At 43.2% G+C, this 144,179-nt stretch overlaps 2 protein-coding genes across 2 annotated transcripts in view; one reads left to right on the forward strand and one right to left on the reverse strand.

Annotated features, from left to right (window-relative positions):
• Positions 1 to 12,749: 12,749 nt before the first annotated feature.
• On the forward strand, positions 12,750 to 93,416 carry STRADB (STE20 related adaptor beta). Its single transcript, XM_089670405.1, has 14 exons — positions 12,750 to 12,865; positions 19,070 to 19,167; positions 19,261 to 19,341; positions 24,298 to 24,360; positions 38,641 to 38,721; positions 38,925 to 39,027; positions 40,113 to 40,234; positions 58,651 to 58,759; positions 61,661 to 61,784; positions 65,086 to 65,257; positions 69,557 to 69,661; positions 73,422 to 73,663; positions 78,155 to 78,197; positions 82,416 to 93,416. Exons 4-14 carry the CDS (start codon positions 24,349 to 24,351, stop codon positions 82,563 to 82,565), a joined length of 1,263 nt encoding a protein of 420 aa, XP_089526531.1. The 5' UTR covers positions 12,750 to 12,865; positions 19,070 to 19,167; positions 19,261 to 19,341; positions 24,298 to 24,348; the 3' UTR covers positions 82,566 to 93,416.
• A 3,927-nt stretch (positions 93,417 to 97,343) lies between these two features.
• TMEM237 (transmembrane protein 237) overlaps positions 97,344 to 144,179 on the reverse strand; it is a 48,051-nt gene continuing 1,215 nt past the window's right edge. The window contains exons 2-12 of the mRNA XM_089672435.1: positions 134,666 to 134,697; positions 132,025 to 132,081; positions 130,954 to 131,046; positions 128,432 to 128,552; positions 122,323 to 122,483; positions 116,008 to 116,131; positions 115,147 to 115,338; positions 113,448 to 113,521; positions 108,406 to 108,499; positions 103,425 to 103,546; positions 97,344 to 97,618 (exon numbers count right to left, since the gene is read on the reverse strand). Of these exons, the coding sequence (XP_089528561.1) occupies positions 97,551 to 97,618; positions 103,425 to 103,546; positions 108,406 to 108,499; positions 113,448 to 113,521; positions 115,147 to 115,338; positions 116,008 to 116,131; positions 122,323 to 122,483; positions 128,432 to 128,552; positions 130,954 to 131,046; positions 132,025 to 132,081; positions 134,666 to 134,697 (1,138 nt within the window). The 3' untranslated portion in view covers positions 97,344 to 97,550. The remainder of the gene's footprint in view (positions 97,619 to 103,424; positions 103,547 to 108,405; positions 108,500 to 113,447; positions 113,522 to 115,146; positions 115,339 to 116,007; positions 116,132 to 122,322; positions 122,484 to 128,431; positions 128,553 to 130,953; positions 131,047 to 132,024; positions 132,082 to 134,665; positions 134,698 to 144,179) is intronic.

The raw sequence follows: 144,179 nt of genomic DNA on the forward strand, positions 1-144,179 counted from the left end.
GTGTTCATAGACAGCACTGGTAAGCCGCCATCACAGGGGTTTGACTGATAGCAATGGGAGCTCCTGCTGATCTCAGTGTAATGGTATATATATATATACTGTACATTATTACCACCTTTTCACTATTAAACTATATTTTGAAAAGTGTTAAAACTGTCTCTAAATGTGCTAATGCAAACTCAAAGGATCTCTGTCTCTTTAAGAGTGCTACTGTAATATAACCCTCTGAATACACCTGTCTGTGGTGACAGTGTGTGTACAGACGTTTATTTTTCAGAACTGTTCTTCCTAATATTGTGAACGGGTGATAAGCTGATCCTCTCTGGTGGCAGTTTGGACCTAAAGAGTTAATTGCTTAGTAAACTAAACCCAGTGACAATCTCACTCAGGCAGCTGGCACCTAGATTGTGGTCCCCCAAGCTGGAAAATCTTTGTGCAGTGTGGGGCTGAGAGTGTCATTGTTGCGTAAGTGACAATTCGGTGTGAGGTTGAGCAGTCTTTTGTCACAGGTTGGTGAAAAGGGCAGGGGGCTGGCACCACGTTTGTCACAGTCAGTGTCTCCTGTGAGATCAGGAAATGAGGGAGCAATGCTTCAGTCAAAACAGCGATAGAGTGATGACAGGAGCCAGGTAAGTGTTTAATGACAGGGAGGGTGAGACAAGTAGTGTAGCATTTTTTATCTTAATGCAGAGAATGCATCAAGGTAAAAAAAAAATAGACTTTAGAACCACTTTAAAGGGTTGGTTCACCTTTCCCAAAACACTGCAGATAAGGGACATCTGTAGATAAAAACAAGATGCACATCTTCTAGGGAAGCACATTGAAAAATCATTTAAAAACTGCATTCACAAGCAGTCCATTTACATTGCTGGTGTTCTAAATGCTCAGTTTTAGCATGCAGGTAGCTGTCAGTTTTTCCCTGCAGTGAAGGGGCGATGTGATCCACACAGCAGTACCGTAAGGTATGGGCAGGGGCGGACTGACCATTTGGAAACTCAGGCACTGCCTGAGGGCCCGGGGTCAGTAGGGGCCCCATGAGATGCCCCTGGTACCTTTTTCATAGGCTTTTTTGAGTTTGGGCAAGGACACAGGTGCCCCATGATCCCCTATTGCCTGGGGGCCCAATGAGTTGTCAGTCCGCCCCTGGGTATGGGCCAACCAGTGCACTGCAGAAAAAATGCAGCATGTATGATTTTAACAGTTTAACATTTTGTGTAAAAAAATACACTGAAGTTAAATTTAGTGCATGTCAGCACAATATACGTACTGTAGTACCTTTTTTTATAAAATGTAAAAGATGAGGTTGCACTGCGTAAATAGACACTCAACATGTCAAATCTTAAAATTGTGTGTGCCCCTGAAACAGCAGCAGGCATCCGTACCCAAATTGTTCATTGGTGATGCTTTAACAGCCCTTACAGGTCATCAGTTTTGAGTTAACTGTGGTTAATGATCCTAGAAATATTGCTCTCACTTTAGCTTGCATGGCACGGCGTATGTGTCACAATTTCATACATGTGCATTTCCATACTGTACATATATGCATGTATGTATGGGGCTTTTTTTGTGGGGGGGTGGGGGGGGGTTAAGTTCTTGAGTGTTCCTTTAATTGTTTACACTTTTTATCATATAGCCCACTATGTCATAGCATAATTATATTGACAGGTTCTCTTAATGAGGCGTTTATTAGAACACTGATGTCTCCGCTGTATTCTACTGAAGCTAATGGAGCACAGATCACTCTCCATTAGTTTATTCCCCGGCCACAGCAGTCAGGGAAAATGACAGTTGACTGGAAGTTCCATTATATGGGGGAGCACAGTGGTTAGCACTTCCGCCTGGCAGTACTAGGGTAATTGGTTTGAATCCCAACTACGGCCTGGAGTTTGCATGTTCTCCCTGTGCCTGCGTGTGTTTCCTCCGGGTATTCTGGTTTCCCCGCACACTCCAAAGACATGCTGGTAGGTTAATTGGATCCTGTGTAAATTGGCCCTAGTATATGTATGAAAGTAAGTTAGGGACTTCAGATTTTATGCCCCTTGACGGTTAGAGACTGGTGTGAATGCACAATATATATGTAAAGCACTGCTTAAATTGATGATGCTATATATACAGTAAGTACCTGTAATAATAATACGCTTCGCTTCCAGGTTCTTTCTCGCTAGAGTTAACAGAGTTGGAATTTTTACTGGTCTGCCTCCCCTCCACCTGGCAAAATCCACTATGCTGAGCCTATAATACATAGTGTGGGGGGATGGTAAATGTTCTGGAGTCCATGAAACTACTGGCTGCTGCAGCATGCTGTTACATGCATTACCGACAGCTGTAGCAGCCAGGATGGTGTGTAAAATCCTTCACTGCTGTGGAAGTATGACATTCATCGATGGCAGCAAAAGGGTTATTGGTCTTTTTACTGTACGCAGCTTTTCTCAACCTTTCTTATCCTCAAAGACCCTTTGAAATAAAAAAAAAAAATTAAGATTTTGGGGAAGCCTTGAAATAATTTTCTAAATTTAAAGCTCACAGTATAATAAATATCTAACAGTAGCTTTGCATTGGTGCTGAATGCAAAACTAATTATGTGTTGGTGTTCATTGCAAACCTCTAACTTTGCATCAATATTCAGGAATGTCATAGGCTGCTTGAAAACCATAGCTCTAATTCTACAGAATTTGCATCAGAGATTACCAGTAAAAGTTGCAGTTACCATGTGTTCAAGTGTGCATGGGATAAAAAACAGGAAATAAGAAACATGAACATTAAAGTGATATTAAACTCACAATCAAAAATATAATGTATAGCAGCTTATTAATCATCAGATGTGGTGGCTACATTAGCTTTAATTTTTTTAGGCCTTTTGCTCTGTTTTCAGCTGGAAATAACACACCTCCTGTATTACAGTGCCCCCATTCTGGATGAAAGAGCACAGGTGACACATCTGGACAGCAGCATTGTCAGTCTGAAGGGAGAGAGCGTACTAGCAGATTTAGATACACTAACAAATTGAAGCCAAACTCCAGCTAACACTTTATAAGCAGATACAGCAAATAGTTTTTTTTTCCTTTTGGAATAAAGGTTTTACATAAATAAAAGCTGACCATTGTAAGCACCCCTCTCAGTGTTGAATGGCTTGTCTCATCCCTGTAATTGATACATCTGGGAACTTATTCTTTTGAAAGACAATAGATTTACTAATTGCTACAGTTTCTTTTAATTATTGTAGCCTGTAAGTCTCCCATTTGAGATTAAAACAATACCATTTCTCACTTAGTTCTGCAGCCTGAAACCTCTGAAAATGGAGCACTGTAGCCTCTGCTCTTAAGGTCTCAGTTCCCAGTACAGATACACACCATCCCATGCTGCTGGCTTATAGAGTTCACTTTGTCAGCCAAAATTTTAAGCAATTGGTTATGCCGTTATCAATCCTTCCCATGGTACTCAGTCAATCAGCAGTAGTTGCTGGGGCAACACTGAAGATACTGTAGAGTGCAGGGGTGTATTTACCACAAGGCAAACAAGGCATTTGCCTAGGGCGGCATTTTTTAAGGGGGCAGCAGCATTTTTCAGGGGGGCAGCGCTGTCCCCCAAAAGAAGAAAAGGAAGAAGGGACCATGCAGCATGGGGACCAGGTGGGATCTGAGAGAGGCTGCGGGCTGCTTGATGGTGCATGCAGAGCCTGTCTCTTGTTTCCGGGGATGTCCAGAGCTGTGAAGGTGAGTGTCTTATCTCTTGCCAGGGTGGGGGGGGGGGTTGACAGTGTATGGGGGCAGTGGTAGTGGAAGGCTCTCTTGAGTGAGGGTGGGTGGGGGTATGGGGTGTTGTTGGTCAATGTCAGGCTCTTCTCGTGGGGTGTTGGTTGGTGTCAGGCTCTGTCCGTGGGGGGAACCAATTTTTGTGTTGCCTAGGGCAGCACAAAACCTGAATACACCACTGGTAGAGTGGATATAAATCTGCAGCAACAGTAGCCCTGCGGCAATACCCCTAAGGACCTCTCATGGAACCCTAGGGTTCTGATGAACCTGGTAGAGGAACTTTGGTATAGAGCACAGATATGCAATCTTTTGACCATAGTGCGTTAAAAAATGTTTGTGAGAAATTGAGAGTGACAGATTTGTAAAACAAGGTCTACTTCACATTCTCAATTAAGAAAAGGAATATTTAGTAAGTAAGTAGTGCTTTAAACTTTATTCTGCAAAAATAACTTCCAACATTGGTGTCTGACTGCAAGAATAATACGCAACATGGTGTCATTGAGTGCAATAATAACCCCTGACATTGGTGTCAGTGACTGCAGTAATAACCCCCATGATTTCCAGTTTACCCTGGCCACATTGTATTCATGTTTCTGCCTTAGTTGGTAATTGTTACTATGTAAAAGTTTTAATATTTAGTCACATAAAATCAAGTTAGACTAAACTACTCCAAAGAGGTTAGGATGGAATAAAAATAGCTAAACTCAAGCCTTAGCATTCACGTTATTATAGAAATTGCTTACAAAGATTGTGGAAAGTTTAGTAGTGCAGAATATATGGTTTACTGAATAAAATATTAGTAAGAAATGAAGGAATAATGGTGCACAAGATGGATAACTAATATTGCTGCATCCCAAACTGACAACGTAAAAGTCCAAAGTAGTCCATAAACTAAGCACCGACTGCAGCTGTCCCCAGAGTATGCCAGCTCAGTATTCAAAGATAAAAAAGAAACAACACAAGAAGGGGAAGCACAATGTAAGTGCAGCATTAAAATAATTTATTGGTCATAAGTGGACATAACAATTATCAATTATCTTCTATTCTGTGAGTTGTTATAACCACTTGCCAATAAATGACATTTTAATACTGCTCTTAGGTTGCGATTCCCCTTCTTGTTTTTATATTTATATAAAATATTAAAATAGAGGAAGCCAGGTGTTACTGGTGAGATCAGTCAGGTATCTGTTGGCACCCATCTCTTTCTTCTCACTCAGGAGTGACACTTGGAACTTTGGATGACTTTTGGCATTGCCTGTCATTATAGTATTTATTCAACTGACACCTATGGCAATGGACGGCTACAAATAGTTAAGACCCTTTAATTCTGTAAACTACGTCTAGTAAGTGATTGTTTTCAAAACTCGGATGACACTTATGGACTTGTTATTGTAAATGATCATTGGCTGTGAATAATATATGTACCAGCATGTGAATTTAAAGCATGTTTCTGCAGTAACAGGGCAAGTTATCTGTGGCTGAAATTACAGTTTAGATCAACCATTCACAACTAGGGTCCTGTAGAATCCTATGGCTCCTTCAGAGCTGGCTAGTGGTTCCTGAATTGTGGATGATGGTGCCAGCATAGTTCTTGGGCCAACACCACCTGGCAAAGCCAGCAGCATGACACCAATGATCTTTTTAGCTATCTATAAGGGTGACATTCTGGCCACCACTGTATCGGTTTTATTCTTTCCAATGTATAAGGAACTTCTCCCATTGACCCCGGACGAACTGATTTCAGTAAGGGTTCCCTGAGATCTGAAAATGATTTTATGGGTTCTTCTAAGGTAAAGAGGTTGAGAAAAGCTGGTATAGACTTTTTTTTCCCATCACCTGCACAGGGGGTGAGTGTGTTACAGTGCCTTGAAGAAGTATTCATACCCCTTGAAGTGTTCCACATTTTTTACAACCAAAAGCATAAATGTATTTTATTGGGATTTTATGTGATAGACCAACACAAAGTGCCTCATTATTATGAAGTGGAAGGAAAATGACTCAGCCCCCCTGAGTCAATACTTTGTAGAACCACCTTTCACTGCAATTACAGCTGCAAGTCTTTTTGGGGATGTCTCTATCAGCTTTGCACATCTAGAGAGGGACATTTTTGCCCATTCTTCTTTGCAAAATAGCTCACGCTCTGTCAGATTGGATAGAGAGCATCTGTAAACAGCAATTTTCAAGTCTTGCTACAGATTCTCAAATAGATTTAGGTTTGGACTTTGACTGGGCCATTCTAACACCTGAATATGCTTTGAGCTAAACCATTCCATTGTAGCTCTGGCTGTATGTTTAGGGTTGTTGTCCTTTAGGAAGGTGAACCTCTGCCCCAGTCTCAAGTCTTTTGCAGACTCTAACAGGTTTCTTCTAAGATTGCCCTGTATTTGGCTCCATCCATCTTCCCATCAACTTTCACCAGCTTCCCTGCCCCAGCTGAAGAAAAGCATTCACACAACATGATGCTGCCACCACCACCATGTTTCACGGTGGGGATGGTGTGTTCAGGGTGATGTGCAGTGATAGTTTTCTGACACACATAGCGTTTTGCTTTTAGGCCAAAAATTTAAAATTTTGGTCTCATCTGACCAGAGCACCTTCTTCCACGTTTGCTGTGTCCCCCACATGGCTTCTCACAAACTGTAAACGGGACTTCTCATGACTTTCTTTCAACAATGGCTTTCTTTTTGCCACTCTTCCATAAAGGCCAGATTTGTGGAGTGCACGATTAATAGTTGTCCTGTGGACAGATTCTCCCACCTGAGCTGTGGATCTCTGTAGCTCCCCCAGAGTTACCATGGGCCTCTTCGCTGCTTTTCCAATTAATGCTGTCTTTGCCTGGCCTGTCAGTTTAGGTGGACAGCCCTGTCTTGGTAGGTTTGCAGTTGTGCCATACTCTTTGTATTTTCGGATGATGGATTGACCAGTGCTCCATGAGATGTTCAAAACTTGTCATACTTTTTCATAACTTAACCCTGCTTTAAAATTCTCCACAACTTTATCCCTGACCTGTCTGGTGTTTTCCATGGCCTTCATGATGCTATTTGTTCACTAATGTTCTCTAACAAACCTCTGAAGGCTTCACAAAACAGCTGTATTTATACTGAGATTAAATTACACACAGGTGGACTCTATTTACTAACATCTGAAGGCAATTGTTTCCACTAGATTTTAGTTAGGGGTATCAGAGTAAAGGGGGCTGAATACAAATGCATGCCACACTATTTATTTGTAAAAAAATATTTGAAAATCATTTATCATTTTCCTTCCACTTCACAATTATGTGCCACTTTGTGTTGGTCTATCACATAAAATACATTTACATTTTTAGTTGTAACATGACAAAATGTAGAAAATGTCAAGGGCTATGAATACTTTTTCAATGCACTGTATTCCTCCCCCACAATGTGTGATGTACTCCTGCTATGTGGATATACTGTTTGAGGATCATGGGGTTTGGCAAATTCAAAGCCCACCTTTTGAGAACCCTCTATATAATATACCAGCCAAAATGTGACTTTGAAGATGAAAACTCATGGATATTTCTGGGAGCCACTAAAAATGTTTGAAGTGATGTGTGGCACACAATTACCTGGATGATACCTCAGTATATCTGGGTGTTTCTGGAACCATGTGATATGAAAATATTGATATTCTGAGAACACTAATATTGATTCAACTACACTAATCTTTGATGTTTGGAGGAATCAGTGAAGTACTGTTGCAGATATTGAGTACTGTGTTATTTTGCTACGACCTAAGTGGTCTGGTATTGAAAGGATCAAGCAAGCTCAAAGTCTAGGAGCAGATCCATATGTTTTTTATGTCTCAGGATGGCAATCAACATGATCTTATATTCTTGTGTTTGCAAAGTAATATAAAGTTGAAAGACAGATATACAGTATAGGTGCCTTATGGGAAATAAGAGGAGTTATATTATGCTTCCTTATAACGTATGTGTACTGGACTGAAGCTTTTGTGGTGGGTTGGTTTTTAATGGGGGTAGGTATACCAGTGAATATTTATTGTTTGTATACTAATAGGGTCTTATTTGGAATTTAGCTTCTGACAGTGTAAAATTTACATTTTTGAAGAGTTGTTATAGGTAATATACAGTCATGGCCGAAATTGTTGGCACCCTTGATATTTTTCCTGAAAATCAAGTATTTCACACAAAAAAGGTATTGCATTAACACATGTTTTGCTATACACATGTTTATTCCCTTTGTATGTATTGGAACAAATATAAAACAGAGGCAGAAAAGCAAATATGACATAATGTCACACAAAACCCCAAAAATGGGCTGGACAAAAGTATTGGCACCCTTAACTTAATATTTGGTTGCACACCCTTTGGAAAACATAACTGAAATCAGTCGCTTCCTATAACCATCAATAAGCTTCTGACACCTCTCACCCGGAATTTTGGACCACTCTTCCTTTGCAAACAGCTCCAGGTCTCTCTTATTGGAAGGACACCTTTTCCCAACAGCAATTTTAAGATCTCTCCACAGGTGTTCAATGGGATTTAGATCTGGGCTCATTGCTGGCCACTTCAGAACTCTCCAGCGCTTCTTTGCCATCCATTTCTGAGTGCTTTTTGACGTATGTTTGGGGTCATTGTCCTGCTGGAAGACCCAGGATCTTGGACGCAAACCCAGCTTTCTGACACTGGGCCCTACAGTGCGACCCAAAATCCTTTGGTAATCCTCAGATTTCATGATGCCTTGCACACAGTCAAGGCACCCAGTGCCAGAGGCAGCAAAACAACCCCAAAACATCATTGAACCTCCACCATATTTTACCGTAGGTACTGTGTTTTGTTCTTTGTAGGCCTCATTCCGTTTTCGGTAAACAGTAGAATGATGTGCTTTACCGAAAAGCTCTATCTTGGTCTCATCTGTCCACAAGACGTTTTCCCAGAAGGCTTTTGGCTTACTCAAGTACATTTTGGCAAACTGTAGTCTTGCTTTTTTATGTCTCTGTGTCAGCAGTGGGGTCCTCCTGGGTCTCCTGCCATAGCGTTTCATTTCATTTAAATGTCGACGGATAGTTCGCGCTGACACTGATGCTCCCTGAGCCTGCAGGACAGCTTGAATGTCTTTGGAACATGTTTGGGGCTGCTTATCCACCATCCGGACTATTCTGCGTTGCAATCTTTCATCAATTTTCCTCATCCGTCCACGACCAGGGAGATTAGCTACAGTGCCATGGGTTGCAAACTTCTTGATAATGTTGCGCACTGTGGACAAAGGCAAATCTAGTTCTCTGGAGATGGACTTGTAACCTTGAGATTGTTGATATTTTGCCACAATTTTGGTTCTCAGGTCCTCAGACAGTTCTCGTCTCCTCTTTCTGTTGTCCATGCTTAGTGTGGCACAGACAGACACACAATGCAAAGGTTAAGTGAACGTCTCTCCTTTTTATCTGCTTTCAGGTGTGATTTCTATATTGCCCACACCTGTTACTTGCCCCAGGTGAGTTTACAGGAGCATCACATGCTTGTAACATTCTTATTTATCCGCAGTTGTGAAAGGGTGCCAATACTTTTGTCCAGCCCATTTTTGGAGGTTTGTGTGACATTATGTCGAATTTGCTTTCTTTCCTCCCTTTTTTTGTTTTGTCCCAATACACACAAAGGGAATAAACATGTGTATAGCAAAACATGTGTTAATGCAATACGTTTCGTGAGAAATACATGATTTCCTGGAGAAATATCAAGGGTGCCAACAATTTCGGCCATGACTGTATGTTTTACATTCTACATTGCATACCTGATGTCCATGGTAGTCTATTACCAATAGTTACTGGTAGGTGTTGGATTATTAGTTTGTCTGCTGGGGACATTCTTAAATGATTACTGCTAGCATTCAGGTTAGAAAACTGGTGGTAATTAAAGAATATGTAAATCCAGAATTTCATATTTCTGACATGTGGCTGCTGGACTATAAACATGTATGAAAAAGTATTCTGTTCCCTTTGTATTGTTTTATTTGTGTGAAACCCCAGGTGTTCCTGCCAGACGCTCTGCTTTCCTATTCAAATCTGACCACACTAGGCTTGAGAACACAGCACAGTCAGTTTCAGTTATCTTGCTGTGCTGGGAACTCAGTCTGCTCTCCTCCAATGATCAGACTTGTCCTGATAGCCCCCCCCCCCCACACACACACACACAGCACAGCCATTCACTCAGAGGATCAGTGTGCTGCTGTTTCTTGAGCTCCTAAGCCCTAGCTCCTATGCAGCTGAGAACAGAGGGAGCGTGATCACTTATGAAAAGGGAAAATAGGGTATTCATAATTTTTTTTTGTATCTATACACAAATGTTTTGCCTTTTATTTCTATTTGAAACTGGATGGGTTGTTTTTCAAGGTGAGGGTTTACAATCACTTTAAGACCAGCTCCGAGCTGGATACGGAGGTGCACCGTGACTCAGAGCAGGCCTTGTACTTGCTATCATCATTTGTGCGACCATTTCTTGCACAGGGCTCTATCCTGCTCTCACTCACCTGTTGACCACAGGATTTTCCCAGTCAAAAGCTAATGTGAACAAAGTGGACATGGGCACTGGTGATGTCATTACCCAAATATGACAATACCCATATCTGAGAAATGACTTGTCACCGGGTGGGAAGAGCCTGATGATGAACCAACAGATTAGTTCCCCATCAGGTATGCTTTACTTTTGATTGTTAGTGCACGGGAGTCAGTGGATTCTAAAGCTGCTATCGAATTGAGTAGAAGCTATAAAGTTGCCCACTGTCAATGAAAAGTAAAGCGGACCTGATGGAGAACTAGTCTTTCAGTTCCGATTAGGCTCTGGCCACCCCTCCTACAAAACTCCTCAGCCATATCAGTGAGATGGGTGCAGAGAGGGAAGGAGTGTCCAGTGTGAACACTTGGACTTTAGTGCAGGCACCAACAGATTCATGTAATTGGGAGTGGTATTTATCAGGTGCCAGAACTGACATTTTCGTTGTTGCACTCAGACAAAATTCTACAGAATGTATATGACACCCTTTATGAAATCCCCTGTGTGATTCCCTGGCTAGAATGCTGGGTGCGTATACACCATCTATCCTGCTCGTATACCCTTGGAATCCTATCATTTACATGTTGCCGATACTAAGGTAATGTGGAGACAATATGATTCCTCAGCTTTAGTGCTGGGCGTGCATGAATGGCATTAGCGGGGCATGGGCACCTAATGCTCTTGGAGTTACCTGATGACTTCGGGGACATATCAATGCACATACAGGCGTACTTCAGTTTAGGAACGCCTCAGTTAATGTAATTTTCGGTTTATGAATGAAAATCCATTGAAAATAATGCCTCGGTTTATTAATTTTTTTCGCAATATGAATGGATTAATTGGTTTTCAGTGCATTTATCTGTACAGTATTTATGCCTTTAAAGTGCACTTTATAAAGAGTTTTAAACTTTTTTTTACTTTTTTCTGACCTCTGGAATGGATTCATTGTTTTCAATTCATTTTCAATTTTTTTATCATTTCCCTGTAAAGTATTAATGCCTTTAAAGTGCACTTTATAAAGAGTTTAACAGATTATACTTTTTTTACTTTTTTCTGACCTCCGGATTGGATTAATTGGTTTTCAATACATTTACAATTAAATTTTTAATCATGTCCCTGTACAGTATTTATGCCTTTAAAGTGCACTTTATAAAGAGTTTTGAACAGATTATACTTTTCTGACTTTTTTCAGACCTCTGGAATGCATTAATTGGTTTTCAATACATTTATGATTTAATTTTTAATCATGTCCCTGTACAATATTTACGCCTTTAAAGTGCACTTTATATAGAGTTATGAACAGATACAAGACTTTTTTTTCACTTTTTTCTGACCTCCGGAACGGATTAATTGATTTTCAATGCATTTATAATTTTTTTGATCATGTCCCTGTACAGTATTTATGCTTTTAAAGTGCACTTTATAAAGAGTTTTGCACAGATTATACTTTTTTGACTTTTTTCTGACCTCCGGAACGGATTAATTGGTTTTCAGTGCATTTACAAATTCATTTTTAATCATGTCCCTGTACAGTATTTATGCCTTTAAAGTGCACTTTATAAAGAGTTTTGAACAGATACAAGACTTTTTTTTAACTTTTTTTCTGACCTCCGGAACGTATTAATTGGTTTTCAGTGCATTCCTATGGGAAATTGCGTTTAGTTTTACGAATTTTTCGCAATACAAAAAGTTCCGCAGAACTAATTAAATTCGTAAACCGAGGTACGCCTATATTCGCCAGTACGCCTATATTCGCCAGCACACCAAGGATCTTCAACTGTAGTCCAAAAGCTTTTATTGCAGAAAGATCACATCACAAAAGAACAAGTGCAACGTTTGGGAGCTGCACAGGACCCCTTTGTCAGGCATGTGATATATTACATTTGCAGACATAGAACGATTCTATCCTAGGAGTCTGAGGGCAGCACAGGCTACGTCATTGTCGCCTAGGTAAAAAAGACAAAGTGCAGGAGCGCACACAGCAGAAAATATGCAATTATTGCGAAGGAGGGGGTAAAACGTAAAATTAGTGAAAGTGCAAAATTAGGGGGAATTACTACTTTGATTACAATTGATTGTTTGGAGCAGTGGTTCTCAACCTGTGGGTCGCGACCATCGGAAAACACATATTTCCGATGTGTAAAGAGCAGCTACTGTGTAGAAAGCAGCTGCTGTGTTGAAAGCAGCTACTCTGTTAAAAGCAGCTACTAAGTTGAAATAAGCAGTATTGGAAGTAAAACTTACACTTCATAAATTATAATTACTGGGTAAATAATTTTATGGTTGGGGGTCACCACAACATAAAGAACGGTGTTAAAGGGTTGCGGCATTAGGAAGGTTGAGAACCACTGGTTTGGAGTATCATATGAGTATACAGTCAAGCTGGGAAGAGATTTGGTTCTATCCAGACTGAGGCTTGGCTGCTGCTCTTCAGATGGAGGCTTGGTTTGTGCTCTCCAGAGTGAGGCTTGGCTTCTGCAGAGGACTATACCCTGGAGCCGACTGAGAGTGAAGCTGGAAAGGGTGATGGACCTGCTTGTTTTTTTCCCTGTCGCTCTGCAGTGAGGAAAAGAGGAACCTGCAAGTAGGAGAGCTGCTTTGTTGACTGTATTATTTTAAGTAGTGATTAGTATATTCCCTGCGTCAGGTGAACTTGTTCTGTTTAGTTATACTTGTGGTTCTATAAGGCATTTGCAACACATTTCTGGCGATGAATGTAGTCAGAAGCATTGCATCAAATTCATGACAACTCTGTAGCGTTTCATTGTTAGTAACGATCCATGCAACAAATTAAAGCAGTTCTTATTTGCAATGCTTTTGAAGGCTGGAGTAAATTGTTAATTGTGTTGCACATGTAAATATTGTGATGTGTGGCACATCTTTAAAGTGGAGCTCCACTCAAAAGGGGAAGTTTCGCTGTAAGTCTTTGTCCCCCGCTCCCCATTAAGGAATGGAACCTTTGGGGAGAGGGTATCTGAATTTGACAGGTACCCGCTCCCACTTCCGCTGCGATTGCCTAGGTGATCGAAGCGGAAGTTGTCTTCCGCCCCTCCCTCCCCGTAGTCTTCTGCGACATGTGACAGGTCCCAGAAGACTACGGGGCCATTCACAAAGCGCAGCGCTTCTCGAGCATGCACAGTGGGCATCTGGCTGTGAAGTCACAAGCTGTCACAGCCGGGTGCCCACACTGAAGATGCCGGCACCAGGGAGAGAAGACGGTTGGTGAAACCAGTGGTGGTGAGAACACCGCTGGACCGAGGGACAGGTAAGTGGCTGTATTTTAAAAGTCAGCAACTAGAGTTTTTGTAGCTGCTGATTTTTTTTTTCAGGTGGAACTCCATTTTAAGTAAATTCTGCAAAAAAATTCTCTTTAAAAGAGAGGTGAGGGAGTTAAAAAAAAACAAAACATTCATCCTCACCTAGATGGCTTCAGCATTGATCTCCCTCTGGCTCTACAGCGAGAACTGAGTGATCAAAGACTACTGATCACGCAGTTCTAGGGTCCGCTCTGAGCACAGATCAGTGACTGTTAGTGACTTTCTGCTATGCCCTTCCAGTGCTAACGAGCTCCAGAGGGATTAGGAGCAGCTGACTGAGGCTTAGCCAGCTGCCGGTCAGGCATCTGGGCGGATCCTGACAATATTGTCAGGATCGCTGCAGAGCCTGGACCGGCTCTGTAACATCACCCGACAGCAGACTTTTGCTTGCTGTCAGGTGAATGTGGGGGTGAAGAACTAAGTTCACTCCTGTGACCCACAGGAAAAGTGTGGGTAAAAGAGCTATGGCCATACTCCTTTTAAAGCAGAATTCCACCTTTAGCAAATAAAAACAATAAATACACCCATTTTTCAAAAATGTGCATTTATTGTATTTTTGCATTTGCGCTTGCAAAGCATTGTAACTACGATTAGGGGACTGTGGGTGCCATGCTCTTGCTCCTGCAGACTGTTTTTCCGGCTCGGGTCTGCACTTTGATTTTTAACTGAACTGATACTTGATACATTTCCATTACTCTCCCAACATCTCCAAATCTGCCTGTAAAACTCCGCCACTGCCTCCATTTGTCGCATTACTGCGATGTTCTGAACAGTATCCACAACCCTTTGTGAATTCCAGGGTGGCAGCTGGCTGCGGTGTTGTGAGCATAGTCAGGGTTGATGGGGGAATCCCTCCCACAGTGCTATTGTGTTCTGCCAGTGGGAAGTCTTCCCTCCTGGCAGAACACGGTGATCAGTGTTGCCGGATATAGCCAGCGGCACTAATTGTTCAATAAAAATCTGACAGGTTGGTTGTACCACCAGGGCGGCTGTACATGGATCACAATTCAGTACCTGCTGAATTTTGATCTATGTATGCCCAGCTTCAGGTACCAGGAGTAGCATGATTTTATACCCAGTTACTGTCATAACAAAAGAAAAACAATTGGCAGCTAATGAATTTTGTAATATCAAAGAGACTAACACATTAATGGAAATGTTATAGAACTGCATCATGCCACCCATCTTCCTTTTTATGCCCATATTGACCCCCAGCTCACTGGCTGCTTCCTTCTTCTTAGGGGTGTCAAACTGGTGGCCCTCCAGCTGTGTCCGGGGCCTCTTAAGGGTGAGCTTTCCTCCAACTTACCAAAGAGTCTAATAATGATGTCACCCTCCCTTCCACCAATTGGAGTGTCTTGCCAGAAACTGTCACTCAGCTCACCACAGCAAGCACCACCAGAAGGACTGATATTTAAAAGAGAGATTGCTGGAGGCACCTGCCACCATATTAAGGGCAACTTGTACAAGTACACTCTGCAGCTAAATAACAGCAAGTTGGCACACAAACTGTAAATGGGCAAGGTGATCGCGTCTCCTTAATGAATGTTACAGAATTCAAAACATTGAAAATGACAGTTGTTTTTTTTGTCCTTTTCAATTATGGCTGTTGTGCCCCCTGAACTTTGTGATGAGATCATCAAATTTGACCTGCCTGTTGTAAGGCAATGTTTTGAAAGCACATGGAAAGAGAGGTAGAAAAAAGTGAATCTCTAGTCAAAGGGCGCAGACTTTAGATTATTGCAGCATCTCTTCATTGAGAGCCGTACAATGTTTTAATGTTCCTATTTAGAGAATCCATAAAGTTTAATGGTTCGTAACTTCAGTGTTAACAACTTAGATATTATTGCTCTTAAGTGTTACTAAACCCAATACCCTGCATTCACTTTATCTAGTCTCCCACAGTACATAGAACATGGAAGTGCAATTATTTTAGTAAATAAAAACTGCTAAATACCTTTTTTCATCAGCAGTTAGAGCAGTCTTGTGACTTCTATCAGTGTCCGGCAGAGCACTGGTTAAAGCTTGTAGGCGGAGTTTTCATTCTGCTGTTGGAGGATGCAAGACCCCTGACCTCTGTCTGGACCAGGTGCGGACTGACAACTCATGGGGCCCTTGGGCAATAGGGGATCATGGGGCCCCTGTGTTCTTGCCCAAACTCAAAAAAGCCTATGAAAAAGGTACCAGGGGCATCTCATGGGGCCCCCTACTGACCCTGGCCCCCGGGCAGTGCTCGAGTTTCCAAATGGTCAGTCCGCCCCTGGTCTGGACAGCATTGATTGGTCCCAAGAAAAAAAAAACCTCTCTAGCAATACACACACAACTGAGCATGTGCAGAGTGATTCCACACAATATGTCTTATCAGGAGATAAAAGGGGGGCACTGGAAGAGGTGGAGGATCAGAGAAGTCAGGATCAAACACAATGCAGAGGATTAACCCCCTACGTTCCACAGTGAGTATAACAAGCATGCTTTACTGCATATACAGACTGATTTTACTGTTGTGAGTTTAGTAACACTTCAAGCTGGCCAAACATGGATCGATATTCATCTGGTTCATCAGGGAACAGAAGAATTTCGATCCATGTATGGGCAGGCACAGGTTAATCTATAGATCAACTTTTGTACAACCAGCCTTTCAGGTTTCCCAAACGCTCTATAGCTGGCAACACTGATTGTTGTATTCTGACAGTAGAGATTGATTCGATGTGGATGGGGGAATCTAGGCATTTTCTTTTGTTCAACCCGCTGTTTGAACGAAAAAAATTGCATAATGTATGGGCTGCCTTACTCTTCAATATATGGACTTTCAACATTGTGTGGATTATTGTCTGTTGCAAGGCCTTGTTCATGGGGGATATGGGGATACATGGAGCACTTGTGCATCCCCTGTATGGGTAATCAGCCCTCACATTGATTCCTATGCCCCATGTGGACGAGGCCCAGCTGACACAATTTCTTTATTTGGACTGTACTTGTCATAGGCCAGACTAAATGAGTGACAGCACTGGTTAGTAGAGATTCCATCCTGTGCTCACAGACATAGTGAAGGCTCTGCTGCTTAAACAGACTTAAACTCATTGATCTAACTTTCCCAAAACAGTTACATTCTAGGTATGCTGTGAATGATAATTGACACATTTTCCTAAGAGATTTTCCTAACCAAACCCATCAAATGACTGGTGTCGTAACACTGTGTCACAGTGCAGCACCATGGCAACTGCAGATCAAACGAAGGCTACAATGACTGCTTCCTTGGCTTCAAAGAATAGGAGGGTGTAGTTCCACTTTAATATCATGCAGGCGGCCCCACAACACATCAGTAGCCTGCAGAGGGTGTAAAAATAGGGCTATATTTGGAGGTACCAATGCAGGGGTGTCGAGATTTTTGAAAAATCTACTTGTCCAGGAACTAAATCGGGGCCCCAGTCTACTTGTCCTTCATGACAATCTATTTGTCCAGATAAAAAAAAATAAAAAAATTTTAACCAAAACCTTATTTAAATCGGAGGTGATTTTAGGAATGTCTGGGACTTTTAAAAGCAAAAGGGGCTTTATGGTGAACAGCACAACACTGAGGAATTAGTAGCGAGGGGATAGACCTTGCAGTGTAGTGAGCATCGATTGGCTGCTTGTCAGGAAAGGGGAGTGTCAGGCTTATCCTTTATTCCTTTTGCTGTCAGAGCCGTTTTTGCGTTTTTTGCACACGTTTAAAAAATTATTTTAGGCTTGAAGATTACAAACCCCCTAACATTATATATTTTCTGAAATTAGAGACCCTAGAGAATAAATTAGCGGAATTTTCAATTTTTTATGTAACCTGATATTACACAAAGGTCTAGGAAATGCATAATTTCAGTAAATAGTACACAAAATTAATTTTGGGGTACCAAAAAGCAATAAATTACCCTATTTTTTGGTAAAAAACTAAAAGATGAGGTTCCACCAAGTGAAATAGATATCCAACATGTCAAACCTTAAATTTGTGTGCGCTTGCGAAATGGCGACAAACTTCAGTACCCTATATTTTTTTTATAGGCGACCCTTTTAAAGCCCCTTATAGGTCATCAGTTTAGCATTATGGAGGAGGTCAGGTGCTAGAATTATTGCTCTCGTTCTGGCTTGCGTGGCGATATGTAACGCGTATCGCAATGGTTTTCATGCGTGTGCTTTTACTTTTGTACCTGCATATATGTGGGGGTGGGAAGGGGGGCTCAAATTTTTTTTGAGGGGATGTTATGATTGGATGCAACTTTGATTTTTTTTCTACTACTAAAACAAATTTTTTCTCTACTTAACTTTTTTTCATCACATAGGGGACAAAAAGTCCCCTATGTGATGATTGTTTGGTGACAGGTTGTCTTTAATGTGCTCTCCCCTGTGCTCTCCTGAATGTAATGCAGTGCACATCACACCGCATTACATTCTTTAACGGCCTTAGTGGCCGGGAATCAGTGAATGGGGACCTGGAAGTGACGTCAAACGTCAGCCTGCGGTCATCCCTGCTGCTTGTGCACCTTTTTCTTCCACACTTTTCCCTTCCACATAACTTTCTATTAATGTGCTTTGATACAGCACTTTGGGAACATCCAACTTCTTTTGCAATTACCTTTTGAGGCTTTCCCTCCTTATGGAGGGTGTCAGTGATGGTTTTCTGCACAACTGTCAGGTCAGCAGTCTTTCCCATGATTGTGATTCCCACTGAACCAGACTGAGAGACCATTTAAAGGCTCAGGAACCCTTTACAGGTGTTATGGCTTAATTAGCTGATTAGAGTGGGACACTTTGAGCCTAGAATATTGCACCTTTTCACAATATTCTGATTTTCTGATATTGTGGATTTGGGGTTTTCATGAGCTGTAAGCCATAATCATCACAATTATGACAAATCACGGCTTGAACTATCTTGCCTTGCATGTAATGAGTCTATCTCATATATTAGTTTCACCTTTTAAGTTGCATTACTGAAATAAATGAACTTTTGCACGATATTGTAATTTTTCAAGTTTCACCTGTATCTATATAAAGCGCTGTGTAAATTGATGGCGCTATATAAGTACCTGAAATAAATAAAATAAATGTATGTGTGTGTGTATATATATATATATGTGTGTGTGTGTAAAGCTCTGCGTAAATTGACGGTGCTATATAAGTATGTATAATAAATAAGTAAATACCCACTATCTCTGTGAGGTGGACCTAAATCTAGTTACAGGACCCTTCATTTTGCTTATATTCAAAGGGGGCTGAATCAATTGGCTACGTTTTTCCAGTAATTTTACCTTCAGTAAGGCAAAGCTCCCAGTCCTGGCTGTAAAATGTGAACTGCTAAATCCAAATGCTTTTTGAAGAGACTGTTATATTGCCTGCTATAGCAACCATTCAGGAAACAAATATTGGGCATCTTCTGCTGAAAGTCGTTGAAGTTATATCTCACAATTTAAATGCTGATTTGTCATCACATGTTAAAGACTCTTTCAGGAGTGCTGCCTGTTCCTGCTGCAGAAAGCATTGAGGTGTGGAAAGATTTAGCATAACAGCTGATGGAGGAACCTCTAAGGACACTCGTGTGAGTACCACTGCCCAGGACTATACAGATGTTCTGATGGATGCTTATGGACTGCACCGTGATCCTGATCAGATGCTTTCTGATTTTTAACAGACAAAACACAAAGAGGGAGAAGATGTTTCTGTGTCTGTGAGACGGCCCACAGTGCTTCCATGAAGACTGCTCACTTAAAAGGTAATCTCTTCTGCAGATCATGATAAATTAAGGACTGCTCAAATTATGAAGGGGCTGCTCCCACATCATCCTAATACAGGGGTCCTCAAACTTTTTAAACAGGGGGCCAGTTCACTGTCCCTCAGGCCGTTGGAGGGCCGGACTATAGTTTAAAAAAAAAAAAACTATGAACAAATGCGGACACAGTACAGGAGATGACCAGAGACTGCGGACATACAACGGCGGTGGGAATACTGGGCCAGCCGCTCCATAAGACGCACAGACATTTCCCCCCAAGTGTGTCTTATGGAGCGAAATAGTGCCCCATCATTGGTGTCAGTGGGAGGAATAGTGCCCCATCATTGGTGTCAGTGGGAAGAATCATGCCCCATCATTGGTGTCAATGGGAGGAATAGTGCCCCATCATTGGTGTCAGTGGGAGGAATAGTGCCCCATCATTGGTGTCAGTGGGAAGAATCATGCCCCATCATTAGTGTCAGTGGGAGAAATAGTGCCCCATCTTTGGTGTCAGTGGGAAGAAACGTGGCCCATCATTGGTGTCCTTAGGAAGAAATGTGCCCCATCATTGGTGTCAGTGGGAGGAATAGTGCCCCATCATTGGTGTCAGTGGGAGGAATAATGCCCCATCATTGGTGTCAGTGGGAGGAATAGTGCCCCATCATTGGTGTCAGTGGGAGGAATAGTGCCCCATCATTGGTGTCAGTGGGAGGAATAGTGCCCCATCATTGGTATCAGTGGGAGGAATGGTGCCCCATCATTGGTATCAGTGGGAGGAATGGTGCCCCATCATTGGTGTCAGTGGGAGGAATAGTGCCCCATCATTGGTGTCAGTGGGAGGAATAGTGCCCCATCATTGGTGTCAGTGGGAGGAATAGTGCCCCATCATTGGTGTCAGTGGGAGGAATAGTGCCCCATCATTGGTGTCAGTGGGAGGAATAGTGCCCCATCATTGGTGTCAGTGGGAGGAATAATGCCCCATCATTGGTGTCAGTGGGAGGAATAGTGCCCCATCATTGGTGTCAGTGGGAGGAATAGTGCCCCATCATTGGTATCAGTGGGAGGAATGGTGCCCCATCATTGGTGTCAGTGGGAGGAATAGTGCCCCATCATTGGTGTCAGTGGGAAGTATCATGCCCCATCATTAGTGTCAGTGAGAGAAATAGTGCCCCATCTTTGGTATCAGTGGGAAGAAACGTGCCCCATCATTGGTGTCAGTGGGAAGAAATGTGCCCCATCATTGGTGTCAGTGGGAAGAATCGTGCCCCATCATTGGTGTCAGTGGGAGGAATCGTGCCCCATCATTGGTGTCAGTGGGAGGAATAGTGCCCCATCATTGGTGTCAGTGGGAGGAATAGTGCCCCATCATTGGTGTCAGTGGGAGGAATAGTGCCCCATCATTGGTGTCAGTGGGAGGAATAGTGCCCCATCATTGGTGTCAGTGGGAGGAATGGTGCCCCATCATTGGTGTCAGTGGGAGGAATGGTGCCCCATCATTGGTATCAGTGGGACGAATGGTGCCCCATCATTGGTGTCAGTGGGAGGAATAGTGCCCCATCATTGGTGTCAGTGGGAGGAATAGTGCCCCATCATTGGTATCGGTGGGAGGAATAGTGCCCCATCATTGGTGTCAGTGGGAGGAATAGTGCCCCATCATTGGTGTCAGTGGGAGGAATAGTGCCCCATCATTGGTGTCAGTGGGAGGAATAGTGCCCCATCATTGGTGTCAGTGGGAGGAATAGTGCCCCATCATTGGTGTCAGTGGGAGGAATAGTGCCCCATCATTGGTGTCAATGGGAGGAATAGTGCCCCATCATTGGTATCAGTGGGAAGAATCGTGCCCCATCATTAGTGGGAGGAATAGTGCCCCATCTTTGGTGGCAGTGGGAAGAAACATGCCCCATCATTAGTGTCAGTGGGAGGAATAGTGCCCCATCATTGGTGTCAGTGGGAAGTATCATGCCCCATCATTAGTGTCAGTGAGAGAAATAGTGCCCCATCTTTGGTGTCAGTGGGAAGAAACGTGCCCCATCATTGGTGTCAGTGGGAAGAAACGTGCCCCATCATTGGTGTCAGTGGGAAGAAATGTGCCCCATCATTGGTGTCAGTGGGAGGAATCGTGCTCCATCATTGGTGTCAGTGGGAGGAATAGTGCCCCATCATTGGTGTCAGTGGGAGGAATAGTGCCCCATCATTGGTGTCAGTGGGAGGAATAGTGCCCCATCATTGGTGTCAGTGGGAGGAATGGTGCCCCATCATTGGTGTCAGTGGGAGGAATGGTGCCCCATCATTGGTATCAGTGGGACGAATGGTGCCCCATCATTGGTATCAGTGGGAGGAATAGTGCCCCATCATTGGTGTCAGTGGGAGGAATAGTGCCCCATCATTGGTGTCAGTGGGAGGAATAGTGCCCCATCATTGGTATCAGTGGGAGGAATAGTGCCCCATCATTGGTATCAGTGGGAGGAATAGTGCCCCATCATTGGTGTCAGTGGGAAGAATAGTGCCCCATCATTGGTGTCAGTGGGAGGAATAGTGCCCCATCATTGGTGTCAGTGGGAGGAATAGTGCCCCATCATTGGTATCAGTGGGAAGAATCGTGCCCCATCATTAGTGTCAGTGGGAGGAATAGTGCCCCATCTTTGGTGGCAGTGGGAAGAAACATGCCCCATCATTGGTGTCAGTGGGAAGAATCGTACCCCATCATTGGTGTCAGTGGGAAGAATCGTACCCCATCATTGGTGTCAGTGGGAAGAAACGTACCCCATCATTGGTGTCAGTGGGAAGAAACGTGCCCCATCATTGGTGTCAGTGGGAGGAATAGTGCCCCACCATTGGTGTCAGTGGGAGGAATAGTGCCCCATTATTAGTGTCAGTGGGGGGAGGAATAGTGCCCCATCATTAGTGTCAGTGGGGGGAGGAATAGTGCCCCATCGTTGGTGTCAGTGTGGGGGGGGGGGAATAGTGCCCCATCATTGGTGTCTGTGGGGGAAGGGGATAGTGTCCCAACATTGGTGTCAGTGGGAGGAATAGTGTCCCAACATTGGTGTCAGTGGGAGGAATAGTGTCCCATCATTGGTGTCAGTGGGAGGAATAGTGCCCCATCTTTGGTGTCAGTGGGGGAAGGAATAGTGCCCCATTGTTGGTGTCAGTGGGGGGTGGAACAGTGCCCCATCGTTGGTGTCAATGGGGGGTGGAATAGTGCCCCATCGTTGGTGTCAGTGGGGGGGGGAATAGTGCCCCATCGTTGGTGTTAGTGGGGGGAGGAATAGTGCCCCATCGTTGGTGTCAGTGGGGGAGAGGAATAGTGCCCCATCATTGCTGTCAGTGGGAGGAATAATGCCCCATCATTAGTATCAGTGACACCAATGATGGGGCACTATTCCTCCCACTGACACCAATGACACTTAACTTGCTGACCCCTGTTCCAGCATGGTGCTGCTGCAGCCAGCATACCTGGTTGCAGCAGCACCATCAGCACGACACACTTACCTGTCAGCTGTCCTTCACTCTGGCCTCTCCCTCACTCAATGTTCGCGGGGCCGCTCGGCTCCGCCTCCTCGCAGGTGATTGGCCGCCTGTGTGCCTTTCCTGAGCTACAGTTCTGGCGCCCAATCACTGGTGAGGAGGCGGAGCCGAGCGGCAGGAGTGAGGGAGTGGCCGGAGTGAATGAAAGAGCAGCGCTTCCTGGACTGGATCGTCGTGGGACTGGGACCGGGGCCAGGTAAAGTATAGCAACCCCCTGCACACCCCTGTAATTAGTGTTCCTTCCTCGCGGAAAATACACCCCTGCCGGCAGGCCGGATAACTGGCCTCGGCGGGCCGCAGTTTGAGGACCCCTGTCCTAATATGTCACCTGTCTTAAAGCGGAGTTCCACCCAAAAGGGGAAGTTCCACTTTAATGCTTTATCCACCACTCCCCATTAAGGATTGGCACCTTTGCCAATTGGAATGGGTACCCGCTCCCACTTCCGCTGTGACACGTGACAGGTCCCAGAAGACTAAGGGGCCAGTCACAAAGTGCAGCGCTTCTCGCTCATACGCAGCGGGCACCCAGCTGTGAAGCTGCAAGCTGTCACAGCCGGGTGCCCACACTAAAGATGCCGGAGCCAGGGAGAGAAGATGGCCAATGAAACCGGTGGTGAGGACACTGCTGGACCGAGGGACAGGTAAGTGGCTGTATTTTAACCTCTTGGCGCTGGCTGAACGCATATGTGCGGCCTCCCGGCATCTGGACCTAGACACTCCCAGGTATCTTTGATCCGTGCCATTTGGGTGATTTCTGTTCTTATTCTGATTTAAAAAAGGAGCCAAACAGCTATGTGACAATGAATGACTTCATACGATCACTATCCTCAAATAAAAGTCAGTTTTTTGGCATGCTCAGTCATATTTTCAATATACACACTTTGCTATTTTTTCTAGGGTATGCAAACCTTTAAGTGTGTGTGTGTGTGTGTGTGTGTGTGTGTGTGTGTGTGTGTGTGTGTGTGTGTGTGTGTGTGTGTGTGTGTGTGTGTGTGTGTGTGTTTACATTTCTTTTAATCTTTGCCTGAGTATAGATCTATGTTTGTCCCAAGCATGTTTGAATTCACTTACAGTTCTTATGATTATGGGCTGCAATGTCAATGTGAAAGGGAAATATCAAGACAAGACAGCTTTTATTTGTCCAGTGGGGTTTTTCTAGTTTGCGCAAATACCCGAGGGGATTACTGGTGCACTTGCAATCTTCCAGCATTTAATGGATCAGCCACTGAGAGATTTTTGGCCCCTCTCAGAAAATTGTCTACTTAGATGACAAAATTGTTTCTGGTTCTACCCTGGAGGAGCATGTTTAGAGACCATTTAAAGTGTTTGTTTGAGGAGAGAAGGCCTGACGCTCTCTGGAATAATACAAAGCATGTTTACATATGAAAAGGCTATGTACTAAGTAACTAACCTGTATTTTTTCAAATCTAGAAACCTGGGTGGACTCATGAAAGTTCCACCAATCAATACCTTCATGTCTCGATGTCTTGTCTGGTAAGCTTAATTTAAATGGATATATATTGTATATATTCCTGTCCTTTTTATGCCACATGACATTGGGTAAAAATACCTGGAGAGCTGCTTTAAATATGAAGACTGGAGATTCTTTTTTGTACGTGTGTGCATTTGTGGGCTTTTAAGAGGCTTGCTTGTAATCACTTTATTTGTACTGTATGTAATGTGTTCATTGTTTTACGGCTGTGTATGAGATTGTATAATCTCCTTAAAGATGGCCATAGATGGATTGAATCTTGGCTGGTTCATCAGGTACCAGCTGAAATTTGATTGTACAGTCACTAGCAGTAATCATTGTGTTCTGCCAGCAGAATACAATAACGCTATGGGAGAGATTCCACCATCAACACTGACTGTATTGATGGGGTAATCAAGCAATTGGAGTGGAAGGAAAGAAAATTGTATATTCTATTGCCTGCCTTAAATCCACCATCTACTTGTAGTACAGGGGCCTCCCTTAGTAGATACAAATTGAAAGCATTGTTTAGGTTTGTCTTCATATTATATAGTAGGAGCCATTTATTTCTGTTGCTGTCAGTCAAATCCAGTAAGGAGGAAGCTGGGGGCAGGGCCAAACCTCACTGTCTGTGTCAGTAGACTTACTGCCCAGGTCATGGCAGACAATTGTCCACCACACATAACATCATATTTTGGTGGATAGTGTGGTGGGCATTCTGGCACTAACTGACACTGATGTTGCTAGTGACTCTAATACCTTTGGCTGCAACCTGCTGACAAACTCATGCTGTGTCCAATCACAGCACAGGTTAGCAGGGGGCACTCCTACGCACGTGTGAAAACCAGGATGTTCACAGCAACATACAGGTACATCGCGTTACCTGGCTGTGCCGCCCGCTAGCAGAAAATGTACTGTTAGCTGGTGGCAAATGGCCAATACACCAAAACTCAATATAGTGCCCTTTTTTTTTTGTAAAATATAAAAGATGATATTACGTCAAGTAAATAGATGCCTACAAAATGTGTACAACCATGGAATGGCAACAAACTACTATACCTAAAAATCTTCACAGGCGATGGTTTTAAATCCTTTACACGTTATCAGTTTAGAGTTACACAGGAGGTATAATGCTAGAATTATTGCTCTCATAACGTTCGTGGCAATACCTCACAAATGTGATGTGAACATCATTTGCATATGCCTGCAGAACCTACATATGCGTTCACCTTTGCGCGTGAGCATACATTTTTATTTATACTGTATTTATGTATACTTTTTTGTTAAGTAGAGGCAAATATTACAGGTTTACAATAGATTCAAAACGTATTCAAACAAGTGTATCAACACTCATACAACCCAAATAGCATGGGCAAAATGCAATATAATGCCAAAAAAAAAAAAACACAAGGGGAGAAAGTATGATGATCAACAATTGTCACAAGGCATAGAGAGCAACTACAATGTAAAAACTTTACGTTCTACAAAAGCCCCCAGACTACAGTGAGATATCAACAGATGTATATAAAATTATTATGCATCATGTGGGATATCAAACATCTTAGGCCAGTTCAGCTGAGGATAATATATTTGGGTGAACGTGTAAGACGGTTAAACCATCCATCAATAAAGCATATAAAAAATAGCAGAGGAGGTAAAAGGAAGAAAAAAATAACAAATAAGTAAATAAATGAATAAAAGGGGAAGTGGGGGGGTTGTTGGGGAGAAAGAGAGGTAGAGGGAGCGCATAAAGGGGGACCATGGGAGGAGCCGAAGAATGTTGTGGGCCGTCAGATCTTATCGGAGATAAAGGACTCAAAGTCAGACAAGTGTCTAAAATGAGACCATACTGTCCACATAAGTTTGAACCAGTCAGAGTTATCTTCTTCCCATGTGATTATCTGTTCCATGTACTCAATCTTGTCAACTTCACAAGTCCTTCCGCCAGAGATGGAGCTTCAATCTGGCACCACCGTCTGGCTATCACAGAACGATCCGCTGTGATCAAATGCTTAAATAAGTTCTTTTTAATTATTCTTTTTTTACTATATTATTTATTTTATTTTAATTTTTTTTACATGGTCTCTTTTTTTGATCACTTATATTGCTCTCACAAAGGATGAACAACATCTGTCATGATATCTGGGGCTGTGACATGTACTCTTTACTGAGACATCTGGGGTCTATTAGACCCCAGATCTTTTCTTTGCCCATAAAAGCTTTCACAAGGGGGCTTGTTTAACTAACACTGAAACCAGAAGTAATAAAATCCTCGTAGCTTCCAGTTTTATAGACCATAGAGATGATTGGGGAACGGAAGAGCCTAGAAATGTGGCAGGAGGGGGGGGGAAACCCCTTCTGCCACATGCAAAAGCAATCCAGTCGCTCTAAAGCCACTCACTCACTTTTACATGATTCAGCATTGCGGGCTGAAGAAAAGACACCAGGGTGATGACTGCAGCTGCAGCCATGTCCCAGGTATAACCACCTCAACCCGAGAACATGCGGCTTTGTCCTTTTGCGGGTGGAAGTGATTATGTTTCAGTTAGGTGTTTGTTGGTGATAGACATTTGAGGTTATCGTAACATAATGCTTTGTGGCTTTATGAGAATGTTAAATGCCCACTTTATGTGAAAAAATACCAGTTTCACATCTGAGAAATTGTAGCCGAACCACCCCTATAGGAGCCATGGATAGGATGAGTCCCCTGTTCTCTGCCTTGGCTTTTTCACGAATCCCAGCCCCTCTCGCACACCAGGCTGAGTGCACAAATACCCAAACACAGTAAATTATTGAAAGGGATACTTGATACCCAATAGCAGTGCTGTATCAAGAGACAGGTACCAAACCAATTACCAGAGATAAACTTAACATATCATCACCTAATGAGGTTGTTAATGAGATGAGCACAAAATAAAAACAACAATGGAGGTGAAGCAGTTCAGCATGCAAAGTGACAAACAGTAAGGTTTAGGCATCCAGACCAACATGAACACCAGAAACACCAGCTGAAGTGCAGCAGTAAACAGTAGTGCAACTTGATCTATCAAAGTAAGGAAGTATACTGCTAGAGTACATTAATGGTGGTTATGCCTGGCCTAAACCAACTAGGTGTACAGTGTTTCCTTCACCACATTGCTGTAGCATAGTACCTGGCTACACAATATTCAGAGTTTCTGAAGATTACATTTGTACCACACAAATTCTTTAGGCATGACAAAACTTTATTTGGGACCATGATGGTATTATTTATCTCCACACCAGAATAAAGCAAATTAAGCAGCTAAAGTAAGGTAACTAATGGTTCAGATATTGCACATACAGCAAATTGTAGAAGACCTTTACAGTGCTCGGCATAAATGAGTACACCCGTTTTGAAAAGTAAAATTTTATTCTATATCTCAGTGAACACAAAAGAAGTTTCCAAAATTTTGACAAAACTTGAGTTTTATAGAACATTTGTTTAGCTCATTACATGAAAGTAAGGTAATAATATAACTTGCATTACAAAATCTTCAATTGTACTCAAATTAGTTGATGCAAAAATGAATACTCCCCACAACAAAAACTACATCTAGTATTTTGTATGACCTCCATGAGTTGTAAGGACAGCACCTTCTAGACATGGAATGAACAAGTTGGCGACATATTGCTCTATCTATCTTTTTCCATTCTTCAAGAACAACCTCTTTTAGAGCCTAGATGCTTGATTGAGAGTGACTGTCAACGTGTCTCTTCAGAATTCCCCATAGGTGTTCGATTGGGTTCAGATCATGAGACATACTTGGCCACTTAATCACTTTCACCCTGTTCTTCAGAAATGCAACAGTGGCCTTAGAAGTGAGTTTTGGATCATTGTCATGTTGGAAAAGTGCACGACGACCAAGGGCACAGAGTGATGGTAGCATGTTCTCTTTCAATATAGAGCAGTAAATCTGTGAATTCATGATACCATCAATGAAATGCAGCTCCCCGACTCCATCAGCACTCATGCAGCCCCACAGAAGGACACCACCATGTTTCACTGTAGGCACCATGAATTGTTCTTTGTACTCCTCACCTTTGTGACGCCATACAGTTTTGAAGCCATCAGTTCCAAAAATATTTATCTTGGTCTCATCACTCCTGAGTACAGAGCCCCAGTAGTCTTCTTCTTTTTCAGCATGGGCCCTGGCAAATTCTAGGCGTGCTTTTTTGTGCATGGACTTCAGGAGAGGCTTCCTTCATGGATGACACCCATGCACGCTATTCCTCTACAGTGGACGCCATATTGTGTCATGGGCAACAATCACCCCAGTTTGGTTTTCTACTTCTTTAGCTAACTGCTGTGAACTTGCATGGCGATTTTTTTTTTTTTTTTTTTTTTCATCTCATCAGAAGATGCTCCTCTCGAGGTGTTAACTTCCGTATACGGAGTGGACATCTCTGTGAGGATGGTTGCAATTCCATCTTTGTTACGTTTTTGTGTCACTTTTGCTACAGTATTCTGACTGATAAGTAAATCTTTGCTCATCTTCTTGTAGCCTTCACCTTTTTTTGTGTAAAGAAATTATTTTCTTTCTCAAGCCTTGTGATATTTCTCTTTTATGTGGTGCCAATGCTGACAGTATGAAATGGGAAGGGGTTTTCTTTGTTAAGTAACGCCCTTTTATAACCAACTGTCTGCTAGACACCTGCTTAATGAATAATTAGATTCACCTGTAGTTAAATTCTTGTTAATTAGGATTTTGTTGTCTAAAATTTAGCTTTGCTCCTAATGCAGGCCATAGATGGGTCGAAAATCGGCCGATTTTTCGGCCGAAAATAAAATCGGCCGATTTTCGGATCGTTAGTGGGCGATTTGGTCGGCCGTTTTTCGGTATTTTGGCCGTTTTTTTTTTTCGGTAAAGTTGGAAAAAAATCGTCCGATTTTGCCGATCGGCCGATTTTCGCGGCAATTAGTGGGCAAATCGGCCGATTTTTTACCGATAAAAAATCTGCGCATGAGCAGTGACCTGCAAGAGGAAGACAAAAAGAAGAAGAGGAAGACGATGAAGAAGAGGATGAAGAAGAAGAAGAGGAAGAAGAAGAGGATGAGGATGAAGAAGAAGAAGAGGATGAGGATGAAGAAGAAGAAGAGGATGAGGATGAAGAAGAAGAAGAGGATGAGGATGAAGAAGAAGAAGAGGATGAGGATGAAGAAGAAGAGGATGAGGATGATGAAGAAGAGGATGAGGATGATGAAGAAGAAGAGGATGAGGATGAAGAAGAAGAGGAGGATGAGGATGAAGAAGAAGAAGAGGATGATGATGAAGAAGAGGATGAGGATGATGATGAAGAAGAAGAATAGGATGAGGATGCAGAAGAAGAAGAGGATGAGGATGAAGAAGAAGAAGAGGATGAAGAAGAAGAAGAGGATGAAGAAGAAGAAGAGGATGAGGATGAAGAAGAGGATGAGGATGAAGAAGAGGATGAGTATGAAGAGGAAGAAGAGGATGAGGAAGAAGAAGAGGATGAGGATGAAGAAGAAGAAGAAGAGGATGAGGATGAAGAAGAAGAAGATGAGGATGAAGAAGAAGAAGAAGAAGAAGAAGTAGTAGGATGAAAATAAGAAGAATTCCAGTCCAGCAAAAAGTGTCTCTGCAGAGAGCTCCGCTATTTCTGACAGTTCTCTGACAGTTCCTTGACATTTACAGCGGTTGAAACATTGTATCTATTTGTTTCCGAATAAAAACATCTGTATCCTAAATGGAAACAAATAGATACATTGTTGCAACTTCTATAAATGTCAAGGAACTGTCAGAGAACTGTCAAAGAAATAGCAGAGCTCTCTGCAGGGACACTTTTTGCCGGCTCTAGACGGGTAGAAAATCGGCCGATTTTTTTTTTACCATTGATGGTAACGTCGGCCACTTGAACAACCGATTTTTCGTTTTTTAAAAGAAAAATCTGCAGTTTTTCTCCCCATCTATGGCCTGCATTAGACTTTCTTTGGGGTGTATTCATTTTTGCAACATGGTCTTGAATGAATTTGTTAATAAGAATACTTTTTTGTGTGTGCAAATTAACAAATCTTGTTTGCAATCAATGGTCCACATTTGTGGGACTATTTTGTAGTATAGTGTCCCATAGAAAATGTTGATTCTGAAAGGAAAGTAAAGGTTTTCTGACAAATCTGTTGGGGTGTACTCATTTATACTGAGCACTGTATGTCCAGGTTGCATGTAGGAGGTACATTTGTGGCATATACAGTATATGTAGCCAGATGCGGGGCTTCGGCAACATGGAGAAGGAGACAAGGCCCTCTGTTGCTCTACTTTCTACCACTTGCTGATATTATGCTGCGTTATCCCCTCCAACAAGCAGGGGGAGAGCAAAGCCAAGGAAGACCATAGACTTCTATTAAGGGAGCTGCGAATCATGGGAGTTGTAGTTCAGGACAACAGCCATGCAGTGGGGCCAGTGAACTCTTTACACAACAGTTTCCAAAAAGCACTGAGGAGCAGGGGGAGGAGCAAGATAGCTTTTACTGATCTGCACAGTAAAACTTAACCTTCATGCACAAGAGACTTGGAGAGTGCACATATGTAGCCAGGGACAGTGTCTGCCAGGCTAGAAGAGATCTGTCAGGAGGCCCAGGAGGAGAGAGAAAGAGATGCTTTTGTTGCACAATACAGACCACTATGATTGAGCTGTGCCATTGCCACAGAGGGTCTGGAGAGATCTCTCACCCTCAACTTCCCACAGGAAGTGTTCAGAGGCTCCTCTGAGAGAATGAGGGTGACAGCAGGGTGCCCCATTTCCACTGCAATCATTAACCTGAATCACAGGCACTGGTGAGAGGGCTCATCGCCCAATATATGCCCTGTTAGCAGGACCTGAGTTATTTGCGGAAGGATGTTAGGCATACCACATTGCATCTGTGCCTGACCTACTCTGCAGTTATATCCACCCCCCCTCTTTTGGACACTGCTTCTATGCCTTATCTGCTGCATCTTTACCATCCTACACTGCATGCTGGTTCATTGAGACTGCCGACAAGTGCACCAATGCTTCTTAAAGGGCCCCAATGATAGCCAACAGAAGAACCACTTAAAGGACTGCATCTCCCACTGAATCACCCTACACATCCCTCTTTTCCTTTTCCAATAATTATATTTTCCCATGGACAGTGCATACCAGTCAATCTAGGCCTAGCGTAACCACCATTACTGCACTCTGGCAATATAGCCATCCATTTGGTAGTTTAAGTTTTGTTACTGTCTACTGCTGCACCTATGGTGGCATTGCTACTGTTTATGCTGATGTGCAAGCCAAGAGTTACTACTTACCACTCAACATTCATACGCTAAAGGTGTTACCACCATTGTTAATCCAATCCTATGTTTGCTCTGTTAACACCTTTGCTTAGTAACAATATACTAAGTTGCTTTACTGATGTGCTTTATACCTAGTCCTTTGACAAAATGTAATTGTTAATTGCCAAGTACTGCTTCTAGTGAGCTTCTGTGTCATAGCATGTCCATACACTCAACCCAGTGTTTCTGAGGAGCTGAGGTTCTTGAAGAGGTCGAGACAAAGATTAAGTTCTTCCAGCAGCTCCAATGGGGGCAGCACTGCATATAGTTTGTTTTGTTACTGCCTAGCCGCATGCTGGGATGCATGTCCTCACTGTGTGCAGCCATGTGATGGGGGAGCATGTTCACTCTATAACCCATTCTTGCCCAGCATATATGAAATAATCCCTTGAGCGCCCTTGCCTTTCCTGGCCTAGCCTAACCAGTACCAATGGTAACTCATTTATACCTTCCTCATGCCTTACAGCAGTAGACCCCAATAGCAGGTCACACAACACCTGTTTCCTTTCCAGAAAACAATTCCAAAGAAGAGCCAAAACACTGGCAGCTTTTAACTCTTTTACTGAAAAGCAGTTGACTTATATTCTTCTAGTCATTTCAGTCATGATGGAACATTCCTTAGTTACAAACAGAAAACAGCAGAGATGAGAGCTGAGTCGACGAACAGCCCTATACCTTTGGAGGGTTTAGCCAGAGTCCTACATCAAATACCAAAGAGATGTTCCATTAATCCTGCATCTCTCCTTCCTTGTTTCCCCCCCTAAGGAGAAGCTCACAGAACCTAGAGCCTCAAAGATTACATTTTGGCTTGTCTTGGTCCTGCTTCTCATGACCAACTACCTATATAGACTCCTGCCAGACTATACATACAGAGCCCTGTTACCCAAGATGCCCATATTGGCAGGGACAGGGCTGGCACTATCTTTGGTGCATCCCTCTCACCAATCTGGGGACCTCTAGCAGCTACCCAGGAGCCTACATTGCTTCCTCTCACTATAAGGGTTCTTGACCTTAAGACCCCTTTAAGACGTGGAAGACCTGTGAGAGGATTCACTTGCTCAGCGGGGGAACTCTCCGCTGATCCCTGCTTAGCAAGTGGATAACAGGCCTGTGTGCGCTCCGCTGCTGTAGAGCGGACACAGACACAGCACCTCTGTTTTCTATGGGGCGGTCGGATGGAAACGGACCGCCTGTCCATTTCCACTCTACTGTCATCCAATCTGATCCACCAGACGGATGGGAAACGGATCCCCATCCATCTATTTTTAGCGTACAAGATCAGATCGGATGCTGGCCGGTGTTCTCTGACATCCGCAACTCCATAGAGAGCTATGTATGGTCTGATCGGGTCTGTCTGAAAAACTGACAGGCGGACCTGATCAGACCGTGTCAGGGCTCCCAGGTATGACCAGAGGTGTGTGACTGAAGCAGGGAAACGCAGACCTCAGATATGTTATAAACAATATAATTTATTAACACTAACAGTACAAACATAAACGCAGTGAAATACTAAAACATAATACGGTGCAAACAAACCAAACCACCCACAGATAACAGTACATACAAGCAAGCGTCGTCAGGCAGGCCGGGTCAATATCAATAAGGCAGGTAGGTACAGGGGGAGCAAGCGGAGATTGGTCGGGGTCACAAGCCAGGGATCAGAACAGGTAGCAAGCAGCGTGGTACAGAGGGTAAGACAGAGGGTTGGTCAGGAGCGAGCCGGGATCAGAGCAGGAGAAGTCAGCAGCGGTTCAGAAACAGGATGCAGGACAGAAACAGGATGCAGGACAGAAACAGGATGCAGGGCCCAGGACAAACACAACACCAAGGCAGAGTCTGCAAGTCTGGCCATCCCTTAAATACCCCAGTATCATCAGTTCCAGGTGTTAGCTGGCTGAAAGGTTGAGTCTCTGATTGCTGGGAGCACCCGCTGGCCAGCCCTGGTACTGCAGATCAAAAGGCAGGTGAGTCCCACCATTGCTGGCCAGTCCATTCCTAACAGACCGTCAGTGAGAAAGGGCCTAACTATGACGACACCTAAAAATGAAAGCAAAGCAATGGATACACTATACTAAACTAAATACACTATACAGAGGGGCAAAAAAGTATTTAGTCAGCCACCAATTGTGCAAGTTCTCCCACTTAAAAAGATGAGAGAGGCCTGTAATTGGCATCATAGGTAGACCTCACCTATGAGAGACAAAATGAGAAAAAAAATCCAGACAATCACATTGGCTGATTTGGAAAGAATTTATTTGCAAATTATGGTGGAAAATAAGTATTTGGTCAATATCAAAAGTTCATCTCAATACTTTGTTATATATCCTTTGTTGGCAATGACAGAGGTCAAACGTTTCCTGTAAGTCTTCACAAGGTTGGCACACACTGGTGCTGGTATGTTGGCCCATTCCTCCATGCAGATCTCCTCTAGAGCAGTGATGTTTTGGGGCTGTCGCTGGGCAACACGGACTTTCAACTCCCTCCAAAGGTTTTCTATGGGGTTGAGATCTGGAGACTGGCTAGGCCACTCCAGGACCTTGAAATGCTTCTTACGAAGCCACTCCTTCGTTGCTTGGGCAGTATGATTGGGATCATTGTCATGTTGGAAGACCCAGCCACGTTTCATCTTCAATGCCCTTGCATGGAAGGAAGTTTGCACTCAAAATCTCAGGATACATGACCCCATTCATTCTGTCCTGTACATGGATCAGTCGTCCTGGTCCCTTTGCGGAGAAACAGCCCCAAAGCATGATGTTGCCACCCCCATGCTTCACAGTAGGTATGGTGTTCTTTGGATGCAACTCAGCATTCTCTCTCCTCCAAACACGACGAGTTGTGTTTCTACCAAACAGTTCTCTTTTGGTTTTATCTGACCATATGACCTTCTCCCAATCCTCTTCTGGATCATCCAAATGCTCTCTAGAAACCTTCTGACGGGCCCGGACATGTACTGGCTTAAGCAGAGGGACACGTCTGGCACTGCAGGATCTGAGTCCCTGGCGACGTAGTGTGTTACTGATGGTAGCCTTTGTTACGTTGGTCCCAGCTCTCTGCAGGTCATTCTCTAGGTCCCCCCGTGTGGTCCTGGGATTTTTGCTCACCGTTCTTGTGATCATTTTGACCCCACGGGGTGAGATCTTGCATGGAGCCCCAGATCGAGGGAGATTATCAGTGGTCTTGTATGTCTTCCATTTTCTAATTATTGCTCCCACAGTTGATTTGTTCACACCAAGCTGCTTGCCTATTGCAGATTCAGTCTTCCCAGCCTGGTGCAGGTCTACAATTTTGTTTCTGGTGTCCTTCGACAGCTCTTTGGTCTTCACCATAGTGGAGTTTGCAGTGTGACTGTTTGAGGTTGTAGACAGGTGTCTTTTATACTGATAACAAGTTCAAACAGGTGCCATTGATACAGGTAATGAGTGCAGGACAGAGGAGCCTCTTAAAGAAGAAGGTACAGGTCTGTGAGAGCCAGAAATCTTGCTTGTTTGTAGGTGACCAAATATTTATTTTCCACCATAATTTGCAAATAAATTCTTTCCAAATCAGCCAATGTGATTGTCTGGATTTTTTTTCTCATTTTGTCTCTCATAGTTGAGGTCTACCTATGATGCCAATTACAGACCCCTCTCATCTTTTTTAAGTGGGAGAACTTGCACAATTGGTGGCTGACTAAATACTTTTTTGCCCCACTGTATTGCCAGAAGTATTGGGACACTCCTCCAAATCATTGGATTCAGGTGTTCCAATCACCTCCATGGCCACAGGTGTATAAAATGAAGCAGCACCTAGGCATGCAGACTGCTTCTACAAACATTTGTTAAAGAATGGGTCGCTCTCAGGAGCTCAGCGAATTCAAGCGTGGTACTGTGAAGTCCATTCATGAAATTTCCTTGCTACTAAATTTTCCACGGTCAACTGTTTGTGGTATTATAACAAAGTGGAAGCAACTGGGAATAACAGCAACTCAGCCACGAAGTGGTAGGCCTTGTAAAATGACAGAGCAGGGTCAGCGCATGCAGTGTGCAGAAGTCGCCAACTGTCTGCAGAGTCAATAGCTAAATTAGCACAACAGTGCATAGAGAGCTTCATGGAATGGGTTTCCATGGCCGAGCAGCTGCATCCAAGCCTTACATCGCCAAGTGCAATGCAAAGCGTTGGATGCAGTGGTGTAAAGCACGCCGCCACTGGACTCTAAAGCAGTGGAGACGTATTCTCTAGAGTGATTAATCACGCTTCTCTGGCTGGCAATCTGATGGATGTGTCTGGGTTTGGTGGTTTCCAGGAGAACTGTACTTGCCTGACTGCATTGTGCCAAGTGTAAATTTTGGTGGAGGGGGGATTATGGTGTGGGGTTGTTTTTCAGGGGTTGGGCTTGGCCCCTTAGTTCCAGTGAAGGGAACTCTTAACTCCCAACTTTGTGAGAACAGTTTGGGGATGTCCCCTTCCTGTTCCAACATGGCTGTGCACCAGTGCACAAAGCAAGGTCCATATAGACATGGATGAGCAAGTTTGGGGTGGAGGAACTTGCCTGGCCTGCATAGAGTCCTGACCTCAACCCGATAGAACACCTTTGGAATCAATTAGAGCGGAGATTGCGAGCCAGGCCTTCTCATCCAACATCAGTGCCTGACCTCACAAATGAGCTTGTAGAAGAATGGTCAAACATTCCCATGGACACACTACTAAACCTTGTGGACAGCCTTCCCAGAAGAGTTGAAGCTGTTAAATCTGCAAAGGGTGGGCCAACTCAGTGTTGAACCCTACGGACTAAGATTGTGATGCAATTAAAGTTCATGGGAGTGTAAAATCAGGCTTCCCAATACTTTTGGCAATATAGTGTATATTGTTATACACTTCTGATCTGACATCAGCGCCTGACCTCACAATTGCACTTCTAGAAGAATGGTCAAACATTCCCATGGACACTCTCCTAAACCTTGTGGACAGCCTTCCCAGAAGAGTTGAAGCTGTTAAATTTGCAAAGGGTGGACCAACTCGGTATTGAACCCTACGGACTAAGAATGCAATGCCATTAAAATTCATGGACGTGTAAAATCAGGCGTCCCAATACTTTTGGCAATATAGTGTATATTGTTATATATACTGTTGCAGCCAAAAAATAATCATCTGTAGATGTCAAAGTAATTTTGGCGAATGAGCCATGAGCATTCAGAAATAGATAAATCCTCCGCTATATGCAAGAAAGTAGATTCAGTGTCTACCACAGCCCTCATCTACATGTCAGCCTATAGTTTAGTAGGTTGATGCTGGAGAGGGAAAGATTCCCTACAGGCAATGATATAAAATGTCAGTTTCCTGAGGAGGCATGTTTCAGTGAATGCCAAGATTTGCCATAATAGTTAATTGTTTCTAAGGCCCTGATTCCTAATTTCCAGTCTGCCAATTTAGAGGGGTTGAGGACCTGCACCCTGTGTATTACTCTTCAAGCCACTGTAGACGTCAGTATAGTTTTCTATTGGGCTGACACCTAATATTAGGCATAAGTTCTGGAATGCCTTTTTAAGGGGTATATTATATGATCCAGGCTCCAGCCAGCTCAATATCCATTAAGGTGAAGTGAAGAAAATGTGTTACTATTTTGCTCCTGCAAGAACATTTAGGGGCCCATCTATAAAGCAATGGTATGGTCTTACATTAGCCAAACCCCTGCCAAAAGAAAAAAAACTTGTATATTTTAAAAGCATAACAATTTGTTTTACATATAGACAGATTAAACAATGTAACAATAATATAATGTAACAATACTATGCTCAAATGCCAAACTTTAAGGCTCCATGCACACTAGCTTTTTTTAAGCTCAAAAAACGCTGGCTAAAAATTGCTGGTAATAGCTGTTTTTAGTAGAGTTCAAAAGCATTTAGAAAAGTTAGCATTTTATTAGCATTTTTACAGTCAATGTCGGAATAAAAAACCTAGAACAAAGATGTTAGGAGTGCTTTAGTAGTGTTTAAGAGCATTTAATGTTTTTTCTGCTGGAAAAACGCTCCAATTAACTCTACCAAAACATTTGTTTTCTGCTCCTAGATGCTGAAGCTGAAAAACATGCTACTAGCCTAAAGCAGGCTTCAAAAGGTGGGGGCGAGTAGCGCCGGGACTAGCGGTATGTGTGAGGGGTGGGGGTTTTGACAAGCAGCGATCTCCTGTATGGCTTTCATTGAAACAGCTGAAAGCCACAGGAGGGAGAGGAGGAGAAGAGGCTTCCAGCTGCTTCACTGAAAGCCATACAGGAGATCGCTGCTTGTCACCGCTGCACACCAGATCATACCTGACCGTTCTGTTTTTCTCTCTCCCCCCCCCCCCCCCCCCCGTGTGCTCCTCAGTGTCCAGTCTCCTATTGATGTGGTGGATAGGGGGAGGGGCTGAGCACTGAGGAGCACACAGAAGAAAGGGGGCCAGGAAAGAAACGGAACGATCAGGTATGATCTTTTCCTTCCACCCACCCCTTCCTTCCTTCTTTCCTTCCTTCCACCCTCCCTCCCTTCCACCCTTTTCTCCCTCTCTGCCTCCCTTCCTTCCACCCCTCTATCACTTCTTTCCACCCCTTTCTCCCTTTCTTCCACCCCTCCCTCCCTTTCTTCCTTCCACCCCTGCCTTGCTTCCATTTCCTTTCTTCCTTCCTTCCCTCTGCATAAAACATTTAACAGTGCCATTTCATGAGATAATTTATGGGGGCGTGTTTAGGGGTGGGGCAGGGTAGGGGTTGGATGGGGCAACTGGTGGCGAGTAACTCTCAAGTCCTGGCTAGTAGCTTAGGACTTGAAATTTTGAGCCCTGGCCTAAAGTAGTGTGCATGCTCACATAGGATAACACTATTTAGCTTCTAGGAGCAGACAAAAATGCTAATAACAGCTTCTGGGAGCCTAACAAAATGCTAATGTGCGTGGAGCCTGAAAGTGCTATGTAAATGATCTTCTTTAACAGTTCACAGACATGTTTTTACTACAGGACTGCTCCTGCCTGAGACGGACACCTGTAAAATCTTTAAGCCAGAGTAAAGAATCGACTTCCAGCATCTATCCACACTGGGTAATGAAATGTCTTTTGTTTTTCATTATATATTGCAGGGTTTATGGTCTAAAAGTAAAGTCAATCTAACTGGTTACCTTTGGCTGTTAATGGAAACAATTAGTATAGTTAAGTAATAGCTGATGCTAAAGCTAAATGTGCATGCTACATATGTAGAAGCTAATAGCTGTATGGTTTCTGAAATACTCTGTTCTTTCTTTCAGGCAGGCGAGCTGCCTCAGTGCTGGATTGCTCCTGTTGTGGGAGGGCATGACGTTCCAGTATGCTCCCTTGAAGCCTCCAGCTATGAGCTCCAGGAGGAACTCGGTACTCTTGTTCTCATATTTACTCTTCCAGATAATGTAGCATAACTTAGTTTTAAACAGATCCTGTTATGTTGCCCATTCAGGCCAAAGTAACAATTTCTCTTGACATCTCACAGCCGTAATAAGTTAAACTCAATGATTCCAACTTCTTCGCCACCTCTTTATCTATGAGTGCCACTGTTCTGTTGCAGTAATGGAGTGGGGCTTCTAGGTACAAGAATACATGTTTAGTTTCTCATGTGACGTTGCTCGGGCACGAGTGTCTAGTTGCCAGACCTGAACATGGTGACGTAGGTGGGGCAGTAATGTCATCCACTTGGGTGAGCTGAAACACCATTGAACAACAGAGTTTACCAAGGGTAAATTCCTGCAGCTCGGAGGTGGCATCAGTCGTTGTACCTTGCTGGGGGAGGTGAGCCATCAGGAGGCACTGTCACTTTCTCCTGAAAAGGCAAAGTGACAGGGTCTCTTGAAGCCTCCATTTTAGCAAAAGATCTGTAGTGCTTTTTTTTACACTTCTTCACATTTTATTGTTTCCATCTTTAGGCTTCCTTCAAACTGGTGCTGTCAAACCTACATTCATGTGCATTTAGATGGCATTCCTAAAACACATATAAATGCATGTGATGATTTTTCAGTTGTGCCCTTCACATGAGTATTTTCCCTTAATTTAGGTGTGAGTCAGTTTAGCTGCGTTTGTAGTATATATAGAATTATGTGCCTCCAGGATGTAAGTAGAAACTCTAAATGCAGCTAAACCTACTTTAAAGTAGTGATCTGGGAGGCATAACATTTGTTTACCTTTACCAGACCACTTTTCCTGCCTTTTGAAAAGTTAAATGCAGGAGTGCCATTGGGAATGCTTTTGCAAAACAACTGAAAGTTGTTCATTAACGGTTAATGTGCTACTGTTAAAAGAACTGCATTTTCTAGTTGTCCTCTGATAGGATTTGAAAAGATACTGCTTGCTAAAATTTACATGCTGAGAACATGATCTACTCACACACTTTCAGCTTTGTATTTAGCATGTTATACATATTTTTGTTGTTAAAATTAGTTTTGAACATATTCATTTGGATCTTACAGGGAAAGGTTTCAACAATTTAACTACAATCTACCTCGCTCAACATACTCCTACGGGAACATCTGTCACAGTACGACTCACAGATTTGGATGACTGTTCTGATGAACACATCAAATTCTTACAGGTAACAGAAGGATATTTTACATTCCCCATCATTAAAGAGAACACGTCACAGCTGGCTATCTGCTAAAAATCTAAAACTGAACTTTAAGCACAAAAACTTTCACCTAAATATATTTCACGTTATCCTTAAAGAATATAAATCTACTGTGTGTGTGCACCAAGTGCCTTTGAAAACACAATTATTACCTTGCAAACGTAACAGTGATATCATCACTTTGCCTGTGCAGAGAACAAAACTGTGAGCAGGACCTAGCAGGTTCTCAAAATAAATACAAGAGGGGGCAAAGTCAGGACCGGTCACTCTGCACAAGGAGAGAGAAGAACAGTGACTGATCTTTATTACAGGAAGCTCCTATGCAGGTTTTACACTGAATTACTGCACAAATCTGGAAGTAATGCATTCTTTTGCTTATCCTGGAGTTAGTGATTGTAAACCCTCACCTTACAAAACAACTTATTTCGTTTAACCAGTTGTCGCCCGGCCTATAGCCAGATGGCAGCCGTGCGAACAACTCGTCCCTCCGGCGTCCTTTCAGGCACACGCAGTGCTCCTGCCTGCAGGGCCGCTCTGTGGCACGATCTGTCAATGGCTGTGTACCTCGGACACGGCCGATGACAGATCTGTGTACTGGCCCCGTTGCCAGTACCATGTGACCTGCTGTGACCAATCACAGCAGGTCACATGACAGTTGTATACAATGGATGGTCTCCTTTCAAGTGTGTCTAGCTGTGAATGGTCACAGCAATCACATGCACAAGGTGGGCCAATCACAGCCCATCTGTGTCATGTGATCAGCCATAGCCAAATCACAGCTAAGCACAAAAAAAAAAAAGAATCAATGTCATTCAGGTAAATGCTTGCTTATAGCAAAGTAATTCTTTGCTATAAGCAAATTGTGTAAAAAAAAAATAAAAAATAAATAAATAATCACTTCCCCAAAGTAGTATAATATTACTATGGTAACATTATATTACTTTGGACATAGTGAAATATGAAAGAAAAAATCTTAAAAAAAATTAAAAAAATTATCAATTTTTTTTTTCGTACTGTGACCATTCAGTGTCCCTGATCACCACCATACCAGTTATATGATGACACTGTACTGCACTGGTGACAGTATGTAAAAAACAATTCAGAAAATATTTTTTTTAATTTTTTCATTTTCCGAAAAATTATGACAAAAAAATTACAACTTCAAAAAACTCGCCATGCCTATTATGAAGTACGTCGGACTGTCTACTTTGCAAAAAGGGGTCATATGGGGGATATCTGTACTATTCTGACATTCTTGGACCTCAAGAAATTAGATTGGCTGTCAGTACTTCAGGATTGATCAGTTTTCAGATATATACCATAGTTTGTGAACTGTATAACTTTCCTACAAACTAAATAATACATCCTAATTTGGGTTATTTTCACCAAAGACATGTAGCAGAATACATCTTGGCCTAAATTTATGATGAACAATTATTTATTTGTAAACTTTTCTAAGAGAAACAAAGAAAAACGTGTTTTTGTTTTTTTCAAAATTTTCGGTCTTTTTTTGTTAATTTAGCAAAAAATAAAAACCCCAGTGTTCATTAAATACCACCAAAAGAAAGCTCTAGTTGGTTGAAGAAAATGATAAAATTTTAGTTTGGGTACAGTGTTGTATGACAGCGCAATTGTCATTCAAACATGAGAGCGCTGAAACCTGAAAAATGGCCTGGGCAGGAAAGGGATAAAAGTGCCCTGTATGGAAGTGGTTATAATAGAAATGAAAAGCAAAACATTTGTATATTGATATAAAAATAAATAAAAATGCCTTTTTTTTTTCTCTTTTTTTTATAATTGATCAAATTCTGTCTGTTCCTAGCTGCATATATGCTGGGGGAGGAGAAACAACAGTACAATGAACTTCCCAGTTAAAGGTTGTGCAGGGGGGGTGTAGCAGGACAAGTCTGATCATTTGAGGAGAGCAGGCTGGGTTCTAAGCATAGCTAAATAACTGACCATGGTGTGTTCTCTAGCTTAGTGTGGTCAGTTTTTAATAAGAAAGCAGAGGGACTGGTGGGAACACCATGGATTTCACACAAAATAAGCAATACAAAGAGAACAGGATACTTTTTCATACCAGTACATGGCATAGCAGGGAAATATCAGGAATATGAAATGTTGGTTTACATATTCTTTAAGCTTTTATATTCCATCTCAAAAACAACCCGCCCATGAAACTTTTTTTTGTTTGCACTAACATCCACATTTTCAACTTCCACTAATCTGCTCTTTGTCCTTTTAAATTCATTTGGCTTGTATCGGGAGAGTAGCAGTCCTGATGTTGAAACAGGCCCTTAGACTTAACCGGTTGCCACCCGGCCACGGTACATTTACTGCGGAAGGATAGCATGAGCAGGCTGGATGACGTACATGTACAGTACACCATCCAGCCTGTTTCAGGTTAGGGGTGCACAGCGTGCTATTCCTGTGATGGACACAGCAGATCACAATTCCCGATAAACCAGGTACTGGATATCATGTGATCGCTATAATTGGTCATAACAATCACATGATAACAATGTAAACAAACTGTCATGAATGGCTTTCCATTCATAAACAGCTTGCTTGCGGTTGTGATCTGTGATTGGCCCACAACAAACACATGGTACCTAGCTACTTGTACAATGTGATTGGCTGCAGCCAGTCACAGATCATAACCATAAGCAAGCTGTACATGAATGTTCACCCATTCATGACAGCTAAAACTATTTTTTATACAGTGATCATCACTGTATACACAATACAGTGTATATATGCAGTGTAAACGAATTAAAACAAAATCCCTGATCACCCCCCCAAGAGTAGTACAGTGTCACTATGGTGACACTAAACTACTCTGATGAAATTATGTTAACAAAAATAGTAATAAAAGTTTAAAAAATTGATGCTGTACTACACAGTATGTAAAAAAAATTGTGACAAAAAAAAATAAAACTTCAAAAAAGTCACCATGCATCTTATCAATACCTCGGCCTGTCTACTTTCCAAAGGAAGGGTCATTTGGGATGTGCTTGTACTGTCATGGCATTTTCGGGCCTCAAGAAATGAGACCGGCTCTCAGTACATCACAACTGATCAATTTTAAAATACAGTATATATACTCTAGTTTAGGGGTCAGCAACCCGTAGATCGCGATCAGGTGACTGGTAGATCGTAGTCCGAGCTTGCTGACCAGCCATCCCAGAGCATCAGAGTGCAATGCAGAGGGACTACTTGTAAAGTTGGAGCTGTAGTAGGGAGCAAGAGCCACATAAGCCCAATGCCTCCTCTGTAGTGCTGGCTCCTGTCCCATGTGGAGTGATACCAGCTGCACTCCATCTCTTATGCAGGTAAACTGCAGCACATCAGTATGAAAGCAGCCTTATATGGGGCTCAGAACAGTAAGGGTTCTTTTAAATTTGCAATTTGGAGGGTGATAAAATCCCATGGTTAAGGCGTGGTTTTACCACCCCCACCACAACCACACCCCCATTAGCTGCAGTGACCAGGGGTGTACACATGTCGCAGCCGCAGTAGTTGTTATATGCATTGTCATGGTTCTTGGGTGTAGCACCTGCCAAGCATGACCCATTCACATGACCCAGTGAATGAGGCCGCTCTGCAAGTGTCCTGCAATTTTGTGCAGTGCAAAAAACAAGGGGTTAAAGCAGGCAAAGTTGTGTTGCTTTTTCACCACCTGCTAACCCATTGAACCCTGCAGAAGCATGCAGTTGTGAGTGCGCTTGCAGAAGGCCCCATTTACTTGAAAGGGTCATGATTGCCAGGCAATAGCACCCACCAAAAGCAACAGAGGGTTTAATTCCTGCGGCAGCATGTGTACACCTTTGGCTGCTGCCTCAGCAGCTAAGGGGGGTAGAGATTGGGGGTTGTAAAATTGTGACTCAACTGCAAGGTTTTACCACCCCCAGCTTTATGTGTGAACAATTCCTAAGGGTGGTGCTGCCGAATGCAACTAAGGGCTCATTCACAAGTGCAGCAGGTACTGGTGCTTCTCTGAAAAGCGATCCGAGTGTGTTTGACAGGTGGCAAGGAGACGATAGGCTGCTTCCTCACCACTTGATTTGAACTCACGATTGCCATGCAATGCATACGATTGCAACATGGTAGTATGGCAATTAGAGGCTTAAATCCAGTCAGAGGAGGTGACACCGGGCAACACTGTGCCTGGTGATCTTTAACTTCTCCCATGTTGTTTAGGTAGAACTCCACCTTATTTAAGGTTGCCTACCCCTGCTCTAGTTTGTAGACTGTATAACTTTCACACAAACTAAATAATATGCTCTGATTTGGGTTATTTTTACCAAAGAAATATAGTAGACTACATTTTGGCCTAAATTTTATGAAGAAAGATTATTTATTTGCAAATTTTATAACAGTAACTAATAAAAATGTTTTTTTTTCCAAAATGTTTTGTATTTTTTTTCCTTTATATATCAAAAAAAGAAAAAAACCCAGTGGTGATTAAATACCACCAAGAGAAAGCTCTATTTGTGTTAAAAGAAATGATCTAAATGTAATTTGGGTACAGCGTTGCATTACCGAGCAATTGCCAGTTAAAGTAGCGTAGTGCTCAATAGCAAAAAATGCCCCAGTCATGAAGGGGGTAAAACCTTCTGGAGGTCAAGCGGTTAATTTGGCCTCTAGCTTCTGACTCCCAGGACCTACTGTAATCCTCAGAAAAAGTTAGGGTAACCAAGGAAACAAATAGAATTTTTTTATAGGTAGCCTACACCTATATAATGTATTTAATAATGTATCAGACTCCATGGGGGAGATTTACTAAAACTGGTGCACTCAGAATCTGTTGCAGATGTGCATGGTAGCCAATCAGCTTCTAACTTCAGATTGTTCAATTAAGCTTTGGCAATAAAACCTGAAGCTGATTGGTGTCTATAAAGAGTTGCATCAGATTTTGCACTCTAACTTTAGTAAATCAACCCCATGTGTTAGGCAACTGTTAGACAGCCTAAGTAAAGCTAAACAATATGGATAAATATACATATTTTATATGCAAAATTATATTCTTGGATTAACACAATTCAAGCAAAATTATAGACAAAACTTTTTTTTTTTCATTTTCAATGGAGCAAGAGAAGGTTACAGCACGTCAGTTTTTTTGCCATCTGCGTTCCACTGGGGAGATTTACCTTGACTTCCTATCCCATAGTCAAAACAGGAAGTGAGAGGAAATCCCTGCAAATTAGGGAATCTATTGGAGCCCCCCAGGTCACCAGAACTAGTGTCCCCATTGGAAGATTTCCCCTTGATTACTTCTCTAGGGACAACCCAAAATTTTGTATTTTCTTTTACTTTCACTTTTGGTGATCAAAGTAAACAGGAAAAATAAAGAGTGTGAATCTTCCTAAGGGGGCTACAGACAGCATTGAAAACCTGACAAGTGTTCTAATCCATCTCCAATCTATCCAAAACAAAAAAAAAAGTTTTGCCTTTAGTTATACTTTAAGACTATAACGAAGAATGGATATCATGCTCCGACCTCCAATGAACACTGCAGTGGTTACTCCACACTGTGCCTGAATTTTAGGGGTCATACATAAAACTCAATCCATGGAGAGGAATCTACAGTGTCCTATGAAGTGCTGTTAGCATGCTGCAGTGAATATTGTGATAATAGGTGAGCCTAGTCTTGTGACTTTGGCAGGTTGTTTCAATTAAATTTGAATTCCATTGAAAACTATGTTTTTATGGATATAGGGTGATTAGGGCACTTTTTGTGTGATGATGTTACCAATATAAGATCCAACCTCTATGCCTTCCCATTTCTGTTCTTGCTGCTGTGTTTGTAGGGTTTTTTTCACATGTGTGTTGGTCATGAACAGTGACAAAGTGCTCATTAACACTTGTATAACATTTATCACTGGTGTAGCTCCAGGGGTCACAATTGCAACCCTTCCATGTTCCAGGGGGCCCAGGTGGCCTCCCTGTCACAATAAGCTTTACTCAGGGATCACTATAATGGGCATTAGTCCTGCCATTTAAGAGCCATTGTCATTCTCTCAGAGCCATCAGCGGGAGGCAGGACGACTCTGGATGAAGGGCAGGGGCTGCCCGAGTTAACAAGCAGGTGATTGGTTGTTAGGATGCATGGCAGTCCTAGCAATCAATCACCACCATGTAGCTCATGCCCTCTGTCCAGACCTGCTGTGCCTCCCACCCTCCGCACTGTCTGTGTAAGATAAGACCGGAGCAGGGTGTGAAGAGGGGGCGATGGGAGAGCTGAGGACAGGACAATAATGAAGAGGGGGGCTTTGGACAATAATGGGGTCACTGAGGACATTAATGAAGGGGGCTGACAGTAACAAGGTCACTGAGGCATAAATGGAGGTGGGGCTGGGGACATTAATGGGGTTCCCGAGGACATTAATGGGGTCACTGAGGACAGTAATGGAGGGGTGGGGTTGAGGACATTAATGGGGTTACTGAGGACAGTAACAGGAGAAGCTGAGGACATTAATGGGGGGCTGAGGACATTAATGGGGGACTGAGGACATTAATGGGGGGCTGAGGACATTAATGAGAGGGGCTATGGGGTATCCTGGTGCGACAGGACTGCCCACAGAAGGGGGGATGTCCCCTTCCGATGCTTGTAAAAGCAATCCTGTGGCTAGTTAGCCGCTCGGATTTCTTTTACAAGAGAGTCGACCGTCTGCTCTAAACCCTGCTGCTTGCCCACAGCATGGCCAAATGTAAAGAAAAACCTTTTGCCCAACACCCAAAATTGCATGTCCCAGGCATCAGGCTATAGGAATTGTACATCCCTTGGAGCAGGATGTGTATTTCGGCGATCACATTGGTTGAATAGGAGAAGAAGGCCGGCAGGGATTGTAGCATTACACATCCCACCCACACAAGAAGTGGCAGTTGTAATAATCTCCATCTTGAGTTTTCTTCCTTAAACCCTTCAAAGCACTGGAAATTACAGAGGGGGAGGTAGAGGGGCAAGATGTAATTTTCATTTCTAGATTTACCAATGTGCCAGCCTGCCACAACAGGTAGGATCTGTTACAGTAGCTTGCCTGCGCTGCTTTGCTTGTGGAGATCATATCTGTATTATACATTACAGCCCCCATATCTGTATTATACATTACAGCCCCCATATCTGTATTATACTTTACTGCCCCCTATACTGTACCCTCCTGACCCCCCCTGTACTGTGCCCTCCTACATCCCCTGTATTGTGTCCTGCCCCCCTGTACTATGCCCTCCTTGTACTGTGCTCTCCTGCCCCCCTGTACAAAGTCTACCTAACCCCCCCCCCCCCGTACTGTGTCCTCCTGCCTGTCCTGTACTGTGTCTTCCTGCCCCTCTGTGCTGTGTCCTACTGCACTTCTGTCCTCCCATTGTGTGTCCATTTGCCACCCCCCATACTTTGCCCTTCAACCCCCCCTTCCCTACTTTGCCCTGCTGTGTACCCCTGTCCTGTTGGTCCCTGTCCTCTGACCTCTGTTGACTACCTTTCATCTTACTGACCTCTGTACACTGTCCTACATACTGCTGAACCCTGTAAACTGCCCTACATTCTACCGACCTCTGTTCACTGCCCTACATTCTACTGACATCTGTACACTGCCCTACATCCTACTGACCTCTGTACACTGCCCTACATCCTACTGACCTCTGTACACTGCCCTACATCCTACTGACCTCTGTACATTGCCCTACATCCTACTGACCTCTGTACACTGCCCTACATACTACTGACCTCTGTACACTGCCCTACATCCTACTGACCTCTGTACACTGTCCTAAATACTACTTACCTTTGTACACCAATCTACAAAATACTGACCTCTGTACACTGCCCTACATCCTACTGACTTCTGTACACTGCCCTACATCCTACTGACCTCTGTACACTGCCCTACGTCCTAACGACCTCTGTACGCTGCCCTACATACTACTGACCTCTGTACACTGCCCTACATCCTACTGACCTCTGTACACTGCCCTACATCCTACTGACCTCTGTACACTGCCCTACATCCTACTGACCTCTGTACACTGCCCTACATCCTACCGACCTCTGTACACTGCCCTACATCCTACTGACCTCTGTACACTGCCCTACATCCTACCGACCTCTGTACACTGCCCTACATCCTACCGACCTCTGTACACTGCCCTACATCCTACCGACCTCTGTACACTGCCCTACATCCTACTGACCTCTACACACTGCCCTACATCCTATCGACCTCTGTACACTGCCCTACATCCTACTGACCTCTGTACACTGCCCTACATACTGCTGACCTCTGTACACTGCCCTACATTCTACCGACCTCTGTACACTGCCCTACATCCTACCGACCTCTGTACACTGCCCTACATCCTACTGATCTCTGTACACTGCCCTACATTCTACTGACCTCTGTACTCTGCCCTACACAATACTGACCTTTGTACACCAATCTACAAAATACTGACCTCTGTACACTGCCCTACATCCTACTGACCTCTGTACACTGCCCTACATCCTACCGACCTCTGTACACTGCCCTACATCCTACCGACCTCTGTACACTGCCCTACATCCTACCGACCTCTGTACACTGCCCTACATCCTACCGACCTCTGTACACTGCCCTACATCCTACCGACCTCTGTACACTGCCCTACATCCTACCGACCTCTGTACACTGCCCTACATCCTACCGACCTCTGTACACTGCCCTACATCCTACTGATCTCTGTACACTGCCCTACATCCTACTGATTTCTGTACACTGCCCTACATTCTACTGACCTCTGTACTCTGCCCTACACAATACTGACCTTTGTACACCGAATTTACAAACTACTGACCTCTGTACACTGCCCTACATTCTACTGACCTCTGTACACTGCCCTACATCCTACCGACCTCTGTACACTGTCCTACGTCCTACTGACCTCTGTACACTACCCTACATCCTACTGACCTCTGTACACTGCCCTACATACTACTGACCTTTGTACACCAATCTACAAAATACTGACCTCTGTACACTGCCCTACATCCTACTGACCTCTGTACACTGCCCTACATCCTACCGACCTCTGTACACTGCCCTACATCCTACCGACCTCTGTACACTGCCCTACCTACTACTGACCTTTGTACACCAATCTACAAAATACTGACCTCTGTACACTGCTTTACATATTACTGACCACTGTGCATTGGACCTACATCCTACTGACCTCTGTACACTGTCCTACATCCTACTGACCTCTGTACACTACCCTACATCCTACTGACCTCTGTACACTGCCCTACATTCTACTGACCTCTGTACACTGCCCTACATCCTACTGACCTCTGTACACTGTCCTACATCCTACTGACCTCTGTACACTGCCCTACATCCTACTGACCTCTGTACACTGCCCTACATCCTACTGACCACTGTACACTGCCCTACATCCTACTGACCTCTGTACACTGCCCTACATACTGCTGACCTCTGTACACTGCCCTACATCCTACTGACCACTGTACACTGCCCTACATTCTACCGACCTCTGTACATTGCCCTACATCCTACTGACCTCTGTACACTGTCCTACATCCTACTGACCTCTGTACACTGCCCTACATCCTACTGACCTCTGTACACTGCCCTACATCCTACTGACCTCTGTACACTGCCCTACATACTGCTGACCTCTGTACACTGCCCTACATACTGCTGACCTCTGTACACTGCCCTACATCCTACCGACCTCTGTACACTGCCCTACATTCTATCGACCTCTGTACATTGCCCTACATCCTACTGACCTCTGTACACTGCCCTACATTCTACTGACCTCTGTACATTGCCCTACATCCTACTGACCTCTGTACACTGCCCTACATCCTACTGACCTCTGTACACTGTCCTACTTACTACTTACCTTTGTACACCAATCTACAAAATACTGACCTCTGTACACTGCCCTACATCCTACTGACCTCTGTACACTGCCCTACATCCTACTGACCTCTGTACACTGCCCTACGTCCTACCGACCTATGTACGCTGCCCTACATACTACTGACCTCTGTACACTGCCCTACATCCTACTGACCTCTGTACACTGCCCTACATCCTACTGACCTCTGTACACTGCCCTACATCCTACTGACCTCTGTACAATGCCCTACATCCTACTGACCTCTTTACACTGCCCTACATCCTACCGACCTCTGTACACTGCCCTACATCCTACTGACCTCTGTACACTGCCCTACATCCTACTGACCTCTGTACACAGCCCTACATCCTTCCGACCTCTGTACACTGCCCTACATCCTACTGATCTCTGTACACTGCCCTACATTCTACTGACCTCTGTACTTTGCCCTACACAATACTGACCTTTGTACACCAATCTACAAAATACTGACCTCTGTACACTGCTCTACATCCTACCGACCTCTGTACACTGCCCTACATCCTACCGACCTCTGTACACTGCCCTACATCCTACCGACCTCTGTACACTGCCCTACATCCTACCCACCTCTGTACACTGCCCTACATCCTACTGACCTCTACACACTGCCCTACATCCTATCGACCTCTGTACACTGCCCTACATCCTACTGATCTCTGTACACTGCCCTACATTCTACTGACCTCTGTACTCTGCCCTACACAATACTGACCTTTGTACACCGAATGTACAAACTACTGACCTCTGTACACTGCCCTACATCCTACTGACCTCTGTATACTGCCCTACATCCTACTGACCTCTGTACACTGTCCTACATCCTACTGACCTCTGTACACTGTCCTACATCCTACTGACCTCTGTACACTACCCTACATCCTACTGACCTCTGTACACTGCCCTACATTCTACTGATCTCTGTACACTGCCTTACATACTACTGACCTTTGTACACCAATCTACAAAATACTGACCTCTGTACACTGCCCTACATCCTACTGACCTCTGTACACTGCCCTACATACTACTGACCTTTGTACACCAATCTACAAAATACTGACCTCTGTACACTGCCCTACATCCTACTGACCTCTGTACACTGCCCTACATCCTACCGACCTCTGTACACTGCCCTACATCCTACCGACCTCTGTACACTGCCCTACCTACTACTGACCTTTGTACACCAATCTACAAAATACTGACCTCTGTACACTGCTTTACATATTACTGACCACTGTGCATTGGACCTACATCCTACTGACCTCTGTACACTGTCCTACATCCTACTGACCTCTGTACACTACCCTACATCCTACTGACCTCTGTACACTGCCCTACATTCTACTGACCTCTGTACACTGCCCTACATCCTACTGACCTCTGTACACTGTCCTACATCCTACTGACCTCTGTACACTGCCCTACATCCTACTGACCTCTGTACACTGCCCTACATCCTACTGACCACTGTACACTGCCCTACATCCTACTGACCTCTGTACACTGCCCTACATACTGCTGACCTCTGTACACTGCCCTACATCCTACTGACCACTGTACACTGCCCTACATTCTACCGACCTCTGTACATTGCCCTACATCCTACTGACCTCTGTACACTGTCCTACATCCTACTGACCTCTGTACACTGCCCTACATCCTACTGACCTCTGTACACTGCCCTACATCCTACTGACCTCTGTACACAGCCCTACATACTGCTGACCTCTGTACACTGCCCTACATACTGCTGACCTCTGTACACTGCCCTACATCCTACCGACCTCTGTACACTGCCCTACATTCTATCGACCTCTGTACATTGCCCTACATCCTACTGACCTCTGTACACTGCCCTACATTCTACTGACCTCTGTACATTGCCCTACATCCTACTGACCTCTGTACACTGCCCTACATACTACTGACCTCTGTACACTGCCCTACATCCTACTGACCTCTGTACACTGTCCTACTTACTACTTACCTTTGTACACCAATCTACAAAATACTGACCTCTGTACACTGCCCTACATCCTACTGACCTCTGTACACTGCCCTACATCCTACTGACCTCTGTACACTGCCCTACGTCCTACCGACCTATGTACGCTGCCCTACATACTACTGACCTCTGTACGCTGCCCTACATACTACTGACCTCTGTACACTGCCCTACATCCTACTGACCTCTGTACACTGCCCTACATCCTACTGACCTCTGTACACTGCCCTACATCCTACTGACCTCTGTACAATGCCCTACATCCTACTGACCTCTTTACACTGCCCTACATCCTACCGACCTCTGTACACTGCCCTACATCCTACTGACCTCTGTACACTGCCCTACATCCTACTGACCTCTGTACACAGCCCTACATCCTTCCGACCTCTGTACACTGCCCTACATCCTACTGATCTCTGTACACTGCCCTACATTCTACTGACCTCTGTACTTTGCCCTACACAATACTGACCTTTGTACACCAATCTACAAAATACTGACCTCTGTACACTGCCCTACATCCTACCGACCTCTGTACACTGCCCTACATCCTACCGACCTCTGTACACTGCCCTACATCCTACCCACCTCTGTACACTGCCCTACATCCTACTGACCTCTACACACTGCCCTACATCCTATCGACCTCTGTACACTGCCCTACATCCTACTGATCTCTGTACACTGCCCTACATTCTACTGACCTCTGTACTCTGCCCTACACAATACTGACCTTTGTACACCGAATGTACAAACTACTGACCTCTGTACACTGCCCTACATCCTACTGACCTCTGTATACTGCCCTACATCCTACTGACCTCTGTACACTGTCCTACATCCTACTGACCTCTGTACACTGTCCTACATCCTACTGACCTCTGTACACTACCCTACATCCTACTGACCTCTGTACACTGCCCTACATTCTACTGATCTCTGTACACTGCCTTACATACTACTGACCTTTGTACACCAATCTACAAAATACTGACCTCTGTACACTGCCCTACATCCTACTGACCTCTGTACACTGTCCTACATCCTACTGACCTCTGTACACTGCCCTACATCCTACTGACCTCTGTACACTGCCCTACATCCTACTGACCACTGTACACTGCCCTACATCCTACTGACCTCTGTACACTGCCCTACATACTGCTGACCTCTGTACACTGCCCTACATACTGCTGACCTCTGTACACTGCCCTACATCCTACCGACCTCTGTACACTGCCCTACATTCTACCGACCTCTGTACATTGCCCTACATCCTACTGACCTCTGTACACTGCCCTACATTCTACTGACCTCTGTACATTGCCCTACATCCTACTGACCTCTGTACACTGCCCTACATACTACTGACCTCTGTACACTGCCCTACATCCTACTGACCTCTGTACACTGTCCTACTTACTACTTACCTTTGTACACCAATCTACAAAATACTGACCTCTGTACACTGCCCTACATCCTACTGACCTCTGTACACTGCCCTACGTCCTACCGACCTATGTACGCTGCCCTACATACTACTGACCTCTGTACACTGCCCTACATCCTACTGACCTCTGTACACTGCCCTACATCCTACTGACCTCTGTACACTGCCCTACATCCTACTGACCTCTGTACAATGCCCTACATCCTACTGACCTCTGTACACTGCCCTACATCCTACTGACCTCTGTACACTGCCCTACATCCTACTGACCTCTGTACAATGCCCTACATCCTACTGACCTCTTTACACTGCCCTACATCCTACCGACCTCTGTACACTGCCCTACATCCTACTGACCTCTGTACACTGCCCTACATCCTACTGACCTCTGTACACAGCCCTACATCCTTCCGACCTCTGTACACTGCCCTACATCCTACTGATCTCTGTACACTGCCCTACATTCTACTGACCTCTGTACTTTGCCCTACACAATACTGACCTTTGTACACCAATCTACAAAATACTGACCTCTGTACACTGCCCTACATCCTACCGACCTCTGTACACTGCCCTACATCCTACCGACCTCTGTACACTGCCCTACATCCTACCGACCTCTGTACACTGCCCTACATCCTACCGACCTCTGTACACTGCCCTACATCCTACCCACCTCTGTACACTGCCCTACATCCTACTGACCTCTACACACTGCCCTACATCCTATCGACCTCTGTACACTGCCCTACATCCTACTGATCTCTGTACACTGCCCTACATTCTACTGACCTCTGTACTCTGCCCTACACAATACTGACCTTTGTACACCGAATGTACAAACTACTGACCTCTGTACACTGCCCTACATCCTACTGACCTCTGTATACTGCCCTACATCCTACTGACCTCTGTACACTGTCCTACATCCTACTGACCTCTGTACACTGTCCTACATCCTACAGACCTCTGTACACTACCCTACATCCTACTGACCTCTGTACACTGCCCTACATTCTACTGATCTCTGTACACTGCCTTACATACTACTGACCTTTGTACACCAATCTACAAAATACTGACCTCTGTACACTGCCCTACATCCTACTGACCTCTGTACACTGTCCTACATCCTACTGACCTCTGTACACTGCCCTACATCCTACTGACCTCTGTACACTGCCCTACATCCTACTGACCACTGTACACTGCCCTACATCCTACTGACCTCTGTACACTGCCCTACATACTGCTGACCTCTGTACACTGCCCTACATACTGCTGACCTCTGTACACTGCCCTACATCCTACCGACCTCTGTACACTGCCCTACATTCTACCGACCTCTGTACATTGCCCTACATCCTACTGACTTCTGTACACTGCCCTACATTCTACTGACCTCTGTACATTGCCCTACATCCTACTGACCTCTGTACACTGCCCTACATACTACTGACCTCTGTACACTGCCCTACATCCTACTGACCTCTGTACACTGTCCTACTTACTACTTACCTTTGTACACCAATCTACAAAATACTGACCTCTGTACACTGCCCTACATCCTACTGACCTCTGTACACTGCCCTACGTCCTACCGACCTATGTACGCTGCCCTACATACTACTGACCTCTGTACACTGCCCTACATCCTACTGACCTCTGTACACTGCCCTACATCCTACTGACCTCTGTACAATGCCCTACATCCTACTGACCTCTGTACACTGCCCTACATCCTACCGACCTCTGTACACTGCCCTACATCCTACTGACCTCTGTACACTGCCCTACATCCTACTGACCTCTGTACACAGCCCTACATCCTTCCGACCTCTGTACACTGCCCTACATCCTACTGATCTCTGTACACTGCCCTACATTCTACTGACCTCTGTACTTTGCCCTACACAATACTGACCTTTGTACACCAATCTACAAAATACTGACCTCTGTACACTGCCCTACATCCTACCGACCTCTGTACACTGCCCTACATCCTACCGACCTCTACACACTGCCCTACATCCTATCGACCTCTGTACACTGCCCTACATCCTACTGATCTCTGTACACTGCCCTACATTCTACTGACCTCTGTACTCTGCCCTACACAATACTGACCTTTGTACACCGAATGTACAAACTACTGACCTCTGTACACTGCCCTACATCCTACTGACCTCTGTATACTGCCCTACATCCTACTGACCTCTGTACACTGTCCTACATCCTACTGACCTCTGTACACTGTCCTACATCCTACTGACCTCTGTACACTACCCTACATCCTACTGACCTCTGTACACTGCCCTACATTCTACTGATCTCTGTACACTGCCTTACATACTACTGACCTTTGTACACCAATCTACAAAATACTGACCTCTGTACACTGCCCTACATCCTACTGACCTCTGTACACTGCCCTACATCCTGCTGACCTCTGTACACTGCCCTACATTTTACTGACCTCTGTACACTGCCCTACATCCTACCGACCTCTGTACACTGCCCTACATCCTACCGACCTCTGTACACTGCCCTACATCCTACTGATCTCTGTACACTACCCTACATACTACTGACCTTTGTACACCAATCTACAAAATACTGACCTCTGTACACAGCCTTACATATTACTGACCACTGTGCATTGGACCTACCTACTACTGATCTTTGTACACTGACTTACCTACCACATTGTCATATCGTGAGGAAAGTACTGCCGAGAACCGGCAATTGTCAGCGAAGGGATTGGCACTGATCATCAGGGCACTGATCATCAGTGCCCATCAGTGCTGCCCACCCTTGCCTATCAGTGCCACCCACCTGTGCTCTGCAGTGCCACCCACCTGTGCCCAACAGTGCCACCCAGCAGTGCCGCTAGTCAGTGCCCTGCAGTGCCATCAGTCGGTGCTGCCCAGCAGTGCCGCCTATCACTGCAACATCATCAGTGCCACCTATCAATGCCGCCTATCAGTGCCCATCAGTGCTGCCTATTCCTGCCACCTCATCAGTGCCCACCAGTGCTGCCTATCAGTGCAGCCTCATCAACACACATCAGTGAAGGAAAAAAATTACCTGTTTGCAAAGTTTTATAATAGAAAGAAAGAAAAACCTTTTTTTTTTTGCTCTTTTTTTTATTTTGTTTTGTTTTTAGCGCACACAAACAACAAAAACTCTATTTATGTGAAAGCAATGATAAAAATGTCATATGGGTACAATGTTGCATGACCGTCATTCAAAGTGCGACAGCACTGAAAGCTGAAAATTGGCCTGAGCAGGAAGGGGGTAGAAGTGCTCGGTAGGCAGGTAGTTAACCGCTTTCCTGTCGCCCTATAATAAAACTACTGCTACAGGGCAGCAGGGCTGTGCAAAATTCCATATATATGCGTGATTTGCATTTCTGAGTAGGGATGTCAATCACTGGCACCCAGCTATCGTCAGGGAAAGCTGACAGGGGAGATACCTGTGTGTAAACAACACTGGTCTCCTGCCAGCAAGGACGTGCTGCTTTGTATTTCTCTGCACAACAGAGAAATACAAAGCAACATGTCTCCCTAGTAAAACACACAGCACATAATGTAAAACAGCTCACAGTGAACCCTTTCATTGCCCCAGATGTTAACCCCTTCTTGCCCAGTGTCATTAGTACACTGTCAGTGCTTTTTATTAGAACCGATCACTGTATTAGCATCATTGGGATGTCAGTGGCAGTTAGTCAGTTCCCACTTAGTGTCAGAATGCCTGCTGCAGTCCCGCTATAAGTCACTGATTGCAGCTATTACTAGTATAATAAAAATAAAAATTCCAGTATATATACTGCCATTTTAAAATGCTATAACTTTCACATAAACCAATTAATTTACAAGTATTAGGATTTTTTTTAGCAAGGACATGTAGCAGAATACATTTTTGCCTAAATTTATGATGAAATTTGATTTTTAAAAATATTTACTGGGTATGTTTTATAGCAATAAGTCAAAAATATTTTTTTTTAACTTGTCAGTTTTTTTTTTGTTTATAGCACAGAAAATAAAAACCTCAGAGGTGATCAAATACCACTGAATGAAAGCTCTGTTTGTGGGGACAAAAAGACAATAATTTCATTTATTTACAGCTTTGCATGACTGCGCAATTGTCAGTTAAAGTAACGCAGCATCATATCGCAAAAAATGGCCTGGTCAGGAAGGGGGGTAAATCCTCTGGAGGGCAAGTGGTTAAAATCCAGTAATACACTGTATGTAAGATTTACTGCTTCTCAGGGGCTCTGGGCTTTAGCAAAATGACAACCTCCAGCAAGATGAAACAGTAACAATGCTAGAGGCAATTTAGAGCACACACTCATTTTTGTAGTATCATGAATAATGTGGAATGTATACTCCTTGCAGAAGAATACAATTTTTTATGAAGCTGATAAGGGTAAAGTTCTACTTTATGATGCGGTTACAGAGCATTGCCATTGAAATCATTGTAGGCGGCTGACAAGGGTCGATGCCCCATTTGCTGCTTCATTTGTAACACAACATTACTCTACTGCTCCTGTGTGAACAGCACTGTCTGCTGCCATTGTAATATTTATAGCAGGTATTGAAGGGCGGATGTGAGGCTTTAAGAATTCTGAATAAATGCCACATAAGCACAGGGTATTGACATACATGTGAACAAGCCCTTTAGGCTGTTAGAAGGGCTCCAGTTAAAAGCAGAGTGTGGACATATAATGTAACAGGTAGTTGCTGCATTCACTTATAGTCCTTAGACAAGAAAAGAAGACAACAAATCTTCACATTACGCAGATACTGGGAACTATTATTTCACACAGCAGGTCCACTCATCAATCTGCATCTTATTGGAACTGAATACTTATAGAGGAGTGCTGCTTATATTTCTTGAATCATAGAATTTTACATACAGTAGTCTACTTTGTTTGTAATAATGTACTTAAATGAAGTATAACTTATATTCCTTCAGAATGAAGTGGCTATGTCTTCATTTTTTCGGCATCCTAACATTTTGCTTTCCTGGAAGATGTTTACTGTGGGGACCTGGCTTTGGGTTATTAACCCTTTCATGGCATATGGTGAGTGATTACTGGATTCCTTCATAACATTGCAGTATGATTCTTTATATATATATATATACTTTATATAACTTTCCAGTTATGAGTACTGTGTAAGGGTAGATTTAAAGTGGTTATGAAGGTAATTAAAAAAAAAAAGTAATAAACATGGCTATACTTACCTGCTCTGTGCCATGGAATTGCACAGGGCAGCCCCGAACTTCCTCTTCTCGGGTCCCCCAGTGGCGCTCCTGGCTCTTCCTTTCTGTCGATAGGAAGCTGCTTCCCATGGGGGCACCTGTTCGTGCTCACTCCTTTGCCCCACCCCCCACTACATCGTCCCTGGCTTTGATTGGCAGTAGCGGGAGCCAATGGCTTACAGTGCCCCAGCAAAGCCAGTGAGACCTGGAAGTGAGAGGAAAGAAGAGCAGTAGACATGCACAGCGCTGGATTGCATAAGGGCTCAGGTAAGTAAAAGAGGGGTGAAGGAGGACACTGATGCCGAAACATTTTTTACCTTTTGCATTAAGGTAAAAAATGGTTAGGCTTTATAACCACTTTAACAGTAGAATTTTTTGCCCGGTATGGCTTTAAGCCTTGTTCACACCTATGGCTTAAAAAAATTGCCAGTGCTCTTAGCAGAAAAAAAAACACAAATTTTGAACGTTTAATGTTTTTTATCTGCCACATACTTTTTTTTTCTGTCTCTAAATGCTGAGCTTACAAAATGCCTACTAATGTGCATAGAATCCCAGGATAACATTAGTTGCTTCAGCTCAGTCCTGCTAAACTCCTTTAGAAGCAGTGTTTTTTTAAGGCAGTTTGCATGGAGCCTAAACTTGTGTTACTTTGCATCCCATTGTGTTCAGTGAGTCTGGGTAAAATACTGTATATGCATTTTCCTGTGGTGCATCATAGAAAAAAGTTTAGCTTCATTCTTTTATCCATTGATATGCATCAAGGGGCCCATTGGAGTCAGTTGGGAGCACATGAAAACACAAGATCCATGTGTTTTCATACGCTGCAAATGTATGGGAGATCTGAGATCTGCCCTTGGCTTATCTACATTTGAAAAATGGCAGGCTCTTCTCACATCTCTCTAGATCAATGGTCACTAAATGGCGGACCGAGGGACAGTCCCGTCCGGACTGCAGGCACACCACCGCTGGGAGCCCTCCCTTAGGCCCAGGCCCAGACTGGCCATAGAGTACATCGGGCATTTGCCGGGTGGGCGGGGCTGCTGGGCTTAAGATGACCGGGCCGCACAGCGGGAGGTAAGCGGTGACTGCAGTCTGGACAGGGCTAATACAGACTGTGGCCGCCGTTCACCTCCCGCTGTGCGGCTATGCCTAGAGCAGGGCTGCCAGGAGGAGGAGCAGCAGTGACGGCTCCAAATGACAAGCAGGAAGCGCCGCTGACACAGAGACAGCCACTGCACTGAAAGGAGAATGGTGGCCTCTCTTCTTCACCCGCCGGCACACTGTGACAGCTGTGTAGCGATGGTCGATTGGGCTGTCTCTTTGCTGGACGGGCTGTCTCTTTGCTGGACGGGCTGTCTCTTTGCTGGTCGGGCTGTCTCTTTGCTGGAGGGGCTGTCTCTTTGCTGAAGGGGCTCTCTTTTTGCTGGAGGGGCTGTCTCTTTGCTGGAGGGGCTGTCTCGTTGCTGGAGGGGCTGTGTCGTTGCTGGATGGGCTGTCTCTTTGCTGGACTGGGCTGACTCTTTGCCCAGTTGGGTCCAGCAAAGAGACATCCCAATCCAGCAAAGAGACAGCCCAGTCCAAGAAGGGACATCCCCATGCAGCAAAGAAACATCCTTGTCCTGCAAAGAGACATCCCGTCTTTGCTATATATTTTCTGTGTTGTGTTAGGGGTGCTGTGTTGTGTTAGGGGTGCTGTGTTGTGTTAGGGGTGCTGTGTTGTGTTAGGGGCGCTGTGTTGTGTTAGGGGCGCTGTGTTGTGTTAGGGGCGCTGTGTTGTGTTAGGGGTGCTGTGTTGTGTTAAAGGGCGCTGTGTTGTGTTAAGGGGTGCTGTGTTGTGTTAGAAGATGCTGTGTTTAAGGAGCGCTGTGATGTAAAGGGGGGGAAGTGATTTGAAGGGAAAAGAGGACACTGTGGGACTTCTTTAAAGAGGGTACTGTGATGTAGCAGGGACTACAGTGTGCAAGGTACGATAAAGATCATAATGTACCGGAGGACTGTGATGTATTATATTGCTAACGAGATTCGGACCTCTGCTGGAAGGAACTTTTGCTGACCGGACATCTGTAAATTTTAATTCAAGACCCCTGCTCTAGATGCTTGGCAAAATGAAAATGCATGACAATGTACATTGCAAAACACATCAAATAAAACATGAAGGTAGAAGTGCATATGTGTGAAGCCAGCCTTCTGGTTTACAACTCTGTGTATTGAATTTAATAATGTATACAAATGCATTGTAATAACATGTATTATTGTTATTAAAGCATATTTCAAAGTCCAATCAGCATTCAACATGAACAATGTGTTTTTTTACAATACCAATACAGGTCTCTATAGATATGTCTTGAAAGGTGTGTGTAAGTACATGAGTTTCACAATGTTTTGAGAAGGAATTTATACTTCTTTAATGGAGTTTTCTCTTCATTCTCTTGAATCTGTATTTTGTATAATGTAATTTAAGTTAAAAAGTTCAAGAGGCAAACCGGCCCACTCTTAAGGAACTTTTAAACGACGCAAAACTGAAATCAGGGTTGCTATTTGGCAAATTGTGACAATAGTTCTTTGGAGGGTTGTTCTTGCTGTGTTAAATGGACAGTCCTGGAAACTCAGCTATAAATATCTCACCAGTATGACTCCTTGTGAAGTATTAAAGTCTGAGTGAAGTGAACCACTGGTATTCACCAAAAGTAGACTGATTTGTTTTTACACCTTTCCTGTATAGGGTCTGCTAGCAGCCTCATGAAGAGCTATTATCCTGAAGGAATGAATGAAGCTTTAATAGGAAACATTTTGTATGAAACACTACAAGGATTACATTATTTGCACCAAAATGGATATATTCACAGGTAGGAGGAAAAAGCATTCCTATATTATATTATTTATAATATATCTGTTTCAGAGTATCTTTGTAAAAGTTTCTGGGCAAACATTTCAGATATTATATCAGATTAGGTTTTTTTAGGGCTGGTTCACATCATAGAAACGCAGTCCGGATGCGTTCCTACATGCGTTATTAATGCGTTCTGATGTGTTTTTTTCCCCTCTTTTTTTCCTCCTCTTAAACAGGATCATGCGCATTTTGGTGCATTTAGGTGCTACATGGTCTACTTTTTGTTGTTCTGTACTGGAACTAACAGTACTGGTGTGAACTAACCCATTGGAACCCATATAACCTACTGTCCATGTGTTTTTGATGTACTGGACTGCATCTGGTGTGAACCAGCCTAAGACCTAATCTACTAATAATCATCCTACATTTGTGGCTAAAAAAACTTCTGCTGCTGATTGGCACCTTACTGTCACAAAAGTCATATTGAATGGCTAGAGTGGTAGATCTAGCCATAGTATAACCAGAAATGAAAATATTTGCATTTGTTATATGTTTTCAAATTCTGTTAAAGATCTGTCATCTCACGCTGGCCTTCAGCTACAAAATGTTAAAGTGTTAGATTAAACATGCTGATCACCACGCTCCTGGCTTTACTGCCTTATTAGTGTCAGGTCTGGAACATGTATGCAACTAGTGATGCCTGAAAAGTCTGAGCTCCCATCCTGCTTATTACAGGTTGTTGTTGCTCAGTAGTAAAGTCAGCATCAAAATGACAGCCCTGGAGCTTGCATCCTTAAAAACAAGCCAGTAATGGGAACTCCCCTATTCTCATTTTCTTCCAAAGGATGAGATGAGCAGGGCACAGCAGACTGGTGAAGTTTTGCAATATAGATATTATTGTATATCAGGGTTCCCTTGAATTGGACCTTTTAGGGAGATTTCCTTGCTTCTACCTGCTCTCTTTCCCAAGAGCACTCCCCAGCGGCTGGACAGAGCAGTGCAAAAACGAAGGAAAAGTGAGTATTTTCCAGTACTAGACTATGCAGAGCAGTACAGCATGCAAAGCTCAGTTTATTCCGCTGAAGGAAAATATACAATGTCTTTCCTATAGGCTATAGATGCTATGACTTGTTCATAATGCTAAACTGTGGTCTCTGAAAGGTTACTTACACCTGCTCATTTTCCAATAAAGTGTGGGATCCCTAACCCCTGGTTCGCATATATGAGCCGTGCAGGCCGCGTGACACGCAAGGAAGAAGTCCCTGCACTTCTTCTGAAAATGCAGCCCGCAGCCCACACGGGAACCTCAGTTCCCAGTACAGTTGTGTTTTCCAGTGTGGGTGGCGTGCCATTAGAACTAATGGCACCCGCCCGCGGGTCCGCATTCCTCTATACGGGTGGTGCGGGTGCACGGATTTTTGCACCACCCGCACATATGTGAACCTAGCTTAAAGCTGCATACAATGGGTCGAGATTTAATAAACCTGAGCACTCAGAATCTGATACAGCTGTGTATGGTAGCCAATCAGCTTCTACTTTCAGCTTGTTCAATTAAGCTTTGACCATGCTGTCCTCTTCTGCTTGAGCACGGCAGCCCATTCATTTGAATGGGCTGCTGTGCCCACGTTTCTGCACAAAAAAGGTGCATGCACCTTTCTGAAAACTCGGCTACATGGAAACTGCATGGTCTTTTTGACCATGTGGTTCCTGCGTCCGCAATTGCACTGCAAACCAAAATGTGTGGAGGTGCCATCTAGAATGAATGGCAGCCCTGTGCGTCTCCTAAGAGCAGTGCGATTTGGCTGCATGTGGTTGCGGGTGCGGGAACCAATGTGGTTCCCACACATTCAGCCAGACTGCACAGTGTGAACCGAGCCTAAAACCTGGAAGCTCATTGGTTTCTAAGCAGAGCTGCACGGGATTTTGCACGCTACACTTTCAATAAATTTCCCCCAACGCCTCATGCTGCCACTAGAATGTTAGCTCTGTAAAGCTGCATACAAGGCTTCCTTCTTTCACTAGACTATGAATGGTCTAAGTTACAAAGGAGGTCTCATTCGCCTCCTGTATTTGGACTGTATAGGCTACATACTAGGCTATCTCCTCCCACTAGACTGTGGGCAATGTAGAGGACACTACATTTCCTTCTCACCCTAGATTACAGACTTCCCTACCCTCAAGAATGAGGGCTCTGTAGATTTTATATTATGTTTTAAAATAATACTTTTTTGGGTTTTACCAGTGGTAGTACAGATCTGATGCTGCAGAACACTTTTGTGATCTAGTCACCCTTGTCACACAATAGAGCCAGGTCTGAAACCTCTCTCCAGATTACTCTGCTCTTAAGCAACATGGCTTCATGAAGGACCTATCCTTGCGTATGATTAGGCAAAGAAAGTGGTCATCACTCTTTGTCCTCTGTTCAGCTCAAGTCCCCAGTTTTTCAGTGACCTGCACAGGGGCGGACTGCCCGAGAGCCCGGGGTCAGTAGGGGGCCCCATGATATGCCCCTGGTACCTTTTTATAGGTTTTTTTGGGTGTGCTTTGAGTGTGGGCAAGGACACAGGGGCCCCATGATCCTCTATTGCCGGGGGCCCCATGAGTTGTCAGTCCTCCTCTGGACCTGCATGCTATTCATACATCTGATTTGCTTACAATGCATTCCCCTTCCTATCCCAGTCATCTAGATCCTGTTGTAAAGGGGATAACTATATTCGTATATTAAGATGTTCGGGTATGCTAATTTAAAAACAAATGGTATAACTTTTTAACAGATATGTATTTGGATTTAGGACCGGTTTACAGCATGGCCGCATCTGAATCGCACAGGAGTGTGCTGTGTGTTCCTGTGCAATTCACATGCAGTCCTGTGCAGTTCCATTTCAGCCCATTCATTTTAAATGGGTGAAATCGCACTGCAAATAAAGTAGTGCATGCACTACTTTTAAAACGCTCTGCAACCGGATTGCATAGTACAAAAGTAGCATGTGAGCTGGTGCGGGCAAACACACTGCATTTACGACCTGTGTTTTTGCAGTGTCATTAACTTTTTATTGACACCTGCAGCAGATTGCAAATGTAGTGCATTTTGCATGCAGTTTGCATTGCACAGGAATGCACGGTGCGCTCCTGTGCGATTCAGTTCGAGCATGGTGTGAACCGGCCCTTAGTGATTTTTATATTCGGAGTATCTGTTTGAAACTTGTGTTTCCAAATTAGGTTAGTTCATTAGTGCTAGCTGAAATTGCCTTTTGCTTCAATTTAAAAGGACTGTTTTAAAATGCTTCAAAAATAATTTGCATTCATTTGTGTTTTAGGAGCGTGAAAGGCAGCCATATCCTGATCTCAGATGAAGGTTTTGTTTCTCTTTCTGGGCTTGGTCATCTCTACAGTATGGTCCGAAGTGGTGAAAGAGCTAAGGTGGCATATGATTTTCCTAATTTTAGCACTGCAATGCTGCCTTGGTTAAGTCCTGAGCTATTAAGGCAGGTCAGTTTTTCCTGACACTAGTCATATGCTTTAAACCTACCATGTGCTAAATGTAAGAGAAGGAAACTCAATTTTGACTTTTATTAGATCCTCTTATTTAATATCCTTGTATTAATGTTTTAGGCTGACATGGTTGTTATCTTGAAATACATAAAACGTAAGACAATAGAGCTTGTTCACTTTGCAAAGAATGGCCAATCGCGTGCAAGGGAAATTTAAAAAAACAGATTTTTGCTTGCACATGATTGGATAATTGAAGGCAGTAGAACTCTACTTTATTCACTAAGCAAAGTAAACTTTCAAGATGAAAAAATGCAAAGTGAACATGTTCTTCTCCATTAGTAAATCAACCCACTGTACAGAATGGAGAAGCAGTTCAGTTTAAAAGACACTATCTTAAAAATCATGGGTGTGACAAATCCCACAGGGTAAGGAACCCAAATAAGAACTCACAAACTAACAGAGTCCCTCCCAAGGACTACAGTCACTGTGCTCTGTGTGGGGATCTGCCACTTGCTGTCTAGATTGCCGTCAATGAGCTTGTGCTTCAAGCTTACATCTTACATTGTTACATAGTTTTTCTGGCTGGAAAAAGACACAGGTCCATCTAGTTCAACTATAAAAGGGAAGAAAAAAAAATTATAATCCTATACCCACAGTTGATCCAGAGGAAGGCAAAAAAAAAACCCACCAGCAAAGCATGATCCAATTATTTAGTTCTTGCTCAGGGAGCGACACTTTGAGGGCTCTACAGTAGATGTATGTTCATTAACTTCCAACCCAAAACCAAAGCAAAACTGTCTAATAATTTGAAGATATCTGAGAGCACTATACGTGGAGCCAGCTGACCTTTTTAGATGTTTTCTAAAACCCTGCAGAGGACCTAGGATTGGGACCCCTCTTGGCATTGAGAGCAACCTTGGCCATCTGGCATGGAGACAGGTTGTTCTCTACCTGCGCTCATGGAAGGTTGCTTGTTTCTACCCAACAGGGTCACCCTCAACCTCAGAAGACTCCTGTCTTTTATGTTGCTAACCTGACCTTAAATCTTAGGGTCATTCTAGGTGGGATGAGAGGGTGACACTCACTGTGTTCAGGTTCCAAACTAACTGAGGAAAATCTGTCATCCCAGCCTTAAGCAGCCCATAGATGAGTAATTTTTTTTTAATTCAGCCAGCGGGTTGAATGAAAAAAACTAACTTGATGCCTCCTTCCACACACTCATTGTAGATGGGGGAATACTGCTTGCTAAACTATTGTATTTTAACAGCAGAGAGACTTCCCCGCTGTCAGAATACACTGATCAGCTATAGCTAGCAGGCCTAATCGAGCAAGAAAAATCCAACAGGGTGGTTTTACAGAAGTCAGTTGGTAGATCAACCTCTGTGCAACCTCCTTTCCCATACATGGATCAAAATTCTTCTAGTCTCTGCTGAACCAGCCAAATTTTCATCCATGTAAGGCCAGCTTAAGAGAAAACAGTGGAAATTTGACTTGGCAACGTAAGCCTTGCAGTGCCATAAACGGCTGGGAAATCGTTGGGGAAATATAGAAGGAACTATGCAGAAAACTTCCTCACCAGGCTGTAATGTTACCAAACCCACTAAGATCCTGGGAAGGTGAAGGAGTGAAGTAGAAGATAAACAATGGTGGCTGTGGCACAAGATCTGACTAAGGACACTTTCAGGATTTAACATATCCGGCATGAATTTACCAAACGGGAGAGATTTCTAGAATTAAACATATCCAGCATTAATTTACCTGCAGCTGCAGAGCTGAAGAAAACACTTTCACTCTCCTGAGGATACTAGGTAAATACTGAGGCATGATGGTTGTGGGTGGGGTTATCCTATGCTGGCCAATGGTATTTTATGCTACCATTTTGTTCTCAGCCGATCAGCTGGCAGAAAAAAAAAGAGACCCAATAAGGTAAAACAGTTAAAAGGTCAATCATTACCTATGGCCAGTTAAATCTAGCTTTCCTAATGGCACAGCAGCAAAACCAGTGGTCTAGTAATCAGTACTTATACAAACTTGGCATGTCTTTTCACTACATCAAAGTAACTGACAGCACTGCATATGTAGAAGCAGAAAAGGGAAACTTACTATTATGTTATGGAAATGGAGCTTTTGTATTTATGTATACATACTATGTCTGCTATGACATGCTAAAGAGAAAATCGTAGAGATGTAAACATTTATATTATGCACATGTAGTAGTCAGATGCTTTGGGACACATAGATGGTAAGTATCTGTCCTTAACAGAAATGGTTCTGGTTTTTACTTAAAGCTGAACTCAAGGGAAACGTACTTTATGTGGACTTTTTTACCAACAAATAGATTGATGTTTCTGTCTCTCCAGTCCGGAGTTTTGCACAGCTCTGCCACATGGCACAATCCAGTCTGGCTGGGTAGGGGGTCATATTTTTCTCTACTGCAGTTAATTACCACATACTGTATAGGTCTTGTCCTTCCCCCACCATGTGACCAGTAAAGAGCTTCTCATTCTGCTGCTTTTCCTATCAACATGCTCCTTCTACTGCAGCACACCCAACTGACTCCTTGTGCTGCTTCTCCCTCTTCTAGTTTAAGTTCTGCTGTCCAGAGAACTGCAAAAGGCTGAAACCTTTTAAATTAAGTTAAATTCAGATACCCGCACTGTTTACATTAAATAAAAACTCATGTATTGCTGAATACAGACGCATAATTTGTGTCTTTATATGCATCTGCCTGGAGTTCAGCATTAAACTGCATTACATTTATATTATGTAAATCGTTTCAGAGCTTAACAGCCTTCTCCTGGTATAGTATTTCTAGCCAGAACGTTTTTATTTGTTTTGGATAGAGTGGGGAATGGTTAACCCCTGCTAGTTTCCTTTTTTGATGTCTGTGTTCCATTGCAGATCTTTCCCTTATTTCCTTTTTCAGAGACACATCAGGATATCACTTCAAACTAATGGTTGACACAGTTAACACCAGAACAGGTGTCCCCATTGGGGGGTTTGCTTAACCTTCTTTTGCAGTGATCACTGAGAAATTGTAAATTGTGAGTATCCGATCAGCTTCTGTTTCAGTGGCCAGGACAATTGGGCAGCATTCACACTTGAGCGTTTTGTAGCTTGAAGCTCGAAGATCCAAAAAAGCTCAAACTTAAAAAATCAATTTAATGCCCAGGATATTGTAAAATGAAGGTGACAGTCTATGCAAATATATGGTGCGGAATCACAATAAAATCCAGTAGTGGTGCTCCAAAAAGTGTGGTAAAATTACGCACTCACCAGATGCGTAATGTAAATACGCATAATAGAAATCAGTAATGGTCTCCTTTATGGATCTGGTCTGGGACAAGGATAATCCTCCCTCTAGGTGGATGGTGTTGTCAGTGGGTGGAAGAAGCCGGCCTTTTAGTTACACAAAGCCACAGGTTTTCATTGTGAACCATTACAACCTTCTAGCCGCCAGCATCAGGCTGGCTGCTAGAAGGTTGTAATGGTTCACAATGAAAACTTGTGGCTTTGTGTAACTAAAAGGCCGGCTTCTTCCACCCACTGACAACACCATCCACCTAGAGGGAGGATTATCCTTGTCCCAGACCAGATCCATAAAGGAGACCATTACTGATTTCTATTATGCGTATTTACATTACGCATCTGGTGAGTGCGTAATTTTACCACACTATTTGGAGCACCACTACTGGATTTTATTGTGATTCCGCACCATCTATTTGCATAGACTGTCACCTTCATTTTACAATATCCTGGGCACTGAATTTAATTTTATTGATAATTTTTATTGGACAGACAATCATTATACTTTTGATGATTTTAGCTCTGCACTTTTTTATTTTATGTTTCTGACAAGGTTTTATATTGGTTGCCTTGAGTGCTTTAGCTGCTGACTAGAGAGCGCTCACTTTATTATTGCATTTTACTGTGAAAAAAATCAGTTGTTCTCTATAGTGCCTGTTCACACCTGATCGTGCAAACAGGCTCCATAGAGAATAATTGATTTTATAAGTTTGTGCGTTTTTGGAGCTTCAAGCTACAAAACGCTCAAGTATGAATGCAGCCTTAGAGAGGGTGAATCTCCCCAGTGGGGATAGGTGTTTAGAACCTGTAGTCTAGAAATTAGAATGCAAGTTTAGAATTATTTCCCTGCAAGTGATCATAACACATCCATCACATGTTACACCTATTTTACATTTTGTAGTATAGGAATAGAAAAGCTGTGCAATAGTTTTGCTGACAGACCTCACAGATGCTGGCATGTTGTGAATAACATCTTATTTTATTAAATAGGACCTTTATGGGTACAATGTGAAGTCAGACATCTACAGTGTTGGAATCACTGCTTGTGAATTAGCTACTGGGCGTGTTCCATTCATGGACATGCACCGCACTCAGGTAACTCTTTATCGTCTCTCTTATCCACATTTATGTTATTTTTTTCATCAGATTGGTAACCGATAAAATTATTAGTGGAACTACATTTTGCCCTACCTTTATCTTATGTTGACGTTATAAAATATTTTTATTCTTATATTATTTCTCTAAAAGACCCGCAAGTGACACACACACTTGCACATACAGTTTTTATACCCTACCTTTTTATATTGCTTCATTTCTTAAACAAGTAAACGATCTCCAGCAGCATACAAACCTTTTTTGCCACTTTAAGGCCTCATTCACATAAGCGTACCATAATTTACATGTTTGCCCAGAGAGATTCACAAGTGTTCTGGCTGCATTGACACAGCTGCTGCTCCGGATTTGACAGCCATGTGGATGCGGGTTAATGGCCCTGAACACACACTGTCTGCATTCAGGACTGCACCCCCACTTGTACAGCTGTCAAAAAAAGAATATAGAGTAAAGTAGGCTTGTTGTTGTAGCACTTAGGAGCCACAGCTGCAGCATAACTTTGCCCATTGAAATTTATTACAGAAAATAACATGCGCAGCTATCCGTATGTAACATGCTGACACTCACGTTTGCACATGTATATGTGTGTTTCAAAACCGACAGTTGTACATTTTGCACAGATACTGCATGTCCTGTGTATACAATTTCTACCTAGCAATAAATGCATCATACAACACTGGAGATCATAAATACTTTTTTCAGCATTGACTGGAATGGTGGAAGGCATATGCAATAGTGATGAATTTTTAAGCAACCCGCAGTAAAAGTAACCAGCATTAACTTACTGTGCTAACCCCTTGCAGGGGAAAAAGGTTGTGTGAGGACTGGACCTGCTTGATACTGAGATATGCTGAGTTACAATGGTTGCCAGAGAAGTCCTGTCCAGTAGTAGCTCATGAATCCAAATAGGATACTTACAGTATGCTATAGTAGAATCTTTATAACAAGGATTATTACTGAGCTGGTCTCAAATGTCTGGACTTCCCAGTAGCCAAAGGGCTGCAACATTAAACAAGCACATTACAAAGGCTTACAGTTGTGCTCAAAATTTGCATACCCTTGGCTTGGAGAATTGGCAATATACAGTATGTATCAGGGTGGACTGACCATTTGGAAACTTGGGCACTGCCCGAGGGCCCGGGATCAGTAGGGGGCCCCATGAGATGCCCCTGGTACCTTTTTCAAAGGCTTTTTTGAGTTTGGGCAAGGACACAGGGGCCCCATGATCCCCTATTGCCCGGGGACCCCATGAGTTGTCCGTCCGCCCCTGGTATGTATCATTTTTAAAGAAAACATGAGCAGGCAAAACACATTTCTTTGATTTCCTATGGGTTTCATATTCAACTGTAGGTCATAACAGAATGGCACAATCAAAACAGAACATAGCAACAAGTAAACAAATGAAATGACCCCTGTTCAAATTCTGCATACCCTTAGTTCTTAATACTGTGTATTGCCCCTTTTAGCATCAATGACAGCGTGCAGTCTTTTGTATTAGTTGTCAATGAGGTCCCAAATTCTTGGAGGTGGTGTAGTTGCTTATTGGTCTTGGCAAAATGCCTCCAGGTCATGCAAAGTCTTTGGTCGTCTTGCATGAACTGCACATTTGAGATCTTCTTAGAGTGGCTTGATGAAATTAAAGTCAGGAAACTGTGATGGCCACTCAAGAAACACCTTTTTCTGCTATAACCACTGGAGGGTCCACTTAGCCTTATGTTTAGGGTCATTGTCATGCTGGAAAGTCCAAGAGTGTCCCATGTGCTGCTTTCTTGCAGAAGAATGCAAATTGTCTGCCAGTATTTTCTGATAATATGCTGGATTCATCTTGCCATCAGTTTTCACAAGATTCCCCATGCTTTTAGAACTCATACACCCCCAAAACATCAGTGATCCACCACCATGTTTCACAGTGAGAATGGTATTCTTGTTATAGGCCTTGTTGACACCTCTCCAAACATAGCGCTTATAATTGTAACCATAAAGCTTTATTTTGTTCTTGTCATTCCAGATTACAGGGTGCTAGAAGCTGTAAGGAGTGTCATGGTGTTGTCAGGCATATTGTAACCAGGCTTTTTTGTGGTGTTGGTGCAGTAAAGGCTTCTTTCTGGCAACTTGACCATACAGCTCTATTTGTTCAAGTGTTGTCGTTTTGTGCTTCTTGAAACAACCACACCATCTTTTTCCAGAACAACCTGTATTTCTGAGGTTACCTGTGGGTGTTTCTTCGTATCCCAAACAATTCTTTGGGCAGTTGTGGCTGCAATATTTCTTGGTCTACCTGACCTTGGCTTGGTATCAGGAGATCCCTAATTTTTCAACTTCTTAATAGGTGATTGAACAGTACTGACTGCCATATTCAAGGCCTTGGAGATCTTTTTATTACCTTGTTACGCATGTTTTTTGACAGTTCTTTTTTGCTTCCCATGGCTTAGTATCTAGCCTGCTCAGTGCATCCACATGAGAGCTAAAAAACTCATTGACTATTTATACATCGACACTAATCGCAATTTAAAAAAACCACAGGTGTGGCAAATTAACGTTTAATTGCCATTTTAGCCTGTGTGTGTCACCTTGTGTGTCTGTACCAAGACCAAACATTCCAGGGTATGTAAACTTCTCATTAGGGCATTTGGTTGATTTCTGTTATCATTATGATTTAAAAAGGAGCCAAACAACTATGTGATAATAAATGGCTTCATATGATCACTATCCTTAAAAACTGTTTTTTGTCATGATCAGTCATATTTTCAATATCAATGCCAATCTGTCACAGTTTCTGCATGGGTATGCAAACTTATGAGCACAACTGTATTAGGGGAGAAAATTTTAATGTATATCAAAACTTGAACACAAAAATAATAAATTGCATTAACCAGTCCTTAGATGTGGTGGATGCATGCATTTACCCTTTTTTTCAAGTTTTTTTCTTTATGTTCACCTGGTGATTCTGCCAGTAACAATCTTCCAGTCCTAGGATGTCAACACTCATTCACCTATCTTTATCTGGAGAAACAACAAAGCACTACAGAACTCCATCCTTTCCCATTGTTCATAATATTGATGAGTGTGGTTCTTCTCACAAGATTTCTGTCTGGATCAAAAGGATTTTTTTAACGTAATAAACAGATATAAATACATACTTTCAATTCTACAGGAAAATGTCACCGGACCACACACAAGGTCAGCAGACTGCAAAGTTAATATAGTAAAAGATGATGGGAATTCAGCTCAGTTCTCCAACCATAGAGGACACTTCTCTAATGCATTTCACCAATATGGGGCTTAATCATAGAGGCTCACATAGAAAAATAAACAAAGAAACCACAGACACCTCTATGATTAAGCACCATATTGGCAAAATGCATTAGAGGGATTCTTCTATGAGTGGAAAACCAAGCTGAATAAAATTCTTAGCTTTACAGTCTACTGATCCTGTGTGCGGCCGGGTGCCATTTTCCTGTAGTCTAAGCTGAGCCTAACCAGCCTTACATCCCTACCAGCACCAGCATAAAGTGTTACCAGCCACAGGACTCACCTTCTGGAGCATTAGAGTTGTATTGTATTTTAGTTTAGCCCACACTAAAATGCTTTCATTGATATATTTAACAAATCAAAAAGTACCAAAGATTAGAAGCTTTTTGTTAGTGCATACACTTTTACTTTCTTAGATACTGTACCTTGTTTAAAATGGTTGTTCTGGAAGTATTTTATACAACTTAAAATGTTTTACTCTTTTTGCAAGATGCTGCTACAAAAGCTGAAAGGTCCACCTGAGAATCCTCTTTATGGTACTTTTCCTGGTGAACAGTCCCCCATGAAGATCTCCCGGTCTGGAGTAGATTCAGGAATAGGAGAAAGTGTAGTTGCTGCAAGCATGACTCAGACGATGACTAGTGAAAGGCTGAGGACTCCATCCCCAAGAACATTTTCACCTGCCTTGCAGAACTTAGTGGAGATTTGCCTGCAACAGGATCCTGAGAAAAGGTACAGTATATGATTTTAGGTTGCTTATAATACCTAATGTTGTAATGTTAACAGTACATGTCCTAACTTATCTGACATTGTTCTGATTATTGGCAATCTATAATATAATGGTTTTGAAAGTTTAATTCATTCAGTTTAGCTTAGCCACATTTTTAAAATCTTTAACTTTAACCATTAGCCGCCCGGCCAATAGCCGTTTGGCGGCTTGAAAAGCGCTGCAGCTTTCCGGGTCCACGCCATTTGGCGTGCTCCCGCACATGCGCCGTTTGCGCTATTGCAGAGCGGCGCAGCAGCGGGATCTGTCACCGCCCGTGCACCTCGGACACGGCCGATGACAGATCCGAGTACCGGCTCCCGTTGCCGGTACCATGTGACCTGCCGCGACCAATCACAGCAGGTCACATGACAGTTGTATACAATGGATGGCTTCATTCATGATGCCATCCATTGTATACTAGTGCCTAGCTGTGAATGGTCACAGCTAATCACATGCACATGTCATGTGATTAGCTGTGACCAAATCACAGCTAAGCACAAAAAAAAAAAAAAAAAAAAAAAAGGTGAATGAATCGATTTCATTCAGCTAAATGCTTGCTTATAGCAAAGTAATTCTTTGCTATAAGCAAATTGTGTAAAAAAAAAAAAAAAAAAAAAATACTGATCACTTCCCCAAAGTAGTACAATGTTACTATGGTAACATTGTACTATTTTGGTCATAGTAAAATATGAAAAAAAATCTTAAAAAAAATAAAAAAAAAATGTAATAAAAAATTAAATATAATAAAAAAATAAAAAAAAATTAAAAAAAAATATAATTTTTTTTTTTTTTCATACTGTCACCAGTCAGTGTCCCTGTTCACCGCCATGCCAGTTATATGATGACGCTGTACTGCACTGGTGACAGTATGTAAAAAAAAAAATAGTGAAAATAATATTTTTCATTTTTTCATTTTCGGAAAAATTATGACAAAAAAATACAACTTCAAAAAACTCGCCATGCCTCTTATGAAGTACGTCCGACTGTCTACTCAGCAAAAAGGGGTCATTTGGGGATATCTGTACTATTCTGACATTCTTGGACCTCAAGAAATTAGATTGGCTGTCAGTACTTCAGGATTGATCAATATTCAGATCTATACCATAGTTTGTGAACTCTATAACTTTCCTACAAACTAAATAATACATCCTAATTTGGGTTATTTTCACCAAAGACATGTAGCAGAATACATCTCGGCCTAAATTTATGAAGAACAATTATTTATTTGTAAACTTTTATAACAGAAACAAAGAAAAATGTGGTTTTTTTTCAAAATTTTTGGTCTTTTTTTGTTAATTTAGCAAAAAATAAAAACCCCAGCGGTGATTAAATACCACCAAAAGAAAGCTCTAGTTGTGTGAAGAAAATGATAAAATTTTAGTTTGGGTACAATGTTGTATGACCGCGCAATTGTCATTCAAAGTGTGAGAGCGCTGAAACCTGAAAAATGGCCTGGGCAGGAAGGTGTAAAATTGCACGGTATTGAAACGGTTAAGGGATATGGCATGCAGAGCTAGAGGGAATAGGTCAATATTTGGCCTATTAAAGTGATTGTAAAATATATAGACACAGCGCCAATAAATTATATAAAAAGCTGCAAACCTAACCAAAGAAAAGGTAAGTGACAAAAAATATATAAAGGAGTGCGCTAAATACCAAATCACATGAAAATGCAGATAAATACATAAATAAAATATATTTATAAATGTCCATAATTCATATATCCAAACACCAATATAAGTGATTAAAAAATCTCTTAAACAAGAAAAAACACTGTGTAGCAAAATCCACCACCGAATGAAATGGGTAAACTCACCAGAGTTATTTGCTGATCAAATTATAAATCAGCAAAAATAGCAATTGCTCTGGGAACGATGATCTGTTGGAGTATCCAGGAGCAATAGACTGCAATCAGCCAAATCAGCACACATGGAACAGCCTTAACTGCAAGTGGTCATCATGCCTTCATAACTTTGGAAATGCTCCGGGAATCAAAGAAGAGTATCATGGTGCAGTATATTAAAACAAAGATAATTTATATTTTAGCCTTAAATATGCACTCACAAGAAAGGTGTCCAACCGACACCAGCAATATCAGCAATATCAGTCTCAAAAAGCTAAAGCAGGGATGAGCCTCGCTCACCGCGATCACAGCCGACAGTCTCGAGGAGCGTCCTGATGTCCCATCCACTAAGCACACCCTACGTGTTTCGTCACCAGACGTCTTCAAGGGGCGGCATGACGAAACGTGTAGGATAGGGCTTATATATGAATTACGGACATTTATAAATATATTTTTTATTTTATGTATTTATCTGCATTTTCATGTGATTTGGTATTTAGCGCATTCCTTTATATATTTTTTGTCTATTAAAGTGATTGTAAAGTATAACATATTTTGTTTTAATGAATCTCTTCCCGACCGCCCTATAGCAGAACTACTGCTACAGGGCAGCAGGGCTGCGCAAAATCATGTGTGTGTATAGATATGTGATTTTGTATTTCCAGGTAGGGGGCATGCACGCACCTCCATTGGCGCCTACAGCTGTTGATCACCAGGTCCTGGTCAGAGATTCCCCACTGGCACCCAGCGACCGCTGAGGAACACTGACAGGAGAGAGGTCTGTATGTAAACAATACAGATCTCTCCCCTGTCAGCACCAGCACCCTGCTTTGTCTTACTCTGCATAGCAGAGCAATACAATGCAGCATGCTTACATAGTAAAACACTCACATACAAAACAGTAAAACAGCACACAGTTAACCCTTTGATTGCCCCAGATGTTAACTACTTCCTGCCCAGTGTCATTAGTAAAGTGTCAGTGCTTTTTATTAGCACTGATCACTGTATTAGTGTCACTGGGGATATCAGGAGCAGTTGGTTCCCCCCAGTGTCAGAATGCCCACCACAGTCCCACAGTCCCATTATAAGTTGCTGATCGCCGCCATTACTAGTATAAAGAGAAAAAAAATTCCAGTATATATACCGCCATTTGTAGATGCTATAACGTTTACGCAAACCAATTAATTTGCATGTATTGGGATTTGTGTTAGCAAAGACACGTAGCAGAATACATTTTGGCCTAAATTTATGATGAAATTTCATTTTTTTTTATTTTTTACTGGATATGTTTTATAGCAAAAAGTCAAAAATATTGCTTTGTTTTTTTTTCAAAATTTTATTTATTTATTTTTTTTATTTTTCATAGTGCAACAAATAAAAAACGCACAGCCGATCAAATACCACCGAAATAAAGCTCCATTTGTGGGAAAAAAAGGACATAAATTTCATTTGGGTGCAGTGTTGCATGACCGTGCAATTGTCACTTAAAATAACACAGCGCTGTATCGCAAGAAATTGCCTGGTCAGGAAGGGGGTTAAATCCTCTGGAGGGCAAGTGGTTAAAATAATAAACATTATAATTACCTGCTCTGAGCAATGGCATTGCACAGAGCAGCCCCGAGCCTTCCTTTCTGCGGTCTCCCACCGGCGCTCTCCACTCCTCCTCTTCTGAATCTGCCCCCATAGCAAGCCACTTGCTATGGGGGCAGATATGCGGGCTCGCTCCTGAGCGAGGCTGTGTACATCCATAGCCCCTTCCCCTGCTCTCTAACAGGATTTGACTGCCATTAACAGGAGCCAATGGCTCCCATTGCTATCCATGCAGCCAGAGGGGAGGGGCAAAGACAAGCGCCATTGTAGACGGGCAAAGCAATGGATCAAGATAGGACTTAGGCAGGTATTTATGGAGGCGAGGGAGCAATACAATTACTGGGACATTTTTTACCTTAATGCGAAGAATGCAGTCGATGTAAACTCTTACATATACCCAGTGAAGTGACTAGCCTCAGGTGATACACAGCGATAAAACAAATACTCCATCAGTTGTACCTGTCTATCTGCAGTCTTTTCTTTACATCTGTTCAAAGTCCAGAATTTTAAAAGCTTGTATGAGAGGTTTTCTTTAGGTCTTAACATAATGAAAGCCTTTTAAAAAAGTTTCACATTACCATTGATAACAAAGTCTGAAAATGAAAAGGAAAGTTATGGGCACATTTTCCTACTGATTGGCTCTGGGGTCCCAGATTCAGCTTCCAGTAGGTGAAGTATCCTCATGTAATTAGTACAATCTGTCCAGATTTACAAGGGTTTTATTCTAGGATGTCCAGTTTTCCACAAATCCAGAAACATGCTGGTAGATTACCTGGCTTCTGACAAGATGGTTATAGGGCATGTATGACTTTGGTAGTAATGCTTGATGCACAACCTTATGTGAATGGTTCTGTGTTCCCCAAAAAGAGCAAGTTAGAGGAGAACTATTGCTATCAGGATGTCTCTGGGGCAGGGAAAGGATTCCTGTGCCATTCAGAAAATATCCATATTATATAAATACATTCAATAATAAAAATATAACCAAATCAATTTGTAATTTTTTCCTTTCTTTATTATCCAGACCATCAGCTGGCATGTTGCTGTCTCATCCATTTTTTAAACAGGTAAGAATGCTGATAATTGTTAGTATGCATTGAAATCACAGCCATGTTTTCAATTATTTGTGTCTTGCTAGAATTCACTTCTGGTGGGATGAGGGCAAAGTTATGGTTTGATCCTGGTATGCTTGACCAATTGCTCTTTTTTCACATGCGCAATAAAATGCATATAATGGACTTGAATATTCATTATCCACTTGAAGGCCAGTCCTTTTCTGGCACTTTTTGTTTACATGTAACATGTATTTTATTGCTAGAACATTTCTTAGAACCCCAAACATTTTATATATTTCGTAAAGCAGAGACCCTAGAGAATAAATTGGTGGGTGTTGCAATTTTTTATGTCACGTGGTATTTGCAAAGTGTATTTTCAAACACAACGTTTTTGGAAAAAATACACTTTTTTTAATATTAATGCAAAAAAACACAATACATAACCCAATTTTTGGTAAAATATAAAAGATGATGTTACACCGCGTAAATAGATACCAAACATGTCATTCTTTAAAATTGTGCACGCCCATGCAACAGCGGCATATGGCGATAAACTTTACTATCCATAGGCAACACTTTAAAAGCCTTTGCAGGTTACCACTTTAGATTTACAGAGGAGGTCTGGTGCTAGAATTAGTGCCGGCCTACATCTGGGTAAACTGGAAGGGATGTAAGGTCATAACTTGCAGTTTCCTATATCATAGAGCCAAATGGAGCAGGTTCCACTCTTTCTCAGCTGGCAGAAGCGCTGGCTGATTGATCGGGTGTCCCAGTAGGATGGGACAAGCCCTTTAAAGCTGTGGAAGATGATGGGAGAGGAAGGATATCCCCTCCCGCTGTTTGTAATAGCAGTACAGTGGCTAGTTAGCCACTTGGATCGCCTTTACAAGAGAGCTGACCGTCTGCTCTAAAAAATGGTACTGGAATGATGCCTGAAGCTGCAGACATCATCCTGGCACAACCACTTAATGCCAAATTACGTACATGTACGTGATTTGGCATCAAGTGGTTATAGACCCTTCAAATTATACATTCCTGAATGCAGAGGGCCTGTACAACTGAAATACAGTAAATCATATACTTATATAGCATCATCAATTTACGCAGTGCTTTACATATATATTGTACATTCACATCAGTCCCTAACCCTCAAGGGGTGTACAATCTAAGGTCCCTAACTCACATTCATGCATACACATACTAGGGCCAATTTAGACAGGAGCTAATTCACCTACCAGCACGTATTTGGAGTGTGGGAGGAAACCTACACAGGCACAGGGAGAACATGCAAACTCCAGGCAGGTGGTACCGTGGTTGGGATTCGAACCAACGACCCTTGTTCTGCTAGGCGGAAGTGCTAACCATTTAGCCACTGTACTTGTATAGCGCTGTCAATTTACGCAGAGCTTTACATATATTTTGTACATTTACATCAGTCCCTAACCCTCAAGGCATGTACAAAGGTCCCTAACTCACATCCATACATACACATACTACGACCAATTTAGAAAGGATCCAATTAACCTACCAGCATGTCTTTAGAGTGTGGGAGGAAACCGGAGTATCCCATGTTACTTGAGCAGATGTTGAATAAATCAAGTTCTTATGTTAGCCTTCAAATCTATCCCATCTAGTTCACCCTTGGATCTTAGTGTACATGGTGCCTCAATGTCTGTCCATGTTGATAATAAATCTGCCCTTATAATTCAGCTGTAACATGCCAGAGGCTCTACTGCCAACTGAAGTGTGATATTTTTTTAGTAGAATAGGAGGAGGCAGAGTTTAGTGTTGGAGGGGCTGAGGATTAAGCTTGACTTGGGCTGAAGTCAGGGTAGAGCCTTGGGCCTAGGATCCAAGGGGCTGCACAGGGACACAGGAAATATTTAATGCAGGCATTGCAAGGTGCAATTTTGTTATATTATACAATTTACAGGTTTACCAACAGAACAGAACTGTGGTCTAACAACAATATAAAACACATTTCATTTGTGAAGGTGGAGTAACTGGTAATATGTAACTTAACTAGACCCTAAGAGTAATTTATTGCCTCTGCTTACCCTGCATTGGGGTCTATGAGAGTCATATCGTGCCTACCACCATCATTATATCACAATGACTGACACATGAAAGCTTCCTATAGGCAGTGCATTTTTTGTTTCTGAGTCAGACCAACTATGACAAGCTTTTTTTTAGTCATCTATGCATACAAGACTTTTGGAGGCACTTCCACCCCATGAACATTTATTTTGCTCAGTGGCGTATTATCCATGGGTGCAGGGTGTTCACTGTGTTCCAACACAAACGGCACCCATACATGATACTCAGCTGGTAGGGGTTAAGTATCCCGCATTGTGTCCTCTCTACTGGTCCCGCCCCTCCTGTGTCGGACCCATCCAGCCCCTTCCCCTTAGCTCAGTCGGAGTCTCTTCCCGAGCTGTTTTCCTCCCCTCTTTGGGCGGCTGTCGGGTGAATCTGTTCTGCTTGGTGCCAAGGTGTCCTGCCCTGAGCCAAGCTCCTCCTGCCTCTGACAACTCTCCCAGCTTGGCAGAACTTCTTTTAAGGGGGAGGGTGGGTCTGCTGAGTGTTGTAGTGTTGGGCAGTGATTGGCAGCTGTGGAGTTCCCAAACCCTAAATACCCCTACTCCCCCCCCCCCCTTTATTCCTGCATTTCCCATTCATCGCTCCACATTAGAATATGGAGGAAGAGCAGTGCTTGTGAAGTCTCCACCACTACATCCAGTACTGAGGACTGTAAATAAGTGGGTGCCCCCTCCCCCCCCCCACCATTTCCCAAAAACCCCCTTCATTGAGTCCTAATCTGCTGTTTACACAACTCCTTCACCCCCTCCCCGCCCTAAACAAAGACCCCCTCCCCGCCCTAAACAATAACCCACTTCACTCCCCTAAACAATAAGCTCCCTCCCCACCCTAACCCCCCACCTCCCTACCCTAACCAATACCCCCTCCCTGCCTCTCCACCCTAAACAATACCCCCCTCCCTGCTTCCCCACCCTAAACAATAATCCCCCTCTCCACCCTAAACAATACCCCCCTCCCCACTCTAAACCAGCCTTTCTCAACCAGGGTGCCTTGGTGTTTCTGCAGGGGTGCCTTGGCAAAATGTCTAAAAATTGCCCAAAATTTGTATACAAGCCAGCAGGTGGATCAAGCCTACCTTTTAGTTACACACAGCCACAGGTTTTCATTGTGCACCAAAACTACCTTCTAACTGCCGGCGTCCAGACAACCAATGATATCATCAGTTGACAGTTGACTTGTCTACTGTTCTGTACCATTTTGTCCTGTTGTTGTCAACCCAGCCTGCCTATGCTATTGTCATTCCTACCAGCTCACGCTGTTGGCGGCGGCCATTACCGCAGCCGGGGTGTCTCGGGGTCCGCGACCTGGTTCCTGGCTACTGTTTTGTCCCGTTGTTGTCGACCCGGCCTGCCTGACTACGCTATTGTCATTCCTACCAGCTCACGCCATTGGCGGCCATTACTGCAGCTGGGGTGTCTCGTTGGCCGCGACCGGGTTCCTGGCTGCGTCAAGTCCATCCCCACCATCAGGGGCCCTGGTGAAGGGCAGCCTGGGACTTAGACTCCGCGCCCTGAGGGACTTCGGTCTGTTGGTGGGTGGTTGTCGTCAGTCAGTGCGTTACCCTGCCACTAGGCCTACCTGTCCGTTCCACAGCCCTGCCCTGACACTATAGGATTAACCCGTTTATTGCCACCAACGCCAGGGTTACAGTGGAGCAGAACTGCTTGCAGCAGGCCAACTCTGTGATCCTTACAGTGGCAGAGTTTTCGAAGGGTGTAAGCTCATGGTTGCTTCACCAACCATGAAGTTGCTCACAAGTGGTGCCTAACATCTTGCCATTTTTGTGAATGGACCTGAATGTGGATGTGACCTCCTCCCATGTGCTTGTATCTATCAACCAATCACTATGACCAAACACTGTCACATGACACAGGGGGTTGACAAGTGGTGGGAGATTGCTGTAACAGAGTATCCGGAGAGGGGTTTCTATGTAGTTACAAACAAGTTGCATGTAACTAACTACTTCTAACTATATACCATACCTTGAATGAAAACCCTTCCAGACATCATCATACATGTTTCCCTTTCCAATTTAGCAATTTGCAAAATGATAAAAAACAGAAATGAGGGTGTGTGTGAGTCCAGGACCTCAAAAACTTTCCTTAAGTATATGCTGTATTTATTATGCAGGTAAGAGAGCAGACACATGGCTCTGCACTGTCACTATTGCCCTCTCTGGCACAGGAACGGAAACACAGCTCATCTAAGCCATTTCTGCAAAGCTGGAAAAAATCCTACAGTAAAGCTACAGAGGAAAATAAAGAATGGACATTTCACTAATTATGGGTTATCCTCCCTCTTCCTCCTCGCATATCAAGAAGCCAAGTTGTCAAAGGGTTCAGTTTTTGACCTTTTCTGTATACGGTCATGTGAAAACGTAAGTAAACCCCAGGGACGTTGTTGACTTTATCAATATATTTGAACAAGTAAACCATTAGATCTTCAACTAAACAGTGCCTACATATGAAGAGGATATACTCAAACACAGTGGTCTCCAAACTCCAGCTCGGGGGCCACATGTGGCCATTTGGTTATCTTTATCCAGCCCTTGGAGCACCATTCTTTACTGATAAAAAGGCACTATTCCTCCCACTTGTATCAGAAATAGGGCATACTTTCTGCCACTGACACCAACAAAAGGTCATTATTCTTCCCCACTGACACTAATAATGGGGCAATATTCTTTCCACTGACACCAAGGATGGGGCACTATTCCTTCCACTGACACCATTGATGGGACCCTTTTACTCCCATTGACACCAATGGTGGGGCAGTATTCCTTCTATTGACACCAACAATAAGGCATTGTTCCTTCTACTGACACCAAATGATGGGGCAGTATTCCTCCCACTGATATCAATGATGGGGCACTATTCCTGTCACTGATACCAATGATGGGGCAGTATTCCTCCCACTGATACCAATGATGGGACACTATTCCTCCCACTGACACCAAGGATGGGGCACTATTCCTCCCACTGATACCAATGATGGGGTACTATTCCTCCCACTGACACCAACATTGGGGCACTATAACTCCCTTTAATACTAAATAAGGGGCATTCGTTACTCCCAAGACAAGACAAGGCCAAGACATTTTCTACTCCAACTGGCCACAGTCCGGCCCCCTAAAGTCTGGGGGGGTTGGAAAATGGCTTTTTGCTTAGGAAGTTTGGAGACCACTGCTCTGAAAAAAACAATTTTTCCTTATGTTTTTATTAAACATTTATTCAACAAATAATTTCAATAGATGTAATGTGGAAAAATCTAGTACACCCCTGACCTTAGAAGTTGGTATTGCCCCTTTAACAGATATGACTTCTTGCAGGTGTTTTACTGCCCACCAGTCACTAACATCAACCCCTTCTCTATGCAAAATGTCTTCAATCTCAAGATGCTTGTGGGTTTCCTTTCATTACCTGCCTGTTTCAAATCCTCTCACAACATTTCAATGTTATTCCAAAAGGGATTTGACAAGGCCAGTCTATGATCCTCTGTTTCTCCTTTCTGAGCCATTTCCTGGTGGATTGTGTTGAAATATCAATTACTGATTCTGTTTTGAGGGAGATGGTCTTGTATTCTCACCAACTAAACTTTGATATGATGCAGAATTCATAGTTGTTATGACTGCAAGATGTCCAGGCTCTGTACCGGCAAAGCTGTTGTAAGGTGTTTCTCCTTAAATGCCATCTTTAGTTTTCACCAAACATGTCTACTGTTACCGTGGCCAGAAAAGTCTATCCTTGATTCATCAGTTCATAGCACATTGTTCCAGAAAGCCTGGTCTATGCAAATATTTTCAATGGCAAACTGTGGTCTTGCTTTAATATACTATTTAGACAGCAAAGGATTTTTCCTGGCACATCTCCCTTGCAGGTTAAAGTGGTGCAATTGCTTTCTGATTGTAGATGCATGCACTTTGACACCAACTGCCCCAGGAGTGACCCACAGATCTCAAGAGGAAATGTTGGGGTTCTTGGAGGCCTTTATAAGCTGTCAACTCTCGAGATAAATATGCAGTCTTGGAGAAATTAATATTCGTTAGAAATCTGCACCATTTTTAGATTATTATTCTTACAATGGAATGTTGATTGATTTTAAATTTTTGGTGATATTTTCAAACCATTGCCAGACTAATTTACAACCTTCTTTCTGAGGACCTTGGAAATTGGTTTTGATATTGGCATGATGACAGCACACCCATCAATAGAGAAGACCAAATCCTAGAAATCTGAGTTTTAAATATAACAGTTTTCCTACTGCATGCTTCCTAAAGAGGTTCTGTATGTAGGGGTGTACTTATTTTTCTATATGACAAGTTTGCATTATTGGTAATTTAGATTGAGAATTTATACACCATGTCAATTTTATATGTAATTTGTTCAAGTACCGGTATTTCATATTTACCTGTAGGTGCCATTTGAATGGAGATCTAATGTTTGCCTGTTCAGATATGTTGGAAAAATCAAAAATCTCCCATGGAGTTTTCTTATTACTTATTTTTTGTATGCGTGTGATTTCTGTTTTTATGCTTCGTAAGAGCATAATGTGAATTTGCAAACATTGCACTTGTCAACTGCAAGCAGTGAGCTAGTGTATGCTCATAATCACTACTTTTCATTTATGTTTTTCTATCATTATGGTTAAGCTTTTTTCGTGAAACGTGTTTTTGCAGATAGCCTTTTTGATAAATGAATTGAGGTAATGGCTGTAAGTATTATTTCCTAATGTATGAACATTTAGTTATTTTTATATTGCAGATGATGACTTTTATAGCACTGTGTAATGCTAAACTATATGGAAAGCCCAATGTTTATTGTCAGGTGTTTTTATTGAACTGTACATAGTGAAGCCTGCCAACAACTGGAATAATGGTCAGTTATCCAAAACCACAAATTCTATACTTACATTTACACTCTGCCCCTCTCTTTCCTATTTTGTGTGTTAAAGTATTTGTGTCTCCTCCACCTCCCTCCAGACCAGTTGTTTGCCTGCACACTGTGCTTGCTATGTTGGCTCTCTGCTCTCTCTCATCTTTCATTCATCTGTCACTGCTGCCTTTCTCCTCTCCTGTCTCACTGTGAGAGGGCTGTGCTTTCCACTGACAATTAAAGTGTATCTAAATGCCAAAACAAAATGTAATATATTGCAGCCTACTGGTCCTTGGATAGGTAGTGGCTGCTTTAGTTTTTTTTTCAGGCTTTTTTTCACTTTGTTTGCTTTTCATCTGGTAATTCTCCCAGTAACGCATTCCCAGTCCTAGGGTGACACTAGACAGGGCCCTGTAGTCCTCCGAACGATGGAAATTGAGAACAGCGCAGCACAGGAAGAGAACATGGAAAGTTATAACAAGATTTCTTGCAGGATCTACAGGTATTTTTACACTTTTCAAACAAATATAACAGAACACTTTTAGTGGTATATGTAACCTCTTGCCCTCCAGAGGATTTACCCCCCTTCCTGACCAGGCCATTTTTTGTGTTACGGCTCTCCATTACTTTAACTGACAATTGCGCAGTCATACAACACTGCACCCAAATCAAATTTACGTTCTTTTTTTTCCCCATGAATTGAGATTTCTTTCGGTGGTATTTGATCGCCTGTGCGTTTTTTTTTATTTTTTGCGCTATAAAAAAAAAAAAAAGACAATTTTGAGAAAAAAACAATTTTTTTTAGTTTTTGCTATTAAACATGTCCAGTAAAAAAATTTTAAAAATCAAATTTCATCATAAATTTAGCCAAAAATGTATTCTGCTACATGTCTTTGATAAAAAAGAATCCCAATACATGTAAATTAATTGGTTTGCGTGAACGTTATAGCATTTACAAATGCGGTATATACTGTATACTGGGATTTTGTTGTTTTTTTCATTTTTACTAGTAATGGCGGTGATCAGCGACTTATAGTGGGACTGTGGGACTGCAGCGGACATTCTGACACTGGGGGGAACGGACTTGTTGTCACTGACGTCCCCAGTGACACCAATACAGTGATCAATGCTAAAAAAAAAAAGCACTGAAACTGTACTAATGGCACTGGGCAGGAAGGGGTTAACATGAGGGGAGATCAAAGGGTTAACTGTGTGCTGGGAGTGTTTTACTAGGGGGCGGGATGTGTGTGATTCACTGTAATCACACTGCTGTGGATGGCTGTGCTATGCACAGCCATCCACAGCAGTGTGCCCGAGCTGACAGGGAAGAGGACTTTTCAGTAAACAAAACAGTCGTCCTCCCCATCGGAGAGGCACGGAAATCACAGGGCGCCAGTGAGTAATTACCAGCTGGTGCCCGGTAATTTACAGCCGCGGCCGCAAAATATACATATGTGATTTTGCACACCAGTGCTGCAATGTAGCAGTATTTCTGCTGTAGGGAGGTCGGCAAGCAGTTAACAAACTAAAATGGAGCAAAATATAAGCAGTTCATTGTTAGGGTTTATTTATATTTCAGGGTTGATTTACTAAAGGCAAATAGATTGTTCACCTTACAAGTGAAGTTTCACTTTGCATGGGAAAGTTCCCCAGAGCTTAGTAAATGAGGTGAAGCTCTGCTGATTTCCATCATCCAATCATGTGCAAACAATTCCTTTTTTTAATGTACTTTGCATGTGGTTGGTTATTCTTTGCAAAGTGAAATGTCACTGAGGTCTGGGCAAAATTCCTATGCAAAGTGCATCTTTCTTTACAGAGTGAACACCATATTTAACTTTAGTAAATAATCTTACCTTAACATTCACTGACATCAACTCCTGCTGAGGCCTCTTGTCACTGGTGAGCACTTGCATTCAGGGCAGTTTGTGCATCAGTATGTAATAGCAAGAATATGCATGGCACTCACAGCACTGCTCGAGGGAAAGGCAGATTAATCTTTCAGAGACCTTGCCTCATAAGACTGTGTCCTACAGCTCCCATTACGTTCATGTAAGCACATCTCGGTGCTCGCTTGTCACGGTTGAGTAACATAGATACTTCACAGAAAGGTTAGAAAGGGCACACCTAGCATGGAGTTCTCTTAATGCTTTACTGATGAAGTTCCACAAAAAATAAAATCCATCTGGCCACCAACAACCATTTCTCATGCAGAACATGTACTTATTTAAGGTATCCACATTCTGCTTAAGAAACAGTTGTTGGTGACCTGGTGTTGCATCAACAAACAGTTACGAGAACTACATACCATGAGGGACCTTGCCAACCTTTCTGTGAAGCACATCAGGCTTGCCATGTGCCATAGTTCTGTTATTTACACATTCATCTTATACGTTCTAGACTTCTGATCAATCTTGAACTGAATTCATCTTTCTGAGAACTGTGCACACACCATCATTCATTTATCAGCCCTGTGATTTTTACCCTCCACATCATTTCTTTTTGCTACAGTGACACCTTCTGTCTCCATGTGCATCTCAAATACTGTACATGCTGCAAGCTTTTCATTTTAGTTGGCACTGGGAGTTTCTACAGGCAATGAAGAGGCTCTTGCTACATATGGGCAACTTAGCACAGCTTGTTAAGGCAGTCATAGACCTTTCATGGTGGTAAGATGTTCCAGTCCTCTCTTTCTTGGGTGTTGTGTGACCATTCATTTGAAGCTAATGGAGAGAGGCATGGGAAGTGCACTGCAGACATCCCTATACCGACTTAGCAGATTTTTTTACCTGTCTGATCGCCATTCCCCTCACAAGCCTCAGGCAGTAGTATCTGCTGATGTCCTGCGAACATTTTTGTGAGACTGTCATCTAATATTTATGGACACCTTTAGGGGTCATTTACATTTGTGGTTGAGCATACAGTTGAGCTGTGTTTTTTTTGCACCCCCCTACCCAAAAGCTGCAAAAGCAGCGGACGGGAGTATTTACATGCATTGGTCATGATACTTTGCTTAGCACCCATGGCAAAAACTACTATCTCTCCTGTTGCATTCGGCAGGCAGTAAGCCCACCGAACATGACCCATTCAAGTGAATGGGAAAGTGCTACAAATGTCCCACAGTTGTGTGCAATGTACCTGGTTATGGTGCATTAGTACACAATTAGGGGATTAAAAAAACTGACCACTGACCAACCTAAAATCTGCAATATACACTACAATAATATAAATTGAATAAGGTTGTATTGCTATATTTACTGTCTAGTATCTGTTAATATTATATACAGTATATTGTTTTTAAAGTGAATGTATGCTTTGGCTATGTAGGGAATGAAGATAGGTTCAGGTTGATGCCACTCTCCCCAACTGCATACTCATGCCTTCTTTTTGCTCCCCTGCCACTGTTCAGCCACTGGGAATGAGGAGGGGGGCTTACACAGGGCTAAGGACGTCCTCATTGCCTCATGTGGCATTGCTGAGTACCTACATGGCCAGTCACTAAGTACCAGTCCTGCAAAGTGGGACAAAGGGGAGCGAGTCACATGCCCCCCCACTGGAATTACCAAATATTTGTATTTGCCTTCAGTAGCTGAATAGAGTGACAGGAGAGCATAAGGAGGGGCGAATATGTGCAGCTCTAGAGGGTGGCCATTAATTCAACAGTATTGTCTTTAGACGTTAATTACCATTTCTGGTTATGAAAATAGTATTATTGCATACATAGTAAGCAAATATAATACTGACTGTATAAAAAGAGTAGGGTGACATAAAGTAATGTCTTTGTGTATGGGTTTTGATTAGTCTTTGGAACTTTGGATGATTAAATCACCCTGCATGCTGTACATTTTATGCCGCGTGAAATATAGTTCAACCAAGAAAATAGTGATCCATTGCAGTCAGAAGTGAAATTTAATAGAGCTGTTTGGTCCAACTTATTTGTTTGATCCCTTATGCTTTTTTTTTACAAGATTTTTGTTTGTGTTCCAAACCTATCAAATCCGCATGCCTTTTAACTGTCCAATACTCAAGGACCGTGCCACCTTTCACTATCAAGTAAGAGTCTGATGATGTTGGCTGACTTCCTTTCTTAAAGTATATCTAAAGCCAAAGCCTTTTTCCTATTTGTTCATTGGGGGAAACCGCTGTGATTTATAAAATCACCAACTGGGCATAGTGCCACCTTCAGGAGTACTTTGGGCTTTGGGCACCGGTAAGGACCACCCCGTGGACTGTCCTTTGTATTTTAGCTGCACCTATTATCCTACTCCTGCAGGTTGACTATGCAAACCTAGGCCTACCTTTTCAGCCCATAAGCATTTTTTTTTGTTTACAAGGAAATTCAAACAAGGGAACTAAGGCCATAGAACAAGGCCATAGACGGTTCGTTTATCGGCTGATTTTTCGTCCAAAAAATGAAACATCGTTCGTTCTGTAAACCGATGTTGCCACCAATGATTGCGAAAATCAGCCGTTTTTCACAAATTTTCCAGCATGACCAATGAACGAAATGAGGAGGAACCACGAAAATCGGTCGATGCCATTGCCCCACTAACAGTGCGTAAATCGGCCGATTATTCGTTTGGACGTAAAATTGGCCGATAAACTAACCGTCTATAGCCTGCATTAGTCCCCTAAGCCCTCTACCTCCACAAAGGGCAGTGGCCCTTGGCAGTTCAAACCTACCATGTGTGAGGAGAAGCCTTCTTCCTCGACATGAAGTTTTGCCCCTACACCTGTCTAGTTCAAGGTGGGGAAACATCATCTAGTGTTAATGGACTACTGGCTAAGCCTAGGTTCACACTTGCGGGCTGGTTGTGGGAGTGGGAACCACACCTGTTCCTGCAGCCGAATTGCGCTGCTCTTGCGAGACACTCTGGGCTGCCATTCATTTTGAATGGCATCACAACACGTTTATGGGTGCAGGAATTAAAAAGACCATGCGGTTTCCCTGCGGCTGTGTTTCTAAAGCGGTGCAAGTACCTTTTTCCTGCAGGAATTGCAGCACAGCAGCCCATTTAAATGAACAGGCTGCCATGCCTGAGCAATCGCAGGCCACATGGCCCGCAATAGTGTGAACTGGGCCTTAGTGCAGAGTCTGGAACTGGAGTCCATCCTGTCATCACTCTTTGAGATTTAAAATTCATCTGAATTTCCTCAGAGCCCAAAGTTCTTGCTGGTCTGTTATTTCACTTGGAAAAGGGAGGCAGCTCCATGGATATTGACACAATATCCAATTGGTAATCCAAAGCAGAGCTGTGTCCTCCAACAAACACACAGAAAAGGATTTTCTTAGTTTTGGTTGAGTATGGGAGGATTAGAACTCTTCTCTGGTGTATATTGCTGTCTGTGCCCCCTCTGGGAAGAATCGCCCCCTCTGTTTATCCTGGTGACCATTGTCAGCAGAATTGAAAGTGATGATATCCAAAGTTTTACGTCCAAACAGGAATAGAGCAGAATATACCATTGAGACATCATTTTCAGTGACCGCTTTCTAAATGATACATTTCTCTCATTTGGAGACATTCTTTTGCCCCCCTCCCCATCATTTTCCTGACACCTCTCTTGATCCAGTGCTGTCCCCACCGGCATCCCCTCTCTCTCTTCTTCCTGGATTCACAGGCCCCACTGAGAGCAGCTGGAGGTCATAGGCTCCTGTGCTGTCAGTCAAATCCTGCGAGGAGGGAGCAGGGGCATGGTCTTTGGATGCTCACATCCTAGTTCAAGAGTGTGCCCCCCTAGCACTTGGAAGAGACGAGAGGAGAGCGCTGGCGGGGGACTGCAGAGGAGGCAATATTGTTGCACGGCGCAGGTAAGTACAGTATATCCTGTTTTTTATTTTAACTAAAAAATTGACTTTAAGATCACTTTAAGGGAAATCTCCCTAATTAGATACCAATATACTGGCTTATAATATACTTTTACTGTTGGGAGTTCTTGGTGTTAGAGTCTGGGTCTGCTCTAATAGATATTGCTATGTCTAGTGACTGGACAGGGGTTTTCCGTGTTAAGATGATGTTTTGGATTGACACTCAAAATTATACATGCTTGTTCGCTGTAGAGCTGTCTCATTTCAAACTGGATATTTATAACATTTTTTTTTTGCAAAAGCTGAAATCTTCTTAAATATGAAAATATTATCTTACTGTTTATATATCTAAAGTAAACCTTTATTCTATTCAATGTAAAAGCCTTGCTTAAGTGTAGAAATCGCAATCTTTATTAGCCAGAAAAGCTTCTGTGCCCATTCTTATTTAGTTTAACTTTGTTACCTGCCATCTCATTGGTCAAAAGCATGGCAGTTGGAGAGCTTTAGCTTTATTTTTGTTTAAAAACTGTGACACCCTTGATGTAAATTGTGACACCCTTGGCGTAAATTTTAACACTAGCTAGATGAAACTTAAAGTGTTAAAGCACTGTATTATACACATTTGTCATTCCTTTTATTACAAAAAAACAAAACACTTGCTTTCAACATTTTTTCACCCTTTGTTTGATCTTGAGGCTGCCAATCTCCTCTGGCCTTTTTTCAGCCACTTCCTGTCTGCTTGGACTTGCTACAGCAACTTCTGCAAATCATTTCTCAATGCTGGCTTCCAGGTGGCGATAACATTAGACCATGCCTGTGTAATGCACATTGGCATGACCACTTGTACTCTCCCTTTGAACTACATGTGATAGGTGATAAAACAAAAACAGCTGGGAGACAGAGCGTTGTCACCCTTTAACAGGAAGTTTTGCAGCAAGGACTTTCAAGGAATGAGAACCAAGTATTATTTTAATGGAAGTTGCAGATTTACAGACATTGAAAATTTCTTAAAATTTGAAATTGATATATTACTTGAAATTATTTTATCATTTTAAAACCTGTATGATTTTTAGTAATTAGCTTTACACATACTTTAAGACCAGGCATTTCTATTAAAGAGTGCACATTTTTTTTTAATCCAAAAAAATTCTTGATCGTGGTACCGCGTAGTAATCAACTAGAATTCATCTTGTGCTTTACAAAAAAAATTCTTATTCTTTACTATGGGTTACTGTGCTTAAAAGAAACCTTTACTGAGGAAAATAATATATAGACTGCTTTTGAAAATTCTGTTTGCCTTCCTAGATTTTTGTTCCGTGTGCAGGCAGCTAGCAATTATGACAGCCAGGCAGCTAGCATTTGTAAGAGGAGATACCAGCAGTGCCCACTTACATATTTCATATAGAACAGATGTTAAAATCGCCTTTTAATAAATAAGGATAAAAAGGACTGTATACACTTTTTTTGGGTATACTATAACGTAAACACAATTTTTTTTTATAATGTCATTAAAGAGAAAAAAAAAGATCAAAAAGTTATTGGAATTTCCCTTAAAGTGACATTAAACTTGATATTTTAGAATTGATTGATTTAAAAAAAAAAAAAGTAATATCAAGCATACCACGGTTCTGTTTTTTTAAGTCTCTTACTGCTGTTTTCAGTCTTCTTTTTTGTCCTGTGCATGCTCTCATCCTCCACTGATGCACCTCACTGCTACTAGTGTAGTGCAAGCAATGCCATTATTTCTGGTCGCATTCTCCACTCTATGCAAATTACAAATCCCATAGAGCTGAATGTGTGCAGGTAGATGTGTAGCCCATCTCAGGGGTGAGCAGGGAAGGGTTGCTACAGTCACATACCCATGGAGGGCATGGAGAATGAACATAGCCACCTTAGAACATGTCTGAGAACAGCAGAAGAAAGCTTGCATTTAAGAGATGAAACCAAGGAGAGATAGAAGGTACATTCTACTTATATGTTAACACATTGCATTTATTTTGTATAAAATATGACAATGTCACTTTAAGCCACATGGGAAAAATGTAATCTGTCATGGAGACTAGTTTTGCTTTTTCGAAGTGTTTTATTTGCTGAAATTTTAAAATGTTGTATTCACTTGTGAGTTGTGACGTAATGTATTTCTTCTGTCCTTGATGCTGTTTCAAGTAAAGATGACAGATGGCAGGACAGAGGATGTGCACAGTATTAATTCAGATAGTCAGCAGGACAAAGTGAATGTGAAGTCCGAATCCAAAGGAAAATATTTGATTTTGTGAATTCAATAGGAACCACTAATCTTTTGTGCCTTAATGTGCATGTAAGCTTTTAAAAATACCAAAGTGTCATTCAATTGCTTTTGAAATATAATTTACATTTAATGTGATTTTGTTGTATTTCTTGTTTATATTTAATTGTATTGTATCATTATAAAAAAAATACAGTGTTTATTTCGATGCATATGAGTTTGTTTCACGCACACTCCAATTTCTGCTGCTTTTGCCATCATGCTACAATGCACAACAATGGAGACCACAATATTTTTTATGGTGTCAATTCATATCAGTGCAACATGGTGAAGCATAGTCTGTTTCTGACTCCATAGACTTCAGTATGAGCACATGAAAAACGTATGCACATACAGTCATGGCCGAAATTGTTGGCACCCTTGATATTTTTCCTGAAAATCAAGTATTTCACACAAAAAAGGTATTGCATTAACACATGTTTTGCTATACACATGTTTATTCCCTTTGTATGTATTGGAACAAATATAAAACAGAGGCAGAAAAGCAAATATGACATAATGTCACACAAAACCCCAAAAATGGGCTGGACAAAAGTATTGGCACCCTTAACTTAATATTTGGTTGCACACCCTTTGGAAAACATAACTGAAATCAGTCGCTTCCTATAACCATCAATAAGCTTCTGACACCTCTCACCCGGAATTTTGGACCACTCTTCCTTTGCAAACAGCTCCAGGTCTCTCTTATTGGAAGGACACCTTTTCCCAACAGCAATTTTAAGATCTCTCCACAGGTGTTCAATGGGATTTAGATCTGGGCTCATTGCTGGCCACTTCAGAACTCTCCAGCGCTTCTTTGCCATCCATTTCTGAGTGCTTTTTGACGTATGTTTGGGGTCATTGTCCTGCTGGAAGACCCAGGATCTTGGACGCAAACCCAGCTTTCTGACACTGGGCCCTACAGTGCGACCCAAAATCCTTTGGTAATCCTCAGATTTCATGATGCCTTGCACACAGTCAAGGCACCCAGTGCCAGAGGCAGCAAAACAACCCCAAAACATCATTGAACCTCCACCATATTTTACCGTAGGTACTGTGTTTTGTTCTTTGTAGGCCTCATTCCGTTTTCGGTAAACAGTAGAATGATGTGCTTTACCGAAAAGCTCTATCTTGGTCTCATCTGTCCACAAGACGTTTTCCCAGAAGGCTTTTGGCTTACTCAAGTACATTTTGGCAAACTGTAGTCTTGCTTTTTTATGTCTCTGTGTCAGCAGTGGGGTCCTCCTGGGTCTCCTGCCATAGCGTTTCATTTCATTTAAATGTCGACGGATAGTTCGCGCTGACACTGATGCTCCCTGAGCCTGCAGGACAGCTTGAATGTCTTTGGAACATGTTTGGGGCTGCTTATCCACCATCCGGACTATTCTGCGTTGCAATCTTTCATCAATTTTCCTCATCCGTCCACGACCAGGGAGATTAGCTACAGTGCCATGGGTTGCAAACTTCTTGATAATGTTGCGCACTGTGGACAAAGGCAAATCTAGTTCTCTGGAGATGGACTTGTAACCTTGAGATTGTTGATATTTTGCCACAATTTTGGTTCTCAGGTCCTCAGACAGTTCTCGTCTCCTCTTTCTGTTGTCCATGCTTAGTGTGGCACAGACAGACACACAATGCAAAGGTTAAGTGAACGTCTCTCCTTTTTATCTGCTTTCAGGTGTGATTTCTATATTGCCCACACCTGTTACTTGCCCCAGGTGAGTTTACAGGAGCATCACATGCTTGTAACATTCTTATTTATCCGCAGTTGTGAAAGGGTGCCAATACTTTTGTCCAGCCCATTTTTGGAGGTTTGTGTGACATTATGTCGAATTTGCTTTCTTTCCTCCCTTTTTTTGTTTTGTCCCAATACACACAAAGGGAATAAACATGTGTATAGCAAAACATGTGTTAATGCAATACGTTTCGTGAGAAATACATGATTTCCTGGAGAAATATCAAGGGTGCCAACAATTTCGGCCATGACTGTACATTTTTAGTCCTTTTTTTGCAGGGTTTTGTATTAACTAGTCTCCTACTACAAAAAAAAACCTGCTACACAAACACACTGAAAGACTAATTATTCTGTGACAGCGCTAATGTGAACTTAATCTAAATGTGAAAATATTTATAATGTAGATGAAAGATACAGTGGATATAAAATGTGAAGTTTCTGTGATGTAAAAAAATTAGACAAAGATAAATCATTTCAGAACTTTTTACACCTTTAATGTAACCTATAAACTGTACAACTCACTTAAACAACATACCAAAATCTTTTAGGTGGAAGAAGGAAAAATAAAAAACTAAAATAATATGGTTGCATAAGTGTGCACACCCTTAAACTAATACTTTGTTGAAGCACCTTTTGATTTTATTACAGTCTTTTTGGGTATGAGTCTATCAGCATGGCACATCTTGACTTGGAAATATTTGCCCACTTTTCCTTGCAAAAACACTCCAAATCTGTCAGATTGCGAGGGCATCTCGTGCACAGTCCTTTTCAGATCACCCCCCAGATTCTTGATCAAATTCAGGTCTGGGCTCTGGCTGGGCCATTCCAAAACTTTAATCTTCTTCTGATGCAGCTATTCCTTTGTTGATTTGGATGTATGCTTTGGGTCGTTGTCATACTGAAAGATGAAGTTCTTCTTCATGTTCAGTTTTCTAGCAGAAGCCTGGAGGTTTTGTGCCAATATTGACTGGTATTTTGAACTGTTCATAATTCCCTCTACCTTGACTAAGGCACCAGTTCCAGCTGAAGAAAAACAGCCCCAAAGCATGACACTGCCACCACCATGCTTCACTGTGGGTCTGGTGTTCTTTTGGTGATGTGCAGTGTTGTTTTTGCGCCAAACATATCTTTTGGAATTATGGCCAAAATGTTCAACCTTGGTTTCATCAGACCAGAACACATTTTCCCACATGCTTTTGGGAGACTTCAGATGTGTTTTTGCAAAATTTATCCGGGCTTGGATGTTTTTCTTTGTAAGAAAAGGCTTCCGTCTTGTCACTCAACCCCATAGCCCAAACATATGTAGAATACGGGAGATTGTTGTCACATGTACCACACAGCTAGTACTTGCCAGATGTTCCTGCAGCTCCTTTAATGTTGCTTTAGGTCTCTTGGCAGCCTCGCAGAGCAGTTTTCTTCTCGTCTTTTCATCAATTTTGGAGGGACATCCAGTTCTTAGTAATGTCACTGTTGCGTCATATTTTCTCTACTTGATGACTGTCTTCACTGTGTTCCATGGTATATCTAATGCCTTGGAAACTCTTTTGTACCCTTCTCCTGACTGATACCTTTTAACAATGAGATCCCTCTGATGCTTTGGAAGCTCTCTGCGGACAATGGCTTTTGCTGTAGGATGCGACTAAACAAATGTCAGGAAAGACCTACTAGAACAGCTGAACTTTATTTAGGGTTAATCAGAGGCACTTTAAATGATGGCAGGTGTGTACTGACTCCTATTTAACATGAATGTGGTTGCTTAATTTGGAACACTGCTCCATCCCCAGTTATAAGAGGGTGTGCAATCTTATGCAACCACAAGACCAGTCCCTGGTCCAGTTCTCTCCTACTCTCCAGCAGTTTCAGATCCTCTGAAGTCACTGAGTACAATACAATGCGAAGCCCATAGCCCTGCGAAGCCCATAGGCCTAGACCTATACTGGAATTTAACCCTTGCAATGTGGGGGCAGCCCCACTGCAAGCGAGCATTATTCTTTTCCCCAGAGATGGTTTATAAGTTTAGAATATATTTCATGATAAAACATTTTTGTGGATCAGGTAGGAAAATGGAGATTTGTCCTGGAGATTAACTTCATGTCCTGGAGACAAAACAGGAAATGAGGGGAAATATCTTCAAAGTGAGAGAGTGCCCTTTTCAAAGATTTCCCTCACCTTTGGCACCAGTGACAATTTTAGAACTGTACTGGATATCCTAATGACAGCTGTCAACAGTGTAAGAAGTGAGAATGAGGACACAGACACCAGTAAAAACCTTGCATAGGTTCTAACTCTTCATCCATACAAAAAATGTTTTTGCTTTAGATGTACTTAGATGCAAGCAATTACTGATCCAATTACTGTAATGATATCATGAAAATAATGTAAATACTTTATTGCATATTAAGTCATTGATAAAAACATGATTTCCTATTACCAAGTCAATGTACAATTTTAAAAAATAAATAATTTTTTCAAGTGTATAAAAATACCAAGAAATGTATAAAAGCTGTATAAAATAGGTATACAAAGGCTTATATAAAATAAGAAAGGCATCTGTGTAGTGTAAAAATATTGTTCATGCTTGAATTTTTAATCCTTTTTCCATGTCTGGGTAATCTTCCTCTTCTGGTACAAACATAGATTCTAGGAAAAAAAAAAATAAAGGAAAATATTATAGAGATCATGTCATAGGAAGGAGTTTACTGCCCTTGTTTTTGTATGAAGGTTTTAGGTTTACATCTGCTTGATAAGCCTCATCACTGCATCTACTGTATACCACTTACCACTGCAAAAAATCTAAAGAATGGAATGGAGATGCCAGTAAGGGCAGATATATTGGTTACAATGTGGTACAATAATATGTTGTGTTAAAGCGGATCTTCGCTCTCAAATTATCTCCTCTCCACCAGTTCTCCGCTCTGCTACATCAATTTTTATTTATTTTTTTTATTTACTGAAAAGGGTTTGGTCCTGCCTCCTAGATATCACTCATTTAGGCACTTACTGCGCTTCCTGGGATGTGTACCATTGTACATGCAATACCACAATGAATAGATCTTAATGGACCCCTAATCTCTAGAGTTTATTTCAGAGAATAGCAGTAAGCTAATCAAACTTGCAGATTAATGCATAACCTCTGTCTGTAGTCTAAGACCTGACACTTCCAGTGAAGAAAAACAGTGTAAACAATCTGCGCAGTTAAAAAAAAGTTTATTAATGCATAAAAAATAAATGCATGAAAATTAGAAAATAAAATAAAAAGTGATTGCTGCTGACACAACAGTGCTTTCCATCACACAAAATGTATAACGTCCTCCACAATGTAGCGCAATCCCATCAAATAATGTGACAGTCCTTAATTCAAAACAATATAGTGGTCCTTCAATATCCAATAAAGCTGTATTTCCTCCACCACCGTGATGTGATTTACCTCCTCCTTGCTCTTAGAGCTTGAAAAAAGAGCAAGGAAGAAATAAATCACATCACAGTGAAGGACCATTATATTGTTTTGAATTAAGGACTGTCACATTATGTGATGGAATCATGGAGGACGTTATGGAGGACGTTATACTTCCTGTGAAGAAACTACACATCCCACAATCCTGTATGACAGTCACCACTCTCTGCTCAGTGAAGACCAAGAACTGAGCGATCAGCGGTCATGTGAGCACTAAGTTCCCGGTCTTAGAGCCGACAGGGTGAGTATGAATGTTGGTTTTGTTAACATCCTGCACTTCTTTAACACATTTTGTGTCTGTGGAAAAGAATTGGCTACACCAGTGATAATGTAGGTGTGTCATATAAAAGGGGCTGCCCACTTAGGGATCATGTACACTGCAGCTGCTAAACTGAGGTTTAGGAGCAGTTGAGCGGTTTTTTCAGCAGCCCCTGAACTCTCCTTTATGTTTATCTATGTGTCCATGTACACATAGTGGTTTACAGGCAGTTGAGTTTACAGGCATTTTCTTGAAAGCAAAAAAATTGGGTTCAGGAGTAGAGTTTACTGGCGTTTCAAATGCCAAACACTTGTAAACTCATTTAGACGTGTTTTTTGGCTGGTCCATATCCAGGGCACAATTCACTAAGTGGTATCTTACTGCATCCGAGTATACACTCATACTTATATTTACTAATGGGGACTTCCAGATTCCGCTAAGCCCCCCGACTGAAGACACCCACAACCACAGCCCAGAGTTGTGGGGAAGAGGCCCTTGTCCCCATCAACATGGGGACAAGGTGATTTGCACCCCCCCCATGTTGAGGGCATGTGTCCTGGTATGGTTCAGTGAGGGGGGCCCTCGCTCGTCCTCCCCCTTTCCTGACCTGCCAGGCTGCATGCTCTGATAAGGGTTTGGTATGAATTTTGGGGGGGAACTCCCATGCCATTTTGTTTTTAAATTTTGCCATGGGGCTTCCCCTCAAAATCCATACCAGACCCAAAGGGCTTGGTATGGATAGGAGGGGGGACCCCATGCTGTCTTTTTATTATTTTTTAATTGGAAGTTTTATCCTCAGCTCTTGCTCTGGTGACAACTCTAAAATTTTGGATTTCCCCTCATTTTCTGTCTTTGTAGTCTTTTTCAACTGGAACAATTTGCAGGATAAATCACCCCAAGGCTGACACGGGCATAAAAGTTTTTTTCCTATACGTACACTTCAAATACACCATGATTCAATGTTAGCATTTTCAAGCTAGTGAGTGTTTTTCATAGAAATTGTATATGTTATATCAAATTAGCCTTTATACCCTCAATAGTGGAAGATCTAAGTACATAAACCACACGCCTTAAGCCGGCCATACATAGGTCGAAATTCGACCGATTTTTCCTCCCAAAATCGGACCTAAGGATAATCGGACTGTTACTGGGTCAATGGTCCAGTATCGGACTGTTACTGGGTCAATGGCACCGGCCGATTTTTGTGGTTCCTCCCCTTTTCGGTGATCAGACATGTTGGAAAATTTGTTAAAAACGACCGATTTTCGACTCAATGATGGTCAAATCGTATGATCATTTTTCTAAAAAGAATATGCACATGAGCAGTGACCTGGAAGGAACAGAAGTTTCACCTGTTATACGGGGTGAACTTTATGACTTGGTTGGGCGAATTTCGAAATCATTGATGGCATCATTGGATTACCGTGCAAACAACATTTTCGATTTTTGGATTTCTCTGCTTGCATAAGTCACTAAGTTCTTGGCACTGGGACCCCTGTGCTTCTAGGCCTAACATAAGTTGCATGACTTGCTGTGGCTATAGTTATGTACTTGGTTCCCCTACTCTGCTATAAACCTTCATTACAACCTAATATCCTTCTGAACAAGTACTGTATGAGAAACCAAACAACCACCACACTGAGCTATGGGGGAACCATGAACTTTTATGACAGTAGAATGTATCAGACAGTCCTTCTGGAGGAAGGAATTTGCAACTTACGTAGACGTTGGCTGATCAGGTTCTTAATTCACACACTTACGTGGAACCTTGCGAAGTGCCACTCAAATCACCCCTTCCTCCAACAGCTGAACAGATTAAGTAAGTCCCACAGGCTACATTTGTATTTACAAGTTGAGTGGAGGGCCATGTTTTTTAATTTAATAAAACATTTTTTTACAATTTCCAATTCAAAAGTGTAAACCATAGTTATTGTAATAAAGCCAGGAAAAGACAGGCATACAACAGGTATATCCCCCTATAGCTTTTGTATCCACCTTTCAAATCATTATTGTTGCCTCAGCTCTCAGTGGAATGCCACTTCCTTGCACGGCCACCTGAGGGTTTCTGAAAAGTGGTGTTCAGCTCAGAAATAATAAACCCCCTGCATTAGTACACAAAAAAACCCAAAAGGGAAATATACAGACTTTATTGGTACCAAGGAAGACAAACACATAGAACAAAAACTTCAATCAATTTATTACATAGTTAAAAACAAACAAAAATACAGTCAGGAACGGAATCCCAAATGTGGTTACAGCACAGTGGCTAAATGGTTAGCACGTCTGCCTGGCAGTACTAGAGTCACTGGTTTGAATCCCAACCACGGCACCACCTGCCTGGAGTTTGCATGTTCTCCCTGTGCCTACGTGGATTTCCTCCCTATGCCTGCATGGGTTTCCTCCGGGTACTCCAAAGACATGCTGGTAGGTTAACTGGATCCTGTCTAAATTGGCCCCAGTATGTGTATGTATGAATGTAAGTTAGGGACCTTAGATTGTACGCCCCTTGAAGGTTAGAGACTGAGGTGAATATACAATATATATAAATATATATGTAAAGCGCAGTATAAATTGACAGAGCTATACAAGTACCTGTAATAAATAAATAGTTACATCTTTTATGATAAAGTGTATAATGATATAACATTCAGATAACAGTGCTCTTCCAGATGTGGCCCTTTGGTTATCTTTATCCGGCCCTTGGAGCACTACTCTTCACTCTGATAAAAAGGCACTATTCCCCCCACCAACAATGGGGAATAATTTCTGCCACTGACTCCAACAAAAGGCCATTAATCTCCCCCCTCCCCTCTGACACCAATAATGGGGCACGATTCCTCCCACTGACACCAATGACAGGGCACTATTCTTCCCACTGACACCAAAATTGGGGCACTATTCCCCCCCTTAATACCAAATATGGGACATTTGTTAGTCTCACTAATGACAAGACATTTTCCCACTGGCCACAGTCAGGCTCCCGAAAGTCTGAGGGATAGTAAACTGGCCCTTTGCTTAGAAACTTTAAAGACCACTGGTCTAGAACAGCCTTTCTCAACCAGGGTGCCTTGGCAAAATTTCTACAAATTGCCCAAAACTTGCATACAAGCCAGCAGGTGGATGAGGCCTCCCTTTTAGTTACACAAAGCCACAGGTTTTCATTGTGCACCATTACGACCTTCTAGCCGCCAGCGTCCTGACAACCAATAACATCATCAGTTAATAAAGAGGATGTCAGCTGCCTGCACAAAATCCTAGTTTGACCCTCCCCCCTCCATCAGTGCTGGGGTCACCTTAGCTCAGTGATGGAAAAGAAGAAGAGAAACATTGGAATACTAGTCAGTATCAGTGTGCAAACGTATATTTACTTTGGAAGAATAAATCACCTCTAATGTTGGGTGTCCTACATATATGGATGTTGCTGCGTTATATAAAACTATTAGAATAGTTTTTCACATTTTAGAATGGGGTGCCCTTTTAAAATTATACACAGTCTAGAGGCATTATAGAATGGGGTGCCTCACGACTGTCCATTTTAAAGGGTGCCTTGACTGAAAAAAGTTTGAGAAACACTGGCCTAGAACATTCCAAGAGGTCATGCTTTTCACATACAATGCTTCTTCAGGACCTCATTTCTTGGAGACAAGGGAGAATAACCTAAATATCACTTCAAGGTACCAAGCATGGGCGGTAAATGGCAGCGGCCACTAATGATGTGGACTACATTAATATTTTATAGTAATATATATCATTCCCCATAGTGGCAAATGAAATAGCACATAGTCAATCAGTTCTAAATGTGTGTAGCCCATAATAAAGCAGACAATTAGGGGTGCTGAACCAATAATGATGCCAAGCATTGGGCAATGGCCAAGAGGAAAAACCATAACGGGGCCACATCTGATAGCTATAACATTCTTCACCAAATATACCGGACCAGGCTAGTCCTCACAAACAGCATGCTGCTGCCAGGAATTGCTGAGCACCCGATGGTAAAAAGAGCATTCAAAGCATAGATGCCAGCAGACAGTGCAAAGATGTACTGCCAGTCCCACCACTTCTTGACTCGCCCAAATGGCCCTCCTCCACATCCAACACCACCACTACGCATCCTCCCTGAGAGACACTTCCTTGTGCAGCCAACTGAGGGTTTCTGGAAAGTGGTGTACAGATAAGAAATAATAAACCCCCTTCATTAGTGTTGATTGCAGCTATAACCATCCTCACGAGAGAGGTCAATGGTAGCAATAATAATCCCCAGCACAGATTATACTCCCTTTAATTGGTTTTAGCGACAGTGGAAGCAATATTAAACCCCCATTCATTGGTGTCAGTGGTAGAGATAACAAATTCCCCCTTCACTGTCCGTGGTAAAAACTTTAATTATCCACCTTTATTGGTGTGGAATAGTAACTTACCTGAACACATGCTCTCATGCTGCTTTCAGGCTGGAACTACATTATGCTTGTCTGGTAGTACATCTCTTTGCCCAACAGGTAGTGCTGACATCATATGAAAGTTGGGTGCTGGAACAAACAGAACGCTCCAGCACTCCGCAACCCACTAGCTGTAGCTGGAACCCGCAGGTCGCCAGCTGGACAGCCCTGGATTTGAATTATTCAGAAATAACTGCAGGCTCTTACTGGAGTTCTGCTCCAAAATGTTTATTTTCTAAACAACTAATTTCCAATAAAATGAGTATTTACTGTCCTGGAAGGACTAAAACACATTACCTTCACTGTGATCCAGGTCTGGGCGACAGGACAAAAATAACCAGGCAAGTCCAACTAGCAGAGTTACAACCAAATTGATCACAACCCATGGCTGAAGGATTTGTATTTCAGTAGCCTCTTGCCTGAGATCAAAACAGAAATCAAATGCTATTCTTAAAATACAAATAAAAATGTCAACAGGTTAGCATACTGTATTTTATTATTGCAATTCACCTGGGAATGTAGTGTTATCCAAAATTACTTCATGCAATGGCACAAAAGTGAAATTCATCACTTACAGGGGATCAATGTACAAAAAAAACAAAAAGAATCTAACAAACAGTAAAACATATGCTAATAAACAATTCCTGATTTATTATATACCTTAGACCTAGTGGCGTCATTACTGTGTCTCTGTGCTTCTCTTTTCAATGCAGGCAGATTTTGGCTGGGGGGGGGGGAGGGGCTGGCAGGGTGCAATACATACCATATTGAAAACAACACAGCACACTGTCTTAGGGCTCTCTGAAGCTCTCAGCTTTGATGCAAGCAGGGAGATGGCTCTTGAAATGGGGTATGCAAATATCAAAAATGCCTTAATGCCTCTTGGGGGATCAGGAAGGAATCTTTTTTCCCAGCAGGAGCAAACTGAATCATGCTTTGCTGGGTTTTTTTTTTTTGCCTTACTCTGGATCAACTGTGGGTATAGGATTATAATGTTTTTGTTTTGTTTTTTTATGGTTGAACTGGATGGACTTTTGTCTTTTTTCAGTCATACTATGTAACCATGTAATGAGTTGGTGTCAGTCTGAAGCAGTGGGTGTTATTAAGATGACTGCATTTGCATGCACACCATCCTAGGCAACAAATGTGGAAACTTTTTGAAGAGCCCTAGAATAAACAAAATAAGAACCACTTTTCAATTTTAATGTGCATCTCTGCGAACAGAAATCAGTTTGCATTGGAATATATGAGAATGAATCAGTTTGAATTTTATTTTTATAACTAGCTTGTATAGTGCTGACAGTTTTCGTGCCTTTACAGAGAATATTGAACTATTCATATCAGCTACTGTCCAAAGATGCTTCTGAACCAATATCCCTAACATGCTTACAAACACACACAAACAAACAGGAAGGCCATAAGATTTGTATCTGCCTGTGTGTGGTCAACCAGCTGGATTGGAGTCTCCCTAGTGGGGGCCAGAGGCAGTGCGGGCTGTGAAAGAGCATCACGGCCCTTAGGTTGTAAGCTCCGAGGAGCAGGGTCCTCCTAACCCTCTTGTATTGAACTGTATTGTTGCTGTATTGTCTCCCTTCACATTGTACAGCGCTGAGCAAACTGTTGGCGCTATATAAATCCTGTATAATAATAATAATAATATAATAAAACAAAAAAACAGGAAGGCCAATTTTAGTAGAAACCAACTAACCTCTCCCACCAAAAAAAGAAAGCACATACTGTACACACCCCATGCAGATAGTGTCCATGGTTACAACTCAAATAAACAAAACGAGTGCTCAAATCTTCATGCAGACTAGGGTAACTATCGGGAAGATCGGGAAATCTTGATACTGGTGAACAAAAGCAAAACAGGGCGCACTCTCTTCGTGCATTACCGTGGTGAAACACAAATTTATTTAAAGCATAAAAATGCATACTCACAAACCAAAGGGGGTTAAAAACAGAGAAGAAGAGTCCGTAATGATGGTCCAAAGTGACGGCAGACACTTGGTGAGGTAGCCTAACGTGTTTCGGGAGACATACTCCCTTCTTCAGAGTGCATCTCCCGAAACGCGTTAGTCTACCTCACCAAGGGTCTGCCGTCACTACAGACTTTTTTTATCACCCTTTGGTTTGTGAGTATGCATTTTTATGCTTTTAAATAAATTTGTGTTTCACCACGGTAATGCACGAAGAGAGTGCGCCCTGTTTTGCTTTTGTTCATGGTTACAACTCAAGCCTAGTGTCCTGGCACTACAAGACAGAAGTGCTAACCAATTACCACTGCAAAAACCCAAACATGATCTTGTGTGCAATTGTGCCTCTTACATTTAAGTGTGCTTTTCAAACATACTCTTTCCATTACACTACAGGGATCCCAGTATTATATAAGTATTCTGTATGTATTACAGATATAAGTGGCTTTTAGATCATACTGACTGTACAGAGTAAGCTTGATTTCCTGCAAATCAAGCCATATTATTTATATTTACTAACTGAATAATGGAGCTTTCCCACTGCCCTGCTGCGGTTTCCCCAGAACACGGATGCAGTGCAGTGTACCTGCGGTTTTCATGTTGGTTACTCATGCTTTCACTTAGACTTCTATTAGATTAGGTGTTTTTGGTGCATTTTCTGAATGCGCTCCAAAAAGTTCTGTGTGCTGCATATTTGGTGCACTTGCAGAAAACGCACGAAAAGGCCCAATCTAACAGAAATGTATGGGAAAATGATGGTAACCTACACAAACATTACGGGTACACTGTGCTGCACCTATGCTCTGGGAAAATCACAGTGGGGGATGTGTGAAAGGGGCCTTAGACTGAAGAAAACAAATTGAAAATTACTTGGGATTTGAAATCTCTGATCTTCCCCCGTATCTCTGTGCACTGCTTCCAGGACAGACCACATCGATTCTGATTGGTCAGTGCCGTCACGGTGAATCAATCTGGTTCATCCCAGAAGTGCTGCACAGAGTGGGGATTTCAATTCCCCAGAGAGCTGGACTGGATGTGGAACCCCTAACAGGTCAGGATCACAAAAGGCAAGTACAGCAGGGACTGGGAGGATGGGGAGGGTGTATGGTGATAGTTCACATTTACATTTTTGCTGTAAAGGTGAACTAACCCTTTAAAGTACATAAGGTACTTTAAACTTGAGCATCGTGGACAAAAACTTTGTGGCCTTGACTAGGTACATCAGCATGTATACTTCTACTGTTACTCCAAGGAATAGCAGTACCAGGGCCGGATCTAGCCTGTCCGATGTGGAGGTGCAGTACAAAAATGTCAGCGGGGAAGAGGATGGGAGGTCAGCAGGGCAGAGGACAGGAGCACAGCTCCTTCTCCCATCCTTGCACTGCACACAGCCTGGGCACAGGCAGCAGAGCTCCTCCTCCCCACACAACGCATAACTGAGATCAGTACAATGTCAGTCAAGGACAGTATAGTGTCAAACTAGGGCAGTAAAGTATCAGATTAGGTGGTATTGTGTCAATTTAGGGCAGCATAGTGGCAGGTTAGGGCAGTATAGTGGAAGGTTAGGGCAGTATAATGGAAAGTTAGGGTTGGCTTTGGGGGGTGGCACAACTAAAATCTGGGCTGGCATAGGCCACCTCAAACCTAGATCCAGCCATGAGCAGTACATAGTCCAATAAAAGCAAATGATGCAACAGATTTAAGCTTCGGAAATATAGCAGGTTTTCAGAAATACAAGAATAGATTTACTGCTGGAAACATTTTGTAGGGAGAGATCTGCCTGTCTATAACTGTTCTTTGATGGTCCTAGTTAACCTAGCATTATATGGGGGTACAATGTTTCTGCAGAGAGGAATCTTCAGCAAGGGTCCTATTTTCATTATTAATATATCAAATACATGTATGTATAGTCACATTTTTTTTCTTTGACTGGAGAATTCAAACCCCTTTCAGTTTATATTTTGCAGTCTGTATCTAGTTAGGAAGATTTCCTTTTCCTGACCTGGAGGCACAACAGGAAGAGGAAATCTCTATAAAGTGAAGAGAAATCTTCTCTTAGGCAACTGTCACCTGAACAAGTGTCCTCATTGAAGATTCATTCCCACCTTTTATTCTGATGACAACTATAATATTTTGGATAAACCATCACTTTCTGCCTTGATGACAGTGGTCACCAGGACAAATACAAACGGTGAATTCATTCATCAGAATAGATTAGAGTTAGCATTCTAACCAGTCCCTACTCCATCCAAAACTAAAATAAAAAATGTTTTGACTATAAATACACTTTAAATTAAAAATGCCTTAAATGTAATTATTTAAAAAAATTGCTTTACAATTTGTGATTAAAACATTAGACTCCTTTCACATGAGGTGGATTCCAGGGCGGTCAGCTGGGGATCCGCTGACAGATCCCCTGCTGATCGGAGCAGAATGGGCGGATGACACATCCATGTCCACTCAGTTTCTGCAGAGTGGACAAGGACAGAGCCACTCTGCTCTATGAGTGGCTGGGTGTAAACGGACTCCGCTGCCTATTTACACCCAACTATCATCTGATTTGCCTAAACCTGATGTGCCAAACACAAGGGCCACGGGCCAAATCCGGCCCACCAGGCCTTTTCATGTAGCCCTCACACCTCTCCTGCAGCTGCAGCACCCCCTCATCTCCACCCCCACCTTGTCTCAGGAGTCAGCAGCAGAGAGGAGGACAGAACTTCTCCGCCAGATCCTGCGCTTCTACGTGCAGCCACAGCACCCCCTCATCATCTCTTTCCCTGGTCTCAGCATTGAGCAGATTCCAGCAGCTGATACCAGCCCTCCTCTGGTCCTTCTCCAGACCCTGCACTTTCTGCTTCTCAGATCTGCCACCCGCTTCTACCCAGCAGCAGCAAAAGGTAAGGGAGGTGCACTGTAAAGTAAGGGAGGGTGGGGGACTCTTGACATCTGAAGTAAGGGGAGGTGTGGTACTCTGGCAGTTACAACAGGCCCTTTAAGGGCAACCATAATGCTGATGGGGCTTGTGATGAAACCGAGTTTGACACCTCTTGCGTAAATGGAAGAGAATGGATCCCCTTACATTTTTTTTAGTGGACGATCAGACCTGGAGGTAGGCGTGTGCAAACAGACACAATTCCGTTTACACACACCTTTCCATAAGAACGCATGGATCTTCTGATCAGGTCCCCCTAAAAAACTGACAGGCAGGCCTGATCGGAACGCCTAAGTGAAAGGGGCCTTAACTTGCTGGAAAATAAAACAACCAACTATAAAAGTGAAGAGACTGCATAAAATGAACTTACCACAAGCTGCCATTCTGTGTTGGAGGTGTGTAGAAGTTTATCCGATCGCTTGTCATTTGTTGGCTCAGAGCAAAAAACAGAGCTACAAAGTATACTGAAAGAGAGGATGACATAATTAAAGATAAACAAAAAATCATAAAGATTCAGCTTGATGTAATTACAAAGACACTTGGCAGTGCTTCAAAATGGCTAGAAAGTAAATAAAATTGCAACTTTTTTTTTTCAATATTGTCAGCTACTCCCAGTGCACTGAATGTAAAATATAACCACAGGCAGATGAAATCGGTCAGTCATAGTAAGAGCAATAAACACTAAAGACAGGTACAGGTGTGAACTCTTGATCAAGAATCTATTAAGAGTTCTACCATTGTCATACAGAAGTACGAGCATCTCACTGTCTTACAAGAAAAGCCTCATCTTAGTAGCTCCTGTTTTGAGGTCTTTAGAGCATAAAAACAGGCAAATCAGAAGTATGACCTTCGATGATATATTTTGGCTCCAAGAGGCTTGCAATGTCAACAGATGCCCAATGCAAGCCATATTAATTTGTTTCAGGAAACATGCATATGTTTGTAGGTCCTCCCCGTCGGTGACAGAAATCCTTTCTTAGGGGTCAGGTCAAGTTGGTAGGGTTTGGATTTTACTGGTTGATCATTGCTGAGCTTTCCCCAAGACAAGCCAGTTTAGGGATTTTCACCCAAAGTCAACATGCATAGTTGTAGACTAGTCATTCATGCAACGGCCAGGTTGACATGAAGGGCTGTCCACTATCTAATACTTGTAGGATGCTGAAGATTTCCCTCTTCATTCAGGAACAGATTTTGCCAGATTTAAAGAAGTATATAAATAGATGTAAAATACCCAGCAGCCTCGAAAAAATTTAAAATTTAAAAAAAGCCATATAAATGTCCAGTAGTTTGTACAAAAACACAGTAATTCCCACTCAAAATTCTGGTATTTTCTCAGGAAAGCTAAAGGCTACATACAGTTTGTTTCAGTTCAATATCTGTCCTAAAAGCATTTACCCCGTTCTATGTACCGTAATTGGTTATAAAAGCCCAAATAAAAAATTATCCCTTGCAGTGGGGCTGTGCCTGTACTGCAAGGGTTAAATGCTCATTTATATCTAGGGGAACAATTAGGATCCATTCACACTATCATGTGTGTCATGTTCAGACCAGAACACAGTGTTACATTGAAATTCAGAGCAAAGCGATACTATGTAACAGTTCTGCATAATATTGCAATGCTCTGCTCACTCCTGCATGTTGCTGCACAGCAAGCACAGAGCATCATGCTGACGCACAGTGACATGAATCAAGCTTCACAATGTACACTTCCAATAAAGTTTTGTATAAAAAGAAAAAAGGGAAAGGTGTGATGCGATAAAATGCACATCATGCTACTCCCTGATGCGCGGCTCTGCATCCCAAAATGTGTGGGCAGCAGTGGTTTGGGCTGTAGAGCAAAGTGAACAGGCTTTTAAAGGAAAAGGATACTCAATCCTCTGCTCCTCCCTGAAGCTAGACCAGTCCCCATAGCTTCTGCAACTCTGTGGTCTAGGGTCCAGACTTCATCAAGACCAGAGCAGAGTCCATAGCCCTGCTTGAATGTGAGGACAGGGAGGGACAGTCCATCACCAGATCATAGGGGAGTGCTGCCTGCTGGGGGAGTGGAGGATTGGGTAAGTAAAACAGCTTCTCCTCTCTCCTGGACAAAAAAGAGCTATTAACCCTAACAGTGCGGGCATAACCCTACTGCAAGGGATAACTTTTTCTGCCTAAAGTTGGGCTTTAACTATACCTCTGTTCAGTAAGAATAACAATTGAATACAGAAGAAAAGGAAGATTTGTTCTTTTTCTCTCTGACAATGTGTCATGCTGACACTCTCATCACTGCAGCAATCAGTAGCAAAATTAGTTGCTAGGGCACAGTGGAATGGTAATATGCATCTGATTGATCTAATAAGAACTGTGTGTAATTAGCACAACAATCAATCAGAATCACATTTGCATTCTCCAATAAGAACTGTGTGTAATTAGCACAACAATCAATCAGAATCACATTTGCATTCTCCAATTGGCATGATTCAGTGGGTGACAAAATAACAAAAAAGGGCCACAAAGGCCTAGTGTATTACCTTAAATAGTTTATTAAAAACACGAAGTATACAAATCATACTCACAAAAGGCCACATGGCTAAAAGCTTTGAATCGAGCAAAACCCAAGTGTTAATATCAAGGGTGAGATGTGGAAGTCCCATGCAAAGACCTAGGCATCACTCCAGCACAGGTGCAAATGCTGACATGTTTCAAGTTTCATCTAAAAGTGCCATATGACCGTTTTGGGCTGTTCCGCCCATAAAGGGCCCCCAAACATAATTACTGTTCACCTCACATCAAAAACACTGCACCATAGTACACTACAAACTCTCAGTTATCCTCAAATCACCACAGTGATCAATCATCTACAAAGTATAGGCGTACCTTGGTTTACGAATTTAATGCATTCTCCGGAAAGTTTCGTATTGCGAAAAATTTGTAAACCGAAACGTGGTTTTCCATAGGAATGCACTGAAAACCAATTAATCTGTTCCGGAGGTCAGCAAAAAGTAAAAAAAAGTCTTATCTGTTCAAAACTCTTTATAAAGTGCATTTTAAAAGCATAAAATACTGTACAGGGACATGATTAAAAATTTCCAGAATGGCTCCAAAACTCGATGCAAAAACCGCTCCAACACCTCCACACTCGACGCCACGTGCTACGCACAGACTCCAGCATGCACGGGGCCAGCGCTATAAACCTCTCAGGTGCAATTCATCCTGGGGCAACTTGCTTCGTATTGCGGAAAAAATTTGTAAATGCATTGTAAACCAATTAATCCGTTCCTGAGGTCAGAAAAAAGTAAAAAAAAGTCATCTTTTCAAACTCTTTATAAAGTGCACTTTAAAGGCACTAAACTAAAAATGTGTAAACTGAGGCATTATTTTCAATGGATTTTCATTCGTAAACTGAAAATTACATTAACAGAGGCGTTTGTAAACCAAGGTACGCCTGTATATACCTTTATCAGTATTCACAAAAAAATGCACTAAACATGCACCACATGCTGCAATGATCTATGGAAAATATAAATATATAAATATAAAAGTATATACAGTATCTATCAGTATTCACAAACCAACACACTAAACCAGCGAAAGCATCCAGTAGGAAGGGCAGTGATCTTACCCTGTATTGTCAAGGATTCCTCCTTGGCTCTGTACCCCACATGATAGTAAAAACTCACTGGAACACACGCAGTTAGTCTTCCCCCGGAGGTGACCAGTCCACTGTAATTCCCAGCGGCTGGTGAAACGCATGCTGCCAATAGAACTGCAGCCTTGCTGGAGCACATACCCAAGCTCCAGTGGGTGGGTGTAAAATTAAGGAGGCTGGGCAGGGCTCGAGCTAGCAGTGGAAATCTAAATCTAAAGCTGTCCATTACTTGTTTTTTTTTTCAATCAGCCACCGAGCTTAGCAACCATCCACTCAAGCATGATAGATGTAGGAATCCTCCCTGCTGGGCCATTGTATTCTGAATGTGGGACTTTTTTGCTGTCAGAATACACTGATCAGTGGCTGCAGTTGGTGACTGAGAAAAAAATGTACAACATTCCCATTTGACAGAGATTAATCTAACCATCAATGTTTGTTGAAAAGGGACAGCCACATATGTATGGAAATTCGGTCAGTCCCTGCTGAACTGGCAAAATTTCGATCTATGGCCAAGTGGCAAAGTAGACAGGTTGTAGAGCAGAAATTGAAATCAAGCCCTAGTCTTTCTAGATTGCTTTATGGACAGACTGATCAATACAAACCGGAGTATCGTTCAAGAAAAATGTTGCTACTCTCTGCTACTGTTAAAATCCTCTTCTATTTTGCTCATGCTACTCATACTAATTAGCAAACTTTCCATCAACTGGGTAGACATGGAAAATATGCTGCTTAACTCAGCATTTATAACAGAAATTGTTATCTAAGCTGTACCTCCATCCCATGTATAGCTCCACTGTATGGCCAATTCTTTTCAGACTAGAAGACATCTACTTGCAACCCACCAATCACATGGCTTCTCAGTGGCTGGTAGATAAGATCACTGTCTCCCCCCAGAACAGCAGTTGGGGTATTTATGGGATGGGGAGGGCAAAAGGGGGCAGAACTCGATTTAGTTATCAATACTGTTTACATTTAGGCTTGTAATAGAACCAAAATTAAAGGATAAGTTCACCTTTTGAAACATGTTACATGCTACAACCATATTCAGGGAATAACATGTAATAAGTTATGAAAGGACCAGCCCCTGCTCTCCCCCCCCAATCCTGTGTTGACAGCTAGCAGGGGGATCTTCTCCCCCCCCTCCGCTAGCTGTCACAATTTAAAAAAAAATTTGGCTGTACGGGACTCCGCCACATGTACGCATCACTCATTCACAGTATTCTGTGAGTGGAAAGCTACAAATTCTGGCAGCCTTTTCAGCTGTTGGCCTGTAGTTCTCGCTGTGTTAGTTCATTGATTCTTCCTGTTACAGTGTATAGGCTTGCCTGTATGAGCACACAGATACACTGACTGGTCTGCAGGAGTCCTGCATGGCACCTGCGATCTGCTGGTGCAATATTTTACAGGTTCACAAAACAAAAATAGTAAATGCACATTTTTTACATGCAAAATTTATTATTTTTTCTTAAAAGGTGAATTTATCCATTAAGGCAGTTACCCAAGAGAAAGTCAAAAAGCACTGCAAATTGGAGCAGTAGATGTGAGGCCACTTTGTCACTTACATTGTCCAGTCTGACAGCAGATGGTTGTTGACATGGGTAATAAACATTATAAAATTTACATGATATATTGTTGAAACTACGGAATTATCTTGTAATAAAAGATGGCAGAGGGACTGGAAATCAGTCCTGAATAATAAAAAAAGATTAAATAACTAAGATTAGTAAATATTACTAAATAGAGTGTTTATAGCCATTTGTAGAATTATCCACACATCTACTTACAGAATGATGCCACGGCTGAAGGATCCAATGCAATAAGTCCATGGAATGCATTTGATATATTCGACAGATCAATCCTGGTAAGAAATATAAGTAAATTTAGAGAACTATATAAAACCTAAAAACACACACACACACACACACAACTAAGCAACAGATGAAGTAACTAGCGTTGGTGTAGCTCAAAATCAAATACGTGTAAAGCAATACTTGAAGAAGCGACACAACAGGACTTGCAGAGTGAACATAACAGAAGCAGGTTCACTGTGCTCAGATCTCAGAATCTCAGATGGTTTTATTATGACTACGGCCCTAAAGTTGGGGCAGAAACACATCAATTCTTTTGCATGATGCTTTTTTTTTTCTTACTGAGTATGGGGATAGCACATGTGTGAGACTTTTTGGGAGCCTAGCATACAGGAGCCTGAAATCAGGATAGCACCAACCCCCCCCCCCCCCAAATGACCCCTTTTTGGAAAGTAGACACCCCAAGGAATTTGATAAGAAGCATGGTAAGTATTTTGCAGATCTCATTTGTTGCCACAAGTTTTTGGAAAATGAAGAAAGAAAACAAAAACATATTTTTTCTTTTTTTTATATTTCAAAACCTTGTGAGAAAAAATGAGATCTGCAAAATAGTCACCATGCAGCTTTTTAAATTCTTTGGGGTTTCCAAAAAGGGGTAATTTGGGGGGTGTTTGGTGCTATCCTGGCATTTCAGGGCCTCCGAAACAGTGATAGGTAGTGAGGAAGTGAAATGAGGAAGTTATGCACCTTCTGGCTTTCAAAGTGGTCATTTGATTTCAGGCTCCTGTATGTGACTAGGCTCCCAAAAAGTCTCACATATGTGGTATCCCAATACTTGATAGAAGTAGCAAAATGTATTTTGGGCTGTAATTCCACATATACCCATGGCATGTGTGAGCAATGTATCATTTGAGAGACAACTTTGTGCAAAGAAAAAAAAATGTTTTTGTCATTTTCCAAAAACTTCTGGAAAAAAAATCTTCCATGAACTCAACATGCCTCTCAGAAGATAGCTTAGTGTGTCTATTTTCCGAAAAGGGGTCATTTGGGGGTGTTTGTACTGTCCTGGTATTTTAGCACCTCAAGAAATGTGATAGGTAGTCAGTAAATTCCATTACCTATACCATAGTTTGTAAATGATATAACTTTCACACAAACCAATTAATATGCAGTTATTGGGTATTTTTTTACCAAAGACATGAGAAAAATAAATTTTGGCCTAAAGTTTAAGACAAAATTTAGTTTTTTGGATATTTTTATGACAGAAATGAGAAACTATTTTTTTTTCAAAATGTTTGGTCTTTATAGCGCAAAAAATAAAAAGCGCACAGATGATCAAATACTACCAAAAAAAGCTCTATTTGTATGAAAAAAAGACAAATTTCGTTTGGGTAAAGCAGTGCATGACCGCACAATTACCAGTTCAAATAGCGCAGCGCCGAATAGCAAAAAAAGGCCTGGTCAGGAAGGGGGGGGGGTAAATCCTCTGGAGGGCGAGTGGTTAAATTCAGGGTAGCAGCACCAAAAATTTTCTTTTTCTCTGCTGGGTACGCTGCAGAATATGATGGTCACAACAACTCAATTTATTTAAGTCTCTATCAATCCTGTAGGTGCCACTTCACATGCACACAGCAAACATATCGCTCACATCAAAAAGGCATTATTGAAAAATTACCTGTCAAAGGCAGTAACTGTGCTGAGGGCCAACAAAAAATACAGAAAGCTCTGGAATGGATATGCCAGGTCTTTGTAGATTTCCAGAAGCTTGGGAAGAGTAGTTAGCTGGCTACCAGCAAGTACATAAATGAAAACAATGTTCCATACTGTGTAACCAGCAAGGAATCCACTGCAGAAAAGTCCAATCACCCTGCAATAAGAAAAAAATAATTCAGTTCACATTGGTGTGTCCAGATGCTTTGACTATTTAAAAATGGCACTGCTTACATCCGGGAAAGCGAAAGTGACAAGAATGCTCAACACTTCTGGTTTCCTTCTGGTCCTCGATGATCTCCATGGTCAGACAGTGATCCCAGGTTCCCTGGTGCAACATGAGATGGACTGGGGAGGGGTATCCTAATTAACCACTAGGATTGCTTTAATAAAAAGCAGAATCGCTGGCTGAAAACAGATACTGGGATGATGCCTGTAGCTGCAGGAATCATCCCGGTACAATCACTACAATTAAAGGACATCCATGGACATCCTTGAGCGTCAAGTGAACAAAATTCAGTAATTCACTGTCTCCCCCAGCTCTGCACATGCTCAGTTGCTCTGTGCTTTTCGGGAACGCTCAAATGTAGAGGCCAATCTGTTGACAGCCTAAAGATTTAATGCTGTTCAAAGGCTCTGGGGCTTCAGCAAAATGGCAGCCTCCAACAAGAAAAAACAGGAACAATGCTGGAGGCAATTTACAGCACACACTCATTTTTGTAGCATAATTATTAATGTGAAATATATGTTCATTTCAAAAGAACATTCTTTTTTATAAAGTTATTATGGGTAAAGTTCAGCTTTAACATAGAATTGGTGAACTTACCTGAAGGCACGATGTACAGTAAGAGAAACGTCCATGCTGGTCCATGTTGGCTTAACATCCAAAAAATCATCAACTTCTTCTGTGGTTTTGACAATACCAGTTCTGTCAGCAGCTTGAAATTTTCCTAGAGTAAAAGAACAAAACCAGCTCACCGAGAATCCATCATGTTCTAGTAGTGTACTAGGAATTCAATGTATTCTTTCCAGAAAATTATTACACAAACCTGATGATTAGATCTTTCTGCATACAGAAAACATATTGGGAGCTATACACAAATCAGCCACCACAGAAATTTGCGTATTTTCACTGTGATGTATGTCTTTCCCTGATATTTTTATTTGCAATACATAATTCCTGTTTAATATTTATGTGTTTTAAAGGTAGTTAGAAAATCAAGCTCCAACCTAATGAAATGTGAACCTGGAGAAAAACAAACATACAAACAAACAAACAAACAAAACAATCTGCACCACTGATGTAATACATCTTTTGCTCTGCTTCATTTACTTTAATACTGTTGTAGGTAGGTAGGTAGGTGAAATGTCCCAAATACTGACTTTGTTGCATTAAAATTCACAATTTAATTTTACACATAAGTAAAAGGTTTATTCTTTTATTCTTTTTTTTGGCTAACAGTTTTTGTATACTACAAATGCATGAGACAAAGCCACTAAGCATAGCTGGATCCAAGCCTCAAAATAAACTGTATGCATGGTTATGTTGATGTCCAGCATCACTTTCTTCCTTGGGTTTACACTACAAATCCAAAAGATTGACGCCACTATTGATAGGATTCTTGTGAATGTATCCCACCTTTAGCATTTACGGTGTAAATAAATGTATTTTATTTACTTACCTTTTATTTATTACAGGTACTTATATAGCTCAATTTACGCAGCACTTTACATTATATATACATATACTGTATATTTTGTACATTCACATCAGTCCTTAACCCCCAAGGGACATACAATCTAAAGTCCCTAACGTACATTCATACATACACATACTAGGGCCAGTTTAGACAGAAGCCAATTAACTTACCAGCATGTCTTTGGAGTAAGGGAAGAGACCGGAGTACCCAGGGGAAACCCACGCAAGCACAGGGAGAACATGCAAACGGCAAGCAGGTGGTGCCGTGGGTGGGATTTGAACCAGTGACACTATTACTGCCAGGCGAAAGTGCTAACCATTTAGCCACTGTGCTGCCCATGTATGTATTGATAGCACTAGCAGCCATTAAGGCTATGAATGTACAGTCAGGTCCATAAATATTGGGACATCGACACAATTCTAACATTTATGGCTCTATACACCACCACAATGGATTTGAAATGAAAAGAACAAGATGTGCTTTAACTGCAGACTGTCAGCTTTAATTTGAGGGTATGTACATCCAAATCAGGTGAACGGTGTAGGAATTACAACAGTTTGCATATGTGCCTCCCACTTGTTAAGGGACCAAAAGTAATGGGACAATTGGCTTCTCAGCTGTTCCATGGCCAGGTGTGTGTTATTCCCTCATTATCCCAATTACAATGACCAGATAAAAGGTCCAGAGTTAATTTCAAGTGTGCTATTTGCATTTGGAATCTGTTGCTGTCAACTCTCAAGATGAGATCCAAAGAGCTGTCACTATCAGTGAAGCAAGCCAACATTAGGCTGAAAAAACAATACAAACCCATCAGAGAGATAGCAAAAACATTAGGCGTGGCCAAAACTGTTTGGAACATTCTTAAAAAGAAGGAACGCACCGGTGAGCTCAGCAACACCAAAAAACCCGGAAGACCACGGAAAACAACTGTGGTGGATGACCGAAGAATTCTTTTCCTGGTGAAGAAAACACCCTTCACAACAGTTGGCCAGATCAAGAACACTCTCCAGGAGGTAGGTATATGTGTGTCAAAGTCAACAATCAAGAGAAGACTTCACCAGAGTGAATACAGAGGGCTCACCACAAGATGTAAACCATTGGTGAGCCTCAAAAACAGGAAGGCCAGATTAGAGTTTGCCAAACGACATCTAAAAAAGCCTTCACAGTTCTGGAACAACATCCTATGGACAGATGAGACCAAGATCAACTTGTACCAGAGTGATGGGAAGAGAAGAGTATGGAGAAGGAAAGGAACTGCTCATGATCCTAAGCATACCACCTCATCAGTGAAGCATGGTGGTGGTAGTGTCATGGTGTGGGCATGTATGGCTGCCAATAGAACTGGTTCTCTTGTATTTATTGATGATGTGACTGCTGACAAAAGCAGCAGGATGAATTCTGAAGTGTTTCGGGCAATATTATCTGCTCATATTCAGCCAAATGCTTCAGAACTTATTGGACGCCGCTTCACAGTGCAGATGGACAGTGACCCAAAGCATACTGCAAAAGCAACCAAAGAGTTTTTTAAGGGAAAGAAGTGGAATGGTATGCAATGGCCAAGTCACCTGACCTGAATCGGATTGAGCATGCATTTCACTTACTGAAGACAAAACTGAAGGGAAAATGCCCCAAGAACAAGCAGGAACTGAAGACAGTTGCAGTAGAGGCCTGGCAGAGCATCACCAGGGATGAAACCCAGCGTCTGGTGATGTCTATGCATTCCAGACTTCAGGCTGTAATTGACTGCAAAGGATTTGCAACCAAGTATTAAAAAGTGAAAGTTTGATTTATGATTATTATTCTGTCCCATTACTTTTGGTCCCTTAACAAGTGGGAGGCACATATGCAAACTGTTGAAATTCCTACACCGTTCACCTGATTTGGATCTAAATACCCTCAAATTAAAGCTGACAGTCTGCAGTTAAAGCACATCTTGTTTGTTTCATTTCAAATCCATTGTGGTGGTGTATAGAGCCATAAATGTTAGTATTGTGTCGATGTCCCAATATTTATGGACCTGACTGTATATGTATTTTATTTACTCACGCAGTGCCAACAAATTCTGGCATGTGAAGCAGAGTATTTAGAACAATTCACACGAGTTCATGCCAAATGCCCATAATAATAACAATAAACATTATCCTCCTTTGCACTTGCACAGTGCATACAATCCACCACCCACTCTGACGGTAATATCCTTGATCTTGTCTTCTCCAACAGCTGCGCTCCCCACAAGCTCACTAACATCCCCTTCCCTCTCTCTGACACCAACCTGATCACCTTCTCTATCTCCTCGTCCTCCAACGCCTACCCCTCCAAATGTCACACTACTACCAGCCGCAACCTCCGCAACCTTAACCCTGCCCCCCTCCACTCTGCAGCTGATCAACTCCATGACAGCATCCTCCCCCTGTCCTGCCCCGACTTGGCTATGACTGCCTACAACAACGCGCTGTCAACAGCCCTTGACTCACTAGCGCCTTTAACCACACGCAACATCAGACCCCGACTGCTCCAGCCCTGGCAGACTGATCACACCAAAACCCTCAAACGACACAGTCGTGCTCTGGAGCAACTATGGCGCAAAACCAAATCCCAACAAGCCTTCACCCGCTATAAATCTGCCTTCCGCACCTACACCTCCTCCCTCCATGCTGCCAAACAGGCCTACTTCTTGACCCTCATCAAGGCCCTCTCCTCCAATCCTCGCCGACTCTTCTCCACCTTCAACTCTCGCCACCCCCACCTCCACCCAGCACCTCACTCACCGCCCTTGAGATTGCCAATCACTTCAAAAACAAGATTGACACAATTCGCAAGGACATCGCCGCAACTTAAACTCCCTCCAACCCCGTTCCCCCTCACTCAGCTACCCCCTCATCACCCCTCTCCCACGGCCCCACCACTGCTCTGACCTCCTCTTCCACCCCACCCTACATTCCTCATACTGAAGCCCACCAAACACTCCGCACCTTTGACCTTACGACCATCGAGGAAGTCTCCAAGATCCTCTCTGATGCCCGCCTCACCACCTGCCCCCTCGACCCTATCCTCTCACAACTCCTACGACCTCCCTCCCCCTCCATCCTACGCTCCCTCACCCACATCTTTAATCTCTCCCTCTCCTCTGGCATTTTCCCCTCCCCTCTGAAACATGCACACATTACCCCCATACTTAAAAAGATCTCCCTGGACCCCAATGACCCGAACAACCTCAGACCCATCTCCCTGCTCCCATTTACATCCAAACTCCTCGAGCGCCTAGTCTACACCCGCCTAAGCTCTCACCTCAACAACAACAACCTCCTCGATCCCCTACAGTCCGGCTTCCGTCCCCTACACTCCACCAAAACTGCCTTACTCAAACTCTCCAATGACCTGCTAACCACAAAAGCTTATGGCCACTATTCATTGCTCCTACTCCTTGACCTCTCTGCGGCCTTCGACACAGTCGACCACCCCCTCCTCCTCAAAAAACTACACTCCCTTGGCCTCAGAGATTCTGCTCTCTCCTGGCTCTCATCCTACCTGTCACAACACTCTTTCAGCATTACCTATAATGCTACCACCTCCCCCTCACTCCCCCTCTCTATTGGGGTTCCTCAAGGCTCCAACCCTCGGGCCCCTTCTCTTCTCCATCTACACCTCCTCCCTTGGCCAACTCATACACTCTCACGGCTTCAACTACCACCTATATGCCGATGACACACAAATCTATCTCTCAACCCCCCACCTTAGTCTCCGCCCGAATCACACAACTACTGAGCGACATATCAGACTGGATGTCGCTCCACTTCCTTAAACTGAACCTCTCCAAAACCGAGTTTCTTGTCTTCCCCCCAGCCCGGACACCAGCCCCCATTGACTTCTCCATCACATCCAACAACGCCACCATCAAACCCGCCCCGCAGGCCAGAGTACTTGGTGTCATTCTGGACTCCAACCTATCTTTCCAGCCCCAAGTCCAATCTTTAACAAGCTCGTGCAGACTCCACCTCCGCAACATCGCCAAAATCCGCACGTTCCTAACCCCAGAAACCACTAAACAGCTCATCCACTCCCTCATCGTATCACGACTCGATTACTGCAACTCCCTCCTTACTGGCCTGCCTCGCCACTGGCTATCCCCGCTTCAGTCGATCTTGAATACGGCTGCCAGACTCATTCACCTTTCCAACCGCTCCGTTTCCGCCACCCCCCTCTGCCAATCCCTCCACTGGCCTCCGATTGCGCAACGGATCAAATTCAAAATCCTAACACTGACGTACAAAGACGTCCACCATACTGCCCCAAACTACATCACTGACCTAATATCCAAGTACCACCCAGCACGCACACTCCGCTCCTCACAAGACCTCCTTCTCTCTAGTTCCCTGGTCTCCTCCTCCCATGCCCGCCTCCAGGACTTCTCCAGGGTGTCACCCATCCTCTGGAACTCCCTGCCCCAACCCATCAGATTATCACCTACTCTCCTCTCTTTTAGGCGCACCCTGAAAACCCAGCTCTTCAAGGAAGCCTACCCCACCCCCTGCTAACTTGCCAACCTCCTCCACTCTTCCTACCATCCCATCCCCCACAGCTATCTCCTCCTGTGCCACCATCCCCTCCCTCCTAGATTGTAAGCTCGAAAGAGCAGGGCCCTCGATCCCCTCATGTTTTGCATTGTATTGTTGTTGTTCTGTCACATGTTCTGTCCCCCTTTGTAATGTACAGCGCTGAGCGAACTATTGGCGCTTTATAAATACTGTATCATAATAATAATAATTTAATATAACACCTTTAAGGACTCTTGCATAAGGGCCAGCTGAGCCTGTTCAGGGTAATTCCCAGCGAATTTCCTCTGCCCGGGCAGCCCAATTGCAATGTAAATCCGGTCATTGACACGAATAGCTGTGCACTTCTCCACTTGTGTGTACAGCGGTGCTACCGTATAAATCGTAAAGTACAGCATACGGGCATTGCGCGAGCGCAGCCATTCAGGAACCAGGCTGAATGGGCTCAGATGGCCTGTGTGCAAGAGTATGAAAAGGTACCTTCTCAAAACATTTTACAAAAGAAACAAACAAAAACAAGTGATAAAATGACAAAGAAACAAAAATGGAACAGTTAGGTGGAGGCTTGTCTAAAGAAGAAAGATTTCAGTTTTGATTTGAAAGAATTTGAAAAAGATAAATCTCTGGTGATTTTGGAAAGAGAATTCCAGAGTTTTGGGGCATAACATGAGAAGGCCCTTCCCCCCTAGAATGTAGATGGGTTCAATTTACATGTACACTAATTAAACCATTACCAAGTTATCTGGGTGAAAGTTGAAACATTCAGTGCAACCCCATGCAAACAAAAGAACAAACCCCATACAGATTGTTTATTTGGGGAGAACTGATCTCAGGAGCCAGAACTGTAAGTACTGATTGCTTGGCTATTGTTTTGGCTTGGTTACTTACTATTCTTTTCCACAAAAAGTTTGCCCACAGGTTGGCTTGTCAGGGAGGGTACAATGAATGCAGGATGGTGTTCTGGAATTTTTGTTTGCCCGTCAGCAATGATATCTTCATCTTCTATACCCATATCATTAGGGAATTCTTGTTCTGCGGGTCGTGTTTTCCTAATACAGAAACGATAGAAAAATTGTTATTTAGCAACTTTACTGTGGATTAGAGTCTGAGTCCCATGGCTTTTGTATATTTCTTTCCTGACAGACTCCATGGCAGCATACGTATGGGTTAGTCCCGCCCTCTCTTCTTCTATAGGAACCCACTCCCATAAATCTTTGCTCCTCGCCAGAGGCCATGTTCCTTTTTATGTTCTCCTCCTATGGACCTAGTGCAAGTCTTACCTGGTTCCTGCATACAAGATGGTCCGCGACCAAGGCCTGGCGAGCCTCTCCAGGAGATGTGAGGTGACGCGTCGCTTGTCAATGCCACGGGTCCCCAGCTAAAGGTGGGATATTGGATGCAGTGGATGGATGCGGTGCCGGGAGTGGCAGAGCAGGCGTTCCCTCATCAATTCCACTGTTCCCCAGCTAAAAGCAGGGTGGAAATGGGCGAGCAGGAGTCGGTGCCTGGAAGAGCTCAGGTCTGCCAATTGCGGGTAAGCGGTACTTGGGTCGGATAGCCTGCTAATAGCGGGTGGCCATGTAGCACCCCGATTGGACGAGGCGGTCTCCAAGTCAGGTGGTCGTGGCTGTGCGGGGTTGGTAAGCAGTGCCCTTGTTTGGGTCTCAGTTAGTACTCCTTTTTGTCTATTTTTCTTTCCCTGGTGCTAGTGGGTGCCTGGAACACAATGCTGCGCTCCGGGTCCGGGCGTACTGCGAATACACGAGTTGGCCTTGGAACGAGGCTAGGCTTTGTGTGTGCGCAGTACGGCAAGATGACGGCGCATGTGCAGTACGGCAGCGGTGACGCCACAGCTTTGGCGGCAAATTTAAACAGCTGTCAGAGCTCTTTTCTTTGGCAAATCTTGTGGACTGAATGGGGCAGCTTCCCCAAGCGCTGTGGTCCACTGTGAAGGTCAGTACCTGTCCCTCTGCTGGGATTTTGCATGTCATGTTTTTTTTTTTTTAAGCTTGGTTGCTTTCGCAGCTGACCCGGCATGGATGTGTCACCATCTCCTTGTGGCCAGCCCCACAAACATGGATGGCTTTAGCCCCTTGATCCCCCACTGGCGCTTTTCTGTGGCTTTTAACTATCCCTCGCTCTGTGTTTTTCTCTTTCTGAGCCCTTTTAGATCTGATCGCCAATATACAGCACACGTTGACGGAGGTGAGTCCAGTTCTTGGCGCCATCATTCGTCCTCCAAATCCGGATGCCACAGGTTTGCTTCCAGCTCCAGGCGTCATCGAAGAAGTTCTCGCTCCTCCTCCAGGCATCATGGTTAGGGGCACTCAAGCCGCTCCAATAGAAAAACTTGCTGGGGGTACGATTCTCAGGTTCCTGACAACAGGTCGTTATGTGACTCCTGTTTTGCATGGCTGACCGGCTAGAGAAAAAGTGCCAACTAATAGGTAGAGGCTTTGGTCAGGCGGGTCATTCAAGAGTCCCTGAGAGAAATTGGGACTAGCCGTGCCCGCAGCCCATTGGTAGGGGTGTGCTCCCCTCCCAAAGATCCCCAAGGGGGATTGGAGCTTTCACAACCTAGCCACCTGTCAGCCTGAGCCTCAGCCAGTGAGGTGGAGAGTGAAGATCCGTGTGTGGGCATCAATTTCACCTTGGTCTTGCCCCTAGTCAAAGAGGCCCTGAAGTGGAAAAAAGCTGTGGAGTCTCCCCCTAAACACAGGAAATTATTTACACATCTAAGGAAGGATTGTCAAACTTTCCATTTCTGGAGGAACTCTGGGAAATTTTCACCGAGGAGTGGAGCAATGTCGATAAGAGGGCCTCCTTTCTGAATAAAGCAGCCAAGCTTTATCCTTTCGCCAAACATCTAGAATCAGCCCCTCTGGTGGATACGGCCTTCATTAGACTAGCCAAGCACGTTACCCTCCCTCTCGAAGATTCGGTGTCCTTCAAGGACAACCTGGAAAGGAGAATCGATTCCGATCTCAAGCGAATCTACACTACAGGTTGGATGGCTTGCAAGCCGGTGCTTGCCTTAGCGGCCTTGTCTAAAGCTATGAAAGTGTGGTTGGATAACATGGATGTGGCCCTCAGAGGAGTTCTAGAAGAGGTGGCAAGCAATTCAGAAGCTGAGGTTGGCATCTGACTTTCTGGGGGAGGCCTCGATCGCCTTACCCGTCTGCTGGCTCTGGTTATGCTGTCCTTGGTGACAGCCAAGCGTGCCTTGTGGCTTCAGCCCCGGTTGGCTGATTCAGCCTCTAAGCAGGCATGGTGTAAAATCCCCTTTGAGGGTTCCTCCCTGTTTCGGAACAAACTGGATAGCGCTATAGCCCAGGCTACAGGCGGGAGGTCAGGTTTCCTGCCCCAGGATCGGCATCTGCTAGGTTAGAAGAGGGCTCAGAACGACACACACCTCTTCAAGCCGGACTGCAAATTCAAGAGAAGCTGGAGGATAAGCTGATCATCTTTTCAGAAATCCTCCAAAGGCTTGACCTCTGGAGGTCGTGAGGCCATAAAGTCCTTTTGAGATTGGGCCCGCCAGGCAGGCCAGGTGGGGGCATGCCTTCGCCACTTTTGGCATGTCTAGGCAGCTTCAATCTGGGATACCTGAGCTGTCAACATGGTATCTTTAGGGCATGCTTGGGCGTTCAACAGCCCTCCTCATCTCAGGTTCACCCCCTACGGCCCTTCCACATTCCGAAGAAAGGAGCGAAATCCCGCTGTGCTAACGTGCAAGTTCTGGAGGGCGAAGAATTTTAGGACATGTACTCGCCCCTCTTCTTAGTCCAGAAAAGAAACGGGGCCTGGAGGCTGGTCATAGATCTCATCCATCTAAATTCATTTATCCGGAAGTCAAAATTCAAGATGGAGACGCTGTTCACAATTCAACAAGCAATTCAGCCAAGCGACTGGCTGCTGTCTATAGATCTGAATGCCTACTATCATATGCCCATTGCAAGAGATTTTCAGAGATTCCTCCAGTTCGCTGTGGACCATCGACATCTACAGTTTGTGTGTCTCCCCTTTGGGCTTTCAACGTTGCCTCTGTGTTTTCAGAAGTCTTGTTGGAAGTCGTAGCCCTGATCAGAACCAAAGGCATTCACCTGCACCAGCTACTACAGCACAGGGCCCACATCATCTCGACTCTTCTCGAGTTCAGGTGGCTGCTGAATTAGGAGAAGAGCCAGTTGGAGCCCACGCAGTCGATAATATTTCTCGAGCGGCTCATTTTGACACGATCAGCACCACCATCTCCCTGCCCATGTAGAAGATTCCGGTGATCCGGAGCCGAATACTGCCCTGTATTCCTCACATCTTCCAGGCCCTCCAATGCCTAAAGATCATTGGCACCATGGCATCCACAGTGCCGATGGTGAAGTGGGCACAGTGGAGAATGCGACCCTTCCAGAAGGGCTTTCATGAACAGTGGGTTCCCGGCAGCATGGGCAGGTCATTTACATATCTCCCTCCATGAAGGAGAGCCTTCCTTGGTGGCTGCAGCGGAAGAACCTGCTCAATTGCCATTTGATTGCCCCCCATCTACTGGGTCACAATCACTACGGTTGCCAGCAGCTCTGGATGGGGTGCTCTCTGCCAGTCAGAGATTGCTCAGGGCAGATGGAGAATTCCCTCCCACAGGTTGGGGTCGAATGTCCTGGAATTATGAGCGGCGCTCTGTGCCCTACAGGCCTTCCAGCACCTAACACAGGGGAAATCAGTCCTCCTCAGGTCAGACAATACGATGGCAGTGTCCTACATTAGGAGACAAGGAGGGACCCACAGCCTGTCCCTCTTGCGTGAGGTAGAGGCCATCATGGCTTGGGCTCAGAGAAACCTGTCCAACATATCGGCAGTATACGTACCCGGAGTCCAGAACTCGCAAGCAGACTTCCTTTCCAGGGTTCAATTGAACAACAATGAGTGGTCTCTCAACACAGAAGGTTTCAAGTGGATACTGACCCTCGGAATCAGTCCGGAAGTTGCCCTGTTTGCCTCCCCGTGCAACAGCAAACTGGGGATATTCTACACCAGGAAATGCTGTCTCCAGACCTTCGGGGTAGATGCTCTGATGGATCAGTGGGGGTTTCGCATGGCCTATGCCTTTCCCCTGGACCCTGTCATCTTCAGGTTTCTTTGGAGGCTCAGAGCAGAAGTGGTGGAAGTAGTGGCTGTAATCCCATACTGGCCGAGCAGACCATGGTTTCCCCTAATGGCGCAGCTCAGCTTTCGGGACCACGTTCCTCTCCCTCTCAGGCCAGACCTGCTGTCGCAGGGGACCATTCTTTACCCTTGCCCAACCAGGCTTCATCTAATGGTCTGGTTCTTGAGAGGGGGAGATTGGAGGCCTTAGGTTGTCCTGCTGAAGTCATCCCTACCCTGATGAATGCCGGAAGACTAAGTACCAACAGGGTTTATGGAAGAATCTGGTCTAAGTTCGTAGACTATATCTCGACCATGGATGGATCCTTTAGTGATACGAGGGTTCAGGATGTCCTGGGATTCCTGCAGTTAGGCCTGGACCTGCCCCTGTCAGTCAGCACCCTCAGGGTTCAAGTGTCAGCCATCTCAGCCTTCACTGGAGTATCATGGGAGGACCACTCTCTGGTTCGACAATTCTTCAAAGGGGCAGTAAGATTGAAGCCCCAAAGGAAACTGAGGTTCCCAAATTGGGACCTGCTGCTTGTCCTCGACTTCTTCTCTGGAGGCGTGCCAGAATCAGCTGGGCCTCCCATAGTGAGGGAGCTCTCCATCAAGGCAGCCTTTCTGGTGGCAGTTACATTGTGAAACAGTCTCCAAAATCAGGAACCTTGGCTGTAAAGAACCGTTTTTGACATTCTTCCCAGACTGAGTGGTCCTCATCACTCTACTAGGTTCTAATCCTAAAGTGACCTCGGTCTTCCACGAGAACCAAGAGATTGTCCTGTCAACTTTTCGAGCCTCGGGAGTCGATGACGCTCACCCCCTGGACGTAGGGGAGACCTTAAGACTATACTTGGGGTCACAGCATCCTTCCGCAGGTCGGACCGTCTATTCATCATTTTCCATGGGAAGAGTAAAAGGAGACCGAGCGCCTGCCAGGTCAATCGCGGCCTGGATTGTCCAGGCCATCCAAATGGCCTAAAGAGCTAAGGGTTTGGCACCTCCAGAGGCAGTGACTGCACACTCAACCAGAAGTGTGGCTACATCCTGGGCGGCTTCCCGGCATGTCGCCCTTGAGATGATCTGCAGAGCGGCCTCATAGTCCTCAATCAACACTTTTATGGCTCAATACTGTGTAGAGCCTGACTCCTTATCCCCTGTTAATTTTGGTTTGAAAGTCCTATCCATGGGGCAAATTAAAGTCTTTCGTTGAGTAACTGCCCACCCGTGTGTGTATGGCTAGTTATTTCCCATACGTATGCTGCCATGGATTCTGTCAGGAAAACGGAAAATTTCCTATGAAATACTTACTGTAATTTTCCTTTTCTGATGGACTCCATGGCAGCAGGAGCACCCTCCCAATGCCATGAGTAGGCTAGTTATGGAACACCGCCTCTGGCGAAGAGCAAAGATATATGGGAGTGGGGTCCTATAGGAGAAGAGGGGGAGTGACTAACCCATACGTATGCTGCCATGGAGTCCATCAGGAAAGGAAAACAGTAAGTATTTGAAGACATTTTCTGTTTTTTCCACGCTTCTGAAAGAATTTTTGTGTTTTTGAAATAACTATTTTCAATTTAGTACAATCAGACAGATGTTTGTGCAAGCGCAATAAAATATATGCCTTTATTCACTGTCTATTTTCAGCCCCAACACATTCTTACTGTATGCAAATTTAATTCAATATTCAGAAAAACAGGCATGGACACTTTCAAACATCTCGCTTGTGGAAATGCTTCTTTCCTTTTAACTTCACTATCATAGACCACTTGCAGGCTCTTTCAAGTAACACAGAAGAAGACAACGACAACTGCTTCCATATAAGGACAAGGTGTTACAACATCAATTTTACACTCACTTTGCTCTCCGACGAGGTTTACGAACAACCCCTTCGTCTGAAAGCGGGTAATCCATGCTATTGCCATTCTGGACTATTGATGAGCTATTACGAGCTTGATTGGTAAATGAAGTTTCAGCATCTGAAAAAGAAAATATGTTTTCTTCATACATTTAAATATGAAAAAAATAGAACATTTATTATGGTTTTCTTGTGTACGAAGAAGGACCTCTGTATGCATACACAGGGATCAGAAGCGGCTAGGCTATTCCCATTTAAAGTGATAGTAAATGAACAGATGTCTAGCATTCTTCATGATTCTCATCCGAGATTCCTTAAGGTTTGGGAACCTTGGATATGTTATTCCTTGCCATCCCTGCCTCCTACTAGTTATGGCCTCTTATAGTCGCTGCCTGTGCTAGCCTTGGATCCGTGATCCTTCTAGTTTCCCTTCTTCCATGTTTTCTTTCTGATTCCCTTTTTTTTTGTTTTATTTTCCTTTTCCTTTCTTCTAACCTTTTTTCTTTCCTCTTCTTTTTCCGATATTATGTTGGATTACTGCTGCTATTTGGTTCAGCTTTTTGCCGTCCCTCCTTGATGTAATTGGACATTACCTTATTTGACTAATACAAGTCAGCAGGATGTCTCTGTTTATGTGTTATTTTTCTGCTCTGCCCCTGCGTGGGCGTATTTTGAGCTTGTTGTATCCTTAAAACAAAACTTTCTTAATAAAAATATTGAAACAGAAAGTGATAGTAAAGTCTTCTTTTTTTTTTTATAACAAACAGGTGTATACTTACTTCCTCTCTGGTCCCTTGCTGGCACTTCCAGCTACTCCTCTTCTCCACGTGCCCCCATAGCAAGCCATTTGCCATGGGGGAACTCATGAGAGCTTGATTCTGAACCGTGTTGCCTGCATCCATAGACGTAGGCAGCACGACTTGGCCTCGCCCCCTGCTCTCTTGTCACAAGATTTGACTGATAGCAGTGGGAGCGAATGGCTGTCCCTCGAGAGTGAGGAGACAAGACAGAGCCGCTGGATTGAGTGAGGACTTAAAGAAGTATAAGGGGGGGTGAGAGGGAGATACTTGCAGAAAATGCAATAAGATAAAAAATGTTTAGGCTTTAGAACCACTTTAAATTGAAAGTCTTCTTTTAGGAATCAAATCCCTAAAACTTATCAGTTAGTGTTCTCATATTTAATTTTGTATTCCAGTGGTAAAATCAGATGCAAGGTCCACCTCTATTACTATAGACCAGGGGTCTCCAAACTAACAAAGGGCTAGTTTACTGTCCTCCAGACTTTAGGGGAGCTGGACTGTGGCATTTGGGAGTAGAAAAAAAACACTGACACCATCTTAGGGTCAGTTGGAGGCATTGTGTCCCATCGTTGGTGTCAGTGGGAGGAATTGTGCCCCATATTTGGTGTCATTGGGCCCCACTGTTGGTGTCATTGAGAGAAATTGTGCCCCATTGTTTGTGTCATTGGGAGGAACTATGCCCCTTTATTGGTGTCAGTGGGGGGGGGATTATTCCCCATTGTTGGTATTAGTGGATGAAATAGTACCCCAAGGGCCAGATGAAAGCAAGCAAAAGGCCACATCTGGCCTCTGGGCCACAGTTTGGAGATCACTGCTATAGACTAATCTAGGGGACCCATAAATTCTTCTTTGGAATGCAAATAGAAAAAAACAGATATGGACATTTGACTACAGAATGTAAAGCAACTCCATTGCTTAAATAAAAATGGTTGAAAATGTACCCCTCTACAATTAGATATTTGCCTCACCCCAGCCACTGATCACTGCAAATGAACTATTTTGGAAGACTCTTCTGAATACGGCACTTCTGTATTGCTTTTCGGGTGCACCAATGTGCTATGGTTCCTCTTGTAAGTCCTCCCTACGTTATTAATATGTCCTTTAGTGACACAGAGGTTGGTGGATGAAGTCAAAGCATAGAGCCAGGGAAAAGGAATCCTTTATATAGATTTCAGGCAGACATCTAAATACATACTTACACCTGTTAAAGGATTTCTAACTCTAGTTACACAGGCCAGAGATTTAAAAGTCCTACCAGATAGCACAGCCAGGTTGGTTACCTGAATTTTGTTTGTTACAGTTAAGCAATACAGCTGTCTGTGTTCCCGTTAGGGAGATTCACCCTATTTGTCCTGTTTACCATTATCGTTGAAAGTAAAAGAACCCCAAATTTTGGGTTGTCCCCAGAAAAGTAATAAGGGGAAATCTTCCAATGGGGACACTAGTTCTGGTCACCTAGGGGTCCACAAGGAATTCCCTTAATTTGCAGGGATTTGCTCTCACTTCCTGTTAGGCTATGGGACAGGAATTGAAGGAAAATCTCCGCAATCGGACACAGATGGAAAAAAAAAAATCCAAAATGAAAAAAAAGGTTTTGCCTATAGTGCCACTTTAATTGGTGTTTTTATATCTGCCTAGGAGTTCAGCTTTAAATTTTATCTTGGCTATGAATAGTTTTAGAATAGAAGTAGAAACAAATGAGCAGTTGTTCCAGCAACAAACCTATCAGTTTCTTCTTTTTCTTCCTTCGCTTTTCAGGTGTAAGAGGTTCTCTGCTTTCAGAGGGCCTTAAATCTGTGTCTTGTACAGCATCGTCTGAAATAAAGGAAAAATCAGAATGTAAAGTAATTTTCTTTTCATGCAAAGCTGGGAAAGGTAAGTCATGCAGGAGTAGTCATCAATGTTTCCAGCCACATTGCAAAAGCCTTGAGCAACAAATGCTAAACTCTACAGATATTCAAATATAAAAATCTACCTTTTTATACCTATGATGTCTTGCTTTTTTCTCTTTCAAACAGAACGATAAAATGTGTACATGCAGCGCTAATAATGGATAGATATTATGTAATAAAACATAGATAATATAAAAACCATATCAATATTATATCATATAAATTTGCGCTCTGTGGCACTGAAATGAATAATGGTATACAGATATAAAAGGTAGCATAAATAATCAATCATATAAATTTGCGCTCTATGGCACTAAAAGCAATCACATGTGAGAACGTTCAGACTTAACGTCATAAGGTGCATATAGTGGTGTATAAAAATTCCAAATTTCAAATAGCAGCAAAATTGGTGAAAATCCGTGACCGTGGTGTCTAATAGGATGAGTGTAGATTGCACTAACCAGAAAGCGCAAACTAATGCGCATTTGAGTAAATCAAGACCAACTCCTGGTCATCTGCATCTGGAAACTGGAACAATGGGGGTCATCTGGCAAACATCAGCTAGGCAGGTAGCACACCATAGGAATATCCAGGCTCCAGAGATACACTCTCCAAACAGCAGAGGGAACCACACATGCAGGGTCACCAGGATTCACCTTGGGGGGGCTGCTCACTCTGTACACTGCGGTGGGATCTCGGTGCCCAGACAGCTGTGCTTGGCCTTTTACCTCATCAAGTGATCAGCTGTGTCTGTAGGACACAGCAATCACGGAGATCACCGGGCACGCACCGCCGGGGGCGTGCGGGAGGGCGTCTTATGACGCCCTCCCAAAACTGGACAACCGCACTGTAGCCGTCATTCGGCTATAGCGCGGTAAGGATGTGGTTAATAATGTCTTACCTAGCGAACTGCTTGTCTTTGACTTTTTCTTTTTTGGGCGACCAATGGGAATTTCATCTGCAAGAGATAAAATAAGTATAGTTAAGATTAAATTCTGTCACGTATATGCTTATTTGCATAACTATTATTATTATACAGGATTTATATAGCGCCAACAGTTTACACAGCACTTTATAAAGGGGGACAGTGCAATTACAATACAGTTCAACACAGAAGGAATAGGAGTAGGAGCATGATAGTCCCTTTAGAATCTTTGTCTGGGCAGCCGGTGAAAGCGGCTGCGGTGAGGACACAGCTGGATCGAGGGAATGGTGAGTTTCTGTTTTTTTTAAGTCAGCAGCTACAGTTTTTGTAGCTGCTGACTTTATTTTTTTTCATTTTGACTGGAGCTCCACTTTAAAGTCCAATGACTCCAAAAGTTCATAAAATGCTTCTGATCCATCAAGAGCTAGAAGATACTCTGTGTGAATACAAAATGGAAGAAGGGAAGCAGCGCTACCTAAATGTAGCATAAAAAAACCAAACTATTTCATTTCCACCAGGGACCCAAGCTGACCAGGAAATGCTGGGATCTACCAGCACAGCCCGGGACAGCCTTCCAGGGATCTACAGTCAGCGGGATTGGATTGGAATCAGACAATGGTGCTTGCAGCTAGATGAGCACTCTCCTTGCTGTTTCTTGTGAGTTGCTCACTTGTGGAAATAAAATTGTTTTATGATACACTTAGATAGTGCTATTTCCCTTCTTCCATTGTGCAATGCGAGCCACTATTTGCAATTTTATTCTGCTTTTTGTGCAATGCGAGCCACTATGCACATTTTTATTCAGCTTTTTGTGCAATGCAAGCCACTATGAGCAATTTTATTCTGCATTTTGTGCAATGTGAGCCACTATTTGCAATTTTATTCTGCTTTTTGTGCAATGCGAGCCACTATGCACATTTTTATTCTGCTTTTTCTGCCAGAGGTTCTGGCATTTTTTCAACCGCCTAGTGTGCATGGACCCTTGATTTACTAAAACTGGAGAGTGTAAAATCTGGTGCAGCTCTGCACAGAAACAAGTCAGCTTCCATTATTTTTTTGTCAACGCTTGATTGAACAAGCTCACATTAGAAGCTGGTTGGCTACCATGCCAAGCGGCACCAGATTTTACACCCCCCAGTTTTAGTAAATCACCCCTAAGGGTGAGCCAACTGGACCAATCTTTTCATCAGTCAAAAAGAAATCCTAGCCAATATGGTAATTTCCTATTCCATAAACATCATAGCAGTAATATTTTAGCATGCTGCCCTTCATCAGGAAGAAACAATTACTTTGCATACAACAAAATGATGACTTAAGGGGCCTTTTATGTTTCTTTACACATTATAATAAACAATGCCTATGAGATTGAGATCTGGAATGCAGAGGTACTTCAACTTACCCTGAAATGTGCTTTGACAATAAAATTAGATTTCCGTGTGATTGCATAAAAAACAGAAAAAAAAAAATTCTATGTGAGAAAGAAGTTATATACAAATAATAATAATAGTAATGAACTGTAACAGATCACTGGAGTGATTTTGGCCTCCCTGCTGAAGATATTTCTCTACAGAGAAGAGTATATCCCATGATTCATTGCAGGGCCTGGCACATTTGCAGCCATCTTTCTTCGTGTGTTATGTGCACTGTATTTTATTTTTATCACAAGACCTGAACCTGACATACTCAAATCACAGGAGCAAGCAAATAATACTCCTTTAATCCAGATATATATTGCATGTCTGCATTAAAAACATAGTAAAACGTGGGCTGTATGAATATTATAAAGATTCACTATATGCAGATTGTCCTCATCTACTTACCTAGCTCTGTTTTCACAAAACTTCAAAGAATTATAGCCAACTATATCTAGAATATACATTTTATATGTAACTACAACAAAAACCCTGTCTGGATTTTAGTGCTGTCCAGGGCCCCATTAAAAATATTTTCCCTCACTTTCCACTCTGCTGACAACAGTTTTACCAGACAGGAACCCCTGGCATATGTGCGGCCGGGTGGGCCGTATTTTGCACGGGCACAAGAGCCTATTCATTTGAATGGACTCCCGTGCCCCGTGACACGCAGGGAAGAAGTCCCTGCACTTCCGAAAACTCAGCCCACATGGAAACCTCAGTTCCTAGTGTGGTTGCGTTTTCCAGTGCGGGCGGCGTGCCATTAGAACGAACGGCACCCGCCGGTGTGTCCGCATTCCTTTGTGCGGATGGTGCAGCTGCACGGATTTTCGTGCGGATCCACAGCGGCACCACCAGCACAGATGTGAACCAGGGTGAAGTGAGAGGAAATCTACAACAGGGACAAAGACAGGAATGGAAATCTAACAACAGATTTAGCCTTCTACTCCACTATAGAAAGCATTTTTACTTATGTCTTTGTTGATTTTATAGAGTTCAGCTCACTTGTAGAAACATTCTCGCCTGGACCAGAAGGGAGTAAAAATCTCTCTATCAGAGCCCTATACCACAGTAAAAACTTGACGGGGGTTCTAATCCATCCTGTCCTTGGTGTTACACTTTAACATATATGCATTTCAGATAAATATTTATTTCCCCATTTTAAGCAATCAGTATCTATTTTAAAAAGTTGGAATTGGCAGTACCTTGGCATTGGCGGAAGAGCACGTGGCGGTGCCTGGAAAGGAAAATCATTACATAGTCAATATTCTTTAGAAAGCAAAAATATTCTTGCATACATATGATTTTACAAATGTCACATGTAGTATATTTGATCATTTTACCCAGCAGATTTTCAGGAAAGGATCAAATGAGTAAGAGATGATCAGAGTGAATAGGTATTTCTGAATGTAAACAGTTGTTCCCTATTGCAGCTCTAAAACATCCATACTAAACTGACAGCGAAATTCCAACACTGCTACTTATTGTGGCCAGTAATCATACCACGGATACATCCAGGAACTGACACTTCTACACACCTAACTTAGAGATTTAATTATTCACTTTTTCTATATCATACAGAAATACAGTCAAAGGGCTGCAGCTACATCATTGATACTAAATGTAAAACATTTGTGCAGACCACAATATAAGCATCTACTGTGGTAAAAATGACAAATAAATTAGATTAGTTATTTACAATGTCTAAAGTTCCCACACTAATGAAAAGAACAGAAAAATGACATTTGCACACTTACCACTTGCTTTTTCCCCATTATCAAAAGTCAATGCTCATGTAGGATGCTGGAGAGTTCCTTTACACAACACAGCTAAACGCAGATCTCCCTAATCCCCCCTCCCTCCCGAAATATCCCTCCAGATAAACTCCTGGATTATAAAGGTTAGAACCTTCTGTCCTTTATGAAACAGGTCACAGGGTTTATACAACCAGAAGATACAATCATCACAACAATGGCCAACAATATCTGTATTATTATTACAGGTACTTATAGCACTGTCAATTTACGCAGCACTTTACATATATATTGTATTCACATCAGTCCCTAACCCTCAAGGGGCGTACAATCTAAGGTCCATAACTCACATTTATACATACTAGGGCCAATTTAGACAGGATCCAATTAATCTACCAGCATGGCTTTGGAGTGTGGGAGGAGACCAGAGTACCTGGAGGAAACCCAAGCAAGCACAGGGAAAACATGTAAAGTCCAGGAAGGTGGTTCCGTGGTTGGGATTCGAACCAACAACCCTAGTACTGCCAGGCGGAAGTGCTAACCATTTAGCCACTGTGCTGCCCAACTTGTAAGAATCTATTTGTAAATAATAAAAGTCCCACTGAACATAACCAAATCTGCTGTATATTCCATTAAATGTTTTCTTTTCCTTCCTTGCTTTTAATCATCCTTCCTTTACGTTCAGCACTAAATATTAAAAGGTTTAATTCTTAAACCAGGTAAACACGGTATTGTGACTAATAATATTTTTGCTATTTGCAATTGGCAGGTAGCCACCTCCAAACAGAAAATCAGATTTTTATAGGCTCCTGCTACAGCTGAATGACTCAGAGGGTAGGCCTCACCCCTCCTGTTCTAAGAGAGATGAGACAGTCCTTACTAGCCAGTTACACACAGGCTTCCAAAAAGCGTGCAGGCATTGCTAAATCTTTTAGTAGAAAGACCAGAATGCTTAGAACATAGATGAACCTGCTGATAAATATTCAAGTGGTAAATGAAACGTTTATACAAATAACTTCATTTTATAAATTGGTAAGCTTAGAAAAAATATAGTTTTAAATAAAGTTGTCCTTATGGAGAAAATTGTAACATTTGAATACGATGTCTAACATGCTAATGCAATTTTCATTTAACACCTTTCTGTCTTCATTACATTATTTATTTTAGACCCAGTGATATCATCACTGGGTCTCTTTGCTTCTCTGCAATGCAGTTCATGATTGCTGAAAGGGACTTGTAGACTTCTGTACAAACAGTAGCTTTCTGAAAAACTCTTGCCTCAATACCATTCTCAAGGGCCCTGATGCAAGCAGTGGGCTGGTTCTTGGTATGCCTAGGCATGCATGCAGACTGCCCTGTATAATGGCCACATGTAATGTCTATGACTGAAAGACCAGAAATGTAACCAATAAAAGGGGCAGGTCAGGGACAATCAGGCTAGAAGGAAAGGGCTAGATGATGCTGGCTGTACTCCCACCAACTAATGAGGAGAGCTCTCACAGACTTGCTGCAGATTCTAATACATACTCTGAGAAGCTCACAGTGTGCAGTGAAATCAGGGTAAACAATTTCAGTACAGGAGAGAAACTTTTACAACTGTGCAAGACTGAAGGCTGGAGGTCAGCTTTAAATCAGGACCTACATTTGCCCCTAAAGGCTCTGTTCACACCTGGGCATAGCAGAAAAGTTGGCAGAAATTAGTATTTCTGCTTGCGTTTCTGCAAACGCATGAAGTGCTTGCAGTGGCATTCATTTTTAAAGCCATCCCTAACACAGGTAGCAGTTGCGTATTTTCTGCGCATTTTCATCGCAACAAAACGCATGAACATGTGTGACGCAAAACGTGCTTTGCACAGTGCCAAAATTTGGTACTTCTTTGGTGCATTTTTGGAGCGGAGAGAGGCCCATTCAAATGAACGTTGCAGCTCCAAAAATGAGCTAAAAAAGCATGCCAAAAATGCAACGCTGAAGCATTGCTCAAGTGTGAACGAAGCTTTGGGGCTTGTTTGGATGTGATGCCTTCTTGCCAGAGATTCTGCCACTCTCAAGGTAGGGAGAATTATCAGAGAAATACAATCTACAATCGGCTGTACCCATCTAACTTGTCATTTAAGGGGATATTTGGGAGTGGTTAGAACCGTCTGCCAAAAAACCCTAATTTTCTTGGGCACGATACAGTTTAATAATAATAAGGCTCTGGTCACATCTGAACATTTTTCGCCGCGATTCTGCCTGTGATCCCAAAACACTGTGCAAAAATGACAAATCGCTTCATGTGTGTTCAGATACCATTCATTTTCAATGGAACCTAAAACTCATTGCGATACAAAATGCTCAGAGGTGAATGGAGCCTTATTTTTCAGTCTGTACAGTAATAGACTACATGCTAGAACATCCGGCAACACACCTACTCTATGTGCAGAACGATTGATGGTGAATGGCACACCAACAAATTGTACGGTAGAGCGCAATACATCACATTGCACACAACATATATATTCAGGACTGCTGTTTGAAATCATGGGACCCCATACAGCTTACCTGACAGCCCACCCCCCAGAAAATATCAAAATTATATTGAATCAGTGGTTTATGTGGCTGAAGGTGCGTGGAGCTCCGTACAGGCAGTCAATGTAACGCTATGGGCCACAGCAGCTGTATGCACACAGCCGCAGGTCCTGCTATGACAGGCGCATGGGTGCGGTTGTACAGCCCCGAATACAGACAGTCCAATTGAGACCACTGACTGACACCTGCACACCTGTCACATGGCCAGAGTACATGTGTGAATGAACTCTAACACCCTGGTCACATCAAGCCCAACTTTGAAATTGTGCAACTTACAGTAAAGTCTCACAATTTCAAAGTCGGATGACATGCCGATTTCAGGACACAGATGTCTATGCAAATTGTACCAAAACTAGTGCATGCACTACTTTAGAAATAGGTGCGGCTCCAACCAAGTCGGAACCACACCGGTTTGACCGATCTAATTGCGGACAATAGGGTGCGACTTGGCATACAATTTGCAAGTCACATGGCATGCAAATCGCATGCCAAGTCGCACCGGATGTGACTTGGTTGTTAGGGCTCGTTCACACATGAGAATGGGGGGGCAGTAAAACCCTGCAGTTGAGGTGCACTATGAAGGACCCCTAACTGCTCCCTCCGTTAGCTGCAAAGGCAGCAGCTGGGGGTGTACACACTGCATGGCCACAGAAAGCATTATACTCACTGTTGCTTTAGGTGGGCATAGCACCAGCTGAATGTGACCCACTAAAGTGGATGGTACGGCTCTGCAAGTGCTTCGCAACTGCGTGCAATGCATGTGTCTGTAGCATGCTAGTGCGGGGTTGAAGGAGTTGGTGAGGAGGCGATACAACGCCTCCTCACTGTCTGTCAAATGCTCTCTGGAGAGCGATCCGAACATGCATGGTTCTTCAGAGAGCAAATCATGTGTGAATGACCACCTAATTATGTGTTTTTTTTTTGTTTTGTTTTTTAATTATGTTTTATAAGAGATCCAAACAGACCCCTGATATTTGAGACAGTAAAAGTGATAGAAGACACTTCACTTCAAAAAGAATGAACAAGAAGTGCCCTATACAGGGGATTCTTGTTCATTCACAAACAGAAGCATAATAAACAGTTTACTATGCTTCAGTTATGAATGGCCACAGCAACGATCGGTACCATTCACTCACTGGGCGTGATTAACAGGGCTCATGGAACAGATCCCGGGGCAGAACTCATGGAACAGATCCCGGGGCAGGGCTCATGGAACAGATCCCGGGGCAGGGCTCATGGAACAGATCCCGGGGCAGGGCTCATGGAACAGATCCCGGGGCAGGGCTCATGGAACAGATCCCGGGGCAGGGCTCATGGAACAGATCCCGGGGCAGGGCTCATGGAACAGATCCCAGAACAGGGCTCACGAAACAGATCCTGATCCCGGGGCAGGGCTCACGGAACAGGTCCCGGGGCAAGGCTCACGGAACAGGTCCCGGGGCAGGGCTCACGGAACAGGTCCCGGGGCAGGGCTCACGGAACAGATCCCGGGACAGCGCTCACGGAACAGATCCCGGGACAGAGCTTATAGAACAGAATAGAGGTGTCAGCTCAGCACCATCCACCAGTAATCAGAAATAATGACATCTGCTGTCTCTCCACCACCTGCACACAATGAAGCTCATCAATGATGGCTCCTGCATGTGGTCAACCTATTGGATTATCTCCGTGCAGTGCGATCACTAAGAATAGCAGAGCCCCCCCCCCCCCCCCGATCACTGTACAGGATATCTGCCCCCAGCACACTGATCCCACCCGGAGGGAGGATGGCCGACAATACAGTGCTTTCAGCTCTCACCCGTTTTCCTTCCATTGTGGGGCTTCCCTCAATCACAGCACTGTACACAAGACAGGAACAGCCATCTGGTTGTCATGAGAACAAGGAGAAGGACCTTGGTTACATCACCCCATGTGATCAAGTCACCTGACTGGGGGAGGGGCAGTGTCAATGTGAGGGAGGAGGATTAAACTGGGAGGGGAGTAATAGTGTGAGTGCTGTCCTTGCAGGAGAGGCATTAGATGAGCTCATAGATCTAGGCTGGGAGTGAGAGAGCAGTGTGACTGAGGGGAGATCTGACCCGTGTAGTGGGGTGCAGCGTGACTGAGGGGAGATCTCACCCGTGTAGTGGGGTGCAGTGTGACTGAGGGGAGATCTGACCCGTGTAGTGGGGTGCAGCGTGACTGAGGGGAGATCTGACCCGTGTAGTGGGGTGCAGCGTGACTGAGGGGAGATCTCACCCGTGTAGTGGGGTGCAGCGTGACTGAGGGGAGATCTGACCCGTGTAGTGGGGTGCAGCGTGACTGAGGGGAGATCTGACCCGTGTAGCGGGGTGCAGCGTGACTGAGGGGAGATCTGACCCGTGTAGCGGGGTGCAGCGTGACTGAGGGGAGATCTGACCCGTGTAGTGGGGTGCAGCGTGACTGAGGGGAGATCTGACCCGTGTAGCGGGGTGCAGCGTGACTGAGGGGAGATCTGACCCGTGTAGCGGGGTGCAGCGTGACTGAGGGGAGATCTGACCCGTGTAGCGGGGTGCAGCGTGACTGAGGGGAGATCTGACCCGTGTAGCGGGGTGCAGCGTGACTGAGGATAGATCTGACCCGTGTAGCGGGGTGCAGCGTGACTGAGGGGAGATCTGACCCGTGTAGCGGGGTGCAGCGTGACTGAGGGCAGATCTGACCCGTGTAGTGGGGTGCAGTGTGAGGGGAGCCCAGACCTGTGTAGTGGGGTGCAGTGTGAAGGGTGCTCTGACCGGTGTAGTGGGGTGCAGTGTGAGGGGAGCCCAGACCTGTGTAGTGCGGTGCAGTGTGACTGAGGGGTGCTCTGACCTGTCTAGTAGGGTGCAGTGTGAGGGGATCCCTGACCTGTTTAGTAGGGTGCCTTTTCCTAGGGCCAATGCATTTCCCCCTGAACATTACCACCTATGTTATCCGGTACACCTCACTGACCAATGCTTCCCATACACTCCCCAGACTCATGTATGCTGTTATCTCTCGATACCCCACACAGATCAAACTAGCAATAGGGGGACTTTAAACATGTCCTCATTCCCTCTATGAACCCCCTACTGGTCCTGGATGACCAAACTTTTAAACTCCCCGACTCATCAATGGTGGAGAAGGATCTGGGGGTTCTGGTAGATCACAAGCTTAATAATGGCATGCAATGCCAAGCTGCGGTTTCTAAAGCGAGCAAAATCTTCTCTTGTATTAAAAGAGGTATAGACTCCAGAGAGAGAGATATCATATTACCCCTGTACAAATCATTAGTAAGGCCTCATCTGGAATATGCAGTTCAGTTTTGGGCACCAATCCACAAAAAGAACATTGGGGAACTGGAGAAATTGCAGAGAAGGGCAACCAAACTGATGAGAGGCATGGAGGAGCTCAGCTATGAGGAAAGATTAGAGGAACTGAATTTATTCTCTCTTGAGAAGAGGAGATTAAGGGGGGATATGATCAACATGTATAAATACATCAGTGGTTCATATAGTGAACTCGGTGTAGAGCTATTCACCCTGAGGTCATCACAGAGGACAAGGGGGCACGCTTTACGTCTGGAGGAAAATAAATTTAATCGGAAAGGTTTCTTCACAGTAAGAGCTGTGAAAAGGTGGAATAGACTCCCTGAAGAGTTGGTTTCTGTCCAGCTCAGTGGATTGCTTTAAAAAAGGCCTGTATTGTTTCTTGGATACACAGAATATAACTGGATACTAACATTAAGGCTCCATGCACACTGGGCATTTTAAGGCTACGTTCACACTAGCCTTGTTTGCAAGCGGCAGACAGGCGTTTGGGAAGCGTTTTTACAGCTTCCCAAGTGCCTGGGAAAATTCTGCACATTGCAGCACATGGTGCTGTTCACACAGAAGCGTTACCGTCGCTTTGCGTTGCGACAAAACGGACGCCTCCGGTCGCGTCAAGGGGAATTGAAGCCTCCTATTCAAGTCTATGGGCGTTTGCAGTGCGGTTGCGGGGCGTTTGCGGAGCGGTAACGCCATTCAAACTTCATTATAGGCGTTTGTGGGGCATTTTTAATGCTTTGCAAACGCCTAGCAACCTCCGCTAAACCGCGCATGCGGCATTTGCGGAGCATTTTTTAAATGCCAGACCAACGCTTGTCAAACGCTATAGGGGCGTTTGACAAGAGTTGGAAAAATAGTGTGAACGAGCCCTTAATAACGCCGGTAACATTAGCTGTGTAAAGTCATGTTAAAAACATTTTTTTCAGCATTTTTTAGAGTTTTTGCATTAGCGTTTTGCCACTTTTTTTGCTATTTTTTTTAACTAAATAAATGTCCAAAAACACCAGTTTGCCGCAATTTTCAGCATTACAGCTAAAAAACTCTAGAAAGCCACTAGTCCTGCGTTTTTATCCAGCCAAAAAACATCCCTGCCAAAAAAATTGATTCCAGTCTATGTGTGCATGGACACAGAGGATAACATGCTGGGGGGTTTACTAGCTGTAGAAAAAAATGTCAAAAGCCAAAGACAGCCGCTGTAAAAACATCCAGTGTGCATGAGGACTTATAGGAAAAGTTGATCCAGGGAATATCCGATTGCCTCTCAGGGGATCAGGAAGGAAATTTTTTCCCCTTCAGGAACAAATTGGATCATGCTTTGCTGGGGTTTTTTTTGCCTTCCTCTGGATCAACTGTGGGTATAGGATTATAACTTTTTTTTTTTGGTTGAGCTGGATGGACTTTTGTCTTTTTTCAGCCAGACTAACTATGTAACCTTGCTTCTGCACCCTTTAGAATAATCGGATCCACTTACAGTGCCTTGAAAAAGTATTTATACCCCTTGAAATTTTCCATATTTTTTACAACCAAAAACGTAAAAAGTATTTTCATGGGATTTTTTGTGATAGACCAACACAAAGTGCCACATAATTGTGAAGTGGAAGGAAAATGAGAAATGGTTTTCAACATTTTTTACAAATACCTGAAAGGCACCCACGGCGGGTTTTTTGAGTCACGTCATTTTAAAAATGCAGCAAAATGCATATGTGTTTCCTGACAACTCCATGTCAGCACAGTTGGGTAAGGGCCCCACCTCCCCATGCTTTGAGGACCTAACTAATAAATTTGAGCACTCCTGCAGCCTCGGTGTTCCTGTTTTTTCCTCCCACGTGCAGGACCTAGATGTGCTCCCTTACCTGGCTGGTCTAAAGGGCTGGCTGTCTGTCCATGTGTGTGGGCTTCAGCTGGACGCAGTCCTTGGTGTACCGGCTAAGTGACTCATAATCCAGGGAGCCCTGCTGCTGGTCCTCAGGGGTGGCTTTTATCACGGCTAACAGCCTTGTCTGGGGTTCGCTGGGTCCATGTGAAGTCGGCAGTATGCCAGTGTTTACAGTCGGATGACTAAGGTTGGGTGAGCTAAATGTAAAAATGCTTTGTATCCAAATGAATGCTGCATTGCTAGGTATTGTGCCTTGCTCCCTGCAGCAGCTGTGCATACCCTGAGCTCCTCCACAGATTGTACTCTGCATAACAGGTGCATAAAGTAATACTTTGTCTGTTAACACATGGCATTAACCTGTTGGTGGCTTTTCATGTTTGCTTTACTGCTTTGCCATTATGCCAACCCCCTATTCTCAGAGAAGGTAGAGGGGTCACCTGTAGATGGCTACTGTAGCCAGCATGGCCTGCTGGAATATAGGACATCCTTTTATATTTTGTTTGTGCTCTCCAGTTTCTCAAAAAAAAAAAAAAAAAAGAGAGAGAGAAGGTCTTTATAATGTCAACAATTCCCTTGGATGATTAGTGTACATTGCAGAATATTATTGCAATTCTGTTGCAGATTCCTACATTTTTGTTGCTCTTTTTGACAAAACACGTTCATCATGTCCTGCTCTCTGGCATGGCAAGGTTTGGTTCATTAACCACCTGGTGAAATCCGGCTGTGGTTGGAAGCTGCAGTATAAAGTCAAATCTAGCAGTTAACCCTTTAGGGTTGGTTACTAAGAAAGCTATATTTTTTATTATATTTTTTATTTTTTATTATATATTTTTTTCTTTTAACCTCCCTGGCGGTATTCCCGAGTGTAGCTCGAGGTAAAGTTTCAGTACCACAAGCGGTAACCCCGAGGTACACTCGGGCTTACCCTGCAGCGCTGCTCCGGGATCTCTTCTGCACTTACCTTGTCCTGCGCTCCCACGATGTCCCTCCTGCAGTGTCCCCGGCAATGTAATCTGGCAGATGCCGGCATCTGTCTTCCGGGTTCCATCCTCTGCGAGCGTCGGGATGTACGGGGGACGGAATGGTGGGAAATTTGAAAATGACAAAAAGTGACATTCACTAAAATCACATAGTAAAACATTACTGTATCAAACCATTTCACATACATTTTGTCCCTAGTGCTTTGTCCTGTGCCCTGCCTGCTTTTTTACTGTTCTTT

The sequence above is a fragment of the Staurois parvus genome, unplaced genomic scaffold (assembly GCF_062004578.1).
Source record: "Staurois parvus isolate SC_StPar_1 unplaced genomic scaffold, SC_StPar_1.0 ptg000011l, whole genome shotgun sequence".
Lineage (NCBI taxonomy): Eukaryota > Metazoa > Chordata > Amphibia > Anura > Ranidae > Staurois > Staurois parvus.

Bases quoted from the DNA above. Each gene is read 5' to 3' on its own strand.
- STRADB (XM_089670405.1), top strand. The intron at 38,722-38,924 runs GTAATGAAATGT...TCTTTCTTTCAG, and splicing joins CCAGCATCTATCCACACTGG to GCAGGCGAGCTGCCTCAGTG. The intron at 58,760-61,660 runs GTGAGTGATTAC...TTTCCTGTATAG, and splicing joins TAACCCTTTCATGGCATATG to GGTCTGCTAGCAGCCTCATG.